Source organism: Heterodontus francisci, chromosome 30 (genome assembly GCF_036365525.1).
Source record: "Heterodontus francisci isolate sHetFra1 chromosome 30, sHetFra1.hap1, whole genome shotgun sequence".
Taxonomy (NCBI): Eukaryota; Metazoa; Chordata; class Chondrichthyes; order Heterodontiformes; family Heterodontidae; genus Heterodontus; species Heterodontus francisci.
Window position 1 is genome coordinate 55063394 of NC_090400.1, and position 121896 is coordinate 55185289.

The window sequence follows — 121896 nt, forward strand, 5'->3', positions numbered from 1 at the left end:
GGTAATGGAGAGGGTTGGAGGGTAATGGAGAGGGTTGATGAGGTAATGGAGAGAGTTGATGAGGGTAATGGAGAGGGTTGATGAGGGTAATGGAGAGGGTTGATGAGGGTAATGGAGAGGGTTGATGAGGGTAATGGAGAGGGTTGGAGGGTAATGGAGAGGGTTGATGAGGGTAATGGAGAGGGTTGATGAGGGTAATGGAGAGGGTTGATGAGGGTAATGGAGAGGGTTGATGAGGGTAATGGAGAGGGTTGATGAGGGTAATGGAGAGAGTTGATGAGGGTAATGGAGAGGGTTGATGAGGGTAATGGAGAGGGTTGATGAGGGTAATGGAGAGGGTTGATGAGGGTAATGGAGAGAGTTGATGAGGGTAATGGAGAGGGTTGGAGGGTAATGGAGAGGGTTGATGAGGTAATGGAGAGAGTTGATGAGGGTAATGGAGAGGGTTGATGAGGGTAATGGAGAGGGTTGATGAGGGTAATGCAATTGATATTCTGTCCATGGACTTCCAAAAGGCATTCGATAAAGTGCCACAGAAGAGGCTGGTCAGCAAAGTTAAAACCCATGGAATGAAAGGGACAATAGCAACATGGATACCAAGTGGCTGAGTGATAAGAACAGAGAGTAGTGGTGAATAAAAACAAGAAATGCTGGAAACACTCAGCGGAACTGGTTCTGAAGAAGGGTCACTGACCTGAAACGTTAACTCTGCTTCTCTCTCCACAGATGCTGCCAGACCTGCTGAGTATTTCCAGCATTTCTTGTTCAGCATCTGCAGTATTTTGCTTTTAACAGAGTAATGGTGAATGGTAATTTTTCAGACTGGAGAAAGGTATATAATGGGGTTCCCCAGGGGTTGGTATTAGGATCACTGCTTTGCTGGATATATGGTAATGATCTAGATTTGGGTGCGCAGGGCACAATTTTAAAATTTGCAGATGACACAAAACTTGGAAGTTTTGTGAACTGTGAGAAGGATAGTGATAAACTTCAAGAGGACATAGGCAGGAATTTGCTGACAAGTGGCAGATGAGATTTGATGGAGAGACGTGTAAAGTGATTAGTTTTGGTAGGAAGAACGAGGAGAGACAATATAAATTAAAGGGTACAATTCTAAAGGGGGTGCAGGAGCTGGGGGTATATATGCACAAATCATTGAAGGTGGCATGCAAGGTTGAGAAAAGGGCTAATAAAGCATACATGATCCTGAGCTTTATAAATGGAGGCATTGAGTACAAAAGCAAGGGAGTTATGACAAACCTTTATAAAACACTGGTTTAGCCTCAATTAGAGTATTGTGTCCAGTTCTGGGCGCCACACTTTAGGAAGGATGTGAAGGCATTAGACAGAGTACAGAAAAGATTGATGAGAATAGTTCCAGAGATGAGAGACTTCAGTTCTTTGGATAGATTGGAGAATCTGGGGTTGTTTTACTTAGGGAAGAGAAGGTTGAGAGGAGATTTGATAGAGGTGTTCAAAATCATGAGGTGTCTGGACAGGGTAGATAGGGAAAAATTGTTGCTATTGGTGGAAGGGTCGAGAACCAGAGGCCAACGGTTTAAGGTGATTGGCAAAAGAAGCAACAGCGACATGAGGAAAATCCTTTATGCAGTGAGTGGTTAGGATCTGGAATGCACTGCCCGAGAGTGTGGTGGAGACAGGTTCAGTCGAGGCTTTCAAAAGGGAATTGGATACGCACTTGAAGAGAAAAAATATTGCAGGGGGTATGGAGAAAGGCAGAGGAGTGAACCAGCTGATTCGCTCTTCCAGAGAGCTGGCATGGACATGATGGGCTGAATGGCCTCCTTCTGTGCTATCACCGTTCTATGATTCTTGAACAGTACAGCACAGAAGGAGGCCATTCAGCCCATCATGTCTACACCAGCCAGTTAGTCCCATTCTCCCACTCTTTCTCCCACTCTTTCCCCATGTCCATGCAATCTTTTTCTCCTTCAAGTATTTATCTAATTCTCTTTTGAAGGCTATTTGCCTCTATTGAATCTATTTCCACTATCCTATCAGGCAGTGCATTCCAAATCCTAACCGCTCATCACGTTAAAACGTTTTTCCTCATTCCGCTTCTGGTTCTTTCGCCAGTCACATTAAATCTTTGCCCTCTCGTTATCGATCCCTCAGTCATTGGAAACGGGTTCGCTATTTAAACCGTTCATGATTTTAAACAACCTGCACCAATCTCCGCTTAGCCTTCTTTGCTTCGAGGGGAACAAGACCAGCTTCTCCAGTCTATCGGTGTCATTGTAAAGTCTTCCCACCCTTCTTTCCCCTCCCTCACTCCTGCAGAAGGGGCTCTTCAACAATATTTGTAGGGATACTTTCATCACTCGTGAATCTGTGATCACCCTGTGACAGTGGTGAAATCGATCGGTCCTTATCTAAGGCAGCTTGATCAGAAAGAAGGCCAACATTTAGTGAGTAGATAAAGGGACAGTTAAAAAAGCAAAGGGATTCTTAGCTTTATTAGTAGAGGAATAGAACATAGAAGCAAGGAAGTTATGATAAACCTTTATAAAACCCTGTTTAGACCTCAGATAGAGTGTTCAATTTAGGAAGGTCGGGGAGAGGGTGCAGATTGAATTTACAAGGATGGTACCAGGGATGAGGGACTTCAGTTATGTGGAGCGACAGGAGAAGATGGGGTTGTTCCCCTTAGAGCAGAGACGATTCAGAGCAGATCTGATAGAGGTGCTAAGAATCATGAATGGTTTTGCTAGAGTAAATACAGGAGAAACTGTTTCCAATGGGTGAAGGGTCGCTAACTAGAGGACAGATTTAAGGCAATTGACAAAAGAACTAGAGGAGACCTGAAGAATTTTCTTCTTTAACAGGTCTGCTATTTTACACAGCGAGTCGTCGGGATCCGGAATGCATTGCCTGAAAGGGCAGTGGAGGCAGATCCCATAGTAACTTTCAAAGGAGAATTGGATAAATACTGGGGGAAAGAGCAGCGGAATGGGATTAATTGGATAGCTCCACCAAAGGGCTGGCATGTTGGGTTGAGAGGGTTCGTTCTGTGCTGAATGATTTTATGATTACAGCAGTGAGCACACTTCACAAAGTCTTTCATTGGCTGTAAAGCGCTTTGGGACGTCGTGAGGTGGTGAAAGGTGCTATATAAATGCAAGTAGTTCTTCTCCTGCTACAGAATGCTGCACGTAGAGTTGTCTAAATTGTTTCACTGAAATAAGATGTGCATCAGTACTTATATATAATATATACAGTAGTATATACAGATGCATTTAATTGCTCTGTGTGTTTTACAATATGGTTAATGTTGCCACCTTGTGACCAATATAGAAAGTGTCAGTAACTGGCATATTTGTATGTTCATTGTTACTGAGGAAAGTGCAGCTGCTGCATCAATGACTTCCCTCCAACATAAAGTCTGAAGTTGGGGATGGATGTTCACTGATGAATGCACTGTGTTCAGTTCCATCCACAACTCCTCTGATACTGAGACAGTCCACGCATGAGCAAGACCTGGACAACATCCAGGCTTGGGCTGATAAGTGGCAAGTGACATTTGTACTACACAAGTGCCAGGCAATGACTATCTCAAACAAGAGAGAATTTCACCATCTCCCCTTGACATTCAATGGCATTATGATCGCTGAATCCCCCACTATCAACATCCTAGGGGTTACCATTGACCAGAAACTGAACTGGACCAGCCACTTAAATACTGTGGCGACAAGAGCAGGTCAGAGGCTGGGAATTCTGCTGCAAGTAACCCACCTCCTGACTCCCCAAAGCCTGTTCGCCATCTAGAAAGCACAAGTCAGGAGTGTGATGGAATAATGGGCGCAGCTCCAACAACACCATCAAGGACAAAGCAGCCCGCTTGATTGGCACCCCGTCCAGCACCTTAAATATTCACTCCCTCCACCACCGACGCACAGTGACAGCAGTGTGTACCATCTACATGATGCACTGCAGCAATGCACCAAGGCTCCTTAGACAGCACCTTCCAAACCTCTACCACCTAGAAGGACAAGGACAGCAGATGCATGGGAACACCACCACCTGCAAGTTCCCCTCCAAGTCACACACCATCCTGACTTGGAACTATATCGCCGTTCCTTCACTGTCGCTGGGTGAAAATCCTGGAACTCCCTTCCTAACAGCACTGTGGGTGTACCTACCCCACATGGACTGCAGCGGTTCAAGAAAGTGGCTCACCACCACTGGCCTTGCTGATGACGGCCACGTCCGTGAATGAATGAATACATGTTAAAAAATAAACTCTGAATGGCATCGGGGCAGAGAGATCCACAATATCCTTCAGCAAGTTACATTCAAACCACATGTGGTAAAGAGCAAATATAAACTTGTGGTCTGTGGTTGTACAGTAAATCCTGAACACATAAAAATATCAGCCGTGGCGTGTCTGTTTGTGAATGTGAGTATCCAAGTGTGAGCTGTTTGTGAATGTAAGTGTCTGAGGGAGTGCTGCACTGTCAGAGGTGCTGCCTTTTAAATAGATGTTAAACCAAGGCCCCATCTGCCCTCTCTGGTGAACAGTAAAAGATCCCACGGACTCTATTTGAAGGAGAGCAGGGCTGTTCTCCCCAGTGTCCTGGCTAACATTTATCCCTCAACCAACAGCGCTAAAACAGATTGTCCAGTCACGTATCACATTGCTGTTTATGGGATCTTGCTGTGCATAAATTGGCTGCTGTGTTCCCTACGTTACAACAGTGACTGCACTTCAAAAATATCTCATTCTGTAAAATATTTTGGAATATGCTGAGATTGTGAAAAATCTGATTGTGCTGCTCCAGAGAAACAGGTTAGTTGTATCTGACCTGACCTTCAGTAAAATGAATCCTGAGACCCCAGTTATGGTCCCAGTTTGTCCCTGTAGCTGTAATGCCCCGTGGGTTTTGGATGTGGAAGGAGGAAATTAATGCATGTAACCTTGGATAAACTGGTTATCCCCATGGCATTGGTCTTGGATAAATCTTTAATGTTCCAGCTGTCATTGAATGGAATATCCCTCCGAGTTTGGGTCTGTGTATAGAGGGTTCGGAATGGAGAGCAGTGGCCCTGGACTGGGGAGTAGGTGGAGAAGTCCAATTGTATTATAATGAGAGCTGAAAGAAAAGCTTGCATTTCTATAGCACCTTTCACAACCTCAGGCCGTCCCAACGCATTTTGACAACCAATGAAGTATTTTTGAAATGTAGTCGCTGTTACAATGTAGGAAAGACTGGAGCCAATTTGCACACAGCAAGATCCCACAAGCAGCAATGGATAGATAATCTACTTTTAGTGATGGTGGTTGAGGGATAAATAGTGGCCAAGACGCTGAGGAGAACTTCCCCGTTCTTAGAGTCATAGGGTCACTTTCGGCACAGGACGAGGCCATTTGGCCCATTGAGTACATACTGGCTCTCTGTGGAGCAATCTAGTCAGTCCCATTCCCCCGCTCTATCCCCATAGCCCAGCAAATTAATTTCTTTTAAGTCCCATTGACATCATTGATTGTCTCTGTTTCCACTACACTCATCGGCAGCGCGTTCCAGGCCATTACCACGTGCTGCGTAAAAAAGTTCTTCCTCACATCCCCCCACTCCAAACTTAAAGTCTATGTGTTCCGAAGAAGGGTCACTGACCCGAAACGTTAACTCTGCTTCTCATTCCACAGATGCTGCCAGACCTGCTGAGTGATTCCAGCATTTCTTGTTTTTCTTTCAGATTTCCAGCATCTGCAGTATTTTGCTTTTATTTAAAGTCTTTGTTCCCTGGTCCTTGTTCCATCAGCGAACGAGAACAGTTTCCCTTTGTCTACCTTATCCAAACCTGTCAGAATCTTGTACACCTCTACCAAATCTCCCCACAATCTCCTTTGCTTCACAAGTGCCATGGAATTTTGCACTTCCATCTGAGAGGGACCACAGGGCCTTGGTTTAACATGTCATCCAAATAGCAACAATTCCAACAGTGCAGCACGCTCTCAGTGCCGCAGGTTTGACTTTTATACTTAAGTGCTGGTGTGGGACTTGAATCTATAATCATCTAATACAGAGGTAAATTTATTCGTTTTTGGGATGTGGGCATCACTGGCTATGCCAGCATTTATTGCCCATCCCTAATTAGCCCTTGAGAAGGTGGTGGTGAGCTGCCTTCTTGAACCGCTGCAGTCCACGTGGGGTAGGTACACCCACAGTGCTGTTAGGAAGGGAGTTCCAGGATTTTGACCCAGCGACAGTGAAGGAACGGCGATATAGTTCCAAGTCAGGATGGTGTGTGGGTTGGAGTGCTACTAACTGAACCACAGCCGAGAAGTTTACAGATAGGGAGCAATGAGGCCATGGAGAGATTTGAAACACAAAGATCGAGATGTTCAGGGACCAAGTTAACCTGAAACTAAAACAGAAAACACTGATCTCTGGTTGGGAAAAGACAGGTCAAAGTCTGGGGTGTGGGGTCGGAGCCAGCATGGTTATACTGAAGATGCCCCTTTTAGAGCGTTGCAGAGGACAAGTTTTGAATATGCCTGAGGTGGCTGAGAAGGATCTGGAGAGGACAACATTTTAAATCTAACATTTATCCAAAGTATAAATTTTAACTGGCTGGTTGCTTCCTTTAAACTTGACTGCTCCGACTCAAAAGGTTTGGGGATCAAACCTGCTCTAGAACTTGAGTGTCTAGTCTCGGCTGACAGCTCTGTGCAGTGCTGAAGGACAAGACATTGATACTAGGACCTCACCATTTGGCTGCTAAGATTTGGGGGTTGGGGGAGTTATCAAGTAGCAGTACTGGGAGGACACTAGGCCTGATGTGTTCTGGAAGGATGAAATCAATGAGTCTAAGCACCCTCTTCATCTGAATCAACCTGATGATCTTTGCAGAGACCATTTCAGGATTCCTTAACACCCCAATAAAAACGTACGTGCAGACTCAATGATGGGCAAAATTAAGTGCTCAAATCTCTGGGCTGGGACTTGAACCCATGACCTTCTGACTCAGAGGCAAGAGCAGCAAAATAAAAGCTTTGGGGACTTTTATTTAAGGTGGAGAATGGAAAAGAAGGCTAAAATAAAAGCAAAATACTGCGGTGCTGGAAATCCGAAATAAAAACAGAAAGAAATACTCAGCAGATCTGGCAGCGTTCGTGGAGAGAGAAACAGAATTAACGTTTCAGGTCAGTGACCTTTCATCAGAACTGGCAAAGGCTAGAAATGTAATAGATTTTCAGCAAGTGAATGGGGGGCAGGGGGGAAGAAGAACAAAAGGGAAGGTCGGTGAGAGGGCGGAGGACAGGAGAGATTAAATGACAGAGATTTCACGGGATAAAAGGCAAAGGGAGTGGTAATAGATGTACTAAAAGACAAAACATTTGTCCAGCAAGAGTGTTAATGGCTAAATAATGAACAGCTCTGTCCGAAAGCAAAAACATGAAAAGCAAGTTTAAAACCAACACATGGTTAAAAAAAACAATCAAAATAGGGGTCATGGTCTGAAGTCGTTGAACTCAATGTTGAGTCCAGAAGGCTGTGAAGTGCCTAATCGGAAGATGAGGTGCTGTCCCTCGAACTTGTGTTGAACTTCACCGGAACACTGCGGCAGGCCGAGGATAGAAATGTGGGTGTGAGAGCAGGGTGGTGAATTAAAATGGCCAGCAACCGGAAGCTCGGGGTCATGCTTGCGGACCGAGCAGAGATGTTCCGCAAAGCGGTCACCCCATCTGCATTTGGTCTCCCCAATGTAGAGCAGCGAATACAGTATGCTAAATTGAAAGAAGTACAAGTAAATCGCTGCTTCACCTGGAAGGATTGTTTGGAACCTTGGATAGTGAGGAGAGAGGATGTAAAAGGCAGCTGTTACACCTCCTGCGATTGCATGGGAGGTGCTCTAGGAAAGGGGACGAGGTGTCAGGGTGATGGAGGAGTGGACCAGGGTGTTGCGGAGGGAGTGGTCCCTTCAGATTGCTGACAGGGGAGGGGAAGGGAAGATGTGTTTGGTAGTGACATCACGCTGGAGGTGGCAGAAATGGTGGAGGATGATCCTTTGGATATGGAGGCTGATGGGGTGGAAAGTGAGGACAAGGGGAACCCTGTCGCGGTTCTGGGAGGGAGGGGAAGGGGTGAGGGTAGAGGTGTGGGAAATAGGTCGGACACGGTCAAGGGGCCTGTCAAGGGCGGCACAGTTGCGTAGTGGTTAGCACCACAGCCTCATAGCTCCAGCGACCCGGGTTCAATTCCGGGTACTGCCTGTGTGGAGTTTGCAAGTTCTCCCTGTGTCTGTGTGGGTTTTCTCCGGGTGCTCCGGTTTCCTCCCACAGCCAAAAGACTTGCAGGTTGATAGGTAAATTGGCCATTATAAATTTCCCCTAGTATAGGTAGGTGGTAGGGAAATATAGGTACAGGTGAGGATGTGGTAGGAATATGGGATTAGTGTAGGATTAGTATAAATGTGTGGTTAATGGGCGGCAGAGACTCGGTGGGCCGAAGGACCTGTTTCAGTGCTGTATCTCTAAATCAAATCAAACCACAGTGGCGGGGGTGGGGGGGGGGAATCCTCAGTTGATGAAAGATGAAGACATATCAGAAGCACCGTCATGGAAGGTAGCATCATCAGAGCAGATGCGTCGGAGACGGAGAAACTGGGAGAATGGAATGGAGTCCTTACAGGAGGTAGGGTGTGAAGAAGTGTAGTCGAGGTAGCTGTGGGAGTCAGTGGGCTTATGATGAATATTAGTAGCCAGCCTATCCTCAGAGATGGAGACGGAGAAGGGTAGGGAAGTGTCAGAGATAGACCATGTAAAAGTGAGAGAAGGGTGGAAATTGGAAGCAAAGTTGATAACGTTTTCCAGTTTGGGGCGGGAGCAGGAAACGGCACCGATACGATCATCAATGTGCCGGAAAAAGATTTGGGGGAGGGGGCCTGAATAGGACTGGAACAAGGAATTTTCGACATATCCCACAAAAAGACAGGCATAACTAGGACCCGTGTGGGTACCCATAGCAACACCTTTTATTTGGAGGAAGTGAATGTAGTTGAAGGAGGTTGTTCAATGTGAGAACAAGTTCAGCCAGGCAGAGGAGGGTGGTGGTAGATGGAGACTGGTTGGGCCTCTGTTCAAGGAAGAAGCGGAGAGCCCTCAGACTGTACAGATGTTAAGTGATTGGACGACCATAGTGAAGAGGAGCCGGTTAGGGCCAGGAAACTGGAAATTGTTGAAACAATAGGTCTACTGTTTGTGGATTTTAGGAAGGAGGTAGAAGTGGGCTGTCCCAGGTTGCGGGGCTATGAGGTTGGAAGCTGTAGAGGGAAGCTCTCCGGAGGAGATGAGGTCAGTGACAGTCCTGGAGACAGTGGCTTGATGTTCGGTAGTGGGGGTCATGGTCTGGGAGAGGTAGGAAGAAGTGTCTGAGAGTTGGCGCTCAGCCTCTGCAAGGTAGAGGTCAGTACACCAGACAACAACAGCACCACCCTTGTCAACAGGTTTGATCACAATGTTAGGGTTAGACCTGAGAGAACAGAGTGCAGCAAGTTCAGAGAGGAACAGGTTAGAGTGAGTGAGGGGAGCAGAGAGATTAAGACAGTCGACGTCACGCTGACAGTTCTCAATGGAAAGCTCAAGAGCGGGTAAGAGGCCAGAGGGAGGGGTCCAGGTGGAGGGAGAATACTGGAGGTGGGTGAGTGGGTCTGCTGGTCAGGGGGAGGACTCCTGGTCAAAGAAGTGAGCCCGGAAGCAAAGGCGATGGAAGAAGAGCCCAACGTCATACTGAGTGCAAAGTTCATTGAGGTGGGGTGTAAGGGGATAAAACTGAGTCCTCTACTAAGTAAAGATCGTTCAGGGTCAGAGATTGGAAGGTCTGAGGGTATAGTGAATACATGGCAAGGGGTGAGATTAGGAGAAGCGATGGGGTCAGAGGGAAGTGAAGAGAAAGAATTTTGTGGAGGGGCGTTGGTATGCATGAGCTGCTGGAGCTTGCGTTCCTTAACACCTGAAAAGAAAAAATGTTTTGTTAAAGCATCAGAGAAGATGAAGGATGAAATGAAACTGCGGAGCAGGACAGCTTTGAGATAGGATGAGTCGTTGCTGCTGGAGAGAGAGCATAGCACTGAGTGTGGATCACAGGATGCGCAAGAGCAGCAGTCCGAGGAATGTTGTATGCCTCGGAGATACCTGTAATCCTGGGTGGATTCAAAACACGAAGGATGAAACTTCAGTTGGAGTCCACGTGGAATAAGTCAGAGCCGGAGACAGTCACTGAGGATGGAGATGTGGCTGTGAAAATGGGTTTTGGTAGACACTTCATCGAACACCAGGAGGGAAATAGAAAACAGTGAAGATGAACAAGGTAAAAGAGACATAAGGAAATCCTGTCAGAGAGAAGAGCAAAACTTCTTCAAGGTAGGCATTCCTGGAAGAGAAGTGGCAGTGAATTAAACACGAAAATAAAAGCAAATACTGCAAATGCTGGAAATCTGAAATAAAAACACTAAGTGCTGGAAATACTCAGCAGGTCAGGCAGCATCTGTGGAGAGAGAAACAGAATTATCATTGTCTTTTACCACAACGATTACCACTCCCTTTGCCTTTTATTCCATTACATATTTGTCATTTAATGTCTCCTGCCCTCCACCCTATCACAGACCTTCCCTTTTGTTCTTCTCCCCACTCCCCCCCTTTCACTTGCTTAAAACCTGTTACATTTCTAACATTTGCCTATTCTGATAAAGGGTCACAGGCCTGAAACGTTAACTCTGCTTCTCTCTCCACAGATGCTGCCAGACCTGCTGAGTATTTCCGGCACTGTCTGTTTTTATTTCAGGTTTCCTGCAGCTGCAATATTTTGCTTTTACTTACGCCTTCCTTTCCATTTTCCACCTTAAATAAAAGTCCCCAAAGCACTTCCTGTTTTTATTTTGGAAAAGAAGGCTACGCTGTGTGGCATGGAAACACTGGCATAGATTGGGTGAGCCGGGTGGCCTGTTTCTGTGCTGTACATTCTACATAATTCGAGTGCAGACCAGCAACCAAGTGACTTGGATTCACAGCATGCTACAATGTTGGTTTTCATCTATGTTGCTTTTGTAAATCACTGGGAAGGCCAGCATTTATTGCCTATCCCTAGTTGCCGTGACTGAGTGACTTCTCACTCCAGAAGACAGTTAACATTGGTGTGTGACTGGAATCACCTAGAGGGCCAGACCAGGCGAGGGCTTCAGGTTTCCTTCCCGAAAGGACATTAATGAGCCAGCCAGACAACCCGACAGCTTCTTGATCACTTTTCCTGGGAGCAGTTTCTCATTTCCAGATTTGGATCCAAATTAAATTAAAATTCTCAACTTAACCTTCTGATTTGATGAGTGGGATTTGAACTCTCTGGATGATTAATCCAGTAACGCATCCACAGCACCATCGTTCCAACTATTGGCTTCTGCACAACGGGCTCCTCTCAGATTGGTAGAGTTCAGATCTGTCATTTTGTGTTAAGCTCTGGGAAGATAAATCAATATTAAGTGCTTCTTTAAAAAAAAATGCATTAATTTAGATATTGAGGCTGTTGTCTTTTTAAAAAAAATAATGGACATCCTGAGTGCCTGCACCATTGTAGGGAGATAGTTGGACACAGATGTCCAGGTTTACCTTGCAGTTGCTGATGTCCACTTGGCTTTGTGGTGTCAGGAGAGGGTGATGAGTGGAGTTCACCCCCCTTCTCCTTTCATCTGCCATAGCTGCTATGTCAATTGTTTGTCAATCGCTTCTCGGCCTTTTGGCTAAGATCAAGTGTAGTATCTGTTCTTATCAGTGCTTATTTGATTGAGAAGAGACCATGATCATTGCCTTTTGATCCTGGGTAGACTTTGAGTGAAATGGCTATAACCAATTTTCGAGCTTCGGGCCAGGGAGTGCGGAACACCGTTCGGGTGGTCGTGAAGGACAAGGAAGGAGATGCACCGGTCGATCGCACCTTCTTCATCAAGAAAATTCTCTTTGATTGCTGCGGATTTCAAGCGACGGACGTCTTCTGCCTGCAGGATTTCCCCAGCAGTGGATACTTCGACGTGACGTTCCGGAACGTGACGGGATGTATCAAGTTCCTGAAGGCGTTCAAGGAGAAAGGGGACCGGGCGACACTGTCGATCCTCACAGCGGAGCCGCTCTTCACGCTTCCGTCACAACGGGACCGGGTGGTGACGATTCACCTCTACAACCCCCATGTTCCGGTGGTGGATGTACTCACCTTTCTCGCCAGGTACGTCCAGGTGGCCGGCAGCAGCACTGATGTCAAGGACCCCTTTGGGATTTGGACCAGCAAGCGGCAGGTCAAGGTGACCTTGAAGGTAGATCCCAGTGGAGCCATTATCCACCCTCCCTCCAGCTTCGCTATCGGGGGAAATCGAGGCTTCTTGGTCTACGCTGGGCAGCCCAGAGTTTGCCACACCTGTGGCAAATCTGGTCACGTGGCAGCCAACTGCAGCACGGTTGTTTGCAAGAACTGCAAGGAGGAAGGCCATCAGACCAAGGACTGTAAGCAGACTAAGTGTTGCAACTTGTGCGGTGCGGCAGGCCACCTTTACAAAACCTGCCCCAAACGCTGCCTCAGTTATGCTCAGGCGGCAAGGTCCAAGGAAAGGCCAGGAGAAGGTTCGACGAAGGCGTCCGGTGTTGGAAAGGAGACAAGCAACCTTCGCCACAGTGAGGAACTTCAACCTGAGAAGGAGAAGGAAGGGGACGCAGCTGAAACCAGCGACCCAGCACCTACCCTGTGCCTGGAAACCCCTCCTCCACAGACAGAATCAATGGAGGAGGAGGCAGCAGATGGACAAACAGGTCAGTGACAAGTGGTACAAAGGAAAACTACAAAGAAAAAACCTCCAAAAGCGGAGCAGGCCACCACCCAAACCAGTGGCAAGAGGAGGCTACCTTCTGAATCAGACTGCAACAATTCCTCTTCACTGGACAGGGGAATGCTGGAACGACAGCCCCTTCAAAAGAGGCGGCAGAACTCCAAGGAGATGGAAGATAAAGCATCCCAGCCCCCGGGCACTGGAAGCTGTGATGGGCCCGGCGTGCCCCAACCCCAAAGCGCCACACGTAATGACGTGGCCAACACATCTCAGCTCCGGGACACCGGGAACAAAGACACGTCTGGTGCACCTCAGCTCCGGGAAGCCGGGAGCAGTGACGTTTTCGAAGAGGAACAGATGGAAGCAGCAGAGGATAACCCAATCTTTGCTGCCTACAAGACCCCCCCGATGTCACCCCAGCGGAAAAACCCCTGCATGAAAAACCAGGAGGGGTTTCTGAGCCCAACTATTGTGAAACAGCTTGCTCACACTATGGGTATGCAGGAACATCCCGAAGGACTGGGACTAGCGAGGACAAATGGTATGGGAAGCAACAACTAACTTTAAAAAAATGGGTGTAAGAATTGCTTCCATTAATGTGTGTAGCATTAAATCCACTACGCGATGTGTTTCAACCTTGGATTACCTCGCCAAGGTCAAAGCTGACCTACTGTTTCTGCAGGAGTGTGGAATACCACACCTCAGCACCTACAGGCAGTGGTCGTGATGGTGGTCCCACGGGCCATCGATCTGGTCGGGGGGTAATGATTGCCGTTCCTCCGGCCTGGGTATTCTGCTGCGGGGAGGTAACTTCACCATCTCCGAAGTTAAGGAGGTGGTGGGCGGCCGCCTCCTCGTAGCAGACGTGATGTACAACAACGCTCCGCTCCGGTTGATCAACGTGTACGCCCCGGTACAACGCAGCGAGCGGCTGACCGTCTTCCAGCAGCTCCCACTGCTGCTGGCGACGTCCAGGCCGGTCATCCTAGGTGGTGACTTCAACTACATCATCAATGCGGCTGGACGATCCGGCAGTGACGACAGCAAACTGGACGCTACGTCCAGATTCCTAATAGAAACAATTAAAGATGCCAAACTGCACGACGTCTTCAGCAAACCTGCAGACGGAGCGCAGCGCAGATACACATGGTCAAGATCGGACGGGTCTGCCCGTTCCAGGATTGACTTCCTGTTTGTGTCCCGTTCTGTCACGGTCGGATCCACCGACGTCAAGCCGGTGTTCTTCTCCGACCACTGCCTCTTACTGGCCGACTGTCACTTACAGGACGACCAGCGGGTTGGCAGTGGAACGTGGAAGCTCAATGCTACACTGCTGACCCCAGAGAACGTTGAGGAACTCAAAAGGGATTACAAAGGTTGGAGGACCGTGAAACCCCTCTTTGAGTCTCCAGTTCACTGGTGGGAAGCGATCAAGGAGAACATCAAGAGGTTCTTCATTCACAAAGGCGTTCAGAGGGCGAGAGAGAGACACAGGGAAATGTCTCGACTCCAGAAAATTATGCAAAATCTGCTCCGGTTGCAGTCGATGGGGGTCGAGGTCAAGGAGGACCTCCAAGAGGTGAAGAGCCAGCAGGCCTCGCTCTTTGCCAAGGAGGCCTCCAAGATCATCTTCCGGTCCAGAATCCGCTCCATCGAGCAGGATGAGACGTGCTCGCGTTACTTCTTCCAAAAGGTACACAGAGAGAGCTCTGTTATCAGCAGCCTAAAGGAAGAAGGTGGCTCGGTAACGTCTTCACAGTCCATCATACTAAGGATCAGCAAATCCTTTTATGCTGGGCTGTATGACGCGAAGCCCACAGACAGCAGAGCCTCCCAGTCCTTCCTGTCATCTATCACAGAGGTCTTAGATGACAGCAGGAGGGAGAGACTGGACAAGCCGCTAACTCTGGATGAGCTGACAAAGGCCGTCGAGTCCTTCGAGACGAGTAAAACTCCCGGAAGCGACGGCTTACCGGTCGAGTTGTACTCGGCCCTGTGGGACTGGGTCGGCCCGGACCTGCTGGAAGTATACGAGAGTATGCTCCTGGCCGGCAGCATGTCAGAATCCATGAGGAAAGGCATCATCACCCTCATTTACAAGCAGAAGGGGGAGAGGGCAGAAATCAGAAATTGGCGGCCCATTTCACTGCTTAATGTTGACTACAAGATTCTGTCCAAAGTCAAAGCCAGTCGAGTCAAGTCTGCTCTGGAGTTGGTGATTCACCCCGATCAGACCTGCACTGTACCCGGCAGGAAGATCTCTGATAGTCTCGCGCTACTCAGGGATACGATCGCCTACGTACGGGACAGGAGGGTGGACACCTGCCTCATCAGCCTGGACCAGGAGAAGGCTTTTGACAGGATATCGCACACCTACATGATGGACGTGCTTTCCAAAATGGGGTTTGGGGAGGGAATCTGCAATTGGATCAAACTGCTCTACACAAACATCTGTAGCGCAGTCTCAATCAATGGGTGGGAATCGGAAAGTTTCCCGATCCAATCTGGAGTCAGACAGGGCTGTCCTCTCTCCCCGGTCTTGTTTGTTTGCTGTATTGAACCCTTTGCTGAATCTATTAGGAGGGATGTGAGCATAAAAGGGGTGACAATCCCAGGCAGCGGAGGCACTCAGGTTAAAACCTCCCTGTACATGGATGACGTCGCCGTCTTCTGCTCGGATCCGCTGTCTGTGCGCAGACTGATGAGCATCTGCGACCAGTTCGAACTGGCCTCGGGAGCCAAAGTTAACCACGGCATGAGCGAGGCCATGTTCTTTGGGAACTGGGCCGACCGATCCTTTGTCCCCTTCACTGTCAGGTCAGATTACCTGAAGGTGTTGGGGAAATGGTTCGGAAGTGCCGGAGCGTGCACCAAAACCTGGGAGGAGCGAGTAGCCAAGGTACGACAAAAGTTGGGCATGTGGGGGCAGCGATCTCTCTCCATTGTGGGTAAGAACCTGGTCATCAGGTGTGAGGCGCTCACGTTGTTGCGGAACGTGGCACGGGTCTGGCCCATACCCCACTCCTGCGCTGTGGCGGTCACCCGAACCATTTTCCGCTTCGTCTGGGGATCTAAAATGGACCGGGTCCAGAGGGACATGATGTTCAAATCTCTGGATGAGGGCGGGAAAAATGTACCCATCGTGGCCCTCATCCTGATGATTACCTTTGTGTGCGGCTGCATCAAGCTATGTGTAGACCTCCAGTACACAAACTCCAAGTGTCACTACGTGCTGAGGTTCTATCTGTCCCCGGTGTTGCGAAGGATGGGCCTGGTCACATTGCCGCGGAACGCACCATGCAGTTGGGCGGCGCCGTACCACCTATCCTTCGTGGAGCAGTTTCTGCGGGAAAACACCTTTGACCACCGGTCCATCAGGCAGTGGTCTGCACGGAACGTCCTCAAGGCCCTACGGGAAAAGGAGATGGGGGATCCTGTCGGATGGTTTCCCGAGCAGACCGTCAAAGTCATTTGGCGGAATGCCTCATCACCAGAACTTTCAAACAAGCACCAAGATGTAGCTTGGCTGGTGGTGAGAAGGGCCCTCCCCGTCAGATCCTTCCTGCACGCCCGAAGTCTCGCCCCCTCCGCACAATGCCCTCGCGGTGGCTGTGGTGGGGAGGAGACGGTTGCCCACCTCCTTCTGGAATGTGTCTTTGCAAAGCAGGTGTGGAAAGAGATGCAGTGGTTTTTGTCGAGGTTCATCCCAAGCAGCTCTGTAACACACGAGTCTGTGCTCTACGGGCTGTTCCCAGGGACGCACACCAAGATAAACATCAACTGCTGCTGGAGGACTATCAATTCGGTGAAAGACACCCTTTGGTCTGCCCGAAACTTGCCGGTCTTCCAGCGCAAAGAGTTGTCCACCACCGAATGTTGCAGACTGGCACATTCCAAGGTCCAGGACTACGTGCTGAGGGACGCACTAAAGCTTGGGGCAGCCACAGCAAAGGCTCAATGGGGAAAGACCACAGTGTAAGGTCCCCCCACCAAGCTGGACTGAGGGGCTGGATCCATGGGAAACCCCTCGAACTGTATCGGGAAAATTTTCATTTGCTGTAAAATGTAAAAATGTATCTGGCATGACAATGAAATGGAAGGGTTGTGAGGCAACTCATGATTGTATAGAAGGAAACTGATCACCTTTGCACTGTTTGTATTTTTTGACTTGATGCTGTTTTAAACTGTTTGGGAATGTAATTTTTACAGATTTTTATGAATTAAGTATATTTTGGATATTAAAAAAAAGCTGCAATGTCAATTGTGGATCCGTGGCTCACAAAATCAAGGCTGCTGATCCCAGTGCAGTCCTGAGGGGGTGCTGCACTGTTGGAAGTGCCTCCTTTCGAATGAGATATTAAACCAAGGCCCCTATCTGCCCTCTCAGGTGGATGTAAAAGATCCCATGGCACTATTTTGAAGAAGAGCCGGGGAGTTCTCCCCGGTGTCCTGCCCAATATTTATCCCTCACTCAACATCACAAAAACAGATTAACTGGTTATTATCACATTGTGTTTGTGGGATTCTGCAGGAAGCAGGGTTGTGAGCTGAAATGTTTTTTTGTTAAAGGGTACAGTGAGAGAATATGTCTATTGGGGAATGGACCTCCTTATTTTTTTTACACACATTGTCGACACCGAGTGTTCCCAGGTGGGTCACAGCTGCTGTATCCATTGTGTGCAGGTCAGATCTGCATCGGGTTTTAACGCTTCAGTGACAAAAGCACCACCAGGGGTCAGTACAGCTCCTCCGCTCTGCAAACACCACAAGGTGGCAATGGGTCTTCCAGCATTTCTTGTTTTTATTTCAGATTTCCAGCATCTGCAGTATTTTGCTTTTATTTTAGTGGCAATGGGTCTGTCCCCTGATGTTGCTCATCTTTCATTTTAATCCCTTCCCCTTTGTGCATGTTCTTTTTTGATTTAGAAAACCACTGTTTTTTTTTTGCATTTCAGCCACAGAAGATTTTATTAAAACAAAGTTCTCTATTCAGTCATCCCGCAGAGGATTCAATTTTCCTTCATTGTACAGCGGATCTGTCTTTTCAATCTCCAGTGTTAATGAAGAACAGGCTGTCAGCTGTCTATTCAGACACACAACAACCTGTCATCCTGTCTTGTTTTCATACAATCCTCCAGAAACTCCCCTATTTCAGTTACATTGCTGTGTCTTTTTCAAATGATGAATTGCAAATTATAATTAAATGTTTCAATGGATTAATGTGTTTGTCTTATCTACCGCGCACTCCAGTCCCTCCAGTCTCAGAAAGCCTCAAGTGTGCAGATATGAAGAGGGGAGACGAACAGAGGGACCTTGGAGTGCATGTCCACAGACCCCTGAAGGTAGCAGGACAGGGTGGTTAAGGGGGCATAAAGGACGCTTTCCTTTATTAGCCAAGACATAGAATATATGATCGCTTCTCGGCCTTTTGGCTAAGATCAAGTGTAGTATCTGTTCTTATCAGTGCTTATTTGATTGAGAAGAGACCATGATCATTGCCTTTTGATCCTGGGGAAGCTTTGAGTAAAATGGCTATAACCAATTTTCGAGCTTCGGGCCAGGGAGTGCGCAACACCGTTCGGGTGGTCGTGAAGGACAAGGAAGGAGATGCACCGGTCGATCGCACCTTCTTCATCAAGAAAATTCTCTTCGATTGCTGCGGATTTCAAGCGACGGACGTTTTCTGCCTGCAGGATTTCCCCAGCAGTGGATACTTCGACGTGACGTTCCGGAACGTGGCGGGATGCATCAAGTTCCTGAAGGCGTTCAAGGAGAAAGGGGACCGGGCGCCACTGTCGATTCTCACAGCGGAGCCGCTCTTCACGCTTCCGTCACAACGGGACCGGGTGGTGACGATTCACCTCTACAACCCCCATGTTCCGGTGGTGGTTGTACTCACCTTTCTCGCCAGGTACGTCGAGGTGGCCGGCAGCAGCACTGATGTCAAGGACCCCTTTGGGATCTGGACCAGCAAGCGGCAGGTCAAGGTGACCTTGAAGGTAGATCCCAGCGGAGCCATCATCCACCCTCCCTCCAGCTTCGCTATCGGGGGAAGTCGAGGCTTCTTGGTCTACGCTGGGCAGCCCAGAGTTTGCCGCACCTGTGGCAAATCTGGTCACATGGCAGCCAACTGCAGCACGGTTGTTTGCAAGAACTGCAAGGAGGAAGGCCATCAGACCAAGGACTGTAAGCAGATTAAGTGTTGCAACTTGTGCGGTGCGGCAGGCCATCTCTACAAGACCTGCCCCAAACGTTGTCTCAGCTATGCTCAGGCGGCAAGGTCCAAGGAATGGCCGGGCGAAGGTTCGACGAAGGCGTCCGCTGTTCGAAAGGAGACCAGCAACCTTCTCCGCAGTGAGGAACTTCAACCTGAGAAGGAAGGGGAGGCAGCTGAAACCAACGACCCAGCACCTACCCAGTGCCCGGAAACCCCTCCCCCACAGACAGAATCAATGGAGGAGGAGGCAGCAGATGGACAAACAGGTCAGTGGCAAGTGGTCCAGAGGAAAACCACAAAGAAAAAACATCCCAAAGCCACCACCCAAACCAGTGGCAAGAGGAGGCTCTCTTCTGAATCAGACTGCAACAACTCCTCTTCACTGGACGGGGAAATGCTGGAACGACAGCCCCTTCAAAAGAGGCGGCAGAACTCCGAGATGGATGATAAAGCATCCCAGCCCCCGGGCACTGGAAGCTGTGATGGGCCCAGCGTGCCCCAACCCCAATGCCCCACACGTAACGAAGTGGCCAACGCATCTCAGCTCTGCGACACCGGGAGCAAAGACACGTCTGGCGCACCTGAGCTCCGGGAGACCGGGAGCTGTGAGGTTTTCGAGGAGGAACAGATGGAAGCAGCTGAGGACAACCCAATCCTCTCTGCCTACAAGACCCCCCCGATGTCACCCGAGCGGCACAAACCCTGCATGAAAAATCAGGAGGGGTTTCTGAGCCCAACCAACGTGAAACTGCTTGCGCATACGATGGGTATGCAGGAACATCCCGAAGGGGAAGGACTGGGACTAGCGAGGACAAATGGTATGGGAAGCAACAACTAATTTTTAGTAAAAAATGGGTGTAAGAATTGCTTCCATTAATGTGCGTAGCATTAAATCTACTACGCGATGTGTTTCAACCTTGGATTACCTTGCCAAGGTCAAAGCTGACCTACTGTTTCTGCAGGAGTGTGCAATACCACACCTCAGCACCTACAGGCAGTGGTCGCGATGGTGGTCCCACGGGCCATCGATCTGGTCGGGGGTAATGATTGCCGTTCCTCCGGCCTGGGTATTCTGCTGCGGGGAGGTAACTTCACCATCTCCGAAGTTAAGGAGGTGGTGGGCGGCCGCCTCCTCGTAGCAGACGTGATGTACAACAATGCTCCGCTCCGGTTGATCAACGTGTACGCCCCGGTACAACGCAGCGAGCGGCTGACCGTCTTCCAGCAGCTCCCACTGCTGCTGGCGACGTCCAGGCCGGTCATCCTAGGCGGTGACTTCAACTGCATCATCGATGCGGCTGGACGATCCGGCAGTGACGACAGCAAACTGGACGCTACGTCCAGATTCCTAGTAGAAACAGTTAAAGATGCCAAACTGCACGACGTCTTCAGCAAACCTGCAGACGGAGCGCAGCGCAGATACACATGGTCAAGATCGGACGGGTCTGCCCGTTCCAGGATTGACTTCCTGTTTGTGTCCCGTGCTGTCACGGTCGGATCCACCGACGTCAAGCCGGTGTTCTTCTCCGACCACTGCCTCTTACTGGCCGACTGTCACTTACAGGACGACCAGCGGGTTGGCAGAGGGACGTGGAAGCTCAATGCGACACTGCTGACCCCAGAGAACGTTGAGGAACTCAAAAGGGATTACAATGGTTGGAGGACCGTGAAACCCCTCTTTGAGTCTCCAGTTCACTGGTGGGAAGCGATTAAGGAGAACATCAAGAGGTTCTTCATCCACAAAGGTGTTCAGAGGGCGAGAGAGAGACAGAGGGAACTGTCCCGACTCCAGAAAATTATGCAAAATCTACTCCGGTTGCAGTCAATGGGGGTCGAGGTCAAGGAGGACCTCCAAGAGGTGAAGAGCCAGCAGGCCTCGCTCTTTGCCAAGGAGGCCTCCAAGATCATCTTCCGGTCCAGAGTCCGCTCCATCGAGCAGGATGAGACGTGCTCGCGTTACTTCTTCCAAAAGGTACACAGAGAGAGCTCTGTGATCAGCAGCCTGAAGGAAGAAGATGGCTCGGTAACGTCTTCGCAGTCCGACATACTAAGGATCAGCAAATCCTTTTATGCTGGGCTGTATGACGCGAAGCCCACAGACAGCAGAGCCTCCCAGTCCTTCCTGTCATCTATCACAGAGGTCCTAGATGACAGCAGGAGGGAGAGACTGGACAAGCCGCTAATTCTGGACGAGCTGACAAAGGCCGTCGAGTCTTTCGAGACGAGTAAAACCCCCGGGAGCGACGGCTTACCGGTCGAGTTGTACTCGGCCCTGTGGGACTGGGTCGGCCCGGACCTGCTGGAAGTATACGAGAGTATGCTCCTGGCCGGCAGCATGTCAGAATCCATGAGAAGAGGCATCATCACCCTCATTTACAAGCAGAAGGGGGAGAGGGCAGAAATCAGAAATTGGCGGCCCATCTCACTGCTTAATGTTGATTACAAGATTCTGTCCAAAGTCATAGCCAGTCGAGTCAAGTCTGCTCTGGAGTTGGTGATTCACCCCGATCAGACCTGTACTGTACCCGGCAGGAAGATCTCTGATAGTCTCGCGCTACTCAGGGATACGATCGCCTACGTACGGGACAGGAGGGTGGACACCTGCCTCATCAGTCTGGACCAGGAGAAGGCTTTTGACAGGATATCGCACACCTACATGATGGACGTGCTTTCCAAAATGGGGTTTGGGGAGGGAATCTGCAATTGGATCCAACTGCTCTACACAAACATCAGTAGCGCAGTGTCAATCAACGGGTGGGAATCTGAAAGTTTCCCGATCAAATCTGGAGTCAGACAGGGCTGTCCTCTCTCCCCGGTCTTGTTTGTTTGCTGTATTGAACCCTTTGCTGAGTCTATTAGGAAGGATGCGAGCATAAGAGGGGTGACAATCCCAGGCAGCGGAGGCACTCAGGTCAAAACCTCCCTGTACATGGATGACGTCGCCGTCTTCTGCTCGGATCCGCTGTCCGTGCGCAGACTGATGAGCATCTGCGACCAGTTCGAACTGGCCTCGGGAGCCAAAGTTAACCACGGCAAGAGCGAGGCCATGTTCTTTGGGAACTGGGCTGACCGATCCTTTGTCCCCTTCACCGTCAGGTCAGATTACCTGAAGGTGCTGGGGATATGGTTCGGAAGTGCCGGGGCGTGCACCAAAACCTGGGAGGAGCGAGTAGCCAAGGTACGACAAAAGTTGGGCATGTGGGGGCAGCGATCTCTCTCCATTGTGGGTAAGAACCTGGTCATCAGGTGCGAGGCGCTCACGTTGTTGCTCTACGTGGCGCAGGTCTGGCCCATACCCCACTCCTGCGCCGTGGCAGTCACCCGAGCCATTTTCCGCTTTGTCTGGGGATCTAAAATGGACCGGGTCCGGAGGGACACGATGTTCAAATCTCTGGACAAGGGCGGGAAAAATGTACCCAACGTAGCCCTCATCCTGATGACCACCTTCGTGTGCGGCTGCATCAAGCTATGTGTAGATCCCCAGTACGCAAACTCCAAGTGTCACTACGTGCTGAGGTTCTATCTGTCCCCGGTGTTGCGAAGGATGGGCCTGGTCACATTGCCGCGGAACGCACCATGCAGTTGGGCGGCGCCGTACCACCTATCCTTCGTGGAGCAGTTTCTGCGGAAAAACACCTTTGACCACCGGTCCATCAGGCAGTGGTCTGCACGGAATGTCCTCAAGGCCCTACGGGAAAAGGAAACGGTGGATCCTGTCGGATGGTTCCCCGAGCAGACCGTCAAAGTCATTTGGTGGAATGCCTCATCACCAGAACTTTCAAACAAGCACCAAGACGTAGCTTGGCTGGTGGTGAGAAGGGCCCTCCCCGTCAGATCCTTCATGCACACCCGAAGTCTCGCCCCCTCCGCACAGTGCCCCCGCGTTGGCTGTGGTGGGGAAGAGACGGTCGCCCACCTCCTCCTGGAATGTGCCTTTGCAAAGCAGGTGTGGAAAGAGATGCAGTGGTTTTTGTCAAGGTTCATCCCAAGCAGCTCTGTAACACAGGAGTCTGTGCTCTACGGGCTGTTCCCAGGGACGCACACCGAGACAAACATCAACTGCTGCTGGAGGACTATCAATTCGGTGAAAGACGCCCTTTGGTCTGCCCGAAACTTGCTGGTCTTCCAGCGCAAAGAGTTGTCCACCACCGAATGTTGCAGACTGGCACATTCCAAGGTCCAGGACTACGTGCTGAGGGACGCACTAAAGCTTGGGACAGCCGCAGCAAAGGCTCAATGGGGAAAGACCACAGTGTAAGGTTCCCCCACCAAGCTGGACTGAGGGGCGGGAACCATGGGAAACCCCTCGAACTGTATCGTTAATATTCTCAATTGCTGTAAATGTAAAACTGTAATTGACATGACAATTGTGAAACGGAAGGGTTGGGAAGAAACTCATGACATTATTGAAAGAAACTGATCTCTTTTGCAATGTTTGTATTTTTTCGTGCTGTTTGGAAACTGTTTGGCAATGTAATTTTTACAGATTTTTATGAATAAAGTATATTTTGGAAATAAAAAAAAAAAATAGAATATATGTGCAGGAACGTTTTGCCAGAACTGCACAAAACACGAGTGAAAGCATAGCTGGAGTACTGCATACAGTTTACCACATTACAGGAAGGATGTGATTGTATTCGAGAGGGTACAGAGGAGATTTACGAGGATGTTGCCAAGAATGGAGAATTTTAATTATGAAGTAAGATTGGAACAGAGGAGGCTGAAGGGAGATTTAATTGAGGTATATAAAATTATGAGGGGCCTAGATAGACTGGATAAAAAGGATCTATTGCTCTTAGCATAAGGATCAATAACCAGGGAGCATAAATTGAAAGTAATTGGTAGAAGGATTAGCGGGGAGTTGAGGAGTAATTTTTTCACTCGGAGGTTGGTGGGGGTCTGGAACTCACTGCCTGAAAGGGTGGTAGAGGCAGAAAACCCTCATAACATTTATAAAATACTTGGTTATACAACTGAGGTGCCTTAACCTACAGGACTACGGACCAAGAGCTGGAAAGTGGGATTAGGCTGGATAACTCTTTTTCAGCGAACACAGACACGATGGGCCGAATGGACTCCTTCTGTGCCGTAAATTTTTGTGTTTTATGTTAAGCTTCGTTGATCAGGCCCTGCCTGGATCTATGGGTGACCGCCTTGCCTCAGAAGCAAAGCCATGGAGAGGTCCTCCGACCGGCCGCACCCCATCGCACTGGGTGGACAAAGATGTAATAGATCCTTGAAATGGAAATAGTTTCGAATCTGTGCAATGACTGTTCAACAAATCATTGCTGGCAACATTTACAGGACTGGAATATCAGCCTTACAGCTCATGAGTTCAAATCACACCATGGCAGAGCATGAGGTTGGATTCAATAAATCCGAGAAGTGATCATTGTAAAAACCTGACATATTCACACACGTCTCTGAAATGAAGGGATCCTGTACCACTACCCGGTCTGGCCCGCACGTGACTGTGGTCCTACATTACCTGCCATGACAGGTGGTGAGTGTTTCAGGCTTGAGAGGATCAGATAGTTCCCAAAGCTCTTGACCACCTGGGGTTTTCCTCGCCTCATGTCTGGCGCTGTTACAGACTGATTGATAGCGATTGATCACTGTGATTAGTCAACAACTCCATTATTGTATCATGTGACTACCAGGATGGTAGAAGGTGAACTGGATGGACTTGGGGCTTTATTGTCCAGCAATAATGAAAGACAGTCTTGCATTTTTATAGTGTCTTTCGCGACCTCAAGACATCCCAAAGCGCTCTACCATCAATGAATCACTTTTGCAGTGTAGACGTGAGAACATAAGAAATAGGAGCAGGAGTGGGCCATTCGGCCCCTTGAACTGCCTCCTCCATTCAATACGATCATGGCTGATCTGCTACCACAGCTCCACCTTCCTGCCCACTCCTTATATCCCTCGATTCCCTTAGTGTCCAAAAATCTATCGATCTCAGTCTTGAATATACTCAACGACTGAGCATCCACAGCTCTCTGGGGTAGAGAATTCCATGATTCACAACCCTCTGAGTGAAGAAATCTCTCCTCATCTCAGTCCTAAACGGCTGAGCCCTTATCCTGAGACTGTGACCCCTAGTTCTAGACTCTTCAACCGTGGAAAACAGCCTCTTGGCATCTGCCCTGTCAAGACCGCTAAGGATTTTATACATTTCAATGAGATCACCTCTCATTCTCCAAAACTCTATTGAATATAGGCCTATTCTGCTCATAGGACTGACTTCTCATCCCAGGAATCAATCTAATGAACCTTCATTGCATTCCCTCTAAGGCAGGTATATCTTTCCTAAGGTACACAGACCAAACCTGAACACAGTACTCCAGCTGCGGTCTCACCAAAGCTCTACATAATTGCAGCAAGACTTTCTTACTCCTATACTGCATACCCCTTGCATAAAGGTTAACATACCATTTGCCTTCTTAATTGCTTGCTGTAACTGCATGCCAATGCTGTTGCAATGTAGGAAATGCGGCAGACAATTTTGCACACAGCAAGATCCCACAAACTACAATGGGACAATAAGCAAATCACCTGTTTTTAGCAATGTCGGTTGAGGGATAGATATTGACCAGGACACCGGGGAGAACTCCCCTGCTCTTCTTTGAATAGTGCCTTGGGACTTCTTACACCTGCTTGCGAGGGCAGACAGGACCTCGGTCAAACCAATGTTCTGTGTTATTGTCCACAGGGCAACTAGGTAGTGGGCAAGAACTAACTAAAAAAGGAACGGGAAGGGTTGTGTGTTAAACAGTTTGGTCTCTAGAAACATGGGAGGAAAATACGGAGGAAACTTGAAGAATGAAATGTGATCGGAGAGTAGAAGTGGAGAGAGAGAGAAGCGAATACTCAGATTAGGGGAGATCTATCCTCCAAGCTGTTGCTATTGATGGGAAAGGCAAGAGACCCATTGGGATCTTTACTGGGAATGGCAGAAGTTGATAATGAGTTAATAAAATGGATAGCTATCAGAAGAGATGCAAATTAAATCACCCAGTCCTCTCAATGTGAATTCTGAATTCATTCTGAAAGACACTCAGATTGACATCAAGAATTGGCTTCAAGATTAATGGGAGATCGATAAGTGAAGGACTGCTGATCCAGAACTGACTGCAGATCCAATTTACAGATGATATTTGAGGAGATAAATCAGACGAGTTTGGAAAATGGGTTGAAAATGAATTGTCCAAATCAGCAGTTAATCAGAAAAGAGAGGAGCTGGCAGAAAAATGATCTGAGATTGAACAATGTGGAATCGAGTGAGCAGATTAAATTGTTTACCGAAATAGTCTTAAATAACAAAGAAGTCAAATAAAGGATTGCAATTGTCTAAGGGGTGTTTAAAGCATGAAGGAGTTTACTGTGCAAACTGAAAATCGAGCTGGTGATAAGAGGCAGTGTGCTGGCGAGTACGATTTGGTCAGCAGCATAAATTAGACCTTGAACAGTGAAGTAAGGCCGGAGGTGACTGATTTCTGTTGCTAGGCACGGTGACTATATATTGGTTGGATGTAAGATTGGCTAATGGTGGGATTCTTGAACTGCACAGAAGGAGGGAAGCGGTGGTCTTGGTGACAACAGGAGCCACAAGTTTGAAAAAGAAGGACTTGCATTTATATAGCGCTTTTAATATAGTCAAACATTCCAAGATGCTTGGCAGGAGGATAATCAAACAAAATTTGTCACCGAACCACATGAGGAGATCTTAGGATAGGTGATCAGAAGCTTGGTCGGAGGCAGGTTTTAAGGAGCCTCTTAAAGGAGGAGAAAAAGGTAGCGAGGCAAAGAGATTTAGGGAGGGAATTCCAGAGCATAGGCCTTGGCAGCTGAAGGCACGGCCATCAATGGTGGCGGGATTAAAATCAGGGGCTCGCAAGAGGCCACAATTGGTAGGCCTGGAGAAGGTTACGGAGATAGGGAGAGGCGAGGCCACGGAGAGATTTGAAAACAAGGGTGGGATTACTAGTCTGTAATTAATGATAGTGACTTAAACTTGAACACTTTCATAGAAACATAGAAAATAGGAGCAGGAGTAGGCCATTCGGCCCTTCGAGCCTGCTCCGCCATTCATTATGATCATGGCTGATCATCCAACTCAGTAGCCTGTTCCCACTTTCACCCAATATCCCTTGTTCCCTTCCGCCCCAGGAGCTATAGCTAACCCCTTCTTGAAAACATACAATGTTTTGGCCTCAACTGCTTTCTGTGGTAGCGAACTCCACAGGCTCACCCACTCTCTGGGTGAAGAAATTTCTCCTCATCTCAGTCCTGAAAGGTTTATCCCATATCCTTAGACTATGACCCCTGGTTCTGGACTCCCCCACCATCAGGAACATCCTTCCTGCATCTACCCTGTCATAGAGTCATAGAGTCGTACAGCATAGAAACAGGCCCTTCGGCCCACCGCGTCCATGCCGACCATAATGCCTATCTATACTAATCCCACCTGCCTGCATTAATTCCTTATCCTTCTATGTCTTGCTCATTCAAGTACCTGTCCAGATGCCTCTTAAATGTTGCTACTGTTCCTGCCTCCACCACCTCCTCAGGCAGCTCATTCCAGATATCCACTATTCTTTGTGTGAAAGATTTACCCCTTTGATCCCCTTTAAACCTCCTCCCTCTCACCTTAAATCTATGCCCTCTGGTTTTAGTCACCTTTACCATGGGAAACAGACTCTGGCCATCTACCCTATCTATGCCTCTCATAATTTTATATACCTCTATCATGTCCCCTCTCAGTCTCCTTAACTCCAGGGAAAACCGACCCAGCCTATCCAATCTCTCTTTATATCTCAAGCCCTCCAAACCAGGCAACATCCTTGTGAATCTTTTCTGCACCCTCTCTAGCTTAATCACATCTTTCCTGTAGTGCGATGACCAGAACTGCACACAGTACTCCAAATGCGGCCTAACCAACGCTATGTACAACTGTAACATGACATCCCAACTCTTGTACTCAATGCCTCAGCCGATGAAGGCAAGCATGCCATACACCTTCTTCACCACCCTGTCCACCTGTGTTGCCACTTTCAGGGAACTATGTACTTGCACACCAAGGTCTCTCTGCTCAAGAACACTCCCCAGGGCCCTGTCATTCACTGTATATGTCCTGCCCTGGTTTAACTTCCCAAAATGCATCACTTCACACTTGTCTGCGTTAAATTCCATTTGCAACTCCCTTGCCCACTTTCCCAGTTGATCTCTATTCTGTTGTAACCTTCGACAACCTTCTTCACTGTCCACTATACCATCAATTTTGGTTTCATATGCAAACTTACTAATCATGCCCCTTACATTCACATCCAAGTCATTAATATATATGACAAACAACAGAGGGCCCAGCACCGATCCCTGCGGCACACCACTGATCACCGGCCTCCAATCTGAAGAACAACCCTCCACTACCACCCTCTGCCTCCTATCACCAAGCCAATTTTGTATCCAATTTGCTAGCTCACCCTGGATCCCATGTGTTCGAACCTTCTGGACCAGCCTACCACGCGGGACCTTGTCAAAGGCCTTGCTAAAGTCCATGTAGATAACGTCCGTCGCCCTGCCCTTGTCAATCCTCTTGGTCACCTCCTCGAAAAACTCAATCAAATTCGTAAGAGATGATTTCCCACGCACAAAGCCATGCTGACTATCCCGAATCAGACCATGCCTTTCCAGATGCATATAAATCCTGTCTCTCAGAAACCCTTCCAATAACTTTCCCACCACTGATGTAAGGCTCACTGGTCTGTAGTTCCCTGGCTTATCCCTGCTGCCCTTCTTAAATAAAGGCACAACATTAGCTATCCTCCAGTCTTCCGGTACCTCACCTGTGGCTAACGATGATACAAAGATCCCTGCCAGGGCCCCAGCAATCTCTTCCCTTGCTTCCTATAGCATCCTAGGATACACCTGGTCAGGCCCTGGGGATTTATCCACCTTAATGTGCTTCAAAACCTCCAACACCTCCTCCTTTGTAATGTTGATATGCTCCAGGATATCGCTGTTCCCTCCTTTGAACTCACTAGCTTCCATGACCTTGTCCACGGTAAATACAGACGAGAAATATTCATTTAAGACCTCTCCCATTTCCCGTGGCTCCACACATAGATTGCCACACTGATCCTTAAGGGGACCTACTCTCTCCCTAGCTACCCTTTTACTCTTAATACACTTATAGAATCTTTTAGGATTCTCCTTTATCTTATCTGCCAGGGAAATCTCATGGCCCCTTTTCACCCTCCTAATTTCCTTCTTAAGTGTAGTCCTACAACCCCTATACTCCTCGAGGGATTCGCTTGATCCCAGCTGCCGATACCTGACATATGCCTCCTTCTTTGTCCTGAACAGACCCTCAATATCCCTCATCAACCAAGGTTCCCTAAACTTGCCAGCCTTGCCCTTCCATCTAACAGGAACATGCCGGCCCTGAACTCTTCCTGCCTCACTTTTAAAAGCCTCCCACTTGCCAGATGTCCCTTTACCTGTAAACAGAATCTCCCATTCAACTTTTGAGAGTTCTTGTCTGATGCCATCGAAATTAGCCTTCCCCCAATTTAGGACTTCAACCTGAGGACCAGTCCTATCCTTTTCCATAACTATCTTGAAGCTAATAGAGTTATGGTCACTGGTCCCAAAGTGCTCCCCCACTGACACATCAACCACCTCATTTCTTAAGAGGAGGTCGAGTGTAGCCCTTAGCATCCCTTCTCTAGTGGGGTCATCCACATACTGCTTCAGGACTGTCATGTCCTGTTAGAAGTTTATAGGTTTCTATGAGATCCCGCCTCACTCTTCTGAACTCCAGCGAATATAATCCTAACCGACTCAATCTCTCCTCATACGTCAGTCCCGCCATCCCAGGAATCAGTCTGGTAAACCTTCGCTGCACTCCCTCTATAGCAAGAACATCCTTCCTCAGATAAGGAGACCAAAACTGCACACAATATTCCAGGTGTGGCCTCACCAAGGGCCTGTATAATTGCAGCAAGACATCCCTGCTCCTGTACTCAAATCCTCTCGCTATGAAGGCCAATGTACCATTTGCCTTTTTTACCGCCTGCTGGACCTGCATGCTTACCTTCAGCGACTGGTGTATGAGAACACCCAGGTCTTGCTGCATTGTTTTATTTCCAAAATATATTTTATTCATAAAATACTGCAAAATATACGTTACAAAACAGTTCCAAACCGTACCAAGTCAAAAAATACTAACAGTTCAAAGGAGGTCAGTTTTCTTCAGTACAGGAGTGAGTTGCCTCACAACCCTTCCATTTCATTTTTCATGCCATATACATTTTACAGCAAAAGTAAATTTTCCCAATACAGTTCGAGGGGTTTTCCATGGATCCAGCCCCTCAGTTCAGCTTGGTGGGGGGACCTTACACTGTGGTCTTTCCCCATTGAGCCTTTGCTGCGGCTGCCCCAAGCTTTAGTGCGTCCCTCAGCACGTAGTCCTGGACCTTGGAATGTGCCAGTCTGCAACATTTGGTCGTGGACAACTCTTTGCGTTGGAAGACCAGCAAGTTTCGGGCAGACCAAAGAGCGTCTTTCACTGAATTGATAGTCCTCCAGCAGCAGTTGATGCTTATCTCAGTGTGCGTCCCTGGGAAAAGCCCGTAGAGCACAGACTCCTGTGTTACAGAGCTGCTTGGGATGAACCTCGACAAAAATCACTGCATCTCTTTCCACACCTGCTTTGCAAAGACACATTCCAGAAGGAGGTGGGCAACCGTCTCTTCCCCACCACAGCAGGGGCATTGCGCGGAGGGGGCGAGACTTCAGGCATGCAGGAAGGATCTGACGGGGAGGGCTCTTCTCACCACCAGACAAGCTACATCTTGGTGCATTTGCCCACTCACTCAACTTGTCCAAATCACCCTGAAGCCTCTCTGCATCCTCCTCACAACTCACCCTCCCACCCAGTTTTGTGTCATCTGCAAATTTGGAGATATTGCACTTAGTTCCCTCATCTAAGTCATGAATATATATTGTGAATAGCTGGGGTCCTAGCACCGATCCCTGCGGTACCCCACTAGTCACTGCCTGCCAGTCGGAAAAATACCTGTTTATTCCGACTCTTTGTTTCCTATCTGCCAACCAATTTTCTATCCATCGCAATACACTACCCCCAATCCCATGTGCTTTAATTTTACACGCTAATGTGGGACTTTGTCGAAAGCCTTCTGAAAGTCCAAACAAACCACATCCACTGGCTCCCCCTCATCAACTGTACTGGTTACATCTGCTGATTAGAGACAGCCAGCTTGGATTTGTAAAGAATAGGTCATGCCTGACAAACCTGACAGAATTTTTTGAAGACGTGACTAAAATAGTGGACAGGGGAATCTCCCTGGATGTTATTTATACGGACTTCCAGAAGGCATTTGATAAAGTCCCTCATAAGAGACTGTTAGCCAAAGTCGAAGCTGTTGGAATTGAAGACAAATTATTGGCTTGGTTGGAAAATTGGCTGAGCAGCAGCAGTCAGAGAGTGGTGATAATGGACCGGTGCTCCAACTGGGCATGATGTGACTAGTGGTGTCCAGCAAGGATCTGTGCTGGGGCCTCAATGACTCACCATATTTATTAATGACTTAGATGACGGGACAGAAAGCCACAGATCCAAGTTTTCCAATGATGCAAAGGTATTGTAAGCAGTGTAGATGGAAGCATTGGGCGGCACAGTGGCGCAGTGGTTAGCACCGCAGCCTCACAGCTCCAATGACCCGGGTTCAGTTCTGGGTACTGCCTGTGTGGAGTTTGCAAGTTCTCCCTGTGTCTGCGTGGGTTTCCTCCGGGTGCTCCGGTTTCCTCCCACAGCCAAAGACTTGCAGGTTGATAGGTAAATTGCCCCTAGTATAGGTAGGGGAATATAGGGACAGGTGGGGATGTGGTAGGAATATGGGATTAGTGTAGGATTAGTATAAATGGGTGGTTGATGGTCGGCACAGACTCGGTGGGCCGAAGGGCCTGTTTCAGTGTTGTATGTTTAAATAAAATAAATAAGAAATAAAATTGCTAGACTAAGTGAATGAGCAAAACTGTGACAAATGGATTTCAAGGTAGGCAAATGTGAGGTCATCCCCGAAAGGGATAGAACAGCGTACTTTCTAAATGGGTGAAAAGTTAGAAACAGTAGAGGTCCAAAGAGACCTGTGAGACCAGGTAAATAGATCATTAAAATGTCATGAACAGTATGGGGCAAAGGCAGGTATTTGCAGTTAGGTCACAGATCAGTCATGTTCTCACTGAATGGTGGAACAGGCTCAAGGGGCTGAATGGCCTCCTCCTAAAATTTTAAAATCAAGGCATTGTTGGACAAGGAGCCAATGTAAGTCAGTGGGAACAGGGTGATCTCTGAACAGGACTGGATGCAAGTTAGGACAAGGGCAGCTGAGTTTTAGATGCCCTCAAATTTACAGAGGGTGGAAAATGGGAGGCTGCCCAGGAGAGAATCGGAATAGTAAAGTCTAGAGGTAACAAAGACATGGATGAGGGTTTCAGCAGCAGATGAGCGGAGGCAGGGGAGGAGATGGGTGACATTACTGAGGTAGAAATAGGTGGTCTTGGAGATGGAGCAGATATGTGGTTGGAAGATCATTACGAGGTCAAGTACAACACCATGGCTGGTTCAGCCTCGGACAGTTGCCAGGGAGAGGGATGGAGTCAATGAATAGGAGTTTGTGGCAGGCACCAAAGACAATGGCTTCAGTCTTCCCTATATTTCGTTGGAGGACATTTCTGCTCATCTAGTATTGGATGTCAGACAAGCATTGGAGGAGCACAATGTGTGAAAAATCAGAGACAGTGGTGGGGTCAAGTGAGGTGGTGGGTGTCATCAGCATACATGTGGGACCTAACATTGTGTTTGTGCTTTCAAGGGCAATTTGGGATGGTCAATAAACACCTGCACCTGGGACCAAATTGTAAAGAAACATGGCTCAGTGCCACACTGGGTGATGCATTGATGAACTGAGTCCGTGGAGTTAGCCGTGTTACTGTTTAAAACTCTGCAGTAATAGAGACCATACTGCAAACAGCGCTAAAGGCTTTTGCCCTCTGGAGTGTTTATGGAGTAAAGGATTAATCTGTGCACCGATCGAGATGGAACAGATTGCAAGGATTGTCCTAGATTGATCTGTTATTTCAGTATAAATAAAAGTTGCTGAGTGACACAAAACAGTGGCAGATGCAACCTTTCCGACTGCGGCTTTGCACCTTCAATTCACAGGACCAAGAGATCAGGTTCAGACCATTCGATCTCATGCTTCCAGAATGCCAACTGCACCATCTGCCCATCACAGCGGCCAGCTATTTCTTAATCATGCATTGCCCAGATAGGGTTCAACTCTTGCCCTTAAACTCATTCTCCCGATATCAAGGCTAAAATCCATTAGCAATAGCAGAACTGAAAAACTTCCTTGTGGCCATTTGCCAGAGTAACTATTAGCAGTTTCTCTTCAGATTGCAGGCGCTTACTGAAAACTTGGAACAACCACCATAGTTTCCGATGTACTTTTACCTGTAGGGGAAGATTTTTCAAAACATACTTGGCCTTGTACTGTTGTAAAATATTGTATCTCTGTCTCCATCCACCCTATCTCTATAACCTCCTCCAGCTTTACAATCCTCCCAGATATCTGCACTCCTCCAATTCTGGCCGTCTCACACATCCCCAATTTTAATCGCTCCACTGTTGGCAGCCTTGCTTTCAACTGCCTAGGCCCTAAGCTCTAGGATTCCTCCCTAGATCTCTCCTCATCTCTACCTCCTTCAAGACTCTCCTTAAAACCTACCTCTTTGTCCAAGTTTTTGGTCACCTGCCCGAATATCTCCTTATGTGGCTCAGTGTCAACTTTGGTTTGATAAACGCTCCTGTGAAGCACCTTGGGACATTTTACTACACTAAAGGTGCCAGATAAAGGCAAGTAGTTGTTGTACTCTTGGAAGAAAGGTTTGTATTTATATTGTGCCTTACATCTTAGAGTGAATCACATGCAATTAACTCAGGGATGTCTAATTAATCTGTTTTTTTGGAGTGCTGGTGGAAGAAAGATTTCATTTATATTCACAAGATTGAGGCTCATGGAATAGGAGGGTCAATGTCCAATTGGATAAAAAAAATTGGCTTAAGGACAAAAATGAGTGAGTCATAGTAAATAGTTGCTTTTCAGACTGGAGGATGGTAGACAGTGGTGTTCCCCAAGTGTCAGTGCTGGGACCAGTGGTTTTTTTCGATATATAAATGACTTGGATCTTGGAATACAGAGTAGAATCTCAAAATTTGCTGATGACACCAAACTTGGAGGTGCGGCACACAGTGAGGATGATATGAACCACCTGCAACAGGACATAGATAGGCTAGCAGAATGGGCAGACAGGTGACATAAATTTAATACAGACAAGTGTGAGGTGATGCATTTTGTCAGAAGAAATAGGGAAAGGCAATATATACTTAATGGCAAAGTTCTAAAGAGTGTGCAGGAACAGCGGGACCCGGGGGTGCATGTGCAGCGATCTTTAAAGGTGGCAGAACATATTGAGAGACTGGTTAGTAAAGCATATGGAATCTTGGGCTTCATAAATAGAGGCATTGAGTACAAAAACAGGGAAGTTATGCTGAACCTTTGTAAAGCTCTGATTAGGTCCCAACTGGAGTATTGTGTCCAATTCTGATCACCACATGTCAGGAAGGATGTGAGGGTCCTTGAGAAGGTGCAGAGGAGATTTACCTGAATGGTTCCAGGGATGGAGGATTTTACTTACAATGTTAGGTTGGAAAAGCTGGGTTTGTTTTCCTTAGAACAAAGGAGATTAAGGTGAGATTTAATAGAAGTGTACAAAATTGTGACAGGCTTAGATAAGTTAGACAAGGAAAAACTGTTCCCATTACAATTGGTACAAGGACTAGGGAACACAGATGGAAGGTTATACGCAAAAGATGCAGGGGGAATATGAGGAAGCACTTTTTTATGCAGCGCTGGATAATGACCTGGAACTCGCTGCCCACAAGGGTGGTGGAAGCGGAGACGAATTATAACTTCAAGAGGAAGTTGGATGGCCACCTGAGAGAAATAGACTTGCAGGGCTATGGGGATGGAGCCGGGGAGTGGAACTGACTGCCTAGCTCTATGGAGAGCCAGCAGGGGCTCGATGGGTCGAATGACCTCCTTCTGTGCCATAAATTACTCTATGACGCTACATCGCGCCTTTCACAACCACAGGACATCCCAAAGCTTTTCACAGTCAATGAAGTACATTGGAAGTACAGCACTGTTGTAATGAGGTACGACTTCCAGCCTGGAAACTGGGAGAATTCTGTGCTCCTTGAATATTACCATGGGATCACCAGTGATCAAACTGAACCACGGTATAGCTATCTCCTAGAAAGGTGGGCAAGAACTGGGTGAACAGTTTGCATAAACCTGCTTCTCACACTCTTCCTTGTGGCTGGCATAAGTCAGAGGCAAGGAGTTGCTTCTGCTGCCTCTAAGGCAGTCACACAAACTTCATGGTAAACTGCAAACTAAGAGTTAGATCCCTCGATCCCCATTTCCAACAAACTGCTGACCACCCGACTACCCTTCCTGGTCCCCGTGCTGGCCGATATTGTAAATGTCCTCCTCCTGTTCAAATCCCTTCATGGCTGCACTCCCCCCCCCCCACCCCCCCACCCCTCCCCACCCCAAAGCTACCTTTGTAATCTCCTCCAGCCCTACAACCTTCCAGGATTTCTGTGCTCCTCCAAATTCTGGCCTCTTGCCCATCGCTGATTTTCAACGCTTTACCCATTGGCGGCCGTGCCATCAGCTGTCTAGGCCCTAATCTCTGGAATTCTCTCCCTAAAGGCAATTGGAGTGAAGGAAATCGGGGATGTACAAGAGGCCTGAACCGGATGAGCACAGAGATCTTGGAAGGTTGTGGGGCAGAGGGAGGTTAGAGAGATAGGGAAGGGACGAGGCCACAATGGGATCTGAACAGAAGGATGGGAATTTTAAATTCGACTCTTGCCTGGAGCCTGATTGCCCAGATCCCAGCTTGGCTTTACGTTACCCAAGTGCTTATTCTTCATGCATGAGCCTTGGGATTGGATGGTCAATCCCGGCCTCATTATGTCCTGAACTGACGCCTACCTACATGCATTTTCCAGTGGGATTCATGGCAGAATGATCCAAAATGGGAAGGAACACTGGCTGATTCACCCTTCCGTACCTGAGGGCCACTGAGGCTAGCTGTAGAAGGTTGTGATGTTTTCTGAGTTGTTTAAACAGTTCTTGTTATATAATTGAGGAGATGTATCCACAATTATTAATGTGCATCTACTTGCTGGCCATGCCTTCAGCTGCCTAGGTCTGAACTTTGGAATTCCTTTCCTAAAACCCCCGCCTTTCTCTGCTCCTTCAAAGAGTATTTCATTGTAAATCACTTTGAGATGTCTAGTGGTCATGCAAGGTGCTATATAAATGCAAGTCTTTTTTTTTTAAGACACTCCTTAAAACCTACCTCTTTGACTGAGCCTATTCTAATAACTTCTTACATGGCTCGGTGTCAAATAATGTTTGATTATTGCTCCTGTGAAGCACCTTGGGATGTTTTACTACATTAAACATGCTATACAAGTACAAGTTGTTGTTCAAGGTACTATATAAATGCAAGATGCTGTTGTTAAAGGTTTTAAATGAATGCAAATTGTTCTTGGTAAATAAAAACAGAAAATGCTGAAAATACTCGGCAGGTCAGGCAGCATCTGTGGAGAGAGAAGCAGAGTTTCAGGTCAATGACCTTTCATCAGAAAAGGGAAAAGTTAAAAAGGTTCTTGGCCTCTTGCAGTGTTCCAGTGAAGCTCAATGTAAGCTCCAGGAACAGCACCACACCCTTTGACTAGGCACTTTACAGCCTTCTGGACTCAACATTGAGTTCAGCAATTTCAGATCATAACCTTTGCCCCCATTTTGTTTTCTTGTTCTTTGCTGGTTTTGGTTTCTCTCTCATGTTTTTCTCTCTTTTTTGCTTTTGGACAGCAGCTGTTCATCATTCTACCATTCACACCTCCTCTAGACACATTTTTTGTTTCTTTATTTGTCCCATTACCACTCCCTTTGGCACCTGCACCACTAACTCTTTTGTCATTTATCCTCTCCTGTCTTTCACCCTATCACAGACCTTCCCTTTTGCTCTTTTTTCACTGTCCCCCATTTCACTTGTTTAAAACATAGAAAACAGGAGCAGGAGTAGGCCATTCGGCCCTTCGGGCCTGCTCCACCATTCATTCTGATCATGGCTGATCATCCAACTCAGTAACTTGTTCCCGCTTTCGCCCCATATCCCTTGATCTCCTTGGCATTAAGAAATATATCGATCTCCTTCTTGAATATATTTAATGACTTGGTCTCCACTGCCTTCTGCAGTAGAGAATTCCACAGGTTCACCACCCTCTGAGTGAAGAAATTTCTCCTCATCTTGGTTCTAAATGGCATATCCCGTATCCTGAGACTGTGACCCCCTGGTTCTGGACTCCCCAGCCATTGGGAACATCCTCCCTGAATCTAGCTAAAACCTATTACATTTCTAACTTTTCCCAGTTCTGATGAAAGATCACAGACCTGAAATGTTAACTTTGCTTCTCTCGCCACGGATACTACCAGACCTGCTGAGTATTTCCAGCATTTTTTGTTTTTATTTCGGATTTCCAGCATCTACAATATTTTGCTTTTGTTCCTATTAAAGGCACGTTATGAATGCAAGTTGTTAGAAGGTGTTATATAAATGCAAATTGTTGTTGCTAAAGGCATTATATCAATGCAATATTTTATTTTATATCAATACAAGTTGTTGTTAAAGGTGCAATTTAAATGCAAGTTCTTCTTAAAGACACTATATAAATGCAAGTTGTTGTTAAAGATGCTATATAGATGCAAGTTGTTGCTGTGAAAGGTGCTATATAAATGCAAGTTGTTATTGAAATTATTTTTTAAAAGGTAATGTTTTGCAAATCTAAGGGCACTGCAGCATTTTTGGAGCCGGGGGGGGGGGGGGTAAGAAGAGGTATTATAGTTTGGAAAGGCAAGTCTGTATTTGCTCCTTTAAGTGGAATTTCCTGCCATTATCCCTGGATCTTTGGTCCCAGGCCAAACCTTCACTTGGCTCAACTTCTTCCTCCTGCCGCTCCCTGATTGGCCGCGAGGGTGACCAGGTGACGTCTACCGCAACTCAACCTACCTTGAACCATCCCGCCGATGGGCCCGCCCCCTCCCCGCGCCCTGATTGGTCCGGGCCCCGAGGCCCGAGTGTGCGGTACCAACCAATGGCAGCGATGTTGCTAGGTCCACGCCGGCGTTCGATTGGTGGGTGGAGCTGTCAATCCCCACCACCAGCAAGCTAGGATACGCCTGGTATAAAGTGCGGTGGCCGCAGCGCTGAGCTTTACAGCTGTTGTAATTCTTCAGTAAGGGGAGGGAGAAAAATTACAATATAGATTTCAGAGGAAAATAAGCAAACAGTCGTTTTGGGGGAGAGGAAATTGGTAGAAACAAATAGTAAAGGAGTTATAATTTTATATTTTAAGGTAAGGAGGTTTAAAAATGCACTGACATTTGCTTAAAATGCAACATTTCCTATTGTGTGCCTTTTCTCTCCAGGTTATTTTCTTTTAAACAGGATGCGGTTTCTTTTTTTTTCAATGCAAAATAAGATCAAACCTGCATTGTTGCAATTATGCAGGGGGGAAAAATGCACAGCGTATGAGGGCTGCGTTGTTTGCTATCTAAGGAGAGAATAGGAGTCAGGATCCCAGTGCTTTACTGGCACTTGGTGCATTGCAAGGACAACGTGTCTGCCTCGGGGTTTTGTGTGTTTGTTTTGCTCACTGTGAGCTGATGCAGTCGAAGCTGTGTGTGTGAGAGAAAGAAAGGGGGGGGGGGGGGGGGTGCTCAGCATTTAATGTTTTCTCTTCCAGCCTCCCCAAATGATTCAGGGTTAAATAAAATAAAACCTCACTTAGCCAGGTTAATAAGACTTGGCAGCTTAACCTGATTTAATAATTTTAAAATCTTTTGTTTTGATAAAGGATTATTTGTTTTTGCAATGAACTGCTCTAGCTTCTCAAGTCGCATTATTTTTTAAACCAGCCTGTGCCCCAGTTTAAATAATGTTTTTTTTTGATCTCCAGTTTTTTTGTGTGTATAAACTGTTTTGCAGGCTAGTTCATCCCTTGTTTCTCAGCTCTGTTGCTCCTTTGACATGCTCACACCAGATGCAACAGTTTTTTTTGAAGAAACACACACACAGGAAACCCTTCAAAGGGTTTAGAAAGATCAGAGCAAAGACATAAAAGCGACTCGCAGGCTGCATCTGAACTTTTAATACGCTTTTATTGAATTATGTTTTCATATATAATTTTCAGTGACTATCTTCCTCCCTGCGGTGATGCAGGAAAAGTTATTATTGACCTGCAGAGTGTGGGGGAGGTTTGTGACTGCAGATTGAAAGTAGATGTGCAGTCAGAACCTTAAAGCGTCGACTTTTTATATTTGTACAAATGCAATGTTATTTAAAACATTAAAAAGAATCAGAATGGAGACAGGAAATAACTTCAGCATTTTAAAACTGAGTATTGGGGTGTGTAGGTGGCGCATTGTCGCAGTTACATTAATAGGAAATATTCCTTTAAATCCTATTAGTGTGTAAAGACCGAGTGTTAATGTCCCGGGTGACGGGGTCTCTGTCTCCGGTCTATTGACAAGGGAAGTCCGGGTTAATTTGTATCGAGCCCCGGTTACAATGTGTCCTGGTGTTTCTGGCCCTGGGGGTTACACAGTAACCAGGGCTGGTTATCCCACATTATATATATCCCGGGCTCCTTAGCCCGGTTACAGTGCACCCCGAAGGGGGTTGGGGGAAGGGGGTTCCGGGTCCCCGGGGTTGGGGGAGAGGGAAGTGGGTTGGGGGAAGGGGGTTCCGGGTCCCCGGGGTTGGGGGAGAGGGAAGTGGGTTGGGGGAAGGGGGTTCCGGGTCCCCGGGGTTGGGGGAGAGAGAAGGGGGTTGGGGGAAGGGGGTTCCGGGTCCCCGGGGTTGGGTGAGAGGGAAGTGGGTTGGGGGAAGGGGGTTCCGGGTCCCCGGGGTTGGGGGAGAGAGAAGGGGGTTGGGGGAAGGGGGTTCCGGGTCCCCGGGGTTGGGTGAGAGGGAAGTGGGTTGGGGGAAGGGGGTTCCGGGTCCCCGGGGTTGGGGGAGAGGGAAGTGGGTTGGGGGAAGGGGGTTCCGGGTCCCCGGGGTTGGGGGAGAGAGAAGGGGGTTGGGGGAAGGGGGTTCCGGGTCCCCGGGGTTGGGTGAGAGGGAAGTGGGTTGGGGGAAGGGGGTTCCGGGTCCCCGGGGTTGGGGGAGAGAGAAGGGGGTTGGGGGAAGGGGGTTCCGGGTCCCCGGGGTTGGGTGAGAGGGAAGTGGGTTGGGGGAAGGGGGTTCCGGGTCCCCGGGGTTGGGGGAGAGGGAAGTGGGTTGGGGGAAGGGGGTTCCGGGTCCCCGGGGTTGGGGGAGAGGGAAGGGGGTTCCGGGTCCCCGGGGTCGCGGAAGGGGGGGGTATCCGGACCCTGCAGGGTATCGGTCGCCGGGTTACATTTTGCTACAAAGTGTCCCAGGAAGTGATGTCAGGGAAGGTCATGTGACCGCAGTGTTTACCAACACTGGAAAGGGGCGTGGCCTGTGAGCTGTCACTCATCCAGGAGGAAGGGGGAGGAGGAGGAGAGGCAGCTACTCATGAGTGTGCTGGCCTTAGCTTTTGCAATATTCTTCATGATGCAATTTGGGCATTTTCAGTGTCCAAGCAGGGCAGGATTACTGGTTGGAGAAGAGCTTGATCAATCCAGCAGCCCCTGTGAAAATAATAGATTAACTTCCCTTTTTTATTTTGCTCTTTCGGCAGACAGTTCATGAGGGAGCTGTCTACAGGATGACAGTGTAGCCCAAGCTCAAATCAGCTGAATTATCATCGAAAATCTTAACTTGCAGCTGCTTCAAAATTGGGTTTTGGTTATATCGGGGTTAAAAGAGTTAAATTATGAAAACAGTTTGCATAGATGAGGCTTGAGTATCGAAGATTAAAACGTGATCTAGTTGAGATGTTTGAGATGATTTAAAGCAATTAAAAGGGTAAATAGAGAAACTAGGCCAGCATCTATTGTCCATCCCTAATTGCGCATGAGCGGCTTGCTAGGCTATTTCAGAGGGCAGTTAAGAGTCAACCACATTGGGTCTGGAGTCACGTGTAGGCCAGACCAGGTAAGGACGGCAGATTTTCTTCCCTAAAGGACATGAGTGAACCAGATGGGTTTTTACAACAATGGACATTGGTTTCATGGTCACCATTTAGACTAGCTTTTTAATTCCAGATTTATCAATTGAGTTCAAATGTCACCATCTGCCATGGTCTGATTCGAACCCATGACCCCAGAGCATTAGCCTGGGCCTCTGGATTTCTAGTCCTGTGACATTACCGCTAACGCCACCATCACTCTGGTTTTGGGGAAGAAGCTCTTTGTTATGCTTGCAGTGGTGAAGGAACAATGATGAGTCCTAAATCAGGAAGGTTTGTGTCTTCCACAGAGGGGAATTTGGAGGTAATCATACATACAAACATACGAATTAGGAGCAGGAGTAGGTCATCCGAGCCTCCTCCGCCATTTGATAAGATCATAGTTTGATGTGGCCTCAACTCACACTTCCCTGTCTGCCCCCCCCCCCCCCCCCAATAACACTTGCTGCCTTGTCTATCAAGAATCTATTTAACTCGGCCTTGACCCAGCCTCTACTGCTCGCTGAGGAATTGTGTGAAATTTCTATTTTTGCCCTTCTAGATGACGGTTTTTTAAAACATTCTTATGTGGGATGTGGGCATTGTTGTCCCAGCCTAATTGCCCTTGAGAAAGTTGCGGTGAGCTGCCTTCTTGAACTGCTGCAGTCCATTCTCTCATGGTTTGGTACAGCTGAGTGGCTTGCTCGGCCATTTCAGAGGGCAGTTAAGAGTCTATCGCATTGCTGTGGGTCTGGAGTCGCATGAAGGTCAGATTTCCTTCCCTAAAGGGCATTAGTGAATCAGATGGGTTTTTATGAGTGTGGTTTTTCATGGCACCATTACTGAGACTAGCTTTCAATTCCAGAATTGAATTTAAATTTCACCAGCTGCCGTGGTGGGATTTGAACCCGTGCCCCCAGGAAAGTAACCTGGGCCTCTGGATTGCTAGTCCAGTGACATTACCACTACGCCACCATCACCCTGGTTTTGGGGAAGCAGCTCTTTATGCTCCCACACAAAAGCTGATCGCTGTTTAAGTGTACTTCTGCAAAGTATCTCTCCACCACCACCCCCTCCCCCCCCCCCCACCCCACTTTTGTCTGTAAGTATAATTTCCTTCCCTAAAAACGTTAGTGAACTAGTCGTGTGTTTACAACAACCCGACTGCTCTATGGTGACTTGAACTGAGACCGTTTTCATTCTTGTTTCCAGATGTTTAAAAACAGAATTCAAATTCTCAGAACTACGGATGGCATTGGTGATAGTGGGTGGAATTTGAGCTCGTGTTCTACTGGGTCATTAGTCTGGGTCTCTGGAATACTCATCCAGTAACATAGCCCCCCCCCCCCCCCCCCCCCCATTGCTACCAAACCCTTGGTGCAGCTTGGGGACATGGCAATATAGGAACAGTCGGAGGCAATTTCAAATTCAACATTTTCAATTGACCCCCTCAGCCTCAATGTTTTTCGGTGGGGAAAGAGTTCCAGATTTCTCCTACCCTTTGTGTGAAGAAGTGCTTCCTGACATTGCCTCTGAATGGCCTGACTCTAATTTTAAGGTTATACCCAACCGCCCCCCCCTCCACCCCCACACCCCAAACCAGAGGAAACATGCAGCAGTCTAATCAAAGGCACCCTTCCTGACCTTTCTGTTTTGTCGAAGAATTCAAAGGACTTACTCTGAATGGAGATGGAGATGTGCTGAATGTCCCTTTCACTGCAAGGTCACAAGCACACTGTACTGATTCAAGTCATTATATGGCAAGTTAGCCAGAGGAACACTCTCGAATACAGTTCTCCATTAAATTGTCACTGTACCGTGTGAAAATATACAGCAAGTTTTGTATTTGACACTTGTTGAGGCCACAAAACCAGCGAAACACACAATAGGGTCTGGCCACAGTTATCATTGTAAGAAAGGACGTGCATTTCTATAGCACCTTTCACAACCTCAGGATGTTCCAAATAGGGTTTATAGCTAACGAAGCACTTTTTCTGTTGGAGCGCAGTCACTGTTGTAGGAATTCCCAGCCAATTTGCACACAGCAAGATCCCACAAAGATAATTTTTTTTTGGGGTGTTGATTGAGCTGTTAGGCAGCACACTAGGGAGAATTCGCCTGCTCTTCTTCCAAACAATGCCATGGAATATCTAGCATTCACCTGAGAGGCGGATGGGCCTCAGTTTAACGTCACATCAGAAAGAAGGCACCTCTGACACTTTAGCACCCTCCCAGTATTGCCCTGGGATTGTTGGGCTGCATTATGTGCTCCAGTCAAGTAGGACTTGAACTCTCAACATTCTGGCTCAGAGACAAACTTAGCCAAGGCTGATAGCTAGCTCTAATGTCCATGGTTTATAGAACAATAGAACTTGTAGCATAGAAGGAAGCCATTCGGCCCATCGTGTCTGTGCTGGTGTTGACTCTTCAGGCAGAATTGACTGTTCTCATCCTATTTCCCTGTTCTTTCCCTGGATCCTTATTAAATTAGTAGGATTACTATTTTTTTTTAAAAGTTGAAATTGGTAGTACAGTAATCCAGCAAGTAGCCTTCAGTTTAAACATCCACCCACACTCGGACGTGTGCACGGGAAAGATGTCCTCTTTGAAAAGAAAAGTTTCTTTAGTGTGTTGCGTTCCAAAGCCAGTAGCACTGCCAAATTGTTAGCTGAAGCATAATTTCTCTAGCAAATCAAAGCTTTAGTTATTGGAGTTTGAACTGGTCACTTTTTTAAATTTGAGACCTGGGTTTGCTTCAGTATTTTCAACTTTTGAAGTTGGTGATCCTTTTTAAAGATTAATATTGGTAAGTCTGGAGATGAGTTTTCTGTTTTTAGTAGGTGAAAATTAATTGCAGAGGCACTTGGAAACAAAACCATCTTTAAATATCCCACAGGGAAAGTATTCTCCAGCTGTATGATTTAACTAATTGCATTAGTGTTATCTCAGCTGGTAGCAATCTCGCCTGAGTCCGGAGGTTATGGGTTCAAATCCCACTCCAGAGACTTGAGCACATTATCGAGGCTGGCACTGCCAGTGCAGTGCTGAGTGAGTGCTGCGTTGTTGGAGGTGCTGTCTTTCAGATGAGACGTTAAACCAAGGCCCCGTCTGCCCTCTGGGGTTCGTTGTAAAAGATCCCCTGGCACTACCTGAAGAAGAGCAGTGGAGTTCCCCTTGATATCCTGGCCAGTATGTATCACTCAATCAACAATACTAGTCTTTCTTTTGATTAGACATCGTGCTCTGCAAATTCAGTAGATATGTTTGCGCTTTTTTTTTAAAGTGGGGGGAATCACTTCATTGCCTCCTCCACCCCTGTTTCATATGACTTTTTTTAGTGGGTAGATGGTTATGGGTGGTGCAGGATTTCGAAGAGTGCTGGGACTTGATTGCGTGTCTCTGATTTGTTTTCCCCCAATCTCTGTATTGCCAACTTGAGCAGTTCTGATGCGATAAGATCAGGTTCTTCCCTATTGGGGTCAGAGGTCAGGGCTAATGAAATGTGTTACAAACAATCCCTGGGCCAATTATAAAGTTCCTTGTAGTGGCTGCAGCCTCGGAGTGGGTCAGCCCACTGCCTCTCAGCTAGAGAGGGTGAATGGCCCAGAGAAACCTGGAAAGGGGAAGGAAGTGGCTACAGTAGCATAATGGTTATGCTTCTGGACCAATTACAGAATCATTGCAGTGCAGTAGGAGGCCATTCAGCCCACCGTGTCCGCACTGGCTCTCAAAGAGCAATTCCCTCAGTCCCATTCCTCTGCCTTCTCCCCGTAACCCTGCACATTCTTCCTTTCCATATAACTGTCTAATTCCCTTTTGAATGCTTCAGTTGAACCTGCCTCCACCACACTCTCAGGTAGTGCATTCCAGATCTTAACCACTCTCTGCGTGAAAAAGTTTTTCCTCATGTCACTTTTGCTTTTCTTACCAAATACTTTAAATCTGTGTCCTCTCGTTCTCGATCCTTTCACAGGTGGGAACAGTTTCTCTCTATCTACTCTGTCCAGACCCCTCATGATTTTGAATACCTCTATCAAATCAGCTCTCTGCCTTCTCTTCAAGGAAAACAGTCCTAACTTCTCCAATCTATCTTCATAACTGAAATTCCTCATCCCTGGAACCATTCTTGTGAATCTTTTCTGTGCTCTCTCCAATGTCCTCACGTCTTTCCTAAAGTGTGGCGCCCAGAACTGGACACAATACTCCAGCCGAGGCCGAACTTGTGTGATTCAGACACATGAGTTCAAATCCCAGTAAGGGTACTGGGGATTTTAAATTCTGTTAATTCTGTTAATTAAATAAATCTGGAAGTAAAAAGTTAGTCTCACTAATGGTGACTATGAAACTACTGGATTCTTTTTTTTAAAAAAAGATCTGGTTCACTGATATCTTTAGGGAAGGAAATCTGCCATCCTTATGTGGTCGCAGAAAAGATTCACAAGAATGGTTCCAGGGATGAGGAATTTCAGTTATGAAGATAGATTGGAGAAGTTAGGACTGTTTTCCTTGAAGAGAAGGCCGAGAGCTGATTTGATAGAGGTATTCAAAATCATGAGGGGCCTGGACAGAGTAGATAGGGAGAAACTGTTCCCACCCGTGAAAGGATCGAGAACGAGAGGGCACAGATTTAAAGTATTTGGTAAGAGAAGCAAAAGTGACATGAAGAAAAACTTTTTCACGCAGAGAGTGGTTAAGATCTGGAATGCGCTGCCTGAGAATGTGGTGGAGGCAGGTTCAACTGAAGCATTCAAAAGGGAATTAGACAGTTATATGGAAAGGAAGAATGTGCAGGGTTATGGGGAGAAGGCAGAGGAATGGGACTGAGGGAATTGCTCTTTAAAAGCCAGTGCGGACACGGTGGGCCGAATGGCCACACCCACAGCAAAGTGGTTGACCCTGACCTGCCCTCTGAATGGCCTAACAAGCCACTCAGTTGTATTCAAGAAGGCAGCTCACCACCACCTTCTCAAGGGCAATTGGGGATGGGCAATAAATGCTGGCCTAGCCAGTGATGCTCACATCCCATGAATGAATTTTTAAAAAAGGTTTCAAAGCGGGGAAAGGAAGAGTAGGACTGAGTTCAGAGGATGTGAGAAATGGCTGTTGTGGGGGAATTAATTGGGGTGACGGATGTCCTTTTTTGAGGTGCAGGAGGACCTGGGATTTGGGACGAAGATGATGAGGTCTGTGGGGGGGGGGAGGGGTGGGAAGGGTGGTGCAGGATGTACCATGGTTACTAGGCTCTTAGAATGACAGAGCGTAGAAGGAGACAATTTGGCCTATTGTGCCTCTTTGAAGGAGCCATCCGATTAGTCCCACTCCTCTTAGCTCCATTGGTACCAAGACTGCCTAAGGGAAAAAGCAAATCACATTTAAAATCCTTCATTTCAGTGATGCACTGAATTCAACACTTCAAATTGCTCCCATCACCAGTGATTGTTTTGCTGCCACAAGTGCTTCACCCTAGAGTTCTACAGCTCAAAGTGATCACACTGGGCCTGTGATCACAAGGGGCACAGCTTATTGTGCTGCCAGCAGTTCTTCACAGTTCAAATGGACGTAGTATGAATCTCACTGATTGTTATTGCGATTGAGCACTAATTGGAGTAAGTAGGCTGGCGATCGTGAGTTTTGAAGAATGAGAGGTGATCTCTTTGAAACATATAAAAATCTGAGAGGGTTTGGCGAGGGTAGTTGCTGAGAGGCTGTTTCCCCTGGCTGGAGAGTCAAAAACTAAGGTTTTGGGACAAGCGGTCAGCCATTTAGGACTGAGATGAGGAGAACTTTCCTCATTCAGAGGGTTTTGGATCTTTGGAATTCTCTCTCCAGAGGGTTGTGGATGCTCCGACGTTGAGTATATTAAGGCTGAGATCAATGGATTTTTGGACACAAAGGGAATCGAGGGATTATGGGGTCAGGTGAGAAAGTGAAGTTGTAGCAGATCAGGCATGATCTTCTTGAATAGTGGAGCAGGCCCGAGGGACCGAATGACCTACTTCTGCCCCTGTTTCATACGTTCTTACAGGAGCTGTTGCTAAGGGCCAGAATGATTATTGTCTTGTCTTTACAGCACTAACTCATGGTTCTTTCTGTGCCAGGTTGGTTGAGCTTGACGCCAGTCTCTTTGGCCGTCCCCCCCCTCTTTCCGAGGCCAGTGGCCCTGCCCCTCCCCCAGTGCCCAGCAGTGTGTGGAACCCTGCCACACCGTCCGCTCGCCACACCACGGCCTTCACCTGCGTGCTCCAGTGTTTCCCGTGTGAGCCGACCTGTCTCAGTGCCTCGTGGAGCAGCCCGGAGTTCGCGCTGCGTCCGGTGGCCCCCATGGTGAAGATGACCAGATCCAAGACATTCCAGGCTTACCTGCCCACCTGCCACAGGACGTACAGCTGCATCCACTGTCGAGCCCATCTCGCAAACCACGACGAACTCATCTCAAAGGTACTAGCCTAATCGGGACTTCTCTTTTTAAAAAAAGAGGTGGGGGCGTTGGGGTCTGTTAGGGGAGGAGGGAGTGTCTGAGGGATTGTGTACACGTAGTTCATGGAGCAGAAAGGAGCTTCAAACCTCAATAGACAGCTGCCGTTGAAGGAATGTTCCTGCAAAGGTTTTGAATATCAATTGTTTGCTCCCACCGTGTACCGTGTGGTACGGAGGCACACAGCAGTTCCCAGGGTAATGGGTCAGAGACGCAACTGGGCATGTGATCTAAGTCCTCATATTCACACAATGTGTGCACATGACCTTTTGATAAAATGGAAAGGCAAAAAGCAGAGTGTGTGAGTCGCTTCCTTGGTTACTGAATGGTGGGGATGTTACGTACAGTTACCTGTATTGTGTAAGGTGTTTGATACTAACGTGTGGCTAAAGGGGGTCTAATCAGTGAATACTGATGCATGAAACTGAGCTAGGAGCAAAAATAAGTCCTTAACTAGGGTCAGAATTAATTTTGATGCTTCTAATTGTATCCTGGGGTTGCCATTGGATTGCACAAGGGTAATTCAATAGACTATCCATTGTAGATGTATCACACTCGTATAGGAACAGATGGGACTGCTATCATCAGGATGAGGTGAGGGTGATTGCCCTTTATCAGGGCAGCATTTGACAGAGTGTGGCATCAAGGAGCCCTAGCCAAATTGAAGGCAATGGGAATCGGGGAAAACTTTCCACTGGTTGGAGTTCTACCTAGCAAAAAGGAAGATGGTTGTGGTTGTTGGAGGTTAGTCATCTCAGCCCCAGGACATCACTGCAGGAGTTCCTCAGGGTAGTGTCCTAGGCCCAACCATCTTCAGCTGCTTCATCTGACCTTATGATTGAAGGAAGGTCATTGAAGTGGGGATGTTCTCTGATGATTGCACAATGTTCAGCACCATTCACAACTCCTCAGATACTGAAGCAGTCCATGTTCAGATGCAGCAAGACCTGGACAACATCCAGACTTCGGCTGATAAGTGGCAAGTAACATTCACACCACCCATGTGCCAGGCAATGACTATCTCAAACAAGAGCAAATCTAACCATCTCCCCTTGGCATTCAACGGCATTACCATCGCTGAATCCCCCACTATCAACATCCTGGAGTTACCATTGACCAGAAACTGAACTGGAGTAACCATATAAATACTGTGGCTGCAGGAGCAGGTCAGACACTGGGAATTCTGCAGCGCATAATCCACCTCCTGACTCCCCAAAGCCTGTCCATCATCTACAAGGCACAAGTCAGGAGTGTGATGGAATACTCTCCACTTGCCTGGATGAGCACAGCTCCAACAACACAAGTAGCTCGACATCATCCAGGACAAAGTAGCCCGTTTGATTGGCATCCCATCCACAACCGTTCACTCCCTCCACCACTGAGACGCAGTGGCAGCAGTGTGTACAGTAGACAAAGTGCACTGCAGCAACTCATCAAGGTTTCTTTGACAGCACCTTCCAAACCTGCGACATCTTCCACCAAGAAAGACAAGGGCAGCAGATGCATGGGAACACCACCACCTGCAAGTTCCCCTCCAAGCCACACACCATCCTGACTTGAAAATGTATCACCGTTCCTTCACTGTCACTGGATCAAAATCCTGGAATTCCCCTCCCTCCCTAGCACCAGTTGGAATGCAGCAGTTCAAGAAGGCAGCTCACCACCAACTTCTCAAAGGCAATTGGGGCTGGGCAGCCAATGCTGGCCTTGCCAGTGATGCCCACATCCCATGAAACAAATTTTAAAAAAAAGTATTGGTGTATTAAAATTGAGGGCCCTAGATAGTGTATAGGAAGGACCTATTTCCTTTCGAGTGGTCAATAATCAGGGGGAATAAATTTAAAGTAATTGTCAGAGATTAGAGGAGTAATTTTTTCACCCAGAGGGTGGTGCGGGTCCGGAACTCACAGTCTGAAAGGGTGGTAGAGGCAGAAACCCTCCTAGTATTTAAAAAAAAACACTTGGCTATGCAATTGAGGTGCTGTAACCTACAGGGATATGGAGCAAGAGCTGGAAGGTGGGATTAGACTGCATAATTTTTTTGGACAGAATGGACATAATGGGCTGAATGGCCTCCTTCTCTGCTGTAAAGTTTTCAATGTTTCTGTGATCTATTTGGAACCATGTGGCTGTTATCTCAGTGTCGTCTCATTTGGTTGAATCCAATTCAGTTGCTTCCTTCCCGGAATCTCTGCAAGTGATTTCCCTGGTGCGTAATTCCAAAGAGTCTCCTGAACTTCCTACATGACCTATTTGTTGTCTGGGAGGTGAGGCTTGTCCTGGTGACTTGCCTTTTACCACCCAATCTGTGGGGTGACCAGTCTCCTGGACTTCACCCTCTCTGCGTTCGTTACTGTGCTCCTTCTAATCTTTGTTTAATGATGAGATGACCCTTCATTCTCATCTCCCAGCCCCCCCCCCCCTCCCAAACTCCCTGTGGAATTCTCAAGGATGCATGTACATGAAATGGTCTCCATATCGTCCACTCTGCTGTAATTAATGGAGGAATGACGCAACTTGTCTACCGTCATTAAACCAATGTTAAGCTTGGCTTGAAGAAAATGTAAGGCTTGCATTTATAAAGGACGTTATTTCATCGCTCAGAAACATCCCCGGGTACTTGCGATGAATTACCTTCAAGTTTGGTTAGGTAGGTCAATGCAACAGCCATTTTGCACACAGCAAGATCCCAAAAGATGTCAGCTAATTGGTCATCCCCCCCTGGCATTTGGTTGAGGGAGGAGTGTTGCTCAGGATATCTGAAGAGCTGCTTCGCTCCCCTCTCATTACGGCTCAGGGCACCTTTTAACCCCACCCGAACAGGCAGATGGGAATCCCACTTTAACGTCAAGGAGCAGGATGACCTTTTGGTTCAAGGGGTGGGAGAGGTTCCACATGACCCAAGCTGACAGGGAACGCGACCTTTGTTTAAATGTTGTACGCTATCACCGTCTGCAGCGATGGACTGCAAAATTCTAAAGTGAACAGATTTTTTTCTTGAGACCTGTGGTAGTTATTTTTAATTGAGCTGTTTAAGATGGTTAAAGAACTTGCTTGGAAAGAGAGCAAGAAACTATTTCCTCTGGTAGGGGGTTGGGGAATCCAGAACAAGGGGACATAACCTTTAAAATGAGAGCTCGCTGTTCAGGGGTGATGTTAGGAAGCACATCCTCTCACTAAGGGGAGGGGAAATCTGGAACTCTTCCCCCAGAAAGCTGTTGAGGCTGGGGGTCAATTGAAAACTGAGATTGAGATTTCTGTTAGACAAGGGTATTGAGGGATATGGAACAAGGGCTTTTCCCCCCCAAAATATACTTTATTCATAACATTTGTAAAAGTACATTTACATACACTTTATGTAATGTCAAATGTGAAAGGTTAATGCAGATCAGTTTCTTTCAATGCAGTGCATGAGATGCCTCTCTACATCTGCCATCGCAGGTTGTATTTACAATGTTCATTTATATTTCATGTCAAACATTCTCTGATGCATACAGCCCGAGGGGTGTGGAACTAGGGTGGCTAGGTGGAATTAGATACAGTCAGCTATAATCTAATTGAATGGCAGAAGAGGCACGAGGGGCTGAATGGCCTCCTCCTGGCCTGTGGTAGTGGCCAGACTCTAACCTCCTGCAGGGTTTTGCTGTGTCATGCAAAGGTTTCATTGGGAGCTAAGATGATGGATTAAATTACTGCACTTTACATCGGGACTGGTGTTAATCTCCAGCGTGAGATCTTGTTGGAGAGGTTCGGTGTCAGGGATACAGGAGTGACGGGGGTGTGTGGGGGGTGGGTGGTGGGGGGGGAGGGGGGGGGGGTGGCGCACAGTTGGGGCAGCGATGTGTGTGGATAAAGAGGCTGGCGGCCTGTGTCTGCCCCCTGCTCCGATAGTTGTGAGTGAGAGACATCCCAGGGGAAAGAAAATAACCCAGCAGTGAAACTGAGCCAGATGGGCAGTCGGAGCCGGCAGCCCATGGAGCTGGGGAACCCGATACTGGATTTCCCAGCTCAGAGAGATTTCCTGTCCACTGTGTATGGGGGACAGGGGGTGATCATTCCTGTCCTGTGACCTCTGAGTGAGTGTTGCAGAGCCAACTACTTTCATAGGTCCTAAAGTCTGGAAAACCCTCTCCGTCTCTCTCTCTCAAAAAATCTGCCTCCTTGGCCAGGCTTTTGGTCACCTGTCCTAATAGCTCCTTATGTGGCTTGGTGTCGGATTTTGCTAATCCTCCTGTGAAGTACTTTGGGACCCTTTCCATGCTAAAAAGAGCTGTGGCTCACTGGGTAGCACTCTTGCCTCAAAGCCACCAGGTCCTGAGTTCAAGTCCTACTCCAGCAACTTGAGCACAAACATCTAGGTTGACAGTTCAGTGCAATACTGAGGGAGTGCTGCCCTGTCAGAGGTGCTGTCTTTCAGATGAGACCGGAAACTGAGGCCTCGTTGGGTGTTAAAGATCCCATGGTACTATTTTGAAGACGTGTAGGGGAGTTTCTCCCTGGTGCTTTGGCCAATATTCATCCCTCAATCAATATCACAAAAAACAGATCTTCTGGTCATGAACACATTGCTGTTTGTGGGAGCTTGCTGTGTGCAAATTGCCTGCCGTGTTTCCTACATTACCACAGTGACTACAGTTCAAAAGTACTTCATTGGCTGTAAAGCGCTTTGGGACGTCCAGTGATCGTGAAAGGTGCTATATAAATGCAAGTCTTTCTATATAAATACAAGTTGTTAATATAATGTCAAGATATTCTCATGTCATGGGAAGGGATGCAGTTCACTGTTTGGACTTGTTTCGTACTAACTTCACATTTGAATTGCTCCTACTCAGCAGTGCTATTGTGTGGCAGTGTTGGTTAGGTTCGGTTAGTAGCAGCTCTGTTTCTGGCTTTGAAGTTGGTGGATTCAGTCCCTGTTTCCGGCCTAGAGCACATAATCTAGCCTGTCAAATCAGAGCTAACTCTTTGTGGCCTGGGGTCTGACCCAGTTCCACAGGTGCACCCACCCACTGAAACGTCGAGATCTGAGCAGGTGGGATTCTTGGAGTTGTGTGCAGTAAAACCCATCTCGAACCCGCCTGTCCGGTGATAGTTTTATTTATCGTAATCTTGTAATGCTTTAAAGCTAAGACATTGGTGTTTACCAAGAGCTCCTGGGATCTGCTCTGAGGCTGATTATTACAGACAGGACAGGGCAGCCTTAGAATGACCACCCAGAATCTCTGCATGAGAGCAGCAGTTTTATTTGTCTTTGTACAAACACCTGGACTTCATGAGCCAGAGTCGTAACATTATTATTCTGCTATTCTTAAGGTGAAATAAAGTCGATGGTGGCCTTTGTCTTGAGAACATCCTGTTGTATTTGCCTAGATTTAAGTGCTCACCTCTATTTTAAAATTCCCATCCTTGTTATCCAATTCCTCCACGCCACAACCCTCCCAGATTTCTACACGCCTGTAATCCTGGTCTCTTGAGGATCCCTGATTTTAATTGCTGAACCATTCAGTTGCCAAGGCCCTAAGCACTGAAATTCCCTCCCTCAGCCTCTCCACCTCTTCCTCTTTTTCCTCTTTTGAAGACGCTCCTTAAAACCTGCTTTGTTGACCGAGCTTTTGCTATGAAGTGAAGAGTGCTATATTAATGCAAGTTGCCGTTTGTTTTATTTTTTCCTCCCCTCCCCCCTCCTTCACCATCCTACAGTTGTTAAATTTCATGGCGCGGTCAATAGTGAGTCCTCTAGCCTCCCTCTGTCTTCCTGCTCTCCTGCTGTCTACAGCATTTATAAAATCTAACTTTGGCCTCCCCCAATCAGTTTCTTCTGACTTACCCCATCTTCTTCCCTAAGGGTCGGACGTCTGACTGATGAGGCTCCTGTACTACAGTTCTCTGGGTGCTGTTTTTACATGGGTAATTTTAAAGGTCACAAGGCTGTGGGATTGAGGGAATGCTGCACTGTTGGAGGTGCTGTCTTTGGATGAGATGTTTGACCAAGGTCCCGTCTGCCACCCTCCAGTGGACGCAAAACATCCTGCGGTACTACTTTTTGTTTTGAAGAGCAGGGGAGTTCTCCCCATTGTCCTGGCCAAGATTTGTCCCTCAACTAACATCACATTGTAGTTTGTGGGAGCTTGCTGTGTGCAAATTGGCTGCTGTATTTTCTACATTACACCAGTGAATACACATCAAATACACATCCCTCATTGACTGTAAAGTGCTTTGGACACCCAGAGGCGATGGGTCCTGTAGAAATAAAAGCTTTCTTTCTAAAATATAAGAAATTTGAGCAGGTGTAGGCCATTCAGCCCCTCAATACTGAACCGCCATTCAGTAAGATCATGGCTAGTCTTTTACCTCAACTCTACTTTCCCACCTGATCACCTTTTGGTTTCCGTTAAGAGTCCAAAAACCTATCTCTCCGTCTTGAACATGCTCGATAATTGGAACTCTCTATCCCAGAGGGCTGTGGAGGCTCAAAGATTCACCACCCTCTGAGTGAAGGAATTCCTCCTCATCTCAGTCCTAAATGGCCGATGTCTTATTCTGAGGCTGTGTCTCCTGGTTCTAGACCCCACCCCAGCCAGCGGGACCAGTCCGACACTCGTGAAGTTCAGTTGGAGGAACTGTTTACCTCCCAACTACCCCATTGCAAGTCTCACATTCAGTCCCTAAGTGGACATTGGGGTGGGTGGGGTCAGACGTTCTTTTATTAAAGTGGGAGGTGAGTTCCTTTGACAGTGTCACTGTTGGAAGGGTATGTAGTAGTCCATGCCTCTGTGGAGGAAACTAAGTACCCACTTTGTTTGGGTGAGAAGAAGAGGCCTTTGTGTCAGTGTTGAGCTCCCTGCAGCTGCTGACTTTTCAAACACACTTTACAAACTGAACTTTGAGCCGGTACCAGCCGTTTGTGCAAACCCCTCCCCCTCACCCTTTCCCTGTGCCAGAGAGAGGAGAGTACCAAAGCCATAGAGATTTAACCCCTCGTTCCTGATATCTGACCACATTGGTGGCTTGTTCTGCCTGTGCTGTTCCTGTTTTAAATAGCTTGGACATATATTAGAATGGCCTTTGTCTATATGTGTGTGTCTGTCTGTCTGGACACTGTATGTTTGTGTTTGCATGTGAATTTCCCTGCATGTGTGTGTATCTAACTCTATATGACTTGACATTTTTAAGAAAAACATTCACCGAACTCCTGTTAATGCATTTGTTTTTGTGCTAAAACAAAATGTGAATTAGCAGTTAATTTGATTGAAACGACTTTGAATCAAAAAATTGTGGGGTGGGGGTTCGGGAGGAGGGGTGGGGTAGTGTAGTTCTGGTCAAAGGACAAAAGCAGGTGCACAATGTCTCATTAAAACATTTCCTACTCTTAAAACTCATCTCCCCGTAAACCCCAAAAGTGTGGAGCTCGTCACCATCCCTCAGTCTTCACCTTCCTCCCTAAATAAGACCCCACCCTGTTTGAAAGTTTGGATTTAGTGCACAGTTTTGGTGGTCTTTGCCATAACTTGAACTTGCCTGGCGGCACTAAAACGGAGACTGTCAGGTTTGTCACTCAAGTGTTAATTAGATGCAGTTTATGACTCCTTGCATCCACTTCCACTGAAGGTGTGGAGTCCCCTAGCTGGCACACAATGGCACGTTGCAGGATGGCTCAGGGTGAGAGGGTACACAGGTTTTCAGATGTGACATTGGAGGTCTGTTTGGAGGCGGGGAGAATGTCCTGTACCCACAAGGGGGAAGGACTGCACCTCACCCTCCTGTCCCTCTCCTGCAGCAGCCAGTGCTGCTCTACCGCCTGGCTTCGTGCTCTCCTCCCATTCCTCATGCAGATAGAGGGAAATCTGTAGCAAAAAGGTGCCATGACTAAGCATTCCCTTTCTTGTGGCGACTCCGAGAAGGTGGAGTATCACAGCACTCACTGTTTCTGGGTAAAGTAGTGACAGAATTTGCAGAATAAATGTAGCTCAAGTGTTGAAGTCTTGACAGAGTGTCTCAAGTCTCCCAATCTGTTTGAGGTCCTCTTCACAGCTCCAGCATGAATGACCAGGAAATGGTGAGTATCCCTTTAAGAAACACTTGAAATCAAGGTGTTTACTGCCAGGGCATTAGCCTGCAAAATGCCGTGCTGCCTCTTTAATGAGTGTTGGCACTTAAAATGCAGCAAATCAGCCCCTTAATAATCTGAGGGGTGGCCATTCCTAAGGTGACATGAGGAAACTTTTACGTAGCAAGTGGTTAGAATCTGCAATCACAGGAGGTGTAATACCTGCCCTTTTACCTCCTCTCTCCTCACTATGCAAGGCCCCAAACACTCCTTTCAGGTGAAGCAGCGATTTACTTGTACTTCTTTCAATTTAGTATACTGTATTCGCTGCTCACAACGTGCTCTCCTCTACATTTGGGGGACCAAACACCGATTGGGTGGCCACTTTGCGGAACACCTCTGCTCAGTCCGAAAGCATGACTCCAAGCTTCCAGTTTCTTGCCATTTCAACACTTCTCCCCCCCGCTCTCATGCTCACATCTCTGTCCTGGGATTGCTGCAGTGTTCCAGTGAACATCACGGCAAGCTCGAGGAACAGCATCTCATTTACTGATTAGGCACACTACAGCCTACTGGACTGAACATTGAGTTCAATAATTTTAGAACATGATGGGGGCCCCCCTTTTTATTTTTAGTTGTTTTTTTTCTTTCACTTTTTCTTCTAATTTAGTTTGTTTCGTCATTCATTTTTCTTAGCATGTGCCTACCAACTCTTTTTTTCATGTTTGTGCTTTGGGCCAGGGCTGTTCATTTTTCTATCCATTAACACCTTCTCTGCACAAATGCTTTGTCTTTCAGCACACCATTAACATACAGTTTGCCTTTGCTCCATGATTTTGTTATTCTCTGTGACCTTGTCCTATCAACACCTTTCCTTTAGTCATCTCTTGCCCCACCCCTGCTTTATTTGCATAAAACCTGTTGCATTTCTAACCTTTGCCAGTTCTGATGAAGGGTCACTGACCAGAAACGTTAACTCTGCTTCTCTCTCCACAGATGCTGCAAGACCTGCTGAGTATTTCCAGCATTTCTTGTTTTTATTTCAGATTTCCAGCATCCGCAGTATTTTGCTTTTATTTTGGTTAGAATCTGGAATGCACTGCTTGCGTGTGGTGGCGGCAGGTTCAGTCGTGGCTTTCAAAAGGAAATTGGATAAGCACTTGAAAGTGGGGGGGGGGGGTGGGAAGGGGAAAGGGGGGGTGGTGCTAGATAAATTGATATTGCAGAGAGCTGGCATGGAAATGACTGGTCAAATGGCCTCCTTTTCTTAACCATTCTGTGATACTATTCTGTCATTCCTGTTTCTTTCTAGATCCCTAAATCCCATTGGATTTGGAAATGCACTGTTGGTCCGTTGTTCACTGAGGTCCCAAGTGCCCTTTTGCCCAGTGTTGTCTCTCTCTTCCGGCAAGTTACAATGCAAACATTTTTAAGCTGAAGTGTACAGGGGAAGTCTGACAAACAGCTTATGCTGTGAGATTCCTCCACTCCTGCCAGATCTGGCCCATTGTTAACTTTAAGTCGATCTGTTGTTTGCCTTCTGCTGTCTTCCCATTCCAGCCTTTCTCATCTCGATTTCATCAGCTCACTTTTTCTTCCTGCAAAGCTCAATACTCTTCCCTAAACGTCCTTCTTCTCTCCTGCATTTCTTCCCCCAACTCCCCACTGTCTGGAGGTTAAGTCTCATTTAAAGCATCTCCTACTCTTAAAACTCTTCATCTCTCCAGAACCCCAGAAGTGTGGAGCTCTTCGTATCCCTCAGTCTTCACCTTCCTTCCCCCCAATCTTTAGGCTTTTTAAAAACCCTGAGCTTGTTGCCAGGTAACCACTGTAATGGTAGGGTAGATAACAGAAACTATTCCCTCTGGTAGGGGAATCAGGAATGAGGGATATAATAAAATTGGAGCTGAGCCATTTCAGAGTGAAATCAGGAAGCATTTTGTTTTCCACACCGTGTGGTGGAAATCTGGAATTCTCTTCCTCAAAAGGCTATAGAAGCTGGGGGTCAGTTGGAGCTTGGTTGGGTTAGGGCATTAGGGGATATGGAGCTAGGGTGGGTAAATGGAGTCGACATGCAGATCAGCTGTGATCTAGTTGAATGGCGGAACAGTCTCGAGGGGCTGAATGGCCTCCTTCTGTTCCGGTATATCTCAATTTGCCTCATCACCTTTCCTACTCCTTTCAACCCTGGCAATGTCCTACTTTTCCCTTTCGTTTCCCAACTTATATTAAAAGATCTTTTCCTCTCTATGGGTTTAAATTTTTACAATCCTTTTCTTCAGCGTTTTCATGCAGATTTTTTTTTTTAAAAAGAAGTAAGTTCTAGATTTCTGTAGCTCCCTAGAACGTCCCCAAGTGTTTTTGCAGCCGTTCATAGAATGGTAACATTGCAGAAGGAGGCCATTTGGCCCTTCGTGTTCATGCCAGCTCTCTGCAAGAATAGCTCAGCTGGTCCCATTCCCCTGCCTTTTCCCCGTAGCCCTGCAAAAAAAAAAAAAAATTCTTCAGATAACTATACAGTTCCCTTCTGAAAGCCATGATTGAATCTGCCTCAGTGAAGTACTATTGAAGTGTAGTCACTGTTTGCATTTTTTTTTTGGAAGCCTGTGTGCAATGAGGCATTGACCAGATAATCAGTTTTGAGGGATAACTTTTGGCCAGTTGACTAGGGAGAACTCTCCTGCTCTTCAGCACTGTGTGATCTTTTACATCCACCTAAGAGGGCAGATGGAACCTCAGTTTAATGGCGCCTCTTGCACTGTAGTCCTGCACTGGGAGTATCAATCTGTATTGTATGCTCAAATCTCTGGAGTGGGACTTGAACCCAAAACCTTCTGATTCAGGCAAGAGTGTTACCCACTGAGCCACATGTTTGGCAAGTTTGATGAAACACTCTTGTCAACTTTTACAGTCAATAATAAAATAAAAACTGTGTGTCTATTGGTGGTTGCAAATAAATCTTTCTGGTCCAGAATAACCGGCTCACAATAAAATCATTGTTTCTGTCGTGTTCTCTGACTGGCCAAGGGGGGTGTTAGAGGATTTTACCAGCTTAACGCGCCCAACTTCTTAAAGAAAATAAACACATGGATACACTGGGGTATCCCGTGTGCTGGTGTTTGTAATTCCTGATCTCCGCTCTATTAATAACTCAATAACAGCAAATGAATGACATACTAAATATCAGCTTGTACTTTGCCTTTCCTCAGTTTGTGCGGCACTGGTTTACTTATTTAGTCACTACCAGCAAAGCCTTCCGTCTTTCTTCATGAATTAAAAAACAAAACTGTATTTCCCCTTGTCATGTTTCGCTGACCTCTTGTTTTCTGCGACCTCACTCTATTTATTTGCTCCTGCCTCGTTGGGGTGCAGTTAGTTGCAAAGGGATCGTGATTGCAACACTGGACGCAGTAACTGAGAGGTTGTATATTCAGAATGGCAAGTCGCAAAATTGAAATTAGATTCTGGATGCCAGGGAAGAAATGGAGGCAAAAGCTGGTTGATTGTGGGGCCAACTCTACTAGTTTGCAAATAAGAATGAAGAACTTGCATTTATATAGCGCCTTTCATGACCTCAGGATGTCTCAAAGCGCTTTACAGTCAACGAAGTGCTTTTTGACTGTAGTCACTGTTGTAATGCAAGAAACGCAGCAGCCAATTTGTGCACAGCAAGCTCCCACAAACAACAATGTGATAATGAACAGATAATCTGCTCATGTGATGTTGCTTGAGGTATAAATATTGGCCAGGACGCTGGGGAGAACTCCTTCTTTGAAATAGTGCCATGGGATTATTTACATTTGCCTGAGGGGAAAGCCGGAGCCTTGGTTTAATGGCCCCTCTGAAAGATGGCACTTCCGACAGTGCGGCACTCCCTCAGTACTCCATTGACGTGTCAGCCTGGTGCTCAAGTCTCTGGACTTGAACCACACAGCTTTCTGACTCGGGTGTGAGTGTTACCCACTGAGGAAAATTTCTTAGCTCTGGGACAGTCAGGCCAGGTTGACTACAAAGTGAGGGGGGCAGGGGGCAGGGGAGCAAACAAAAGAGAACCTGACTAGAAAAGATAAATGATTGCCTGATAAAAAGTTTCCTGTTGCTTACCTGCCAGGGGAGAGACCACGATTAGTGACCTTTGATCCTGTTCCAGGCAGGTTTTGAGTAAAATGGCTGTAACCAATTCTAGAGCTTCAGGCCAGGGAGTGTGCAACACCATTCGGGTGGTGGTGAAGGACAAGGAAGGAGATGCACCTGTTGACGGTACCTTCTTCATTAAGAAAATCCTCATCGATTGCTGTAGATTCCAAGCTGTGGACATCTTCTGCCTGCAGGACTTACCCAGCAGTGGATATTTTGATGTGACGTTCAAGAACATGGCGGGATGCATCAAGTTCCTGAAGGTGTTCAAGGAGAAGGGAAATCAGGCGCCGCTGTCAATCCTCATGGTGGAGCCACTGTTCACACTGCTGTCGCAACGCAGCCGAGTGTTGACAATTCACCTCTATAACCCCCATGTTCCGGTGGTGGATGTACTCACCTTCCTCACCAGGTACGTCGAGGTGGCTGGCAGCAGCACTGATGTCAAGGACTCATTTGGGATTTGGACCAGCAGGCGGCAGGTCAAGGTCACCTTGAAGGTCGATGCCAATGGAGCCATCATCCATCCTCCCTCCAGCTTTGCGAACGAAAGTCGAGGCATCTTGGTCTAAGTTGGGCAGCCCAGAGTTTGTCGCACCTGTGGCAAATCTTGTCACGTAGCAGCTAACTGCAGCACAGTCGTCTGCAAGAAGGAAGGCCATCAGACCAAGGACTGTAAGCAGAGTAAGTGCTGCAACTTGTCCAGTGAGGCAGGCCAACTCTACAAACCCTGCCCCAAACACTGCCTCAGTTATGCTCAAGCAGCAAGGTCCAAGGAAAGGCTGGGAGAAGGAACGGTGAATGCGTCTGGTGCTGGGAAGGAGACAAACAACCCTCTCCGGAAGTCTACCCGAGAAGGAGAAGAAAGGGGAGGCAGCCGCAACTAGTGTCCCAACACCTACCCCATGCCCGGAAACCCCTCCTCTACAAACAGAATCAATGGAGGAGGAGGCAGCAGATGGACAAACTGGTCAGTGGCAAGTGGTACAAAGGAAAGCCACAAAGACCTCAAAAACTGAACAGGCCACCACCCAAACCAGTGGCAAGAGGAGGCTCCTGTCTGAGACAGACTACAATAACTCCTCCTCCTTCGACAAGGAAATGCCGGAATGACGGCACCTGTAAAAGAAGCAGCAGAACTCAAAGGAGCTGGAAGATAAAGACCCCCATCCCCCGGTCACTGGAAGCTGTGATGGGCCTGGCGTGCCCCAAACCCAAAGCGCTGAACCCAGCGAGATGCCCAGAGCACCCCAGCTCCGGGACACCGAGAACAAAGGAGCGTCTGGCGCACTCTAGCCCCGGGAAGCCGGGAGCAGAAACATCCTCAAGGATGGATAGAGGGGAAAGACACCACCAGCAGAGGACAGTCCAAGCCTTTCTCAAACAAGACCCCCCACCAATGTCACCCCAGAGAAACAAACCCCCCATGAGTAACCAGGAGGGGTTTCTGAGCCCAACGAATGTGAAACAGCTTGTGTACACGATGGGTATTCAGAAACATAGCCAAGGACTGGGACTAGTAAGGATAGAGGGAAATGTCCCGACTCCAGAAAATAATGCAAAATCTGCTCCGGCTGCAGTCGATGGGGGTCGAGGTCAAGGAGGACCTCCATGAGGTGAAGAGTCAGCAGGCCTCGCTCTTTGCCACGGAGGCCTCCAAGATTATCTTCCAGTCCAGAGTCCGCTCCGTTGAGCAGGATGAGACGTGCTCGCATTACTACTTCCAAAAGGTACACACAGAGAGCTCTGTGATCAGCAGCCTGAAGGAAGAGGATGGCTCGCTAACGTCTTCGCAGTCCGACATACTAAGGATCAGCAAATCCTTTCATGCTGGGCTGTATGACGCGAAGCTCACAGACAGCAGAGCCTCCCAGTCCTTCCTGTCATCATTCCTGTCGAGGAAGATGGTTGTGGTTGTTGGAGGTCAATCATCTGAGCTCCAGGACATCACTGCAGGAGTTCCTCAGGGTAGTGTTCTCGGCCCAACCATCTTCAGCTGCTTCATCAATGACCTTCCTTCAATCATAAGGTCAGAAGTGGGGATGTTCGCTGATGATTGCACAATGTTCAGTACCATTCGTGACTCCTCAGATACTGAAGCAGTCCGTGTAGAAATGCAGCAAGACCTGGACAATATCCAGGCTTGGGCTGATAAGTGGCAAGTAACATTCGCGCCACACAAGTGCCGGGCAATGACCATCTCCAACAAGAGAGAATCCAACCATCTCCCCATGACATTCAACGGCATTACCATTGCTGAATCCCCCACTATCAGCATCCTAGGGGCTACCATTGACCAGAAACTGAACTGGAGTAGCCATATAAATACCGTGGCTATAAGAGCAGGTCAGAGGCTAGGAATCCTGAGGCGAGTAACTGACCTCCTGACTCCCCAAAGCCTGTCCACCATCTACAAAACACAAGTCAGGAGTGTGATGGAATACTCTCCACTTGCCTGGATGGGTGCAGCTCCAACAACACTCAAGAAGCTCGACACCATCCTGGACAAAGCAGTCCGCTTGATTGGCACCCCATCTACAAACATTCACTCCCTCCACCACCGATGCACAGTGGCAGCAGTGTGTACCATCTACAAGATGCACTGCAGCAATGCACCAAGGTTCCTTAGACAGCACCTTCCAAACCCGCGACCTCTACCAACTAGAAAGACAAGGGCAGCACATACATGGGAACACCACCACCTGCAAATTCCCCTCCAAGTCACACACCATCCAGACTTGGAACTATATCACCGTTCCTTCACTGTCGCTGGGTCAAAATCCTGGAACTCCCTTCCTAACAGCACTGTGGGTGTACCTACCCCACATGAACTGCAGCTGTTCAAGAAGGCAGCTCACCACCACCTTCTCAAGGGCAATTGGGGATGGGCAATAAATGCTGGCCTGGCCAGCGACGCCCACATCCCATGAATGTATTAAAAAAAAAAAAAATCGATCACCAAGATCTTAGATGGCCGCATGCGGGAGAGACTGGACAAGCCGCTAACTCTGGACGAGCTGACAAACTCCATCAGGTCCTTCGAGACAAGTAAAACTCCTGGAAGCGACAACTTACCGCTTGAGTTATATTCGGCCCTGTGGGACTGGGTCAGGCCAGACCTGCTGCAAGTATACGAGAGTATGCTCCTGGCCAGCAGCATGTCCGAATCCATGAGGAAAGGCATCATCACCCTCATCTACAAGCGGAAGGGAGAGAGGGCAGAAATCAGAAATTGGCGGCCCATCTCACTGCTTAATGTTGACTACAAGATTCTGTCCAAAGTCATAGCCAGTCGAGTCAAGTCTGATCTGGAAGAGAGGTTGAGTAGATTAGGATTATTTTCATTAGAAAGACAGAGGTTGAGGGGGGACTTGATTGAGGTGTACAAAATCATGAGAGGTATAGACAGGTTGGATAGCAAGAAGCTTTTTCCCCGAGTGGGGGATTCAATTACAAGGGGACACGAGTTCAAAGTGAAAGGGGAAAAGTTTAGGGGGGATATGCGTGGAAAGTTCTTTACGCAGAGGGTGGTGGGTGCCTGGAACGCGTTGCCAGCGGAGGTGGTAGACGCAGACACGATAGCGTCTTTTAAGATGTATCTAGACAGATACATGAATGGGCAGGAAGTAAAGAGATACAGACCCTTAGAAAATGGGTGACAGGTTTAGATGGAGGATTTGGATCGGCGTAGGCTTGGAGGGCCGAAGGGCCTGTTCCTGTGCTGTAATTTTCTTTGTTCTTTGGAGTTGGTGATTCACCCTGACCAGACCTGTACTGTACCCGGTAGGAAGATGTCTGATAGGCGATCGTTGCCCTGAGTAGCACGAGATGATGTATGGGACAGGAGGGTGGACACCTGCCTCATCAGCCTGGACCAGGAGAAGGCTTTTGACAGGATATCGCACACCTACATGATGGACGTGCTTTCCAAAATGGGGTTTGGGGAGGGAATCTGCAATTGGATCAAACTGCTCTACACAAACATCAGTAGTGCAGTCTCAATCAATGGGTGGGAATCAAAGTTACCCGATCAAATCTGGAGTCAGACAGGGCTGTCCTCTCTCCCATGTCTTGTTTGTTTGCTGTATTGAACCCTTTGCTGAGTCTATTAGGAAGGATGTGGGCATAAGAGGGGTGACAATCCCAGGCAGTGGAGGCACTCAGGTAAAAACCACCCTGTACATGGATGACGTCGCCGTCTTCTGCTCGGATCCGCTGTCTGTTCGGAGGCTGATGAGCATCTGCGACCAGTTCGAACTGGCCTCGGGAGCCAAAGTTAACCACGGCAAGAGCAAGGCCATGTTCTTTGGGAACTGGGCTGACTGATCCCTTGTCAGATTACCCGAAGGTGCTGGGAATATGGTTCGGAAGGGCCAGGGCGTGCACCAAACCTGGAAGGAGCAAGTAGCCAGGGTACAACATAAACTGAGCATGTGGGAGCAGCGATCTCTCTCCATTATGGGTAAAAACCTGGTCATCAGGGGCAAGGCGCTCACGTTGTTGCTGTACGTGGCGCAGGTCTGGCCCATACCCCACTCCTGCGCTGTGGCGATCACCCGAGCCATCTTCCACTTTATCTGGAGATGCAAAATGGACTGGGTCCAGAGGGACACGATGTAGAAACCTCTGGATAAGGGTGGGAAAATGTACCCAACATCGCCCTCATCCTGATGTCTACCTTCGTGTGTGGCTGCATCAAGCTGTGTGTAGACCTCCAGTACGCAAACTCCAAGTGTCACTACGTACGAGTTTCTATCTGTCCCCGGTGTTGTGAAGGATGGGCCTGGTCACATTGCCACCGAACGCTCCATCCAGTTGGACTGTGCCGTACCACCTATCTTCGTGGATAAGTTTCTGCGGGAAAACACCTTTGACCACCAGGCAGTGGTCTGCACGGGATGTCCTCAAGGCCCTACGGGAAAAGCAGATGGTGGATCCTGTCGGATGGTTCCCCGAGCAGACTGCCAAAGTCATTTGTCAGAATGCCTCATCACCAGAACTTTCAAACAAGCACCAAGATGTAGCTTGGCTGGTGGTGAGAAGAGCCCTCCCCGTCAGATCCATCCTGCACTCCCGGAGTTTCACTCCCTCCGCACAATGCCCCCGCGGTGGCCCACCTCCTTCTGGAATGTGTCTTTGCAAAGCAGGTGTGGAAAGAGATGCAGTGGTTTTTGTCAAGGTTCATCCCAAGCAGCTCTGTAACACAGGAGTCTGTGCTCTACGGGCTGTTCCCAGGGATGCACACCGAGATAAACATCAGCTGCTGCTGGAGGACTATCAATTCGGTGAAAGACGCCCTTTGGTCTGCCCGAAACTTGCTGGTCTTCCAGCGCAAAGAGTTGTCCACGACCGAATGTTGCAGACTGGCACATTCCAAGGTCCAGGACTCGTGCTGAGGGACGCACTAAAGCTTGGGGCAGCCCCGGCAAAGGCTCAATGGGGAAAGACCACAGTGTAAGGTCCCCCCCACCAAAGTGAACCGAGGGGCTGGACCTTTGGGAAACCCCTCGGGTAGTATACACCAAATATGGGTTTGCTGTAAAATGTACATGGCTTGTAAAATGGAACGGAAGGGTTGTGAGGCAACTCCTGTATTGAAGAAAACTGATTCCCTTTGCACTTTCTGGCATGTCAACTTGGTGCTGTTTTGTAATGTACATTTAAAAAAAAAAAGATTTTTATGAATAGAGTATATTTTTGAGGGGAAAAAATGGCCGTCTGCCACCATTACTGGCACCACTGGATCCCGGTGCGTCTGGCCTTTTTTGGAAAACAGGATTGCTCTTTTTTTTTAATTTTGAGTGCTGTTCATTTTGTACTCGGTGACCCTGCACACCTGCCTGCTCCCTGATGCTGTGTCCCCCTCCGGCCTGAGCAAAGGAACTGACAGCTGAGAGTTTTTAAAAGAACAGATCAGTCAGCTCTACAAAGGGCTAATGCATTTTTAAAGATGGAAATTGTGAAAGGCCTTGTTTGTAGGTGACCGAAAAGAGGGACTTTTTTTAAAGACTGTAATACACGCCCTGGGTGTATTTAATGAGTCTGAATTATTCCTGGTGAATGTAGCCACTGAGTGAGCCAGAATGTAACTATATGCAAATCTCTGAGACAAAAACCACCTCTGCTATTGCAGCTGTATGCAAATCTGATGTTGTACAGTGACTCCCGCTCATCATAAACACAGCACAGCCTCGATGACAGCACCGCAGAGTGCTGTCTGTACTGGTGTTTGGAGTGTGAGCCTGGATCATGTGCTCAAGTCTCTGGTGTGGGGTTTGAACCCACAACCTTCTGATTCCAAGGCACGAATGTTACCCACTGAGCCACAGCCAGCACTTCTCGCTGTCCGCCTTTCGCGTGCATGCGTGCTGTGTTCTGATGCCCATTGAACCCATACTCGCGAACATATTTGTGGTTGTTTGCAGCCTTGCCTTGGAGCAAGCTGGCGTATGCCCCCTTTAACATCAGGTCCTTGAGCACCATGTACCAACCAGGCAACCCTCCGACCCTACTGCATCCGGTTCTTAAATACAAAAAAACCTGCAGCCTGATCTATTTGAATTGTGTTTGCAAACCCAGATCCTTTTTATTTATTCGTACAAAGGCTTGTTATTTGGGAATTTAATTTTGTTTTTCTCGCTCATCTGTTGTGTGGTCGGTCGTTGGCCTTTGTAATCCGGTTTGTTTGTGAATCTGCTGCAGACTGGGCTGAGTCCTGCCAATCCTTGTCCATTGACCCAATTAACCGTCTCTATTTATTTAAAGTACATGGTTCGTGCTCACAATGAGTTGTCGGGCACTGCCAGCTTTCACGCTCCGCTTGAGCTGAATACGCTTGTAAATCCTACGTGCCCTTTGAGGCATTGTCCTCTTGCTCACTTTAACAAGCTGGGCAGTCAGGGAAAACAATCCCCATGACAGCAACTTGCATTTATATAGCACCTGTAATGTAGCAAAACATTCCAAGGTGCTTCACAGGAACATTATCGGACCAAGTTCGACACTGAGCCACATAAGGAGATATTTGGACAGGCGACCAAAAGCTTGGTCAAAGAGTTAGGAATTAAGGAGCTTTGTAAAGGAGGAGAGAGGGGTTTAGGAAGGGGATTGCACTGCTTGGGGTCCAGGCAGCTGAAGCAAGGCCGCCAATGGTGGATGTTTAGTTTAGTTTAGAGATACAGCACTGAAACAGGCCCTTCGGCCCACCGAGTCTGTGCCGACCATCAACCACCCATTTATACTAATCCTACACTAATTCCATATTCCTACCACATCCCCACCTGTCCCTATATTTCCCTACCACCTACCTATACTAGGGGCAATTTTATAATGGCCAATTTACCCAACCTGCAAGTCTTTGGCATGTGGGAGGAAACCGGAGCACCCGGAGGAAACCCACGCAGACACAGGGAGAACTTGCAAACTCCGCACAGGCAGTACCCAGAATTGAACCCGGGTCGCTGGAGCTGTGAGGCTGCGGTGCTAACCACTGCACCACTGTGCCGCATGTTCTTCGGGAACTGGGCTGACCGATCCTTTGTTCCCTTCATCGTCCGGTCAGACTAGCTGAAGATGCTGGGGATATGGTTCGGAAGGGCCAGGGTGTGCACCAAAACCTGGAAGGAGCAAGTAGCCAGGGTACAACATAAACTGAGCATGTGGGAGCAGCGATCTCTCTCCATTGTGGGCAAGAACCTGGTCATCAGGTGCGAGGTGCTCACGTTACTGTATGTGGTGCAGGTCTGGCCCATATCCCACTCCTGCGCTGTGGTAGTCACCCGAGCCATTTTCCACTTTATCTGGAGGTTGAAAATGGACCAGATCCGGAAGGACACTATGTTCAAACCTCTAGATAAAGGGGAAAAAAACGTATCCAACGTCGCCCTCATCTTGATGACCATCTTCGTGTGCGGCTGCATCAAGCTGTGCGTAGACCTCCAATACGCAAACACCAAGTGTCACTATGTGCTGAGGTTCTATCTGTCCCCGGTGTTGCAAAGGATGGGCCTGGTCACATTGCCGTGGAACGCTCCATCCACTAGGACCGTGCTGTACCACCTATCCTTCGTGGGAAAGTTTGTGTCGAAAAACACATTTGACCACCAATCCATCAGGCAGTGGTTGGCACGGGATGTACTCAAGGCCCTACGGGAAAAGGAGATGGTGGATCCTGTCGGATGGTTCCCCGAGCAGACAGCTAAAGTCATTTGGCGGAATGCCTCATCACCAGAACTTTCAAACAAGCACCAAGATGTAGCTTGGCTGGTGGTGAGAAGAGCCCTCCCCGTCAGGTCCTTCCTGCACGCCCGGAGTCTCGCCCCCTCCACACGCTGCCCTTGAGATGGCTGTGGTGGGGAAGAGACAGTTGCCCACCTCCTTCTGGAATGTGTCTTTGCAAAGCAGGTGTGGAAAGAGATGCAGTGGTTTTTGTCGAGGTTCATCCCAAGCAGCTCTGTAACACAGGAGTCTGTGCTCTATGGGCTGTTCCCAGGGACGCACACCGAGATAAACATCAACTGCTGCTGGAAGACTATCAATTCGGTGAAAGCCACCCTTTGGTCTGCCCGAAACCTGCTGGTCTTCCAGCGCAAAGAGTTGTCCACGACCGAGTGTTGCAGACTGGCACATTCCAAGGTCCAGGACTACGTGCTGAGGGACGCACTAAAGCTTGGGACAGCCGCAGCAAAGGCTCAATGGGGAAAGACCACTGTGTAAGGTCCCCCCACCAAGCTGAACTGAGGGGCTGGATCCATGGAAAACCCCTCGGGCTATATACACCAAATATGGTTTTGCTGTGTAATGCAAATGTACATTGCATGTAAAATGGAATGGAAGGGTTGTGAGGCAAGTCACCTTCTGTATAGAAGGAAAGGGATTTCTTTTGCATTTTCTGGAATGTCAACTTCGAACTGTCTTGTAATTTTTTATGAATGAAGTATATTTTTGGGGGGAAAAAATGGAGTGGTGAAAATCACGGATGCACAAGAGGCCAGAATCGGAGGACCGCAGGGATCTTGGTGGGTTGTGGGGCTGGAGGAGATTATAGAGATGGGGAGGGGTGAGGATATGGAGGGATTTGAACATGATGAGAATTTTTCAAATCAAGATGTTGCTGGATTGGATTCCACTGTAGGTCAGCAAGCACAGGGGTGATTGGTGAATGGGATTTGGCACAAGTTAGGATGTGGTCAGCAGAGTTTCGGATGAGCTCAAATTTATGGAGTGCAATATGGGAGGACAACTAGGAGAACATTGGAAAAGTCAAGCCTGGAAGTGACAAAAGCATGTATGAGGGTTTCATCAGCCAATTGAGCTGTGGCAGGGTGGAGATGGATGGTGCAATGGAGGTGGAAATAGGTGTCTCCCTCAGTGAGATATGTGGTCGAAGCTTAGCCGAGGGTGGTCAAGTTGCTTTCTTGTTTCCCACCTCTTTTCCCCCTCCCCTCCTCTCCTCTCTCCCAAGACAGAGGTCCAGCAACTCCATGATGCTTCAGCCACACTTTCACACTTCATCTGTGAGTTTGTGAGCGATCAACAGTATGTTAATGGGCAGAGTCAAAGCCGAACCCTGTGCTCCCCTCACGTTAATGTACGCTCATTTTCAGCAGGAATACGGGATTACAATCGGGAAGAGAAACTGGCTCTTTGTAGCACGTTCTACAGAGTGTTGGGATCCAACGTAGGAGCACGAATGGAATTTTGCATCTGGGACCTTCCAGCTCTCTGCGGCTTTTTAAAAACCCATTTTTTTTTTTGTTTCGGAATCCATTTGCTGATGTGGTCCCTCAAATGTCGAGTTTAATTTTTAATTGGATCCATGAATTCTGTCCTCCTTCAGTCTGTGGTCAATTCTCTTTGGTCCCAGGACAGCCCAACCATGGCTGCTACCAACCAGCGACCCATCAGGAGATAGATTTTGACTTTACATGTTAGTGCGAAACGGGCGTTAGCAATCGACAGCTCATTTAACAGCTGTCGTAGGAACAGGAGGAGGCCATTCAGCCCATCGATCCTGTTGTCTAGGAACAGGAGGAGGCCATTCAGCCCATCGAGCCTCTTCCGCCATTCAATTATTGAAAATGGAATAGTGTAGGTCAGATGGTTTCACAGGTCGGCGCAACATCGAGGGCCGAAGGGCCTGTACTGCGCTGTAACATTCTAATTCTAATTCTAAAAATTAGAGCATGACTGATTGATTTATATCATAACTCCATCTCCCTGCCTTCAATATCTTTGCCCGATTAAAAATTAATCAATCTCTTGCAATTTTTATTCCCATTTACTTCAGTTTAACACTTGTTCACCCTGTTTTCCACTATCTTAGAAAAATCAAAACTTATCCTGTTGATTCAGAAGGGACGGTGAGTGTTTTCAAATCTTCGTCCTGTTCAAGCTGACGTGGGGAGTAAAGGTGACGTTTCACACTTGGAGCCATGAAGGATCCGGGCACTTTATGAATGAGGGGAAAAGCCACTTGCTCCCCTCCCCCCCCCACCACCTCCAAATGGTTGGCTTCAGACTGGCGTTGAGTTAGGTCTCAGCCCAGGCCCTGTAATCATTGCAAGGCAATAATCTGACTTTAGGCAACGCTTATAAACTGGCGGAACTTTGTTCCTGCGATATTTTTTTTTTTTATAAAGTCACTTAAACTCCTCAATTAGATTATTGTCTTGTAATTGTTCTCCGATATCCACTATCTCAATGTAATGGGCTCTGTTCCTGTAGTTAATACATTCTGATAAACTCGTGACTAAATGAATAGTCGGGGCTATTCACATAACACAAGCACACATTGTTTATAAATTTTTGAATTCAAAACAGCCACTTTAATGTGAAGTGATATTGGTGTGAACTCTCCAGCTAGTGAAGTACTGCGAGGTGTGTAACTGAGCCTCAAAGTAGGAAGGGCCCTGGCTCGAAACCCAGACTCTGCTGCATTTGTTGATCGGAGCATGGAGAGCAGTCTGGGTGCTACACCTGACCTCCGTGCTCAGAGGTGTGGATTTGGGAAGAGAGGGGTGGTGAAGATTTGACCACTGCTCTCGTTCCTGATCCAGTGCGCATCAGTCAGGTGAAGACATGACAGCTTGGCTGTGATGCTCCCTGTGGTTCAATAGCCTGCCCACACATTGTCCAGGTTTGTATAGCCAGTGCCCATGGAACTCTATCCCTTCAGGAGAGGAAAGGGAGAATGTTGGGGGTTGGGGAGGAAGACGAAATATCTATTGGACAACACGTGCCAAGATTCAGAGAGACTCCATCTTGGAATAAGGGGGAGAGGTCTGGTGCTTTGGTGTCTCAAGATAATAACTCGCTGTGTTTTTTTTTAAAAACTCCTCTTCCCTGCACTTCTTTTGCCAAATATCTTAAATCTGTGGTGTCTGGTTACCGACTCCCTTGCCAGTGGACAGTTTCTCCCTATCTACTCTCTCAAAGTTTTATGAAATCTACAACGTCAATCACGACCACAGTCTGTCCCAAAGCACTTCACAGCCATGACGTACTTTTGAGGTGCAGTCACAGTTGTAATGTTTGTTTTTATTCATTCATGGGATACAGACGTCACTGGCCAGGCCAGCATTTATTGCCCATCCCTAATTGTCCTTGAGAAGGTAGTGGTGAGCCGCCGCCTTGAGCCGCTGCAGTCCATGTGAGGTGGGTACACCCACAGTGTTAGGAAGGGAGTTCCAGGATTTTGACCCAGCGACAGTGAAGGAACGGTGATATAGTTCCAAGTCAGGATGGTGTGTAGCTTGGAGGGGAACTTGCAGGTGGTGCTATGGTCGTGCATATCAAGATCCTAGGGACTACCATTGACCCGAAACTGAACTGGAGTAGCCATATAAATACCGTGGCTACAAGAGCGGGTCAGAGGCTAGGAAGCCTGAGGCGAGTAACACACCTCCTGACTCCCCAAAGCCTGTCCACCGTCTACAAGGCACAAGTCAAGAGTGTGATGGAATACTCTCTACTTTCCTGGATGAGTGCAGCTCCAACAACACTCATGAATCTTGACACCATCCAGGACAAAGCAGCCCGCTTGATTGGCACCCCATCTACAAACATTCACTCCCTCCACCACCGACGCACAGTGGCAGCAGTGTGTACCATCTACACGATGCACTGCAGCAACGCACCAAGACTGCTTAGACAACACCTTCCAAACCCGCGACCTCTACCAACTAGAAGGACAAGGGTAGCAAATGCAAGTCACACACAATCCTGACTTGGAACTATATCGCCGTTCCTTCACTGTCGCTGGGTCAAAATCCTGGAACTCCCTTCCTAACAGCGCTGTGGGTGTACCTACCCCAAATGGACTGCTGCAGTTCAAGAAGGCAGCTCACCACCACCTTCTCAAGGGCAATTGGGGATGGGCAATAAATGCTGGCCTGGCCAGTGACGCCCACATCCCATTAATGAATAATTAAAATAAAAAAGCATTTGCTGTCTTTGTCCTTCTAGATGGTAGAGGTCGTGGATTTGGAAGGTGCTGTCTGAGGAGCCTTGGTGTGTTGCTGCAGTGCATCTTGTAGATGGTACACACTGCTGCCACTGTGCATCAGTGGTAGAGGGAGTGAATGTTTGTGGGTGGGGTGCCAATCAAGCGGGCTGCTTTGTCCTGGATGGTGTCGAGCTTCTTGAGTGTTGTTGGAGCTGCACCCATCCAGGCAAGTGGAGAGTATTCCATCACACCCCTGACTTGTGCCTTGTAGATGATTGCTAGGCTTGGGGGAGTCAGGAGGTGAGTTACTTGCCTCAGGATTCCTAGCCTCTGACCTGCTCTTGTAGCCACGGCATTTATATGGCTACTCGGTTTCTGGTCAATGGTGACCCCCAAGATGTTGATAGTGGGGGATTCAGCGATTATAATGCCATTGAATGTCAAGGGGAGATGGTTGGATTCTCTCTTGTTTGGGATAGTGATCGCCTGGCATTTAAGTGGCGCAAATGTTACTTGCCACTTATCAGCCCAAGCCTGGATATTGTCCAGGTCTTGCTGCATTTCTACACTGACTGCTTCAGTATCTGAGGAGTCGCGAATGGTGCTGAACATTGTGCAATCATCAGCAAACATCCCCACTTCTGACCTTATGATTGAAGGAAGGTCATTGATGAAACTGCTGAAGATGGTTGGGCCTAGGACACTACCTTGAGGAACTCCTGCAGTGATGTCCTGGAGCTCAGATGACTGACCACCAACAACCACAACTATCTTCCTTTTGCGCTAGGTATGACTCCAACCAGCAGAGAGTTTTCCCCTGATTCCCATTGACTTCAGTTTTGCTAGGGCTCCTTGATGCCATACTCTGTCAAAAGCTGCCTTGATGTCAAGGCCAGTCACTCTCACCTCACCTCTTGAGATTAGCTCTTTTGTCCATGTTTGAACCAAGGCTGTAATGAGGTCAGGAGCTGAGTGGCCCTGGCGGAACCCAAACTGAGCATCAGTGAGCACGTTATTGCTGAGCAAGTGCCGCTTGATAGCACTGTCGACGACACTTTCCAACACTTTACTGATGATCGAGAGTAGACTGATGGGGAGGTAATTGGCTGGGTTGGATTTATCCTGCTTTTTGTGTACAGGACATACCTGGGCAATTTTCCACATTGCTGGGTAGATGCCAGTGTTGTAGCTGTACTGGAACAGCTTGGCTAGGGGCGCGGCAAGTTCTGGAGCACAGGTCTTCAGTACTATTGCTGGAATATTGTCAGGGCCCATAGCCTTTGCAGTATCCAGTGCCTTCAGTTGTTTATTGATGTCACGTGGAGTGAATCGGATTGGCTGAAGACTGGCATCTGTGATGCTGGGGACTTCGGGAGGAGGCTGAAATGGATCATCCACTCGACACTTCTGGCTGAAGATTGTTGCAAATGCTTCAGCCTTATCTTTCACACTGATGTGCTGGGCTCCCCCATCATTGAGGATGAGGATATTTGTGGAGCCACCTCCTCCAATTAGTTGTTTAATTGTCCACCACCATTCACGACTGGATGTGGCAGGACTGCAGAGCTTAGATCTGATCTGTTAATTGTGGGATCACTTAGTTCTGTCTATCGCATGCTGCTTACGCAGTTTGGCACATAAGTAATCCTGTGTTGTAGCTTCAACAGGTTGACACCTCATTTTGAAGTTTGCCTGGTGCTGCTCCTGGCATGCCCTCCTGCACTCTTCATTGAACCAGGGTTGGTCTGCTGGCTTGATGGTAATGGTAGAGTGGGGGATATGCCGGGCCATGAGGTTACAGATTGTGGTCGAGTACAATTCTGCTGCTGCTGATGGCCCACAGCGCCTCATGGATGCCCAGTTTTGCATTGCTAGATCTGTTCGAAATCTATCCCATTTAGCACGGTGGTAGTGCCACACAACACAATGGACAGTATCCTCATGTGAAGACGGGACTTCGTCTCCACAAGGACTGCGGTGGTCACTCCTACCAATACTGTCATGGACAGATGCATGTGCGGCAGGCAGATTGGTGAGGACGAGGTCAAGTATGTTTTTCCCTCTTGTGGGTTCCCTCACTACCTGCTGCAGACCCACTCTGGCAGCTATGTCCTTTAGGACTCGGTCAGTAATGGTGCGACCGAACCACTCTCTTGGTGATGGACATTCAAGTCCCCCACTCAGAGTACATTCAGTGTAGGAAACATAGCAGCTAAATTGCACACAGCAAGATCCCACAAGCAGCTAAAGGCCGGATAAACTGTTTGTGGCATTGATTGGGGAAAAAATATTGGTCTGGACACTGGGGAGAACTCTCCTACTCTTCAGAATATGTGCACCTGAGACAGCAGACTGAGCTTCAGTTTAACATTTCTGAAATCCGTCACCTCCAATAGTGCAGAACACCTCTCAGTACTGCAAATTTTGTATGGCGACGTTGAAAACCTGCTTTTCACAGCGCAACAGCTGACAACAATAACCATGTTGCAAGGGGCTTCAGAGGAGCGATTATCAAACAAGATCAAGCAACTATTTAAAAAAAAAACGAGGGCTCTGTCCAGTCCTGCTCCAAAACGGTTGACAATTGGATTCGGGCTCCCTGTGCTCAGTGAGGGGGAAATCAGCTGGTGTCCCCACTCCCGAATGCTGTCCTGTGACCATCCCCCCACTGGAAAGTATGCTGCTCTGCTCTGCAAAACTATTTGTGTTTATATAGCGCCTTTCGCATCGTACAACGCCCCAAGACGCAGAACCTGACATTGAGTCACATAAGGAGATACTAGGGCAGGTGCTCAGACAGAGGTAGGTTTTCAGGATTGTGTTTTAGGAGAGAGATGGAGAGGTTTAGGGAGGGAATTTGAGTTTAGGTCCCAGGCAGCTGAAGGCACAGCCGCCAATCATGGAGCTTTGGAACGCAGAAACCCTCATGCAAGATCTACTGACAGATGAAAAACTTAATATGACTTGAAAACCTTTGAGTAACAACAAAAGAGCCTGAGGGGAGGGTGTGGCGAAATGTTTTTACTCCACAAGTTACGATCAGGAATGCATTGCTTGAAAGGGTGGCGGAAGCAGATGCATTAATAACTTTCCAAAGGGAATGGGACATGCACTCCAAGGAATATAGGATCTGGGGACAGAGCAGGGGGAGTGGGGGGCTAATTGGCTGGATCGTGCAAGAAGTCAGCACAGGAACTGCGGGCCAAATGGACTCCTGATCCTCTAAGTAATAACATCAACGTTGAAGGATATATGATGGGGTGGATTTTTTTTTTTGTTGCTGCATGTTTATCAAGGGACTGTGTTATCACAGATCAGCATCTTGGCTACTGCTGATCATCCATGAACACACTGGATTTCTAAAAGCATCACTCAGTGCAAAATCGCAACCATAGCCAGCAACTCGCCCTCCTGTATCCACCCACAGAGGGTGTGATCCTAAACTGCAGATTCAGTCTATAATTAAAGACTGGTCCCTCGACTGCGCACTTGAGGCAGGCTGCCACGACCAGCTTTGGTAGGCAGCAAAGGGCTGCTCCTTGTTGACATGCCAGGATGAGGTTGTAATATGACCTCAACCCAAAGGTTTGTAAATATCTATGGGAAGTTGGAGGCTCAGAATTTCAGTCGGTTAACCCTTCGGCACCCAAACCGTCCCTTTTTTTCCCCCCCCCCCCCCCCCATCCCCATCCCCATCCCCCACCACCACATGTAAATCACAGTGCACTTCTGATCTCAGGAGCCTGTTCTCTGTCACTGTCTTTCTGCCCAGCTACCACTCCAGTATAATCACTCTGAATTTTAAGGAAATTCCCTCTCCTGTAGTCTGCCCTTGGGGGTATCACACAGGGTTGCCAACCCTCCAGTATTGGCGTGGAGTCTCTGTGGATTAAAGAACTATTTACAAGAGCAACTTGGGAGAAAAATATTAGGGGCAGTATAAAATTGTCCAAAATTCTTAACGCTTTGCTTACTAATTCTAAAAGTATTGCTCACGGTAAAGGCCTGCTACACAACCCGAACCCGATGACATGTGTTGGGGTTGGGTCAGGCCCATCTTTCGGATTCGGCTTTCGGGCTCAGGTCGGGTCGGGCCGAATCCAGGTCGAGTTGGGTTCGGGTCGGGCTGAGTATAGGCCGAGTCGGGTCGGGCCGAATCCAGGCCGAGTTGGGTTCGGGTCGGGCTGAGTATAGGCCGAGTCGGGTCGGGCCGAATCCAGGCCGAGTCGGGTTCGGGTCGGGCTGAGTATAGGCCGAGTCGGGTCGGGCCGGACACTCACTGTAACTGCTCTGCTGGTAAGTATTGAAATTTTAAAAACTTACCTGAGCTGGGAGTCTGGGACGAAACGGAGTCTGCACAGTGAGCGAGTGATGTTACTGACGTCACCAAGCATGGGCTGCAGCTTTGTGGAGCTTCCCAGTCAGAAGGTAAGTGAAAGGATGGTTGGGTCGGGCCAAGTGGGTTCGGGTTGGGCTCGGGGCAAAATTGGAGGGACTCTGGCCGGGTCGGGCTCGGGTCTGCTGTGGTTTGGTCGGGTTCTTTTTTCCCCGACCTGAGCAGGCCTCTAGCACATGGGGAATAAATACTGTTTAACTGACTGTCAAGAATTATCCAATTGGATAATGATGCTATTTGCTTTCCAATCGATGAGGGAAAGTGGGATGTCACACGGGTGTGTGATGTGACCAATGGCGGGTGTGTGGGGGCGGAGTGTTTGGAGGTCATGTGATGAAACCTAGTGTCATATATAAAATGGAGTGCAGGTTTTTGTGTTGTCGGGGTAACTCCATCAATGGGGTCAGACAGTGATCAGAAAATCCAAGAACCTTGTTCCGAGTTGTGAGCTGATGTCCTCCCAACCCCCACCTTCTGTGTTCCTTCATTGTGGCTGTGGCGGAAAGGGTGCCTTGGGGGCTGGGCACCCTCAAAGAGGGGTAAGTGGGGTGGGGGTAGCTGGGGTCTGGCATGCTGATTCAGTGGGGGGAGGTTGTGAGGGGGGCGTTGCTGATGGCAGATGATGCTGTTGTGGAAGGGAATGCCCCTAAAGGAACCCCCAGAGTCCAGTGGGAAGCCCCCTTTTCCCCCTCCTCCCGGCCCACCCCATTCCCCCACCTGATGACTACTTCCTATGCCATTTTTATCAGCCTTCCCGCCTCCCAACTCGACACCTAAGGCCTGGTAAAATTCCGGCCCCTGTGTCAAAAGGGTGTGGGTTAAGGCTGCACTCCAGATACTTGAGCACATAATCCAGGCTGACACTCTAGTGGAGTGCAGACAGAGTGCTGCACTGCCAGCGCTGCCATCGCTCAGAATAGACCAGGCCTCCTGGGTCCTCTCAGGTGGACCTGAAAGATCCCACAACACTATTCAAAGATCATTAGAGAAGTTCTCCCTGGTGTCCTGACCACCATTTATCCCACAGCCAATATCTCTATAAAACAGATTATCTGGGCATTATCACATTGCTGTTTGTGGGAGCTTGCTGTGCACAGATTGGCTGCAGTGTTTCCTACATTACAAATCGTGATTACACTTCAAAAGGTACTTCATTGGCTGTTTAGCTTTTTGTGATGTGATGAAAGCTGCAGTATAATTGCAAGTCCTTCTTTGTCAGGCTTGTATGAACTGCATCTGTTGACATTCCCATCAGTAACTCAGTAAGGCCTGTTTGTTTGTGACAGATGATTTTCAGTGCTGTCCAGAAAGCCCAGGATGTTGCTTGGGGACCTCGCAGTGCTGTTGTTTTCTACTGTTTATCTTTGGTCCCCGTTTTTTAGAACCTGTGATCGAGGCCTTGCAAAGCTGCATCATTGAAATACCTCTGGGAGTTGGTCAGCAACTGGTTTTGTTAATGTGTATACCAGCAACGGAAGCTTGTCAGATTCTACGGGAATGTGGGATCGTTACTGCCCACCCAGCTGCTACATGTCTTTCCGCTTCCTGCAACTGCGCCCCAAGTTGTCAGGCAAGTAAGGAACTGCCCTCATCTTCAATCCCATCGAGCATACCGTGCCCGACAATGGCAGAGGTTCCGCTGCCCAATTAGTGACCTCAACTACTTAACAAATGTTGCATTAACCACCCCAGGGACGCCTTCAATTGTCTCCTCTTTAGCTCATTACAAAGAGTAGTTCTGTATTTAGAACATCATGTTGTAAAGAATGACTGAGATTCCCTTCGCACACAGGGAGGAAGGAATGAGCGAAGGCCATTCAGCCCCTTAGATCTGTCCTGCCATCGACTAGCTCTAATTAAAGTTATTCCCATTTGTTCTGGACTCCTCCCACCAGAGGAAGTAGTTTCTCTATATCTACCCTTTCAAATCCTTTTAATCATAAACACCGCAATTAGATCCCCCCTTAATCTTCTGAGGATGATTTGGGAATAGATGCGGAGTTGAAATTTATGCAAATATTTTTTGGTCATTAGGGGCTCACCAGGGTGAACTACAGAACAGAGATTCCAAACTCCCGGTGTCTAGTGACTATAGTAGGTAGGGCTTTGCAAAGGTTAATTAGTCCTGGTGCTGGAGAACAGTGAACTGTCTGTTGACACAGTGAAAGTGATGGGTAGACCATGGACCAGTGTGATCAACACAATCGGAGAATGTTCCGGTCTCTGACTAACAAACCCAAAGACTGCCATTTATGTAGTGGCACCCTCAACGACGTTCCAAAGCACTTTACAGCAAAAGAAATACTTTCTGGAATGTAGGAAATGTGGCAGCCATTGCACAGCAAGCTCCCACAAGCAGCAATGCAATCGTGATCAAATAATCTGTTTTTTGTGATGTTGGTTGTCAACCAGGGCACCAGTGAGAGCTCCTTGCTGCTCTTCAGAGTATTGGCGATGAGATCTTTTATGTCTACGTGAGAGGACAGATAGGGTCTCAGTTTAACATCTCATCTGAAAAGGCAGCACAGAGTAGATTTTGTGCTCAGATCTCCGTGGTGGGACTTAAACCCACAGCCTCCTGACTCTCTGAGGCAAAAGTGCTACCCACAGAGTCACTAGGAGGAAGAACACTTGAGTGGATTGAGCTGAGGTAGCAGTGAAAGTATGACCTTGAGCACACCAGCAGTCTCCAGTTTCCTAGCTGTTGACTGCAGTGCGGGCTTTCCTCTCTGCTCAATTTAGAACAAGCTGCAGATGTTCTTGACCATCTCTAACTCTGTCATTCCCTCTTCTGACTCTATTCTGCACTGTTGTATCAGTGTGCTCGGCCTCTTTCTGTTCTCTTTCTAACCCTACCCCAGTAGGTCGGTCTCTCTCTTACAGATTCTTCCAATTTGAGGAATATTTCATGAGAGGAAAACTTAGCCAAATACCAAAGGTGTTGGGATCCACCCTGGATACGGATTTGGGACCTACTTTAGGCTCCGAGCCTATATAATAAATTATATGTATATTAAACATATACATATAAACTTATATTATACCGCCCTCAGTGCAGCCCAGTTTCTACCAGTCATGGATGAGCTGGACGAACAGCCTACAAAATCGGAACTCAGTGATGACATTGATTCTCTCGCCAGTGGAAAAGCCCCTGGCAAGGACAGCATTACCCCTGAAATAATCAAGAGTGCCAAGCCTGCTATACTCTCAGCACTCCATAAACTGCTTTGCCTGTGCTGGGACGAGGGTGCAGTACCACAGGACATGCACGATGCCAATATCATCACCCTCTATAAGAACAAGGGTGACTGCAACAACTACTGTGGAATCTCCCTGCTCAGCATAGTGGGGAAAGTCTTCACTCGAGTCGCTTTAAACAGACTCCAGAAGCTGGTTGAGCGTGTCTACCCTGAGGCACAGTGTGGCTTTCGAGCAGAGAGATCCACCATTGACATGCTGTTCTCCCTTTGCCAGCTACAGGAGAAATGCTGCGAACAACAGATGCCCCTCTACATTGCTTTCATAGATCTCACCAAAGCCTTTGACCTGATCAGTAGACGTGGTCTCTTCAGACTACTAGCAAAGATCGGATGTCCACCAAAGCTACTAAGTATCATCACCTCATTCCATGACAATATGAAAGGCACAATTCAGCATAGCGGTGCCTCATCAGACCCCTTTCCTATCCTGAGTGGCGTGTAACAGAACTGTGTTCTTGCACCTACACTGTTTGGGATGATCTTCTCCCTGCTGCTCTCACATGCGTTCAAGACTTCAGAAGAAGGAATTTTCCTCCACACAAGATCAGGGGGCAGGTTGTTCAACCTTGCCCGTCTTAGAGCGAAGACCAAAGTACGGAAAGTCCTCATCAGGGAACTCCTCTTTGCTGACGATGCTGCAGTAACATCCTACACAGAAGAGTGTCTGCAGAGACTCATCAACAGGATTGCGGCTGCCTGCAACGAATTTGGCCTAACCATCAGCCTCACGAAACGAACATTATGGGACAAGAAGTCAGAAATGCTCCATCCATCAATATCGGCGACCACGCTCTGGAAGTGGTTCAAGAGTTCACCTACATAGGCTCAACTATCACCAGTAACCTGTCTCTCGATGCTGAAATCAACAAGCGCATGGGAAAGGCTTCCACTGCTATGTCCAGACTGGCCAAGAGGGTGTGGGAAAAATGCGCACTGACACGGAACACAAAAGTCCAAGTGTATCAAGCTTTGTTTTCAGTACCTTGCTGTACAGCAGCGAGGCCTATACAACGTATGTCAGCCAAGAGTGACGTCTCAATGCATTCCATCTTCGTTATCTCTGAAGAATCCTTGGCATCAGGTGGCAGGGACCGTATCTCCAACACAGAAGTCTTTGAGGCGGCCAACATCCCCAGCTTATACACACTACTGAGCCAGCGGCGCTTGAGATGGCTTGGCCATGTGAACCGCATGGAAGACGGCAGGATCCCCAAGGATGCATTGTACAGCGAGCTCGCCACTGATATCAGACCCACCGGCCGTCCGTGTCTCCGCTTTAAAGAAGTCTGCAGATGCAACATGAAGTCCTGTGACCTTGACCACAAGTCATGGGAGTCAGTTGCCAGCGATCGCCAGAGCTGGTGGACAACCATAAAGGCGGGGCTAAAGAGGGGCGAGTCGAAGAGACTTGGTAGTTGGCAGGAAAAGAGACAGAAGTGTAAGGAGAGAGCCAACTGTGTAACAGCCCTGACAGCCAGTTTTATCTGCAGCGCCTGTGGAAGAGTCTGTCACTCTAGAATTGGCCTTTATAGCCACTCCAGGCGCTGCTTCACAAACCACTGACCACACCTCTAGGTGCTTACCCATTGTCTCTCGAGACAAGGAGGCCAAAGAAGAAGATTAAACCATGCATGTGATTGTTCAGAAAGTAGATACAAGTTCTGCTTTCTCTGTCTGTTGACTTCCATATTTCTCTCTCGCCCTCTCTCTCTCTCGCCCTCTCTCTCTCGCCCTCTCTCTCTCGCCCTCTCTCTCTCGCCCTCTCTCTCTCGCCCTCTCTCTCTCTCGCCCTCTCTCTCTCGCCCTCTCTCTCTCTCGCCCTCTCTCTCTCTCGCCCTCTCTCTCTCTCGCCCTCTCTCTCTCTCGCCCTCTCTCTCTCTCGCCCTCTCTCTCTCTCGCCCTCTCTCTCTCTCGCCCTCTCTCTCTCTCGCCCTCTCTCTCTCTCGCCTCTCTCTCTCTCGCCCTCTCTCTCTCTCGCCCTCTCTCTCTCTCGCCCTCTCTCTCTCTCGCCCTCTCTCTCTCTCGCCCTCTCTCTCTCTCGCCCTCTCTCTCTCTCGCCCTCTCTCTCTCTCGCCCTCTCTCTCTCTCGCCCTCTCTCTCTCTCGCCCTCATCTCTCTCTCGCCCTCTCTCTCTCTCTCTCTCGCCCTCTCTCTCTCTCTCTCTCGCCCTCTCTCTCTCTCTCTCTCGCCCTCTCTCTCTCTCTCTCTCTCGCCCTCCCTCCCTCTCTCTCTCGCCCTCCTCCCTCTCTCTCTCGCCCTCCCTCCCTCTCTCTCTCGCCCTCCCTCCCTCTCTCTCTCGCCCTCCCTCCCTCTCTCTCTCGCCCTCCCTCCCTCCTCTCTCTCTCTCGCCCTCCTCCCTCTCTCTCTCTCTCTCGCCCTCCCTCCCTCCCTCTCTCTCTCTCGCCCTCCCTCCCTCCCTCTCTCTCTCTCGCCCTCCCTCCCTCTCTCTCTCTCTCTCGCCCTCCCTCCCTCTCTCTCTCTCTCTCGCCCTCCCTCCCTCTCTCTCTCTCTCTCGCCCTCCTCCCTCTCTCTCTCTCTCTCGCCCTCCCTCCCTCTCTCTCTCTCTCTCTCGCCCTCCCTCCCTCTCTCTCTCTCTCTCTCGCCCTCCCTCCTCTCTCTCTCTCTCGCCCTCCTCCTCTCTCTCTCTCTCTCGCCCTCCCTCCTCTCTCTCCTCCTCCCTCTCCTCTCCTCCTCTCGCCCTCCCTCCCTCTCTCTCTCTCTCGCCCTCCCTCCCTCTCTCTCTCTCTCGCCCTCCCTCCCTCTCTCTCTCTCTCTCGCCCTCCCTCCCTCTCTCTCTCTCTCTCGCCCTCCTCCCTCTCTCTCTCTCTCTCTCTCGCCCTCCCTCCCTCTCTCTCTCTCTCTCGCCCTCCTCCCTCTCTCTCTCTCTCTCGCCCTCCCTCCCTCTCTCTCTCTCTCTCTCGCCCTCTCTCCTCTCTCTCTCTCTCTCTCGCCCTCGCCTCCCTCTCTCTCTCTCTCTCTCGCCCTCGTCCCCTCTCTCTCTCTCTCTCGCCCTCCTCCCTCTCTCTCTCTCTCTCTCTCGCCCTCCCTCCTCTCGCCCTCTCTCTCTCTGTGTCTCTGTCTCTCTGAAACCACGATACCACATAATAGCCCTTTCAGCAAAGTTCAACGCCCATGGACTAAAAGGAACAGTAGCAGCATGGATAGGAAGTTTGAGTGACATAAAAAGAGTAAGGTGATGAACGGTTGTTTATTGGACTGAAGGCAAGTATATAGTGGGGGTTCCCCAGGGGTCGGTATTAAGATCACTGCTTTTCTTAATCTGTATTCATGACCAAGACTTGGTGTGTAATGCACAATTGCAAAATTTGTGCATGACACAAAAGTTGGAAGTATTGTGAACATTGAAGAGGATGGTGATAAACTTCAAGAGGACATACACAGGCTGCGGAGTGGGCAGATATGTGGCAGATTAAATTTAATGTAGAGAAATGTGACATTGCATTTTGATATGAAGAATGAGGAGAGACAATATAAACTAAAGGATACAATTCTAAAGGGACCTGCAGATATATATGTACAAATGGTTGAAGGTGGCAGGGCAAGTTGGGAAGGTGGTTAATAAGGCATACAGGAGCCTGGGCTTGATAAATAGAGGCACAGATACCAAAACAAGGAGGTTATGGGAACTTTTATGAAATATTAGTTCGGCCTCAGCTGGATTATTGTGTCCAATTCTGGACACTGCACTTTAGGAAGGATGTGAAGGCTTTCGAAAGATTTATGAGAATGATTCCAGGGATGAGGGGCTGCAGTTGCGTGGATACATCTGAGCAGTTGGGTCTGCTTTCCTTAGAGAAGGGAAGGTTGAGAGGAGATTTGATAGAGGTGTTCAAAATCATTAGGGTTGAGCCAGAGTAGATAGAGCAAAGGATCAAAACCAGAGGACGTTGATTTTAAAGTGAATGCTTTAGAATCTTAAATTCTGTGCCTGAGAGTGTGGTGGAGGCAGATTCAAGAGGGAATTGGATAAATATCTGAAGAGATAAAATTTGCAGGGCTACGGAGAAGAGGCAGTGGAGCGGGACTAGCTGAGTTGCTTTTGGAGAGTCAGCAAGGGCGAGCCGAGCTGAATGGCCTCCCTGTGTTGTAACCATTCTATGGGGGGAAATTTCTTCATTCAGAGGGTTACGAATCTTTGGAGTTCTCTGACCCCTGAGAGCTGTGGATGCTCAGTCGTTCAGTACATTCAAGGCAAAGATGGACAGATTTGCAGTTGAATTACTAGATCATCCGTGACCTTATTGAATGGCGGAGCAGGATCAAAGGGCTGTATGGCCTATTCCTGCTCTCTCTTCATCTCTGTCTCTCCAGAACTCACTAATAGTCAATAAGGGGATTTTTTTTTTTTCTTTTTTAAACAGAAGGTAATTTTCCAAATGAAGGGAGTGTGATGGGTTGGGGCGGGGGGAGGGGTGTGCCCTGCTTAGGGAGGTTAAAGGACAGTTTTCCATGGTTGTAGTGAGCAGGGCTTTTATCACGTGTTCACAGCCGACAGCTGGAGCCTGTTTGGAGAGGGCAGTGTGAGCAGGCTCGGTTTCTGCTCTGCAGTGTTCCACTGCACTACCAGAGAGAGAGAGAGAGGGGTTGGCACTGAACACAATAGCTTTTAATAGTCCTGGACAAGCCAGCCAACATTCTCCTAATGCCACAGCACAGAGGAAGGATGATCCTCCCCACTTTGCAGCCTGGCTTTCTGGTCTGAAATTCCCTTTCTGAAATGATTATATGTTGAATTATTATTTAAGTGAAAAGGCAAGTTAAGTAACAAAAATGCATGCCCTAGCAGCTAGCAGTAACCATCCACAGCAACAACTTGAGTTTATATTTGCACCTTTTAACATAGCAAAACATCCCAAGGTGCTTCACAGGAGTGCAATAAGGCAAAGTTTGACACCGAGCTACAGAAGCAGATTGTAGGAGAGGTGACCGAAAGCTTGGTTAAGGAGCAATTTAAAGGAGGAAAGAGGGGTGAAGAGGTTGAGGGAGGGAATCCCAGCGTTTGGAGACCAGGCAGCTGAAGGCATAGCCGCCAGTGAGGGAGTGGAGGGAGCTGGGGATGATACCTCGGAGGGTTGTGGGACTGGAGGAGATCACAGAGATGGGGGAGGCCACGGAGAGATTTGAAAACAAGGATGAGAATTTTAAAATTGGAGCAAACGTCTTTGTGAATATTGTGTGATTTTAGGAAGGGGAGGATAGTCTGTGTGCGCAAGGGGCAGACCATGTACAAGAGCTCAGAGTTAGCTGCAATTGGACAGGTAGTGATGGTGCAGAAACAGAAAAGCCCTTCCACGGCTGAGGGGAGAAACCTTTTGCCAAGCGACACTTGTGGAGGCAACAAGAGGCGGATCCTGAACCCATTAACACCCATAAGGTTAGTCTGGGAGCTTCTGTGGATAGTGTGTTGATCTTTAGAGGGAGAAGTTGAGCTGAAATGCAGAGGATTTTTATGTCATTGGGAACCCACCCAGAGTGAGCTGCAGAACAGAGATTCAAAACTCACAGCCTCTGGTCACTGGAGTAAGTAGAGCATTCAAATGGTTAGTTAGAGGATCTCATAGAAACCTATAAAATTCTAACAGCACTAGATACGCTAGATGCAGGGAGGATGTTCCCAATGGCTGGGGAGTCCCAGGGGTCACGGTCTCAGGATACGGGGTATGCCATTTAGAACCGCGATGAGGGGAAATTTCTTCACTCAGAGGGTGGTGAACCTGTGGAATTCTCTACCGCAGAAGGCAGTGGAGGCCAAGTCATTAAACATATTCAAGAAGGAGATCGATATATTTCTTAATGCCAAAGGGATGAAGGGATATGGGGAGAAAGCAGGAACAGGGTACTGAATTAGACGATCAGCCATGATCATTTTTGAATGGCGGAGCAGGCCCGAGGGGCCTACTCCCGCTCCTATTTTCTATGTTGGCATAGAAGTGCAATATAGAAACTGGCCGTTCAGCCCTGCAGATCCATGTTAGTGTTTTAAGCTCCACACAAGCCACCTCCCACCCTCTTTCAACCCTCCTGCCCCCATCAGCATATCTTTCTGTTCCTTTTCTCCCTCATGTGTTTATCTGGCTTCCCCTTAAATGAATCTTTGCTATTTGTCTAAAGTAGCCTTTGTGGTTGCGAATGCCACTTGGAGTGCAGTTATCCAATATTTTCCATTCCCCGCCTCCTTTAAACAGCTCCTTCTGTGAGATCAGGCGTTTTTACAAAAATAGCGTCAGTGTCTGTGGCATTCACTGAAATAACAAGCAGGATAGTGGAAAAAGCTGTCTGGATTAACAAGCCCTCAGCCCTGGCTGTAGCCAGAGAGTGACTGACCGACTGAGCACGAACCGGGGGCTTATTTTTTTATTTTTTAAAAAAAAGTGTGAATGAATCGTGTTAGAATTCTTCGAAAATTAAAAGTGTGCACCATTTTTCTTTTTAAGGATCCAGATGCCTTTTTCATCCCCAAGTTTTTTCTTTCTCAGTGTGATGAAGTGTAGAGGGTAGACGGCTGGTATCGCTGTTACTGGGGGGGGGGGGGGGGTGGGGGGGGCGGGGGTTTATAGTAACTGTCTCACCTCTTTTCCTGTGGCCTTTGTTTATCACCACATATCCCCCTGCCAGCCACAATGTGGTTGAATCCCAGAAGGTTATCGTGACTCGTTCTCCCTTCACCCCTGTGCTGGCTCCCAGTCGAGTAACGCCTCAATTTTTAAAATTCCCATCCTTGTTTTCAAATCCCTTCATGGCCTCGTCCCTCCAAATCTCTGTAATCTCCTCCAGCCCCACAACCCTCCGAAATCTCTGCGCTCCTCCAATTCTGGCCTCTTGAGCATCCCCCATTTTAATTGCTCCACCATCAGTGGCCGTTCTTTCAGTACCTCGGTCCTAATCTCTGGAATACCCTCCCTACGCCTCTCCTCTCTACCTCCCTCCCCTCCTTTACGAAGCTCCTTAAAACCTACCTCTTTGGTCACCTGTCCTAAACTCATTGTGGCTCAGTGTTTGCCTTTCTTTGACTGTTCTGTGAAGTGCCTCGGGATGTTTTACTACATTAAAGGTGCTATATAAATACCATTTTTTGTTGGTGTGACAGACTTGTGTATAGTGTCACCCTTTACAGTTGATTTCTGCTGTACTTCACTGCACTCTCTGTATTCAGGAACGACCCACATCTCTTCTGGATAGCGTTGGTGCTCCAGTGAAGGAAAAGAAAGAACTGCATTTCTATAGTGCCTTTCACAACCTCAGGACATTGTCCTAAAGTGCCTGCAGGCAATTAAATAGTTTTTGAAGTGTAGTCAGTATTGTGGAAGGAGTTTGTTGTTGGTGTTTTGGCTGCTGGGGGTGTGAGGCTCTGCTTTAGCAGGTCAGAGGAGCTGGCGTTCACATTATTTCAATCCTCTTTCTCTCTCTCAGAAGGGAGTTCCCAGTCACGGCTCTGTTGTCTGCTTCGGGTGAGAGTAGACACTGGGGGATAATCACAGAAAGGTGATGGAAACACTCAGTGGGTCAAACAGCCGCTCTATCTATATATATATATATCTATATCTATATCTATATCTATATCTATATCTATCGAGAGAGAGGAGAGACAGAGAACAGAGACAGAGACCGGATTGGGTGGAACACCGTTTGTAACACCTCACCAGTGGAGCGTAATGTCAAGCGGGCTGTTAAACCCATGTCACAACTGATCCTGTCAGTTTCCCGAGGGGTGGGTTACTTTAAAATCTCCGCCCCTACCCCACGTTGTAAGCCAATGACCTTTTTTGTCAAAATCCCATTATATTACAGATGAGCAACTTTTCAGCGTGCACAGCTAGAAGACAGAAGGACTGTGAGAGAGTGAATGTTACTGGAGGTGAAATGATCAGAGAGAGCTCACTAGCTGGTGTCCTCTGAGCATGGTTCATCCCTGACCAAGAAGTGGGAAATTAACCCACACCCTCCCTCTTTTCCTCTCCTCGACTTCCACAAAGAGGTGGATGAGGAATTAAGAGGATGTGTGTTACCCCTAGATTCCTCTCACCCACTCGCAGTAGCTTCAGGCTCGGGGTGACCTCCCCACTCCATGTTGAATAGCCCCTCCCCCAGTGTCCAGCCTGAACCTCCGATGAGGTCCCAGAAAGGTTAATGCACTTAGCTCCTCTCTGCCCGCTGTTGCGATGCAGGCGTTACAGGTTGGTTTAAAATCAGCGGGGTTAAAATAAGGGTTTGGTATCAGTGCACTAGGCAGTTGTACAACTGCTGTACTGGGTGGAGAATAAACGTGGGGGGCGGTGCAAGAGTTTCTTTTTTGCCTCTCAGAGAAGGTTACATGTCTGCAGATGGGGCAGTTGGTGGAGTTGGCGATTGTGTCTGACCATGATGCTCTAGCGTGAGACAGACTTGATGGATCGGCCAAGCTTGTCCCGCCCGTCATTCTCGCATTCTCTGAAAGTCTTGATGAATGAGTGCTGGGAGAGTGTGCACGCTGGGATCAGAAGCTCTTGGCTTCCTTCTGCTGTTAGAGAGGGAAGCAATGTGACTCCAGTGGGGATGGAACTGGCTCAAAGCTTCTTCCGTCATGGCCGGTGCTGGCAGTGAGCTGTCAGAAATGGGCACTCGTGAGCCAAATGCAGTTTGTGGCCCATTGTAAACTGTGAGCTTAGCGTTCAGCTACCTGAAGTGAGAATAGAGCCAAATAGCCGATCCTCGACTTAATAGTCCACACGACCCTTGTTTCTTAAGCTGTGGCTCTGTGGGTAACACTTTCATCTCCTTGAGACAGTAGGTCCATGGGTTCAAGTCCCACTCCCAAGACCAAAGGCCATAATCTATACTGATACCCTCAGTGCAGTACTGAGGGAGTGCTGCACTGTTTGGATGAGAGGATAAACTGAGCCCCTGTCTGCTCCCTCAGGTGGACATAAAAGATCCCAGAGTGCTATGTCAATGAAGAGCAGGGACATGCTCCCTGATGTCCTGGCCAATCTTCATCCTTAAAATTGATTATCTATCATTCTCACACTGCTGTTTGTGGGATCTTGTCTGTGCGCAAATTGACTTCCGCCTTCCCCTACATTAAATCAGTGACTACAATTTGAAAGTACTTTGTTGGTTGTAAAGAGCTTTGGAATGTCCTGTGGTCGTGGTAGGCACTGTGTAAATGCACGTTCTTTCGTTAATGGGTTTACTCAGTATCCTTTCTGTGTAAGGTTTGGCACTGATTTTATTTTCTCATTTCCTTTTCAGTCTTTTCAAGGAAGCCAAGGTCGAGCTTACCTTTTCAACTCAGTGTGAGTATCACAGGACAAGGCCGGATCAACTCACCCGTTTGTTCCTCCCATCCATTGAGAAAAACCTTCCGTTTCCCCGCCCCCCCGCCCCCCCCACTGCTCTCCCTGTGGCACTGCAGGAACCTGTCCCTGAAATATCTGCGAGACCTCCTGCCCATGCTGTTGACTGCTGTTGGTATACAGTAATCACACTTCAACGGTATTTCATTGGCTCTAATGCACTTTGGGATGTCTTGAGGGGATCATGAAAGGTGCTATAGAAATGCAGGCCCTTTTGTCATGCAGCACACCTGAAATTGGTCCTTTCACCGGTTGTGCCCATTCTATGCCATGTTTTACCCTGGCATACTGATCAAGACAGGTTAATATCTTGTATACAACACGTTCTGATGAAAGGTCACTGACCTGAAACGTTAACTCTGCTTCTCTCTCCACAGATGCTGCCAGACCTGCTGAGTATTTCCAGCGTTACTTGTTTTTGTTTTGGATTTCCGGCATCTGCAGTATTTTGCTTTCATTATAATATCTTGTATAGTTCCATATTGTCGTCTCTCCTTTGTACCCTCTTGTGCTCTCTCACTCTTTGCTGTCAATGGAGGATTTATAAGGGAGTGCAGTCAAAACCCAGGGGTAGATTATCCCTATCCCAACTGCCCCATACTTGCCCACCACAACTCCCCTGGAAAGACTTCAGGCTGAGGGCACCAGCCAGTCACCCGTGACTCCTGGCCCAGTGTTGTCCTTCCCCACCGTGCATGCTCCGAGTTCCTGTAGGATTCACTGGACATTCAATCAGGTGATGTCCTCTTTCCCCATTCAGTCCAAGGGATTGAGACCAATAGTAGCAGCTGTACTGCTAGCCCAGGAGCCATCAACTAACAGCTAAGACTGGGGATGAAACCTCTGGGTTGAAATGCTGATAGGGTTGGATGAAGTAAAGTGGGAGGAGGCTCATATGGAGAGTGGATCAGTTGGGCTGAATGGACTTTTTCTGTGCTGTAAAAATCTATGTAACTTGGGGCCTTGTTAGTCTGTATTTTTTTTACATTCATTCTTGAGGTGTGGGCGTCACTGGCTAGGCTAGCATTTATTGCCCATCCCTAATTGTCCTCGAGAAAGTGGTGGTCAGCTGCCTTCTCGAACCGCTGCAGTCCTTGAGGTGCAGGTATACCCACAGTGCTGTTAGGAAGGGAGTTCCAGGATTTTGACCCAGCGACAGTGAAGGAACGGCGATATAGTTCCAAATCAGGATGGTGTGTGGCTTGGAGGGGAGCTTGCAGATGGTGGTGTTCCCATGTATTTGCTGCCCTTGTCCTTCTAGTTGGTAGAGGCTGTGGGTTTGGAAGGTGCTGTCTTAAGAACGTTGGTGCATTGCTGCAGTGCATCTTGTAGATGGTACACACTGCTGCCACTGTGCGTCGGTGATTGAGGGAGTGAATATTGTAGGTGGTGGATGGGATGCCAATCAAGCGGGCTGCTTTGTCCTGGATGGTAATATAAAAGCAAAATACTGCAGATGCTGGAAATCTGAAATAAAAACACGAAATGCTGGAAATACTCAGCAGGTCGGGCAGCATCTGTGGAGAGAGAAGCAGAGTTAATGTTTCAGGTCAGTGACCCTTCTTCAGAACTAGCAAATATTAGAAATGTAAAAGGTTATAACATTAACTTTGCTTCTCTCTCCACAGATGCTGCCCGACCTGCTGAGTATTTCCAGCATTTCTTGTTTTTATTTGTCCTGGATGGTGTCGAGCTGCTTGAGTCAATACTACACCAAGGGTGTGTTTACGTACAGCAGGGTCGGGGGAGGGAAATTGTTTTTGAATTAAGACAGAGCTGCCTCAGCACTAGGTGCTGCTACTTGCAGCAGGGAGTCAGGGAGCTCGGGTGTCTGTCCTTTAGCATCGAAATGTCATGTACCAAAAGCTTGTCCTATTCACTCTGACCTGTTGCGGGGATAGCAAACCGGGTCAAACAGTTTCCACTTCACCTGGCAGCTCAAACTACTGACACAGACAGTGTGTGATATGAGGATTGAGAAGAGGCTCTTCATTGGGTCCACCTTGCCCCTGTCATTATTCCCTTTGGCACTAAGTCTCTTAGCCACTCTCTTCCTGTTCAATCACCTCTCTTCCCAGTTCCATTACGACTGGGTCTTTCACCCTGGCAAAGGCCAGGATTTTGTACGATACTGTTGGTGGGGAGGGGCTGGGTCATTTTGCCACATTACTTCTTCCAAGGTGCCGCCTCTTCCGGGGCTACAGTTCCCAGGGGCATTGGATAGTCCTTTGTCCGTCTAGTGACCATTCGTCATGTGAGGCTCAACCGTGTCGGTGTCTGTTAAGCCACAGGACTATCACAGCCATGCTCCCCTCTCATGCCCCCAACCCTGTCTCTGTCTTGCTGACACTTCTGGCCACCCCCCCCCCCCACAATGTATGTTGCCTGATAGTGCTCAGAGCAGGAACCCGGGCTGCTTCGTTTTGTGTCTCTGAACCCAATGACATTGCAGCTACTTGTACATCCCAGTAGTGCCGCCCAGCCTGAGAACAGCCACTCAGCACAGAATGGGGGTTGAAGCTGCAACTTCCTGCTCCTCACTGCTTCCACCAATGAACTGCCTGAAGCCCAGTTGGAGGTTTCTTCGCCTTTTACTCGTTCAGTATAACATAGCTCTCCATATGCTGCCTGGTTTACAAAAGTTTGGGTTGTGTCTCTTCTCCTCTGACTTCTCCCCCCTCCCCCCCCCACCATGTTGTCTGAACCAATTTGAGTTTCCTTATCCTTTCTGCATTGCCCATGTTTGCAACATAGGAAAGGAGTAGACCATTCAGCCCCTCCAGACTGTTCCCCGAGTCAATCAGATCAACAACAACTTGCATTTATAATAGCACCTTTTTAATGTTTGCTATATTACCTCAGTGACCACACTTCAAAACTACTTAATTGACTAACCTATTTTGGGATGTCCTGAGGTGGAGAGAAATGCAAGTTGTGTCTCTTTTTAAGTGCTGATGTTTGCTTGAATCTCTTTGCAGAGTTAATGTGGGCTGTGGACCAGCAGAGGAGAGGGTTTTACTCACTGGCCTGCACGCAGTGGCTGACATTTACTGTGAAAACTGCAAAACCACACTGGGCTGGAAATACGTAAGTTGGTGTGTGTGTGTGCGTGGGTCTGTGTATTCCCTTGTGTCTGTATTTATGTGCATGTGTTTAAATATTTGATAACATCCCCTGTGAAACGCCTTGGGCCATTTTACTATGTTAAAAGTGCTATATAAATGCAAGTTGTTGTTGTATGCAACATTGTTACCCAGGGATTAACAATGCGCCTTCCCTCCCATACCCCACAACCCTCTGACAGACGAACTGTATATTACATGTGCCCTCATTCATGATACGTCAATCTTCCAGCAGGCAGACTGGCTTACGTATGAGCAGAACAAAGTATTAAGCTATTCTAGTTCTTGGGCAACAAGTGAACATACAGATCAACAATTGTGATCAAGTTCATCTAATTATCTTTGCATAATAATTAATAACGAATACATTACATAACAATACATTGTCTTGCTTGATTGAGAGTAACTTTTATTCAGCCTCCTACATTCTAACCTTCTGAGTCCGGGCAATAACCTGTCCTAGCAACTGTTTAAAAACCTGATTCAGTGTTTCTGCACCTATTTTATTTCCTTTTTCATAACCAGAGCTGAGGAGTTACACTAGACAACCCATAGTGAGCACCCAGGACCAGGGACTTCCCAGCGCAGTGGGTGTGAGGTGTTTGTCGATTATTGGGATATTATTGTTTACAGTCCTTGGAAAATATCTTCTATGCTTCAGTGGCTAACATTTTGACAACCTTCTTGTCTTTATTAATTAAATTTGTGTGAATACATTTTTTCCTTTTAAAAGTCCAACGTGTAAAAGTTACTTTCTTCCCACCTGCTCTCTGTGGAGGAAGTGGTCAAGAAACGTTCCCGACGTGACAAGCGCCCTATCACTGTCTCGCTTCAGATCAGCTAACTCTGTACGAACCCAGGATCAAGTCTAGGTTGAGACTTTGCTTCTGAAGCATCGAGGTTGCTCTCTGGACTTGCTTGTGGGGCAATAACAACGAATTCCGTTTAACTGCAGCTGCCACCAGCTGTACCAGATTTGCCTGTGCGCCTCATTGTCCCACATCTGCTGTATCACTGAGTCCACCTCTGTGACATCACCCATTTCTGCCCTTGCCTCAGTCCATCTGCTACTAAATTCCTCATCCCTGCCTTTAATTACCTCCAGCCACGACTATTCCAGTGCTCTCCTAACTGGCTGGCTGCCTACCTTCCACCATCCCTAAGCTTGAGCTCATCCGAAAATCTCCTGCCCATTCCTGACTCGCACCAAGTCCCCTTCAGCCGCCACCCCCGGTACTCTCTGACCTACGTCAGCTCCCATTCTGACAATGCCTCGATTGTTAAAAATCCTCATTGTTGTGTTCAAATCCCTCCGTGACGTCACCCCTCCCTATCTCTAACGTCCTCCAGCCCCACGACCCTCCAATTTTGCTCCTCCAATTTTGCCCTCTTGCCCATCCCTGAATTTAATTTCTCCGCCGTTGGCAGCTTCAGCTCTGGAATTCTCTCCCTAACCCTCTTTGCCTCTCTACCTCTTGGTAATCCTTTTAAAGCCTACCTCTTTGACCGACCTTTTGGCCACCAATCCCAATACCTCAAGTGGCCGAGTGTCAAATTTTGTTTGCTAACACTCCTCCTGTGAAACGCCTTGCGATGCACATACTAGCTTACAGGCACTACATAAATGCAAGTTATTGTTGTCGCATTTGAACTCTGCTGCCATTTGTCCACAGGAGCACGCCTTCGAGAGCAGTCAGAAATACAAAGAAGGAAAGTACATTATAGAACTTGCTCATATGATTAAGGACAATGGCTGGGAGTGAACAGAAAGTCCTGCTGGAGCAGACTGCTGGGCTGTTGTTTCTGGAACAAGAGGAGTAACTGAAGGCTTTGGTTGTACGTGTTGGGAGGAGCCAGGATGCCCGGCTCCATCTCTCAGCTACCCGCCTCTGCATTTCACTTCCTTTTTATTATTATCCTCTATTGTCTTTTTTGTTTTGCCTGCTGTGGTCGAACATCTCCTGGCTCTTCCTCTCCATTGTAGGCTCAGCTGAACGACTGCACCAAAGCTTGAGGATATTCAACTTTGCTTTTTCTTCAGTTCACTTGAAAAGCTGTTTTAGTGATATTCGCTTAACAGTAGCTTTGTTTGGGAGTGCGGGGAGGGGAGGGGAAAATCTGTCAAGTAAAAGCAGGCGGAGAAGACCAAGCTGAGGCCTTGCTCGTTGACGGTAGCTGGAGCTTTATCATGTCTGCCTGTCCCACCCGTTCAGCTGGGGAAGGGCTGCTGTGTCCCTGACCCCAACAGGCTGACAGGAGTGAAGCATCTTCACTCCCAAGCATGCGAGGCGCTGCAGGAGATGCTTGTCCCTTCTTGGAAGAAGGGAGATAGCGTCTTACTACCTTGTCCATTTTGAGCCAATGTCTTACACCCCCCCCCCCCCCCACCCCAAGCGCTCAATGTTCCTCTCGTGACATGACCATGGTGGCCCTGCATTTGACTCATGCGCAGACTTGAATTGGAGTGGGTAGGACCTGAGAGGGCCCTGTCTCCCCTCACTGCAGGTAGTGGGTGGTCTTTGGCCTGTGGTTGCCTCATGGTCACCCAGTAGAAATCATTGCCATTGCCCCTTTTTAAGGACATCACCAAGATGGGTTGGTCCAATCAAACTAAAAAGATGCTAAAATAAGCATCGAGTGCCGCTGAAGCAAAAGAATCAGGATTGTGTTACTGATTTCTACAAGACGCTCCGTACCCTGCGGTGCCCACCGGTCATGCAGGGCAGCCCCTGGAAGTGGGACTAAACCTCTACTTCCTGCATCCCCAATCCTAACCCTTCTCTCCCCGTCATCTCATCAGTTCCTTTCGAACGGTGGTCACTTAAAGATCAGTGTCTGTAACACGGTCAGTGTTCAAAGGTAATGACTGATCAGCTGATTGCAGCTCGGTATTAAGCTCTGGGGAAGTCTTGGCCGACGCTCCTGTTTGTGCATGAGAGAAAGTCGGTGGCGAAGCAAAACTGATGCCCCTCTGGTGCCCAGCAGGTGACTGATCTGCTGCAGACAAGGCGGGAAGATAAATATCGCTTAAAGTCTGTGTAGCAAAGTGGGGAGGAAGCCTCCCGCCAAGGGACGGTGAGGTTGGGGGCTGGAGAGGTGAGGATACCCAAACCCTAGAGCACGGATCCCAATTAAAATGCTTAACCTTCATTTCCAAAAGCTGCCAAACAGCGAAGGAGACTCAATAATTGTATTGGTGGGGGAGGGGGGAGTTGGTAGCTGCGTGGATAATAAAAGACTGCGCTGGTCCCGACTGCTAGATTGGTGGATCTGCTCATTACTTACTCATTTTTATTAACCCTTACAGTCCCTGGGAATATTGGGAAGGGTGGGGAAAGGGGGTGTTGATCAGTATGAGTGAAATACTGTGAAAATTGTCAAACACTGTTTGATCTCAACCAGTGTTTGTCTACATAAAGTTATATAAAGCTCTGGTTAGACCCTGTTTAAAGTAATTTCATTCAGTTCCAGGGCACTGTGTCTCGGGAAGGGTTTATTGACCTTCGAATGGGTGCAGCACAGATTCATTAGAATGATATCAGGGCTGAAAGAGTTAAATTTGAGGCATAGACTGGTGTGTTCCCTCGAACACACGAGATTAAAGGGTGATCTAATTTAGATGTTCAGGTGATTAAAGGAGTTGATAGGTTAGATAGAGAGAAACTATTTCCTCTGGTGGGGGGAGTCCAGAACAAGGGGGCAGAACCTTAAAATTAGAGCTGGGCTGTTCAGGAGTGATGTCAGGAGGCACTTCCTCACACGAAGGGGAGTGGAAATCTGGAACTCCTTTCCCCCGCACCCAAAAGGCTGTGGGGTCAATTGAAAATTTCAGAACTGAGATTAATAGATTTTCTTTTGTTAGGCAAGGGTTTTATGGGTTACAGAATGAAGACTGGCAAATGGGGTTAAGGTACAAATTAGCCATGATCTCACTGAATAATAGAACAGGCTCAAGGGGCTGAATGGCCTTTTCCTGGTCCTATGTTCCTACGTATATACAGGACTGATGGGTATCTAGAAATGACATTGTCCATGAGACCCCGTGTCCTCTGTGCACCCCAGGTGGGACGGGACGGAGTATTGAACCTTGTGATAGAACCTTTCATTTTGACTGAGTAAGTCAGTTGTTGATCAGGTAAATACTGGGGAATAATTTTGTCTCTGACCTACAAGTGACCCCCGGATAATTGGCATGAATGGGAAGGTTTCCTGCCAACCATTACAAAGAGCCCACATGCAGATTGTAGTCACATGACACTTCAACTTTCTTCTCCATTTTGTAGCAATGTGGAGGCCACACCAGCTGTGTATATAATATACATCCAGCGTGTAGCCAAACCCAGGGCTGGGTAATGCTGCTGAAATCCATGGTGCAGGCAAGCAGACCTCTGGGCTTTCGTGTGTTGACAGTACAACCGGTCAAACGAACCTGTCCAAATACTGACCAAAGCACCTCTCCGTTTACACACTGTTAAATGAGCCAGGTAACAAGTCCAGCCGTAATTGTAGCAACATTGTTCACTGGACTGCATTTAATAGGTACTAATGCATGATGGAAAGATCGTCCTTTAAGTGTCAGTTGTGTGGATAATCTAAAGTCATCATTCAGCACGGCCACCCTTCATTTTTGGGGTTTGACTTGAAAAGCTCCATCCAAACTCAAGTTTGGAAGGACAGGTCCTGCTTTGCGGGAGCTTTTCACCATTCCCATGGCATGCTCATCCTCAGACACTGCTAATAGTTGAGTGACGTCTCTGGGTCTCTGGGCTCGTGCGATGCACATCAGCCAAAGAGCTTTTTGTTCCCCATTTGAGGGGAGGGTCTGCTAGTGAGCAAGACCCATGAGCCCAAAGATCAAACATGCCAGCGTGGCCAATCAACATGGTTGGTGTAGACGTTTGTAGAGAGAGAGAAAGCCGAACTTTGCATTGCATGTTAGTGGGTATATCAGAAATACGGTGGTTGACTTGTTATCATGGCTTGTTTTCTGCCACACATGTAAAATAACATGTCCAAAGCAATGCCATAGAGCCTCTTGGGTGGGTGGCCTGTTGTACGCCCAACAAGTCCTTGGGTTCATGCAGCCAATTAGCCTTTGTTTTGTTGTGGCCAAAGCTAACTTATGATTGGATACCGCTTTGATCTGAAGTATTCTAACCATGGCTCCCATTGGCTACCAAATGGTGAGCAAATTCCCTAACATAGTCACGTTGCATGATGCGATTGGCTAAAGGATGTCCACTCTGCTAGATCATTTCCTACAGTGATAATGTGCTGTCCCCCTATTTAAACAACAAATTGGTAATATATACAGAACTTGTCTTATATTGTGTACTCTTGTAAATATTCATATTTAAAAGAATTTTTATAATATATATTCTGCAATGTGTGACCCATATCTTCGACTCAGCACTTTTTTTTGTCCTGCTATGTATTAATTTCATGCTGAAATATTTTCTTCCCATTTTTAAGGTGTTTTTGTTCCATCTCAATTTGTCACTCAGGAGAAATGCAACAATTCTTTGTGCTTGCATTTGTTTTCTGGTGTGTTTTAACAGCGTTGCCAAACTGACCAGAATCAACAAATCTGGTGGAGTAAAACCTTTCCCTGAGGGTTGGTATTGGTTGGTGATTCTGGCCTTTGGCCAGGGTCAGATAGTCCCACTTACCCATTCTTGCCATTGCATTTGTCACACGAGCCAATCCACATCTAGGGGCTGGACAGAGGGGTGTCTCAGTTTAGTTTCACCCATCGCTCTTGCTTTGAACTCCCCAGCCAGTGTGATGGGTAGGCCCCGGCTGCAGGCAGGTTGTAACTGCATCTTCTCTCCTGCACAGGACTCTGTTGCTGAGGGAGCTGCGTCACAAGCTCCTGCTGCTCATAATGGCCATTCTTCACATGAACCATTCAACTGCTGGGTAGATACTGTCCTTGGAGCTATCCATAGGCACCACTGAGCTTGGGTAGCTGGAGTGTGTTTAGGACGGAGACCCCTGACTGCATTTTATTTGACCTTGGCTTACATGAGGCCACTTGTGTCTAGTCAGGCTCTGGTCAAAACAGTGCAAAGCAACTTAACCTAGGACCTGCCTGGTGTTTAGTTGTATCCTGACTGAAATCTACTTTTGAAGGCGCATTATCTTTAGCTGCTAACACCTGATGTGGACAAAGCCCATTCGGGATTATTTAATGTCGCAGCAGGCAGTGACCCTGCTATGACCCTTTATTTAAAAGCATATTTTTGAACGGTTCAAGCCAGCTTGAACTGTGCGCAGTTATGCAGATTAATTAGGTGGTGCCTCTAGTTGTGAGCCAGGCCCAGTTCCTAATCTGTAAACCTTTGTCGCAGAGGATTGAATGCTGTGACCCACTCGTTTGACTACACATTTAGAATCGTACAGCACAGAAGGAGGCCATTCAGCCCAGAGTGCCTGTGCCGGCTCTTTGAGCTGTCCAGTTGGTCCCAACCCCCCTGTTCTTTCCCCACAGTCTTGCAAATTTCTCCTTTTTCAAGTATTTATCCAATTCCCTTTTGAAAGTTACTGTTGAATCTGCTCCCACCGCCCCCTCGGGTAGTGCGTTTCAGATCACAACAACTCGCTGTGTAAAAAAAAAAAAAAAACTCCTCTCCTGGTTCTTTTGTCATTTATCTTAAGTCTGTGACCTCTGGTTACTGGCACACCAGCCACTGGAAACTGTTTCTCCTTATTTACTCTATCAAAAGCATCATGATTTTGAACACCTCTATTGAATCTCCCCTTAACCTTCTCTAAAGAGAGCAATCCCAGTTTCTCTAATCTCTCCACATTCCGGAGGTCCTGGAACCATTCTCGTAAGTCTCTGCACTTCTTGTCCAAATGGTTTTCAATTTTTTTAATAGACCGATATGAGGTTGTGTTGTTGGGGGGCGGGGGGAACTGGATAACCGAGAGTTAAACAACTCCCCTTTCCTCCTCTAGAAAATGGATTCACGCACACCCAGAGCGAAAGGTCAAAGGTCTCCCTTCTTTAATCTGGTTGCAAGGATTCTACATGAAACGCGTTTGGTGTATTTACCAACTGAGTCAAGTTTAAACTATTGTCTGTTTCTTTAGTGGGGGGGGGAGGGGTGCGGGGGGAATGGGCTGAATGCTGAAGAAGAGGCTTATTTTAAACATCACCCAAGAAGAAAACCATTGTTGCATCTCTCCCCAACACCCTCACCCGCTGTCGATCTGTGTTCTTGTGTTTTACTGTCTGAGTTATTTTGTAACAGTGGATCAACAGCACAAGTCTTAATGTCTGGACCGTTAGCATGGGAATGTGATTCCTTTTCCCCCTCCTTGTCTCTCCTTTGTATGTTGTGCTTTGTTCTGTGAACTGTTCGACTGAGATTCATGCAGGTGATGCATTTGTGTTAAAGGTGTGGCTTCTGCAGGGCTCTGGTTTGTTGCCGAGCACTGACTTCAACCTACCTGAACAGCACAGGAAGATCCCATACAGGAACAGGAAGTTAGTTCAGGTGAAATGGACATTCAAAAGATTCCCCACTGTCCCTGGAACTGTATCCTCCCAGCACCTCGACCTCACCATCCCCCTTCCTGCCGTCAGAAACCTTAAGGTCCCCCTTTGCATTCTTTGCCCCTCTTCTGATCTCACACGGTTAGGTGGCTACTTACTATCTTTCTCTTTGTAAAGATTTCAAAGTACCAAACAAGCACTACAGCAACACGAGTTGTTTCGTATTCGAGGCCAGGAGCACCAGTAGCATTTTCCTGGTTTGTGACCCATGACTTGTCAGAGAAGTGAGTTCCCTATCTCGGCATTGCAACTGGAGAAGTCCCTGGCCCTTGAGGGAGGAGGCAGGAATAGTCACCCTAAGCCAAATTTGGCGAACCTCCCAATGCAGAGTGGGGCTTGCAGAGGCCTTGGAAGCAGGTAGTCCACCGGCCTTCTGATCCAATGATTGTAGAATCTCGCAGCAGAGGAGGCCATTTGGCCCTCTTTGAAAGAGCTATCCAATTAGTTCCATGAATTTCCCACCCCCCCCCCCCCGCCCCTTCCCCAGCCCTGCAAGTTTTTCCTTTTCAAGTATTTATTTAATTCCCTTTCGAAGCTAACTATTGAATCTGCTTCCACCACCTATTCAGGCAGCGCATCCCAGATCACAACTCACTGCCAATCACCTTTAAATCTGTGTTCCCCTCCTCTCCTGCAGGCTCTGACCCCTGATGGGTGCCATTCCACCAGCATAAGCAACCCTGCAGTACTTTACCTCGACTGGCTATTCTTAGTATGAGCAGTGAGAGTGGGGCTGTTCGACCATGGGGAGCATCACACCCAGATCCTCACTCAAAATCTCTGCATTTTGTAGCAGAATTTTCTGGCCCGTGATCGAGATCAGAAACCCTGGTTGATTTTTTTTTTTTCTCCCCTTCATACCTGAGGCAATTATTTGTAGCCTTTAAGCAGCCACTGTGAGATCAGCTAATTTTACAGGTCATGGATTGACAAAGTGCTTTTCTAATTACCTTTTCTCCAAAAGTGACTTGTTGCCTGTGAGGCTAAAAGGGATTATTAAAATATGACGGCAGGTTGCATAGACTAGGCTTATATTCAAGGAAATACATAAGATTAAGGAGTGATCTATAAGATGATTGATATATTTTGATAGGGTAGATAGAGAGAAACTATTTCATCTGGTGGAGGGAGTCCAGACAAGGGAATATAACCTTAAAAATTAGAGCCAGAGTTGTTCAGTGGTAATCTTAGGAAGCATTTCTTCACACAAAGGCTGGTGGAAATCTGGAACACTCTTTTCCCCAAAAAGCTGATGAAACTGGGGGTCAACTGAAAATTTCCAAACTGAGGCTGATAAAATTCTTGTCCGACAAAAGTCTAAGGTTTATGGAATGAAGGCAGGTCGAGGGTAAGATACAGATCAGCCATAATCTAATTGAATAGCAGAACAGGCTTGAAGGACTAAATGGCCTCTTCCTCTTCCTCCTCCTGCTGTTGTGTAGGATTTGCCAGTCTATTTCTTATTGAGTTATGAATCAGAGTGCAATTCAGATTATTAATAAAACTTTCTACCGAGATAATTCAGCCACTGCAGCAAGAAACTGACAATTTCTCTTCTGTCTGCTGTCCATCTCTCCACATCCCTAGGCAACGCTCTGCGATAGCTCGGTCCTGACTGCTACCCTGCTCTGTCCGGCACAGAAAGCAGTCTTGTGCCTCCGAGTGGGTCCAGCGGGGATGTGGGAGGTCGCAGCGCACTGGAGGTCGGTGGGCGAGCAGCAGCAGAAGAATGCTGTCCACACCTCAGCTCTTAGTGACAGCAGAACTACTCCTCCTCCCCCCCCACCCCAGTTGGGTAGGGCTGCACCCAGAATTGCCCTGCAGCCTCCCACACCTTCACTGTGTGTTTTGTATATAGTCAGTATTCCGAGGACGGACATTTGTAAAGTGTGTTGTTGGTGCTTAATTGTCACAAATAAAATAAAGTCTTTTTTTGGAATACTTGGAAGCCTCTTGCATTTGCTGTTTAAACAGGATGAATTAATTGTGCACTTAATCCATTAATAGGTTAGGAAAGATTTCTTATTAAAGATATGGTCTTTCCTGCCATGCCATCCGTAGCCCAGAATCTAGAATTCCAGACAGCCCTTTATAAAGTTCCACATGAAAGGCTGCTACCAGGTTAAAAGATTGAGCTTAAAGAAGCACTGGATCTTAGGGGAGTGGTAACAGGCTAGGGAGCTGTACACAGTGGAATGTCCCAGGGATCGGTGCTGTTGGGGGGGGTGGGGGGGGGAGGAGTGGGAAAGAGGGAGAGATGTACCAGGTGGAGTGTTCCAGGGATTGGTGCTGGGGGCAGGGAGTGCTGTACTGAGTGAAGTTGAAGTGGAATCTTGGGCAAGGGACAATAGGCTATATCCTGAAAACTAATAGAGAAAACATGCTCACATACCCTAGGGGTTTGGTGCCTGGGTTTTGGACCGAGGTGAGCTGAATCTCCAAACCAGAAGCATGGACTCACCATTCAGTGTGTGCGCCCATTGCTGTGGTCAGGATGCCGACAGTCCACTCGTACTTTGCAATGAGTCGTGCTACGCAAATACCACTGGTTAGGAGATCCCGATAGCTGGTGTCCACCTGGTGAAGGTCCAGACCCATGCTTAACAGTTGTTGAACGATAATCACTGATAAATCCAATAGGGAATTCAGAAGAAGCTCATGACCACAGGGAGCAGTTGAGGTGAATGGTATCGATACCTATAAGGGGAAGCTAGATAAACACATAAAGGAGAAAGGAATAGAAGGTTATGCTGATGAGGTGGTGGGTGGAGGCTTCTCTGGAGCGTAAACACTAGCATAGACCAGTTGGGCCAAATGGCCTGTTTATGTTCCGTGTGACTGTGCACCTTGGGAAGAGCTGTATTTGGGGTTACGTAGGCTCCAAGCTGAAATGTCTGATGATGGCAAATCAAAACCAGGCCAACCCTCCCAGTGAGGCGGTGACTGGTTTCTCCCCATGTCAAGACACCCAGTTCATCAAAAGAAAACTTGCTAGCCCAGCGACAAACCTCACTCAGGCAACCACGCGGATCCAATAGTCGTATTTTCTCAGGGAGCCTTTTGCATCACAAGATTCTCTTGTTGAACTCTGGTTAACCGCTTCCTGCCCAGCTATCAGCTGACCATTCTGAGCCACTGCAAAGAGCTCAAATCGCTGCACCTTTGCTAAGTAGACTGCAGTACCTCGTGTCGCAAACCGTGAGCATGCTTACATCAACCCTGAAATGTCCTTACTACACCGTGTAATTCTGCCTCTTCTATAGTGTTAGAAAGTGGCCAGTGTGGTTGCCCATTAAGGCATTAGGAGAGATGCCTAGAATTCACAGAACATAAACAGGCCATTTGGCCCAACTGGTCTATGCTGGTGTTGATGCTCCCGAGAAGCCGCCACCCACCACATCATCAGCATAACCTTCTATTCCTTTCTCCTTTATGTGTTTATCTAGCTTCCCCTTATAGGTATCTATACCATTCACCTCAACTGCTCCCTGTGGTCACCGGACTTCTTCTGAATTCCCAATTGGATTTATTAGTGATTATCTCATACTAATGGCCCCTAGTTTTGGGCTTGCCCACAAGTGGAAATATCTTCTCTATGTCAACACTATCACAACTCTATCAGGCCCCCTCTCGTTTTTCTCTTTTCTAGAGAAAAGAGCCTCAGCCTGTTAAGACTTTCCCTATAGGTTATAACCGCTCAGTTCTGGTGTCATCTTTGTGACTCTTTTGCAGTTTCTCCAGTGTCTTTCTATCCTTTGTGTAACATGGAGACCAGTGCTGTGCACAGGCCTCTAAACGTACTTGTAAGTAAATGCTGTGTTTTGATGCATTATACTGCATTCTATCGATGAGACAAAATATCTGAGGACCCAGGGTCCTGTACCACGGGCAGGAAAGAGAATGCAAAAAATAATTTCTAACATTGTTACAATGGGGGATTTGCGTTTAGAGAACTGAACCTGGGCAGGGGAAGGAGTCAACTGATAGCGCTTATTGAATTTGCCAGGCTATTAGTTTATAGAAGCTGGATATTGTCCTCGGGTTTTGATAATAAACACTCTCAATGTCTGTGGATAAATCAATTTGAAGGGCCAGAAATAGCTCCAAGGCATCGAGTGACAGTGGAATCCTCTGCAGGATCAGTTATGTCCTACAGCCAGGTTACTACAACCCTCAAGTATCTACATCTGTCCTTTGGACAAGATATTAAACTGAGATTCCTATTTGCCCCCTTTTGGTGGATATAAAAGATCCCATGGCATTAGTTCAGAGGAAAGCAGGGCAGATCTCCCGGGTGTGCTGGCCAATCTCAACCTACATCACTAAAAAGCAGATGATCTGCTCATTGCCACATTGCTGTTTGTGGGAGCTTGCTGTGCGCAAATTGGTTGCTGTGTTTCCAACATTACAACAGTGTCTACACTTCAAAAAGTACTTAATTAGCTGTAAAGCACTTTTGGACGTCCCAAGGCCAAGAAAGGCACTATATAAATGCACGTCTTTCTTTCTCTACTCATGGGTGTCGAGCTTCTATTATTGTTGTCAGTTTGGCTATATGGGTTTGAGTTGGGACAAAAGCTCACTCTTCCTGTCAGGATGACAGACTGGCAGTAACCCCCTGTCACTCAGGCCTACCCATTTCCTTGGCCTGAGATGTTAGCTGTGGCTCAATGGATAAAGCTCTCTCACCTGTGACCCAGCCAGGTTGTGGGTTTGAGTCTGGCCTGTGGTAATATAATTTAGGCTGATGATTCCAGTGCAGTACTGAGGGAGTGTTGCCCTGTTGGAGGTGTTACTTTTTCAGGCACAACATTAAAACTGAGGCCTGTTCTTTCAGGTTGATGTAAAAGATCCTGTGAACAAAGAACAGTACAGCACAGGAACAGGCCAATCTGCCCTCCAAGCCTGCGCCGATCTTGATGCCTGCCTAAACTAATACCACCTGCACTTCCGGGGCCCATATCACTCTATTCCCTTCCTAATCATATATTTGTCAAAATGTCTCTTAAACGTTGCTATCGTATCTGCTTCCACCACCTCCCCCGGCAGCAAGTTCCAGGCACTCACCACCCTCTGTGTAAAAAAACTGTGATCTTACTTAGAAGAAGAGCTGGGGAGATCTTAACATTTATGCCCCAAGCAGCATCGTTATCGCATTGCTGTTTGTGGGAGCTTGCTGTGCACAAATTGGCTGCTGTGTTCCCCAGATTACAACAGTGACCACATTTACAGCACTTCATTGGCTGTAAAGCACTTTAGGAAGTTGTGAAAGGTGCTAAATACAGGCAGGTCTTTATTTTACAATACTGCCATCAGATCTTTGACCTTCTCCTGTCCAGGGATTGTAACCCAAATTTATCCAATCTCTCGTTATAGCTCAGCCCCCTTCATCCCAGGCATCACAGTGACTGATCCACCTCTCTTTCCCCCTCCCCCCCACCACCCAGACAGCAGTGGACACCCAGTGTCTTGGGCAGTCAGTGAACAGATGGCCTCACAATGGAGATGTGGGTGGACACAGGAGTGCCTTAATCATCTCAAGATGGACACTGCAAACTTGATAGCAATAATCACATCCAGGTTTCACTTTACGGAAATGAATGACAGTATTCAGTGTCACATTAGGCTGAGGTACAGTTTCATGAAGCAGAATAATGTTTAATATGTTTAATACCCTGTGCTGTGACAGGAATAGAAACTTGTCTCCTCTTGGTCATCTCTCGTTTGTTCGTAGTTCCTGCTAAGAACATCATTTCACTCCAGTCGAATTCAACCCTGCACCTGCTCCTTACTGCACCTATGTCAGCTGTGGCTCAGTGGATAGGACTTTTACTCTGTTGCCCAAAAAGTTGTGAGTTCAAGTCTCTTTCTAGAGGTTTGACTGCAACACCTAGACTGACAGTCCCGGTACAGCACTGTGGGAGTGCTGCATTGCCAGAGGTGCTTCATTATGAATAAGATGTTAAACTGAGGGCCTGCCTGTTTTCAGGTGAGTATGAAAGGTCCCGTGACGCTATTTGATGAAAAGGGGCCGTGCACGTCTTCCTGGTCAATAATTCTCCCTTAATTAGGATCACGCAAAAAAGATATCATTTATGATAAGAGGAACGTGTAGGGATGCAGGGGAGTGGCACAAGGTGATTACTTATCTGGAGAACCAGTGCAGACACGATGGGCTGAATGGCCTCCTTCTGTGCTATAACAATTCTATGATTTATTGAACATAAGAAATAGGAGTAGGCCATGCAGCCCCTCAAGCCTGCTCTGCTGTTCAGTACAATCCTGGTTAATCTTCTACCTCAACTCCACTTTCCCACCTTATTCCCTTAGTGTCCAAAAAAATTTAATTGCTGTTTGTGGGATCTTGCTGTGCACAAATTCGCTGCTGTGTTTTCCTGCATTGCAGCAATTTAATGACACTGAGTAGTATTTTTCATTCATCTCAAGTGTTAATTCTCCCTCCCCCGCCCCCTAAAAACAAATCTTTCACTGTTTCCAGGGAAACACGGAACCAGCTATTCACAATTAGAGTGTCCATGTAAAATTAAGAGGGAATTCCTCCCGTAAAATCCTTCTTTGTTTCTCTTTTGGGGATCCTCTCAGGCTGGGTTACAAGTGTTGGCTGCTTGTTGACACCGCCTTGGATTCCATTCACCTGTCTGTCGCTCAGTTTGTTTCCCTGACGACGATGCAAGTTGCCGAAGCTGTCTCCACGGTGACAGCCTGCGCCTGATTCTTTCTGCTTTGTCGAGCCAATCTAACAGGATCCCCCAGTTCCTTCTAATCCAGTGATATAAGCCTGAATGACACTGTGCTGAGGGGGAAAGGGCAGCTTACTGGACCAGTTTAATTTACATTATCCCAGCAAGCTCAAGAGTCCAAGGAGGCGATGGGATTCTTGTTTAGCACCAAGGCCATTCCCCTGCCTGGACTTAACCCAAACCTAAAATGTTTATTTTCCTTAGATCGTTTTGTGTGAACCCTTTTAAAATCCTGGGGCCGCAAGGATGGGAGGTCCTGAAACCACCGGGGACAGAAAGGCCTCAGCCAACCTCTGCGGAATTAGCTGATCACAGATGGCCTTGCAATGAAGTGACTATAATTGGCTTTTGAGTTAAAGGGGGTGTGGAAACAGTCAGGGTTTGCACTCTGAGCTCGGTAATTAGGTTAACTCTGACAGTGTGGAAGGAGGCTCATGTGGAGATGAACACCAGCAGGGACCAGCTGGGCCGAATGGCCTGTTTCTGTGCTGGACACTGGCTAAAGGGACGCCACATGAAAATGCCACTCGGATCCTGAATGTTTATCCAACCTGTTCCCTCTGGCGAGTTGATCAATAACCAGAGGCCAGAGAGTTAAAATCATTGCCAAAAATATCAAGAGGGGAGATCAGGAGAAATTTTTCAACTCCAAAAGTTGTCGGGATCTGGAAAGGTATTGGAATCTGATTTGATAATTAATTTTGGAGAGGAGTTGTGGATGGGTACTTAAGGATGAGAATCTTATGGGAGGGGTGGGTCTACGCATAACTGCTCTTTCAAAGAGCTGGCACAGACATGACAGGCAGAATGGCCTCCTTCTGTGCTGTAAGTTTGACTCTAGCTGTAAGCGTTGCAGAGAGCAAGTGCGAGTGCACTCCTCTCTTAACTTCCCTCTCCAACTCGGAGTGCTGTTTGTTCTCGGTTCCTGCTGTCCATGTGCCAGTGACCTGTAGCTATAATCCTCCCAGTGCGGTAGCATAATGGTTATGTTACTGGACTAGTAATCTAGAGGCTTAGACTAATGATCTGGAGATATGAGTTCGAATACCTCCATAGCAGCTGGAGAATTTGAATTTAGTTAATTAAAGAAATCTGAAATAAAAAGCGAGTCTCAGTAACGGTGACTATGTAAAAACCCATCTGGTTCACTAAAGCCCTTCAAAGGAGGAAATCCTGACTCTGCTCTGGCCTACATATGTTTCCAGACCCACAACAATGTGGTCGACTCTTAACTGCCCTCTGAAATGGCCCAGCAAACCACTCCGTTACATTCAAGAAGGTGGTTCATCAGGGATGGGCAATAATTGCTGGTCTTACCAGTGATGCCCACAGCCTGGGAATTAATAACAAAGTACCAGGACTGCCTGCTTCCACCTCCCTTGTTTTGTCCTGATTTTTTTCCACAGCCCCAAGCTCCGCAGCACCTTTCCTTCCAATGCAAATGAACACAGATCATTTGAATAGGTCACCCCTTTACTCTGTTGAACATATATAATGTAATGTGCTATTGAGCGCACCTGGCCAATGGGCCCGTTTGTCTTGTTTGGATTTTTCCTCACTGATTCCCGGACGGTAATCGGATCACGATCAGTGGCTTTTGTCAGCCCCAACTCACTTTGGTTTCTCTTCAGATTGTATAAATCTTTTGCCTTTTACTAAAGATTTGGAAGCTGAAAATCCTGAGTGATCAGCATTGAACTGCAACAAGGCAGGAGAGAGACCATGATCAGTGGCCTTTGATGCTGCAGGTGCTGTTTTTGTGTTTTTTTGGGAGGTTTCAGCGCCGTATTTACAGCATTTCACCCTTTGTGATTAGAGATCTACTGTAGTTGTTGTTTTCCTGTTTGTTCAATGGACTGGGTCTGGAGGGACACGATGTTCAAACCTCTGGATAAAGGGAGACAAAAATGTACCCAGCGTCGCCCTCATCCTGATGACCACCTTCGTGTGCGGCTGCATCAAGTTGTGCATAGATTCCCAGTCTGCAAACATCAAGTGTCACTACGTGCTGAGGTTCTATCTGTCCCCGGTGTTGCGAAGGATGGGTCTGGTCACATTGCCACAGAACGCTCCATCCCGTTGCACTGTGCTGTACCACCTATCCTTCGTGGGAAAGTTTCTGCGGAAAAACATCTTTGACCACCGATCCATCAGGCAGTGGTCTGCATGGAATGTCCTCAAGGCCCTATGAGAAAAGGAGATGGTGGATCCTGTCGGATGATTCCCTGAGCAAACTGTCAAACACATTTGGTGGAATGCCTCATCACCAGAACTTTCAAACAAGCACCAAGATGTAGCTTGGCTGGTGGTGAGAAGGACCTTCCCCATCAGATCCTCCCTGCACGCTCGAAGTCTCACCCCCTCCGCACAATGCCCTCGAGGTGGCTGTGGTGGGGAAGAGACGGTTGCCCACCTCCTTCTGGAATGTGTCTTTGTCAAGCAGGTGTGGAAAGAGATGCAGTGGTTTTTGTCGAGGTTCATCCCAAGCAGCTCTGTAACACAGGAGTCTGTGCTCTACAGGCTGTTCCCAGGGACGCACACCGAGACAAACATCAACTGCTGCTGGAGGATCATCAATTTGGTAAAAGACGCTATTTGGTCTGCCCGAAACTTGATGGTCTTCCAGCGCAAGGAGTTGTCCACAACCGAATGTTGCAGACTGGCACATTCCAAGGTCCAGGTCTACGTGCTGAAGGACGCACTAAAGCTTGGGGCAGCCACAGCAAAGGCTCAATGGGGAAAGACCACTGTGTAAGGACTCCCCACCAAGCTGGACTGAGGGGCTGGATCCATGGGAAACCCCTCACGCTGTATGCACCAAATATGTTTATGTTGGGTAATGTACATTGCATATAAAATGGAATGGCAAGAGTTGTTAGGCAATTCATGATCTGTACTGAAAGAGTTCTGAAATGTCAAATTTGAACTGTTTTGTAATGTTTTTTTTAATTTTTATGAATAAAGTATATTTTTGGAAAAAACAGTCTGGTGTAGGATCTGAAAAGGGAAACTAACTCGATAGCACTTCCAAAGAGATAGCCCAGGCACAATGGGCCAAACGGCCTCCTTCTGTTCTATAAGATTTGATGATTCTAGATAGTTATCCACTTTGCTTTCAGAAGCAGTCATGGGCTCTGCTTTCACCCCTGTTACTGGTGGTGAGTACGGATGAATTTCAGGTGGGGGAATATCAGAGGTACTGAGGCCAACACTGGCTGAGATCAGCTGGCATAGCCAGTGGCAGGAATTGAACTGGGGACCATTTCTGATCTGTATGGTTTTATTCTACTCGGTCCAGAATACAGACCCACTGAGCTCCGGGTGTAGAAGCCAGCGCTAGCTCTTTGGGATTGTGTGATGATTAAAGGAGTTGAGAGGGTAGACCGAGAGAAACTATTTCCTGGTGCGGTGGGGGTGGGCGCAGAACCTTGAAAATAGTAACAGGCCATTCAGGGGTGATGTCAGGAAGCACTTCTTCACACAAAGGGTGGTGGAAATCTGGAACTCTTCCCCCACCACCCCAAAACAAAGCTGTTGAGGCTGGGGGTTGGGGGATCAATAGAAAATTTCAAAACTGAGTTTGATAGATTTTGTTCTGATGAAAGGTCACTGACCTGAAACGTTAACTCTGCTTCACTCTGCACAGTTGCTGCCAGACCTGAGTATTTCCAGCATTTTCTGTTTTTATTTCAGATTTCCTGCATCTGCAGTATTTTGCTTTTATGTTACTGATAGATTTTTGTAAGGTCAGGGTATTACAGAAACAAGGCAAATAGATGGAGTTAAGATACAGACCAGCCCTGATCGAACAGAAGGGCGGAACTGACTCGAGGGGCTGAATGGCCTCCTCCTGTTCCTTTGTGTGTGGCAACTGGGGGGTGCGGGGGAGTATCCAGCATTCACAGAGTTAAATTCCACTCCTGCGTGTTGCTACCAATCCGGGAGGTAGAGGTTAACAGGTGGTTTGCAACGTCTCATTTACCTCTCAGTTCACACCACATGCAGTAGCTCAGGTGAAGCCAATACCTGAGCTTTCAGCTGTCGGTCGGGAGCAGCTCTCTTCCTGTCCACCCAGAGAGTTGGCAAAAGAAATGTATACATATATTATCACGTGAAAAGGCAAGCTGCTGTCATCTATTTACATTTTCTTTATCCAAGCGTAGAAATCACCTTCGTAAACAGTCTGTTCCTGAGGGCATCAATGTGTCATCTTGATTACCGGTACAGACAGGGCAATAACTGCTGCACGTGCTGCCGTCTCCATGGCAATGTTGCTGCCAGTGATAATCTCGCGTAATAATTGTGCCTGAATAGATACGTGCGGAGCCTTTGAAAGGAGAAATAGGGGTTCCTCAAATACATTGGGCCCCATTTTAACTCCTGTGAGTATATGGGCTTTGACCGGGCGGCGCAGTGGTTAGCACCGCAGCCTCACAGCTCCAGGGACCCGGGTTCAGTTCTGGGTACTGCCTGTGCGGAGTTTGCAAGTTCTCCCTGTGACCGTGTGGGTTTCGACCGGGTGCTCCGGTTTCCTCCCACAGCCGAAGACTTGCAGGTTGAAAAGTAAATTGACCATTGTAAATTGCCCCGAGTGTAGTGTGGTAGGGAATATGGGATGAGTGTAGAATTAGTATAAATGGGTGGTTGTTGGTTGGCACAGACTCAGTGGGCCAAAGGGCCTGTTTCAGTGCTGTATCTCTAAATAAAATCAGGCCCAATATTACAGGGTATTCCCCCCACCCCCCAACAGGCTGCACACCAGGAGGTAGTTGGCTACCGGTTATTTGACCTTGTGTTGCTGGTAACCAGTGAGTGGTGATGGTTGTGGGGGAGGTGGGACTGGTAACAACAAAGCTTATCTTTTATTTGCAGCGGAGGATTGTTCAAGCAGGGAGTGCCTGACTAGAAACAATGCAAGATGCAGAATAAAAGACTTGCATTTTTATAGCGCCTTTCAGCACCACAGGACGTCCCAAAGTGCTTCACAGTCAATGAAGTATTTTCGAATTGTAGTCATTGTTCTAATGTAGGAACAAAGGCAGCCAATTTGGGCACAGCAAGATCCCACAAACGGCAATGGGATAATGACCAGATAATTTGTTTTACTGATGTTGGGTGAGGGATAAATTTTGGCCTCAGGACACCAGGGAAAACCCCCCCCTGCTCTTCTTTGAATAATGTCCTGGGATTTTTTTTCGATCCACCTGAGCAGTATTTCTGTGATGAGCATGAGACTTTAAAAATGAGGCGGACCAGGAGTTGAGGTAGGTCATCGAGCACGGGGGGGGGGGGGCGGGGGGGGGGAGGGTGAACAGCACTTGGTGTTAGGATACAGGCAGCAGAATTTTAGATCAGCTTTAATTTATCGAAGGTGGAAAATGTGAGGCCGGCCAGGAAAGTGTTGGAATAGTTGAGCCTGGAGGCGCTATTTGAAGAAAGATAGGGGCGTTCTTCCCGGTGTCCTGGACAATGTTTATCTCCCAACCAACATCATTAAAAAAATAGATCCCCCATCTCCTTTTCCCGTTGGGCCTTGAGGACATTCCGTGCAGACCACTGCCTGATGGATTGGTGGTCAAAGGTGTTTTTCCGCAGAAACTTTTCCACGAAGGAGAGGTGAGACGGCACGGTCCAACTGGATGGTGCGTTCCGCGGCAATATGACCAGGCCCATCCTTCGCAACACCGGGGACAGATAGAACCTCAGCACGTAGTGACACTTGGAGTTTACGTACTGGAGGTCTACACACAGCTTGATGCAGCCGCACACGCAGGTAGTCATCAGGATGAGGGCGATGTTGGGTACATTTTTCCCCCCTTATCCAGAGGTTTGAACATCGTGTCCCTCCGGACCTGGTCCATTTTGCACCTCCAGATAAAGCGGAAAATGGCTCGGGTGACCACCACAGTGCAGGAGTGGGGTATGGGCCAGACCTGCGCCACGTACAGCAACAACGTGAGCACCTTGCACCTGATGACCAGGTTCTTACCCACAATGGAGAGAGATCGCTGCTCCCACATGCTCAATTTATGGTGTACCCTGGCTACTCGCTCCTTCCAGATTTTGGCACACGCCCCAGCCCTTCTGAACCATATCCCCAGCACCTTCAGGTAGTCTGACCCGACGGTGAAGGGGACAAAGAATCGGTCAGCCCAGTTCCCAAAGAACATGGCCTCGCTCTTGCCGTGGTTAACTTTGGCTCCCGAGGCCAGTTCGAACTGGTCGCAGATGCTCATCAGTCTGCGAATGGACAGTGGATCTGAGCAGAAGACGACGACGTCATCCATGTACAGGGAGGTTTTAACCTGAGTGCATCCACTGCCTGGGATTGTCACCCCTCTTATGCTCGCATCCTTCCTAATAGACTCAGCAAAAGGATCGATACAGCAAACAAATAAGACCGGGGAGAGAGGACAGCCCTGTCTGACTCCAGATTGGATCAGGAAACTTTCCGATTCCCACCCATTGATTGAGACTGCGCTACTGATGTTTGTGTCGAACAGTTTGATCCAATTGCAGATTTCCTCCCCAAACCCCATTTTGAAGAGCACGTCCATCATGTAGGTGTGCGATATCCTGTCAAAAGCCTTCTCCTGGTCCAGGCTGATGAGGCAGGTGTCCACCCTCCTGTCCCGTACATAGGCGATCGTATCCCTGAGTAGTGCGAGACTATCAGAGATCTTCCTGCTGGGTACAGTGCAGGTCTGATCAGGGTGAATCACCAACTCCAGAGCAGACTTGACTCGACTGGCTATGACTTTGGACAGAATCTTGTAGTCAGCATTAAGCAGTGAGATGGGCTGCCAATTTCTGATTTCTGCCCTCTCCCCCTTCTGCTTGTAAATGAGGGTGATGATGCCTTTCCTCATGGATTCTGACATGCTGCCGACCAGAAGCATACTCTCGTATACTTCCAGCAGGTCCGGGCTGACCCAGTTCCACAGGGACGGATACAAACTCAACCGGTAAGCTGTCGCTTCCGGGAGTTTTACTCGTCTCGAAGGACTTGACGGCGTTTGTCAGCTCGTCCAGTGTTAGCAGCTTGTCCAATCTCTCCCTCATGCTGTCATCTAAGACCTCTGTGATAGATGACAGGAAGGACTGGGAAGCCGTGCTGTCCGTGGGCTTCACGTTGTACAGCCCAGCATAAAAGGATTTGCTGATCCTTAGTATGTCTGACTGCGAAGACGTTACCGAGCCGTCCTCTTCCTTCAGGCTGCTGATAACAGAGCTCTCTCTCTGTACGTTTTGGAAGAAGTAACATGAGCACGTCTCATCCTGCTCGATGGAGCGGACTCTGGACCGGAAGATGATCTTGGAGGCCTCCTTGGCAAAGAGCGAGGTCTGCTGGCTCTTCACCTCTTGGAGGTCCTCCTTGACCTCGACCCCCATCGTCTGCAGCTGGAGCAGACTTTGCATACTTTTCTGGAGTCGGGACATTTCCCTCTGTCTCTCTCTCGCCCTCTGAACACCTTTGAAGATAAAGAACCTCTTGATGTTCTCCTTGATCGCTTCCCACCAGTGAACTGGAGACTCAAAGAGGGCTCACTGTTCTCCAACCTTTGTAATCCCTTTTGAGTTTCTCAACGTTCTCTGGGGTCAGCAGTGTAGCATTGAGCTTCCATGTCCCTCTGCCAACCCGCTGGTCATCCTGTAAGTGACAGTCGGCCAGTAAGAGGCAGTGGTCAGAGAAGAACACCGGCTTGACGTTGGTGGATCTGACCGTGACAGCACGGGACATAAACAGGAGGTCAATCCTGGAACAGGCAGACCCGTCCGATCTTGACCATGTGTATCTGCGCTGTGCTCCTTCTGCAGGTTTGCTGAAGACGTCGTGCAGTTTGGCATCTTTTACTGTTTCTATTAGGAATCTGGACGTAGCATCCAGTTTGCTGTCGTCACTGCCAGATCATCCAGCTGTATCGATGATGTAGTTGAAGTCACTGCCTAGGATGACCGGCCTGGACATCACCAGCAGCAGTGGGAGCTGCTGGAAGACGGTCAGCTGCTCGCTGCGTTGAACCGGGGCGTACACGTTGATCAACCGGAGCGGAGCGTTGTTGTACATCACGTCTGCTACGAGGAGGCGGCCGCCCACCACCTCCTTAACTTCGGAGATGGTGAAGTTACCTCCCCGCAGCAGAATACCCAGGCCGGAGGAACGGCAATCATTACCCCCCGACCAGATCGATGGCCCGTGGGACCACCATCGCGACCACTACCTGTAGGTGCTGAGGTGTGGTATTCCACACTCCTGCAGAAACAGTAGGTCGGCTTTGACCTTGGCGAGGTAATCCAAGGTTGAAACACAATGCGTAGTGGATTTCATGCTATGCATGTTAATAGAAGTAATCCTTATACCCATTTTAAAGTTGGGTGTTGCTTCCCACACCAGTTGTCCTTACTAGTCCCAGTCCTGGGGCATTTTCCTGCATACCCGAGTGTACACAAGCTGTTTCCCATTCGTTGGGCTCAGAAACCCCGCCCGGTCACTCAGAGGGGCTGTGGTCCGCTGGGGTGACTTTGGGGAGGTCTTGTAGGCAGCAAGGTTTGGTCTGTCCTCTTCTGGTGGTGTCTTTCCCCTCTGTTCCTCCTCGAGGACGTTTCTGCACCCGGCTTCCTGGAGCTGGAGTGCGCTGGGCACTTCACTGCTCTCGATCTCCCGTAGTTGGGATGCGCTGGGCATCTCGCTGGGCTCAGCGCTTTGGGGTTGGGTCACGCTGGGCCCATCGCTGCTTCCAGTACCACAGAGTTGGGGGGCTTTCTCTTCCAGCTCCTTTGAGTTCTGCTGCTTCTTTTGCAGGTGCCGTCTTTCCGGCCCTTCCTTGTCCAATGAGGAGCAGCTGCTGTAGTCCGTCTCAGACGGTAGCCTCCTCTTGACACTGGTTTGGATGGTGACCTGTTCATTTTTTTGGGGCTTCTACTTTGTGGTTTTCCTTTTGACCACTTGTCAATCATCCGATTGTCCATCTGCTGCCTCCTCCTCCATGGATTCTGTGTGTCGAGGAGGAGATTCCAGGCACGGGGTAGGTGTTGGATCACCGTTTGCAGCTGCCTCCCCTTTCCTCTCCTTCTCAGATGGATTTTTCTCGCTGCGGAGAGGGTTGCTGGTCTCCTTTGCAGCACGAGGCGCATTTACTGTTCCTTCTTCCGGCCTTTCCTTGGACCTTGCCGCCTGAGCATAACCGAGGCAGCGTTTGGGACAGGTTTTGTAGAGGTGACCTGCTTCACCACACAGGTTGCAACACTTACTCTGCTTACAGTCCTTGGTCTGATGGCCTTCCTTCTTGCAGTTCTTGCAGACGACTGTGCTGCAGTTGACTGCCACGTGACCAGATTTGCCACAGGTGCGACAAACTCTGGGCTGCCCCGCATAGACCAAGAAGCCTCAACTTCCCCCAATAGCGAAGCTGGAGGGAGGATGGATGATGGCTCCATTGGCATCGACCTTCAAGGTCACCTTGACCTGCCACTTGCTGGTCCAAATCCCAAATGGGTCCTTGACATCAGTGCTGCTGCCGGCCACCTCGACGTACCTGGCGAGAAAGGAGAGTACATCCACGACAGGAACATGGGGGTTGTAGAGGTGAATTGTCACCACCCGGTTACGCTATGACGGCAGTGTGAAGAGTGGCTCCACCATGAGGATCAACAGCATCACCTGGTTTCCCTTCTCCTTGAACATCTTCAGGAACTTTATGCATCCCGCCACATTCTTGAACGTCACGTCGAAATATCCACTGCTGGGGAAGTCCTGCAGGCAGAAGATGTCCACAGCTTGGAATCCACAGCAATCAGTAAGGATTTTCTTAATGAAGAAGGCGCAGTCCATGGGTGCACATCCTTCGCTATCTTTCACCGTCAACCTAACGGTGTTACGCACCCCCTGGCCTGAAGCTCTGGTGTTGGTTGCAGCCATTTTTTGCTTGAAGCTTTCCCGGGACAGGCACTAAAACCCCAACCAACAGGAAAATAACAACCACAGTAGATCTCCAACCACAAAGGGCAAAATGCCGTAAATACAGTGCTGAAACCTCCCAAAAAAAACAAAAAAAACCCACAAAAGCAGCAGCTAGAGAATCAAAGCCCACTGATCATGGTCTCTCCCCTACTGGGTCATGAAAGGCGCTAAAGAAATGCAAGTCTTCGTTCTTGATAATCCCTCTGCTTTGCCCCTGGGATTAAGGCTAATTCCTGAGTGAATGGCATAGGGATAAAGGCCCTTTTAAATGAAGGGGCGGGGGATGCTGCTGATGGTGCTGGTCCCTGTCTCCATGGTAACCATGCCATGGCGACAAGGGGGAGGAGTTCTGGAGGGACGGAATTTCCGCTCCTGTCCCATTCCTGGCCAGCCAGGCTGGAAAAATCCACCTATTGTGTCCTTGGTATCTGTCATTTCACAGAGGGAATATCTTCAGTTCAGCTCATTAATTATTTCAGGCACAAAACTAATTAGATGCAAGTGCAGGAATGATCACCGGCCTGCAGTGTAACTAAAGCACACACTATGATCTCACCCTCTGAGAAGGAATTTTGTAAAATCCTTCCAGAAAAATAGATTCCATTGAAAAATGCAACATTGTCCGCACCTGGTCTTCAACCTGGTGTCCCCGGGAACTATTGGGTTCGTGAGACCCTCAGATTCCCGTCACCCCAATCATCCAGTTGTTAAATCCACTACCTGGTGTTTTGTTCAATTCATTCTTGTGATGTTGGCTTCATTGGCAAGGCCAGCATTTATTGTCCATCCCATGGAATGGTCCTTCTTTCCAAACCGCTACAGTCCGTGTGGTGAAGGTGCTACTACAGAGTGGTTAGGCAGGGAGTTTGAGGATATTAACCTGCGTCAATGAAGGTGGCTCTGTGCCAATGGGTAGTATGATCCAACCAGCAGGAATGGAGTATCAGAGGGAAGTTATTGGAGAGTTAGTATCCTTTGATGTTGCTGTTGACGGCTCCTCCCATTGCTATAGGGCAGATTGGGAGGAGTCTGATCGGGCACATTAGATTTGTCCTGTTTTCAGTGGACAGGATGTACCTGAACAATCTTCCAAATGATCAGGTGGTGAGAAGGGCCCTCCCCATTAGATTCCATCTGCACGCCCAAAGGCTCACCACCTCCTCATGCTGCCCTCGAGGTGGCTGTGGTGGGGAAGAGACGGTTGTCCACCTCCTTCTGGAATGTGTCTTTGCAAAGCAGGTGTGGAAAGAGATGCAGTGGTTTTTGTTGAGGTTCATCCCAAGCAGCTCTGTAACACAGGACTCTGCGCTCTACGGGCTGTTCCCAGGGATGCACACCGAGATAAACATCAACTGCTGCTGGAGGACTATCTATTCGGTGAAAGGCCCTTATTGGTCTGCCCGAAACCTGCAAAGAGTTGTCCATGACTGAATGTTGCAGACTGGCACATTCCAAGGTCCAGGACTTTGTGCTGAGGGACGCACTAAAGCTTGGGGCAGCCGCAGCAAAGGCTCAATGGAGAAAGACCACAGTGTAAGGTCCTCCCGTTATAGTATACTGAGTGGCTGGAAACTGTATAAAACCCCTCGGGCTGGATGCATCAGAGAATGTTTGATATGTAATGTAAACGTATATTGTAAATATAACCTGTAATTGTATGTGTAGAGAGGCTCCTCATATACTGTATTGAGAGAAACTGAGCTGTATTGCACGTTATGTAATGTCAAATTTGAACTGTAATGTAATGTACTTTTACAAATTTTATGAATAAAGTATATTTTTGGAAAGAAATTGTCAGGTGTCAAGGCTGCACTAGAACAGTTTGAATAAGGAACTGATGCACAGTTCGTCAGCTGAGGTGCTCCCAAGATCCATGACCTTTGCTGTGTTCGGTGGACTCTCTTGGTCGAGAGGCTCTCTGCACAACTGGAGGGTCAGTGGGAATTTCTTTAGGACATGGCTCTGCCGTGCTGCACCTAACCTCCCCGGATTTAAAGGGAGCGAGTCAGCACTGCATAGCGGGCAAGTGAGAGATCTCCCTGAGTCAGGTTTCCAGTAGCTTGGCAAGGTTTCTGTTAAACAGTTTAAAAAGAGATGGGTTTCCGCACACATCAACCACCCAGTTGGCCAACAGGGAACGATGTAATTTAGCACCATACTCTCACCTCCGAGTCAGAAGGTTGTGGGTTCGAGTCCCACTCCAGAGACTTGAGCACAAGAAGACTAGGCTGATGCTCCCACTGAGGGAGTGATGCACCGCTGGAGGTGTGCTGTTTTGTAAGGGATGTTAAAACGGAGGCCCTGTCTGCTCTCTCAGGTGGTCGTAAAAGGTCTCATGGCACTATTTCGAAGGGGAGCCGGGGGCGTTTTCCCCAGTGTCCCAACCAATATTTATCCCTCAGTCAGCATCACAAAAACAGATTCGCTATTTGTGGGATCTTGCTGTGCACAAATTGGCGGCCACATTTCCTGAGGACTGCACTTCAAAAGTACTTAATTGGCTGTAAAGTGTTTTGGATCACCCTGAGGTGATGAAAGGTGCTATCCAAGTGTAAGTCTTTACTTTCATTCTTTTTCCAGTGGCCTGGTGACCCGGGCCAGGAGGCAGAGTGAGGAACGTCCTCCCTATGCTCTGGGTCAGGGGCTGGGGTTATGGCCAGAATTCCTGTTGCTCATCACTATTGAGTGACCCTCCCCCGCTGAATGAGAGGCAGGTGAACACTCACAAAGAGAGTGACTCGGACGAGGAGCCAGAGTGAGGACGTCCCCTGGACAGCTGTACCCAAGCACAGGGAGGAGGGATAGGGGGCAGGGGAGGTGAACCGTTAAGAAAAATGGGGATATTGCCCCCACGTTCTCTAATAGATAATAGTCTTCGACTGGAATCTCTCGCTCACTGAACTATAGGAGCCTCCATAACCAGGTTCTGAGGCTGCTGTTTGTGTACCATCAGTGACTGTGAGGGGGAGGGTGGATGAAGGGGGGGTGGAGGAAAAGGAAGAGGAGGAGGGAGAGGACAGGGAAGGGGGAGGAGGAGGTGAGGGAGGGGTGAGGGGAGTGGAGGAGGAATAGGATAGGGGAGAGGAGAAGGGGTGGGGGAGAAGGAGAGGCAGGTGGGATTGCACTGCAAGACTGTGAACCACAGCAGCTGTGGCCATTCATGGGGTCTCAGTGTGGGAGTGGGGGTGGTGGGAGTTGGAGTCGGGTGTGGGGGGTGGGGACTTTTTCATGCACCTGTAAGTTTCAGACCAGGTTATGTTGTGATCCAGACTGGATTCAGACTGGAATACTGTGTGGATTCAGACTGGAATACTGTGTGAACCCAGACTGGAATACCGTGTGGATCCAGACTGGATTACAGTGTGAACCCAGACTGGAATACTGTGTGGATTCAGACTGGATTACCGTGTGGATCCAGACTGGAATACTGTGTGGATTCAGACTGGAATACTGTGTGGATTCAGACTGGAATACTGTGTGAACCCAGACTGGAATACTGTGTGGATTCAGACTGGATTGCCGTGTGGATCCAGACTGGAATACTGTGTGAACCCAGACTGGAATACTGTGTGGATTCAGACTGGAATACTGTGTGGATTCAGACTGGATTACCGTGTGGATTCAGACTGGAATACTGTGTGGATTCAGACTGGATTACTGTGTGGATCCAGACTGGAATACTGTGTGAACCCAGACTGGAATACTGTGTGGATTCAGACTGGATTATAGTGTGGATTCAGACTGGAATACTGTGTGGATTCAGACTGGAATACTGTGTGGATTCAGACTGGATTACTGTGTGGATCCAGACTGGATTACAGTGTGAACCCAGACTGGAATACTGTGTGGATCCAGACTGGAATACTGTGTGAACCCAGACTGGAATACCGTGTGGATCCAGACTGGATTACAGAGTGAACCCAGACTGGAATTCTGTGTGGATTCAGACTGGATTACCGTGTGGATTCAGACTGGAATACTGTGTGGATTCAGACTGGATTACCGTGTGGATCCAGACTGGAATACTGTGTGAACCCAGACTGAAATACTGTGTGGATTCAGACTGGATTACTGTGTGAACCCAGACTGGAATACTGTGTGGATTCAGACTGGATTACAGTGTGGATTCAGACTGCAATACTGTGTGAACCCAGACTGGAATACTGTGTGAACCCAGACTGAAATACTGTGCGGATTCAGACTGGAATACTGTGTGGATTCAGACTGGATTACTGTGTGAACCCAGACTGGAATACTGTGTGGATTCAGACTGGATTACAGTGTGGATTCAGACTGGAATACTGTGTGGATTCAGACTGGATTACTGTGTGAACCCAGACTGGAATACTGTGTGGATTCAGACTGGATTACTGTGTGAACCCAGACTGGAATACTGTGTGGATTCAGACTGGATTACAGTGTGGATTCAGACTGGAATACTGTGTGGATTCAGACTGGATTACTGTGTGGATCCAGACTGGATTACAGTGTGAACCCAGACTGGAATACTGTGTGGATTCAGACTGGATTACTGTGTGGATCCAGACTGGATTACAGTGTGAATCCAGACTGGAATACTGTGTGGATCCAGACTGGAATACTGTGTGGATTCAGACTGGATTACCGTGTGGATCCAGACTGGATTACAGTGTGAACCCAGACTGGAATACTGTGTGGATTCAGACTGGTTTACGGTGTGGATTCAGACTGGAATACTGTGTGGATTCAGACTGGATTACTGTGTGGATCCAGACTGGATTACAGTGTGAATCCAGACTGGAATACTGTGTGGATCCAGACTGGAATACTGTGTGGATTCAGACTGGATTACTGTGTGGATCCAGACTGGATTACAGTGTGAACCCAGACTGGAATACTGTGTGGATCCAGACTGGAATACTGTGTGGATTCAGACTGGAATACTGTGTGGATCCAGACTGGATTACAGTGTGAACCCAGACTGGAATACTGTGTGGATCCAGACTGGATTACAGTTTGGATTCAGACTGGAATACTGTGTGGATTCAGAC

General features: G+C 48.0%; 1 protein-coding gene and 2 pseudogenes across 3 annotated transcripts; all 3 read left to right on the plus strand.

Annotated features, from left to right (window-relative positions):
- Positions 1-11734: 11734 nt before the first annotated feature.
- On the plus strand, positions 11735-11843 carry LOC137346893 (U2 spliceosomal RNA; annotated as a pseudogene).
- A 6397-nt stretch (positions 11844-18240) lies between these two features.
- LOC137346891 (U2 spliceosomal RNA) lies at positions 18241-18349 on the plus strand (annotated as a pseudogene).
- A 29101-nt stretch (positions 18350-47450) lies between these two features.
- ypel2a (yippee-like 2a) lies at positions 47451-102085 on the plus strand. Of its 3 annotated transcripts, XM_068010700.1 has the most exons (5): positions 47573-47786; positions 89358-89401; positions 92440-92548; positions 96867-97067; positions 99544-102085. In XM_068010700.1, exons 1-4 carry the CDS (start codon positions 47670-47672, stop codon positions 97056-97058), a joined length of 462 nt encoding a protein of 153 aa, XP_067866801.1. In that variant the 5' UTR covers positions 47573-47669; the 3' UTR covers positions 97059-97067; positions 99544-102085. The 3 variants fall into 3 exon arrangements, with proteins under 3 accessions (XP_067866802.1, XP_067866803.1, XP_067866801.1); XM_068010701.1 differs by having other exon boundaries at positions 47451-47786; positions 96867-102085; XM_068010702.1 differs by lacking the exon at positions 99544-102085 and having other exon boundaries at positions 47451-47786; positions 94257-96959.
- Positions 102086-121896: the final 19811 nt, after the last annotated feature.

Bases quoted from the DNA above. Each gene is read 5' to 3' on its own strand.
- ypel2a (XM_068010701.1), top strand. From the start codon at position 47,670: ATGGTGAAGATGACCAGATCCAAGACATTCCAGGCTTACCTGCCCACC. The intron at 89,402-92,439 runs GTGAGTATCACA...ATCTCTTTGCAG, and splicing joins GCTTACCTTTTCAACTCAGT to AGTTAATGTGGGCTGTGGAC. The intron at 92,549-96,866 runs GTAAGTTGGTGT...TCCATTTTGTAG, and splicing joins CCACACTGGGCTGGAAATAC to CAATGTGGAGGCCACACCAG.